Raw genomic sequence first — 144,179 nt, 5'->3', positions numbered from 1 at the left:
TCTGTGGTATGATTTATCTTCTTGTCTCACGTCACACTGTGTAATATTCAATATGATGACACCATGACTCTGAGGATTATCTATTCTATGATTCTTAAAACTACTTCATTACTTCTCCGAAACCTTTAATAGTGAATCATAATAGATCTTCAATTAATATGCAGTCTGGACATGCATTGACCTTTAGGTCACTATGACCAGCGACATGCACAAGATGTGGGAAGATAAGTTTTCGATCATACTATGCTCATGTTTTGTGTGTTACAGGAAATAACTCTACTATTGAGTTAACTATTGTAAAGGTTTGAGCTGTTGCTTTCCAGTGAAATAACAAAGTCTTGGGAATGACGACTTAAAGGGCAGTGGCTGTGGCCCCCTGGCCTAGCATGTCTAGCGTGTGACTGTGTGTAGCTGTGCTCCTCTGGGACTGTGTGCACTGTGGGTTAACTGGCTGTGGTGCGTCTCCAGGACCATGATGTGCGGGAGGAGAACATTCTTCTGGTGTCTCTGCTGATGGCAGAGCTGGGAGTCCATTCAGTGGCCTATGCCTTCCCCTGTGTCAAAATCATCACCACCGCTGTTGACAAAAGTATAGACAACCTTCTCCAGGTCATCCCAGGAATAGGTGAGTTCAGAGGTCCAAGGGGACAGCAAGCCTGCCCCTTCAGTGGTTCTGAATTCAACTTATTCCAAACAAGGATGTTTCTGAAAGGTTCAACAAAGGGTTCAGTCCCTGAGCAGAGCTGTCAGTAAAATATTCACCTCTTTGCAACGCACAATTATGAGCATGTCGTCTTTTTTTTGAAGGGGACTTTGGGGACCGATACTTTGGAACGGACGGAACAGCAAAGTGGAGTGATGATGATGACCAGGAGACGCCCAGCTACTGAGCCGGCTGGTGGTGGTGTGCTGGTGAGGAGGGCTTGGCTGGCTAAGGGGGGGGTGAGGGATGTAGACATTGGTATTCTGTACAGAGCAGCCCCAGTGAAAGGCTGCACTTCTCAGCCAGTGCTACCTGCCTGACAGCTTCTCCTCACACACAGGAAGAACACTGTCTTGCAAATGAGATCACACCTCCACAAATGCATACCTTCTCATAATGACTGTGTATCTGTGGTGGATGTTTTGATGTCCTCATTTTGCTTTCCTCAAGTGTGCAAGTTGTCTGGTAGATATCTTTATTTTTAGAGAGGGTAGGACTATGAGTTTTTTGTACCTATGCAGTTGTTATGATCCCAGGTTTGGCCTGCAGCCAGTTTGTCATATTAAACCAAAGTGCAACTCATCGTTGACTAATTAATTGTACTCAATAACCTCATTATTACTCTATTCTCTGTAATATCACTCTTAATAGTATCTTAGTCACACTCAGAGTACTGTCTCAAGCTGATGAAAACCCAACCTGTTAATACTTTGGATAAATAAATAATGAGAAACTCTCTCTTCCTACTGATGGTTACTATAGTTACAGTCCCCCTTTGCTTAACGCACATGAATAGATCTTTGGGAATCCCAGTAGAAGTCTTTGGAGGGGAAAGAAACAAGGAGACGAAGGGGAAATATTATGTCTGCCTCATAAGTCCCCCATAGTGAAGTCAATGGCGGAGATGGCAGGAACAGATATATTGATTACCGGTTGACAGGAAGAGTAGAGCCTAGTCTCCTTCTGAGTGTGCTCGTGAGCCGCTCCCTTTCTGGTTGTCCATTAGTCAAGCCTGTACTCTCTCTGTGCTGCTCAGACGTACATACCTGTAATTACATATATGTCTCATGAAGAGCATGTTACAGAATGAGAAGCAGGAACACAAACAGTGAAGACAGTGAAATAAACTGCTTTTGAGTTTTATTCAGGACTCTCTTCCATCTCATACATCTTCATGTTAGAGTCATATGAGTCATATTCCCGGTAACTCATGGAGGGTGAAGACTGGTCACTTTCAGATAAGCTGCAAGTTTAAATTGATTATGCTACTGTATGTGTAGCTGATGAATAAGAACTTGTTTTTAAATGCACATAAAACACTTTGGGGTTGGGTATTGGGTATCGACCCAACTACAGTTACACACAGCAAAAAACCCAAAGCACCACGGAAATTAAAAGAGGTATGAAAACCTGGCCTTAGAAAAATCTTGTCTAGAAAGGCAGCATGGAGTTTGATATTTTCAAGGTGTGCCACAATCATTTCAGTAAACTTGAAAAAACGCATTTCAGGCTAGCTGATGACCTGGAAATAGGCCCCGTGATGGATGCTGACCGGCACAGGGTTTGAGACTACTGCTAAGGGCATCGCTCCTGTAAGAATCACTTTCACCACAAGGGGGCAGTCGTGCTCACTTGACTTTTGACCATTTCTGGTTACCATGCCTTCTAAACCGCAGAGGCAAAAGACGAATTTGCGTAGGGAAATAAGACTTCCAGTGTTTACATGGACTGTCGAGGAGCTAAAAACAATCATGGTGTGTTGTCTATCTCTGGCTTGCATATCTCAAGTTAACTGAGTGTCTGAAAATTAACTTGATTGAGCCGGGGAAGAACCTATTACTTTTTATTTCTTTTATTACTTTTTGCTCGATTCATAAATGGTAATAAATGTTCGCATACGTGCATACAAATCTCTCCATTAGCTCACTTATGCATATCCACTTTCATCCCAAGTTGCAAATATTGAAGCACATTTATGCAAATGATAACAAGTACAGTTGTTTTGCAGTTGGCTACATACTGCATGCAATTTGTAAAGTATTGGCCTGGGCAGGTCAACGGCAATACTATTCTGTGCCATATCCTTTTTGTAAAACCTACCAATAGCCTTTAGAAATGTTGCCATAATAGAGGCAAAGTAATTGAGGAAAAACTCTGAGTCTATCCCTGTGGCCACTGCTCCATAGCCAGCATAAAGATAAGCAAGACAGGTAGACTACATCTTCGGTGAGTAGCCTACATGCAAGGTAACACAACACTAAACAATGGGAATCTCCATCAGGAGGTCTAGAACGTCTGCAAATGGCCAGGTATTTTACTGTGTAGGATGATGGTTGCTGTAGCGATCTGTTGCTAAGAATTCAATCGAGGGTGCTCTCAGTCTCAGTTCTTCAATTTGCCCAAAGCAAGGACACTTCCTGTAGCCCGACTGAGTTGTAGTAGATGTAGTTGCACAAGAATAGGCGACTAGGCCTACTTCAACCGCATTCCTTATGAAAGGTTTGGCTACTTAATAACCGAGTATTAAAGCTTATACAGCTGAAGAAAGTCATTCATCCGTCTTAGCACATATGAGCACATTAATTGTACCCTTAAAATACAAAAAATATATACACACACACACACACACACACAGGGTTAACCCTAACCAGAGAACGTATGGTACTAGCTAATTATGAATTTAAGAAGCAACTCAAGCCATATGCGTATGTTCAGGAGACGATTAAATAGCTATTGCTATGTTTGAGCTTTTTAAGAGAATGGACAAATGATGATGTGTGTAAAAGGCCTACGTAAACTTTAAATCTTATTGAGGACAATGACTTGTCACTGCTGTCAAAGACAGCCTTCTTACACTGAAAGCCCTGTTATGTCTGAGAATGCTAATGACAGTGAATGACTGGTTTCAAGGCCACACCTCAAATGTGGCTATGCTTGTGGTTCACCATCTGCCTGAGCTGTGCATAAATGTTTTAGGGACGCATCCCCCGCCAGTTTTTCCTCCGTCTCCCCAATGGTCCTCACCATGTTGACATCTTGGTGATTGAACCTATCATGCATGCGGGATTCTCCTAGACAGCAAACGGGTCGACGACCATGTGACTGCAGCCTCAAGGTTAACCCGTTACTATGGAGACAAGCCCACCAATAAAAATTCAGCTGACGGTTGCTATGTTGACTGCACGTTTTTTGTTTTAAGGATGACCTATTTTTTTCCCCCAACCAAGTCAGACACAGGCCTCATTCCGACAACACATGCACACACACAAACACACAACGCACACACACATCACATCGCATCACAATAGAGGATAAGGACATAGGCAGCAACATACAGTTTAATTCCATTCACTGCCTCAGCTGTTTTCTATGGCCTATCTAAAATAATAATAAGAGAAGTGATTTCAAAAAGTACATGGGAGGAAGCCTATCTTTTAGATGACTATAAGTGTTGTCATGGCAACAGTGCAGGCCATAAAACTGCAACATGACATTCATTAGTGGTACCTTTGGTGTTTGGTGGTGGAACAATACACTTATTAAATACTTGCATCTGGAGAATCTAAAGGGCTTAACATTTTTATATATTTTATATACTTTATATATTGAATAATATACAATTGTTACCCTGCAATTGATCTGAAGTAGCCTGCGCTGCCAACAGAATGAGATATAATTTACACCGTACTGCTTTTATACCTATGACGCATTGACAAATCTCTGTCAGTGGAAGGGGAAGCTAGTTAGCCTATGCCAATAGATGATTCTATTGACACGGTTGGATAAACAAATGTATTCAGAAGAAAACTGAATAGTATCCTCGCTTGGCTTAGATTAGAGCCTCTGCTCAGACAAGCTCTTTCACAGAGACTGCAATGAACTTGTGAATAAGCCCATCAAAAACCCTGCATATGAGTACATGAAGTGCGTTTTGAGTGCTACTTTATTACAAAAGTATAAACTTGACCCGACATTTTTATGAATAGTAATTTTGATATAAAAACATTACAATCTTTTGCACGTTAGCACTTAATTACACGGTTTGAGTACACACGACCCTGTTGTTTGAATAGCAAACACACGACAGTAGCTGCCACACTTGACTCAGTTTGCCTTCAAAGTACACATTATAGCGGGAATTGATAGAGGGAAGATCAAATCAATAAATAAAATAAATAAAATAAACCGAATACAACTCACAGAGAGAGAGCAATTATGTCACCAGAAGTCATTCCGAAGAACACAAACAAAAATAAATGTATACTCTCAAAAACACCTAGGATAGTAGTTTCTTCTTTCTCTTTTATAACATATATACAACATTGCATTAACATATATGATAACTGTTGTGTACTGGGCTCAAATATGCAGTTTTGTGTATATTTGGTCTAGTCAAGTTCATCGTTGTACTTATAAGTCCAGGTAGGTTTGTCCAGTTGCTATGCCATATATATATTTACTCAATGATTTTTTTCCCCCCCAGGACACACATCAATAGTTAGTGTTAATTGAATAGCACAAGGACTGTAACACTGTCCATGACACCCTTTGCACCTTTGCATACAGATTGGAAGATGAAGGTTCATGACCTCCAGGGAATATACTGTCACTTCGAGGTTTTTGGACTTTTATACAAGGGTACTTCACAAGTTTTGAGGTACCTAGTCATTGAAACAGGAAGTCATGATGCTTCTGTCTCCAATCATAAACCAAACAACTGCTACTGCATTTCCTGGTCAGTGTAATGAGTTTCTTTTTTCCAGATATGATTGGCTCAAGTGTCATCCAATATCAAGGAAGCAGTCTTGCTCTTGACCACAGCGAAGACCAACACTGCCAATGGACAAAGACCATCCATGCCTTACAAACAAGAAGACAAGAGTCAAACCTGCCTCCAGTATGCCACTTAATATTAGTCCTGGGTCCACAACGACATTGTGCTGTCTTCCAACAAAAAAAAAAATACATTTAAATAAAAATAAACATCCAACAACAGCAATAAATAACCCATTCTCAGGTACCATAAGAACGTTGCTTTTTTTGTTTGTTATTTTTTTTTTTTTTTTTTTTTGTGGTTTGTTAGTTTTTGTTTGTTTTTCTTTTTTTAATGCATGCTCTTTTCGTCAGGCAAAGTGCATAAACAGACAAAGTAAAACACTTACAGGACTGAACTGGACTTTATGGCAGTGGTGGCTCACTCACCAACAGTCAATCAATGTCATGTGTAAAACAACCAACAAAAAAACACATGAAAGCAAAATATAGTCCCATTTTCCACCCAGGGTCATGATTGATTAATACAGCTATTAACACTTTATTTCTTTTAATTGGAGGAGCTAAAACTTTGTGTGCAATTAGGATTCTCCATTGTTTAGCATTACTCTGTCCCTGAGCATTTGTTAACTATAGCATTGGCTTTAATCTAATTTAATTCAATTTAATGAATATGTTTTAAGTGGGATACCACATGTTCTTGACAAACTACAATAAGTGCCAACAAGAAAATTACACAAGGACGGAGAGGTTGTGCTTAACACTAGATTAAGGGTGCAAGAATTCTCCAATCATCTTGTGCAATTTGATTTTCTTTGTACTTTCTAAATCCCCCCCCCAAAAAATATTGTTTTGGAATTACCATTGTCGGTACAAAGATAGTCAGATGTTTTGTTTTCATCGTCATACGTTCAATAAAGCTGAATTCATAGCTTATAGGGGACAAAAGTTTTTAGAAAGCTTTGACCCTCAGAGAAGACAGTACCGATTATTTAATAACAGCACACATTGATAAGTCATCTACTGACTAATAAAGGTGTATTCTTCCACAGAACATGTCTTTCTCTCCCACATACAGTGGAAATGCACTATTTTAACGACTTCTTCTCCCTGCAACAAGGCTACGATTAGATACTGGGTGACATCTCTCTGTAAACGTTCTCTTCAGCGCTGTTGTGCTCATTATTTGACTCCGACTTTGGATGCCTCTCGGCAAATCTTGAAAATGACACCTGCGAACCTGAAGGGCTGAGGAAGAGAAAAACTGCAATGGAGTGTGTGTGCGAGGGTTCCCTTCTTCTTCTTTTTATCAGGAGTGAGAGAGAGAGGCTTTGTGTGCTCCAAGACAGATACAATTGCAGACATATCAATCACTGTTTGGGAAAATCCAATAGAGACCTTTTAGACAAGTTTAATTTGATTGGCTCCAAGCACTAAAACAATACTGGGAATTTTGAAATACCCAAAGCCTCTGTCTATCATTAATTGGTTATCTTCTCGCAAGGTGCTGAAACATCACTGGTAACCAAACTGAAACTCAGCAGACAGGAAGTCTAGTGTTAGATGGAGCAGTTCAGACATGCTTACAGAAGTGATCGATATCATGGGAGGCGCTGTTGTGACAATGGCATCGCTGCCCATTTCCGTTCTGATGCAAATGCCTAACCTTTCTCCGCAGGCTCTGCATACTGCACCCTAAGGCTATGGGTGGGGGGCTTGAGAATCAGCAAGACTGGGATGTAAACAGGCTATGTGAACCGTAATGTGCTGTGGGAGCTTACCTCTTTTATTCTCCTGTTTCTTTTTTTTTGTTTAGTTTTTTGAAGCGTTGAGAGGCAGGCCATGTGTCACGTGTATGTACTGTATGCATTCATGTCTCTGTGACTTGAAACGGGGGGATATGTTGTCCATACTGTACTGTGGCTCTGCACACTCAAACACTCACACGCGACGAACACTCAAACACGCGTGGACACAAACACCCCTACAAGCCGGTGACGTACATCTCCATGCCGTCGTTGAAGGTGAAGATGGTGGTGGTGCTGGAGGTGGCTGAGCCGTGCTTCAGGTCCCCTATGCTCTCGTACATATTTTCCCCCGGCAGCAGCAGGGCTTTGGCGGGAAGATGCTGCAGTTTAGGAGTCTGCTGTGGTGGAGGTGGCGGCGGCGGTGGCTGCTGCAAGGGCTGCTGGGGCTTCTTCTTCTTTGGCCGGAGCGTGGCACTGGCGTTGGGCAGGGGAGGGGGGCGCTCGCGTTTCCAGGCGCTGGCCCCAGCCCCGGCGCCGCCCCCCTCAATGGCCTCATAGGCCGGGTCACACTCTTCTGAGCCGATGGCCTCATAGCAATGGTCCTCCATGGACCCAGGGGGCGCTCTGGCCCCTTTGGCCTCCAGAGGGGCCCACGTTTGCGGCTTCACCACCACACTGAAGCCCCCATCGCGCTCTCGGTCCCCACGCCCCAAGGTCCGGTAGCCGGTGTTGCCTGGTGGGGACCCAGGCATGGCTCTCTTCTTCTTGACGGGTTTGCACACTTTGGAGTACATGTCTGCTATCTGAGGACGGACAGAAGAATGGTGTGTCACAGGTCTGTTAGCCTTACATGACCAAATGAAACAAATACACACACATGGGTTTTTACTACTGTTGACACAGTCACAGACAGCTTTAACACTACACTGTTGTCCTCTACTACATGGTCTTTATTGGCGTTGAGGAGTGTCTGCAGGCACTCAGCTACACATACACACACACACACACACACAAACGCACACACTCATACAAACTCACCCCAGCTGCTGACGGCTGTATGCTCTCGGCAAGTGTCCCTATCTGTTTGTGTTGGACCATGAAGTCTTCATCGTCTGGAGGCTTCCATATGTACTCCTCACCGTTACCCATGAACACTGCTTCCTGATGGACCAACAGCACATGCAGAGGGAACAATCATCACCTGTACCACATGCTCTCTTCACACCATGGCTCCTATAAATCTGATACAAGTAGAGCAGACACATCTCCTGCACTCAAACACAGGCGTGGAGGAGCACAGTAAACATATACTCCCCCAACACAAATGATCTCCTCACTTTCCATGTTATATAATTAGCCATCTCTGCTTCTGTGATCTGGTCAAGATCTGTTACGATCAGGTGATGCTGTCACAATTTAGTTTACTTTACAGATTCAAGGGGCATGATGTTTCACCTCAGACAGGCTGACCTGACCTTTTAAATCAACACTTTGCATGTTGCATCTTATTAGCTGTCTTTGCTGCTGTCATCTGGCCGTGTTCTCTTATAACAGGTGGCGGTCAATTGAGTTTATTTCTGCTATTCAAGTTGCATGGCTCTATTTCCTCAGACAAGACTTGCACAGAGCTCAGAGTGGTCTCCAGGGACCTCATCTTCAGAAGCATTACTGTCCCAGTTCCCAACAATCATCCGTTTTATCTAAAAGCATGATATCTGTCTTTCAATCCCTTCCCGTCCTTCTATTAAAAAAAAAAGCCCCAAACTGAGGTTGTGATCCCTTTGTTTCTGGTCCCAGTAAATGAAAGCCAATCTTGTACACCTGAGACAACAGATAATTGCAGATCACACTTGGCTTTGTTCTCTCACTGGCAGTTCCCCTTTCATTTCATTTGGCACCGTCTGAATGTCTCACCTCAGATCCTTACCAGCACAAGAACAAACTGCTTGCACATGAGAGAGTGTCTTTGATGACACGACTCTTCTCATGTTGATATTTGAACATAATCAGCATGCTACTGTGGAGAATCAGGGGGACAATTACATTTGTTGAGGCATGTTTACAAGGCTGCTCATCACAGATACAGGCATGAAAACATATCAGCAAATACACACACACTCATTTCAGACATACACACACATATACTACCGCTTACAGGGATAAAATGATAAGACTTACACTGTGGCGGCTGTGAACACAAACAAGGACTTAATGAGGACAACACATCTACATTTTTAAGACACACACTTCCATTTGGAAGACCTTGGGTAACTAGCAGTTTGGTGGCATCCACGTTTGACTTCAGGTTACGTCAGCCTTCAGCTGCATTCTGCTCGGAGGAAACTGTAAACTAACACATTTACAAGAGTGACGAGGATATGCTCTGGTTTACACTCATTGGTGGCTGCGTCGGCGGCATGCCCCTGTGCTCTGGAGTAAAAATGACAGCTCTCATTAGTCAGGGCAACAGAGGCGAGATGGGTTCATGGGTAGCGGTGGGGGGTTGGGGGGACTGGGGGTTGGAAGAGAGGAGGCCTGTCATAACATCAGAGAGCTCAGCAGACAGACAGAGGGGAAAGCACACACACATGCACTCGGCTTGGGTCAATGCCGAGGCACAACCATTTCACACACAGACACAGTGAAAGACATTGCACACACTGAGACAGACACACCAGTCATTGTTATAGTCAAAAAGTTAAAAAGTTACAAAACATACAGTTGCAAATACATTGTATATTTTTACAGCCACAAAAGAGACCACGTATGGCAATACTGTTAAATGACAAGGACAACATGAAATTTCTCTGCTTCGACTAAATGCAAGAAGACAGTGTAATTACCATGGCAACGTGACCTATCCTCACACAGGGTTTATGTTCCCTTCGACTGTCACGATAAACAAAAAGCGGGAAGCTGGCTCTACAGATTCAAGTCATTTAGATGCAGAGGGACACAGACCAGGCAATGGGGCGTGCTAAACACAGCGTTTTCAAAATGGGGGAGATTAGGCCGTCTCACACACAGGCTCCCGTCTGCTGCTACGCATCTAGAAGGTTCCCACTGACAGTGCCCTGCCATTATGCTGACTTGTACGTTTGAGTGACAGCTCTGTGAAGATTATACTGCTGTTGATAAGAGAGAGGGGTCTGTATTTCTGAATATTGCGTCAACTCGGGAGTAGATTGTTAGGAAGATGTTTCTACATGGCAGTATCAGTATGCATCTAAAGTGGGGTTTAGCCTCATTTCCCTCCTGAGTAAGGAAGGAGTAGTTAGTCATATTAGCCTTTTGGTTATTGACTGCTAACTGACAAATACCCACTTTTATTCAAATTCAATGTTTTATTCACATTTGGAGATAAAAGCACGCCCCTGTCGACTAATTCCACTCATGCACTGATCAAGCCTCATTCCTTGGGTCTCTAATCTGGTGTACTCATGGTTCTAGCACACAAAACCAACATTTACAGACACAAATCCCCACCTACTTAATCGGGTACTTTCACTGTTATTGAAAACAAGAGAAGTCAATACACAATTGAAATGAACTCATTGATCAGAACTCAAGCCAGTTTTTCTCCCAGCCTGTAGGGGATAATCAGCATTAAAACCACCAGAGACATTTACTCTGTGAGTCTTACCTTGGGGAAAGTGGGCAAAGTGAACGCATCCATGTTCTTGCGGGGCATCTTCTGGCTGTGTGGGTGAGGTGGGGGTGGTGCAGGGTGCGAGGGCGGCCCATGACGCAGGTCTCCGCTGCTGTGCCTCTGCTGGACGAGACCATCCTCCGTCTCCGTCCCGTTGTCCCTCTTTTGGGCCGCCTTGTCCACCTTCCGCACCTTCCGGATGCAGGCGTACTCAGCGGTCTCCGGCGGTCCCATCACCTGCTGCACGTTCTCCGGGTCAGGCATCCCTCCGTCCACGTCGTCTCCTTCCGGGTCTGGGGGCGCAGGGGTGTTGGCCGGGACTGCCGGAGGGGCGGGGGTGTCGGTCTCGCCTGCCCTGCCCCCAACTATGGCATAGAGGGCGTCATCAGGGCAACGGATGGGAGAGGAGCGGCGGCGGCCCACCTCTGAGTATGTGTGTTCTCCAGCCTCACCAGTGCCGGGGGGGATCTGCGGGAGCTGCCGGTCCGAGTTGGAGCGTCGGCTCGGGAGCAGGAGCAGATCCATGCTGGCCGGGCGGTTCTTCTTGGACGACTCTGAAGGGGGTCCATCCAAAAGGACAACCATTATTTACAAGGTATGAGGCCAAATTGAGGTTCAAATATCAATAATGAATGGCTTAACATTATAGGTCAACCTCTTGTCTGAACAAACAGTTTATTTAAATACATTCTCTTTCACATGACGATATTTAACTCGTGCTTATATTCTAGGCAATTTGTAATACAGCAACTGCATCAGATACATTATCAGTATCACACAATGCTTTACACTGTCAAGTCCATACATTCCCTGGTTTCCTGCCCAAGGTTCTCATGCAGGGCCACACATTACAACATCTCAACAGCTAGTCAGAGGTACATACTCTTTCCGTTGCAGTTCAGTTTGTTCATCTCGTGCAGTTTTGTGTCTGACTTGCTAATGGACCTCAGCTTCGACTGTCTCAGTATACTCTGATGACAAACAGCAGAAAGGGAGCATTCAGAAAATATGGATGAAAAAATAAATGTCCAATACAGAATCATTCACACCACACACAAAAGAAAGACTGCACCACGGAGACACTTATTAAGAGACGTGCGGCAAAGAGGAACTATCTTGACAATAGCGGTGGTGGTGAATGGCATTATGTTTGAATGGAGACAGGCAGGGCTTTGCTGGTGCTCACCATGTCCATTAGCCGGTGCTTTCCACCCTCGCTGGAGCCACTGTGAGTCTTCCCCTTCCTGCAAGTTTCACAACAAATCAGCTGCTTTGTTTGTTTGTTGCTTTGTTTATGGTATATTCTATGTCAATAAAGCCTGTCATTGTAGTCGGACACAATCACAGACTGCATGCCCATACAAATGTTGAGAGACAAAGAGGATTACTTGGAGACAACAGTGTGAGACTGTGACTGAGTGTGGGACTCGGAATGTGTGAGTGGTGGATACCTGACAACATTTATTTGGATGATTTGACTTTAATGATAAAATTCTAGAACTTCACTGTATGCCTCTAAAACAGGAGGGAAACCCTTTAACTTTAATATGCTGTTCTGTTAAGTGATAACTTTGTTATTAAGTGTGGATTCACTGACCCGCAGCAGCAACTACATGTTTGGTGTGGGAGGGACAGTAACTGATCTCCTCGAAGGCAGGAGCTAACGTCTCTCCTTGCGCTCTCAGGAGTCTGTGTATGTTAACCTCGCGCCTACACTCTCTGCTCTTTATGCAACAGATGGAACATCAGCTACCAACAACGCCCTCACCTGCCCTTTTAACAGCCTGTTGCTCAGTTGCAATGTTTATATACCTTCGTCAGAGAACATCTGTCCGCCAGCAAGTAAAAAATACCACACAGCCATGATTAACATGATTAACTACCATAATAACTCTGTAATTTGGCAAACTCCAATAAGCCACATTATAGACGTGAAAACTGCCTATCTTGAAACCCTCTGTCAACTAGCACCAAATGAGCCCTGTAAAACTTTGAAGTCAACTTAATCTTTTAAATTGAAAACTATTATGTGAAGCCAACTGTCACTGATTGTGCATGGGCAACATCAGGAGACAAAACTTCACTCCATCTGTGGAAAAAATTGCCTTTACTGACACACACTTATCAGGTCTTGTGTTAGTTACAGAGCAATAGGCAACTACATCACCGCAATATAATAGGAATTATTTGCCAAATGTCACAGCACAGAAATAGTGGACTTTACCAGTCGAGTAACAACTCATATTAGAAATGAGTTAGATAAATCTCTCAATCGAGACAGAAAATATGCAAATTCTTCTATTTTACTGGCTTATGTGAGTATTGCAACTGGGTCTGTGGTGTATCTGAGTACTGGAGAGGAGAAAGGGATAAGAGGGAGGAGAGACAAATGTAAGGCGAGATAGGGGAAAGATAGCTATGACAGAGGGGAAGGAGACAAGAGAGACGAGTAGCCTTTCCCCTTTTGAAAAATCTGTGTCTTGTCAGGACCTCATTAACCGTGACACCATTGTTGTTTATCATTGTGATTAACTTTCCCTACAAACCCCCAATTTACTGTAAATGATGAACCACATCTCTGGCCAAATCAATCCTTAGACAATGTTATGACACAATGACACTGCAGTTTCTCAAAGCCAAGTTTGATTTCTCAAACCCCTCCTTTTTCGTCTCTTTGTCTCTGCAGCGGTTTAACCATGAGGCTTGCCAATGGATGGCCCTCTACTTAGTCAAGTATTCGACATGGTCAGGCCTGTTGTACAGGGCAGAGTAGTACTTACTGTTACCGGACAGAAAATCTTCCTTTTAAATCATCCTGCTTCACAAATAGATCACATGTGATTAAGAGAGAATGTAGTTCAACGTTTCCGCTATGAGAGAACAGCATGTGGGTGACACATTCAGAATACAATATGCCATAAAGGCAGCTTGTTCAGATACACGAAACACAGAATGACCACATAAAGGATTGAAGAACAGGAACGGTGAAGACTCAGGGAGGGGGAGAGGAGCCAGGTCCAAGGCCCCAACAGAGGTTTGCGAGAGGGGTGATGATGAAATGCTGTCCAGGCCCCGAGAGGGGGGAATGGGCCGTGTTTGGAGGGTTGGGGGGGGGGGGGATTAGGACTCACCTCTGGCATCCTACGCAGAGCACAACGATGAGGATGGTGACGACGAAGGCTGAGGCGGCTGCGATGGCCCCCAGCAGCAGGACCTTGCCGTAGGGAGGAGCAGTGAAGTTGACCCCGTCCTGCATGGAGGCCATGTGGAAGGGCTGCCACACTTACACACGTTCTCTCTCCCCCCCTCTCTCTGTCCCACAATCTCTCTCTCTCTCGCTCTTTCGCTCCCTCGCTCGTTCACACACACACTTTCATCCACTTGCATACACTGTTACAAGATCTGGAAGAGAGAGAAGAGGAGGGGAAAGAGAGGGGAAAAACAGCATGGGGAAATGAGTTGAAATCATTTGAAATTCTCTGGTCCAGCTCACTCAGAGAGGACCCAGTCATTAGAGGGTAAATAGGACATAAATAAAACAAAACACACATCAGCTCAGAAGCTTCATTGAGTCAGTGTACATACTCTGTGAGGTGTCATAAATAAATGTACCCTCATCCATCTCCTTTCGCTGCCAGCACTGAACCGTGAATAAACAAGGGGAAGTGCCAAAGGAGGAGGGGGATCTTCCTGCCGCCAATCTCTCCTAATAAACCTCACATTTCTCCTTCCATCTTTTCGCTGGGTTGCCAGCCAGTGCCTGTCATTGTTCCTCTGGTGTCTTTTGTCATCTTCCGCTCACTTGGGACTGGGGGGCACTATTGCCCTGTTCATGGATTCAAGTGCATCAGGCGCTCTTCCTGTGCCATGCAGCTCACAGTGTAGTGCATCAGGCGCTCTTCCTGTGCCATGCAGCTCACAGTGTAGTGCATCAGGCGCTCTTCCTGTGCCATGCAGCTCACAGTGTAGTGCATCAGGCGCTCTTCCTGTGCCATGCAGCTCACAGTGTAGTGCATCAGGCGCTCTTCCTGTGCCATGCAGCTCACAGTGTAGTGCATCAGGCGCTCTTCCTGTGCCATGCAGCTCACAGTGTAGTGCATCAGGTGCTCTTCCTGTGCCATGCAGCTCACAGTGTAGTGCATCAGGTGCTCTTCCTGTGCCATGCAGCTCACAGTGTAGTACTCACGTTACGCTACAGATGTACCTGCTGTTTTTTTATGTTTTCATTAACAACTGCTTGCAGGAGGTATCTGGCATCTTTCATACATATGAAAATGGACCATTTCTCACTGGGTTCTAATGACCTCTCTCACCCCTAACAGAAGCCAGCTCTTCTGACCCTTTCCCCATTCCATGGCAAGTACTCCAAGCAGCACTTGTTTAATAGGGGATATCGGAGAACGTTCCCGGAGACAACAATTTACCTCGACCGCAAAGCCCTATGGGAGACTCAGTGGAACAAGACAGCTGACTCCAGTTTTTCACCAACAACACAAGACTCATTTGACTCATGCTCCCTCCCCTTCACTCTCCCCCGCACCCCACCCCATTCCACCCGGCAGAAACTAGCTGTACTGTAGATAAATATCAACTACCAATGGAACATCAAATCTGGATCCTTCATTCATATTGCAAAAGGCTGCTCCTGAAATGCACACACAATAAAAAAAGAATTAACAGCACAACACAGTTGGGTTTTTTATTAAAAGCAAATCAGAGGCTTAGGGTCCTTCGTGGTACAGCACAGATTAAATGCATTTCAACATACCTGCACAAGAACTGAGTCAAAACTTTATTATCTTTTCCATTTATTCAATTTAGGGTTTGAAACAAAATAACAGACTATGTAAATGACAATTTGGCTGTGCTTTAATCTTTGCACTCAGCTGCTTAAGTATGATTCAAAGCATAGAGTGAGTCACAGCAAAGGCTAAAAATACTTCTGTGCCAAGGCACAGCCACAGAGCGGGATGATGCATAGAGAGTAAAAAAACAGACAAGACCAAATATGAAAGGTTGAATATTATGTTGATCAAAACTATGATAATATGATAAAACTGGATTCCTGGATTAATTTCCAGGGAAACCTGCTTTAAAAAAAGTAATACATTTTATTACGTTTGCAAAACCACTGACATGTTTTGACATCTTGTCTTTTTGAGTGCTCTAAAAATGTTGCCTCTTCATTTTTGCTTTCAATTAAAAAAAACTAATCTGTGGTGCCTAATTAGGACCATTGTCAAAGGCAGATACCCATTATCCTGCATTAGTAAACAGGCCTTTTCCCTTTGAAGTATTACCTTGATTCAGTGACATTTTTTACAATAAAATATGAAAGGAGATGTTTCTCATGTCACAGACCCACTGCCTTGATTCTTTCATAAAAGCATCTTCGGAAGTAGGGTGGGTTTTCTGTGACTATCGAGGGAAACTCACCTACCTTGAGGATAACTCAGAGTGATGCACTTGAGAGGGCAAAATAACGCGTTTAAAAAACAAACCTAATTGAAAATCAAACCCCTGTTAAAACCCTACAAAAAGGTGCAACATTAAACAGGCGGGTGTAATAAACACTTAATATGACGGAGCCCAAGTTAAATAAATCTAAAAAACACCCTTCTAACTAAGACCGTAGTTACCTGAGGCAATGACTCTGTAACTAGGAATCGCTAGCCTAACTATAGTTTACGTAAGGGATAATGTAAAGAACGCTGATCATTTTCGGGAAAATAAGCCCCGGCAGGGCGAACAGCACCCCGACGCGAAGCGATACATTATCCCGCTTATTATACGGCTACTTGCCAACACGAAAAAATTACTTCACACAGTGTGTTTTCTTTACAATTTATTTGTTACCATTAGTATTAAAAAGCGGAGAAAGCAGAGAAATAGTTCGTCAAAGACGTTGAACTTCAAACATTGAACAAACATTCTTTAGAACACAGCTGCTCAACCGTCCGCTGAAACTCCATTGAAAAGTTACTACTTGCGGAGTGCTACGAAAGACGTGAATCAGAGGCAAAAAGGCCACTTTCCTTGACAGCGGTCATTATTGCATAGCAACGGTCTGCTATCGGTTAATGACTGCCCGCAGAACGTTGGGAAGCCCCATTCAAGTGAATGGAGCATTCTACAGCATTAAGAAGAGCCGTGTAATAAAGTAGAGTAAACAACATAGTGCTCCACAACAAAAACAACTACTATGCTACTTAGTTGCTAGGTTACGGGGACGCTGGCGAGTCTAACGCCGCTCTGTCTAGCCCAGTTTTTGTCAGATTTTCACGACGAGGACGCTAACATCTTTGAAAGACTCTCAACATTTTCCGTCAAACCTGGAAAAGGGCTCTAAGGGAAAGGGCTCAGGGATCCAACCATCATACTCGCCTGGACGGACAACTTTCCAACTTTCCTTCATCTCACCACAGTATAGCTAGCGAGGCTAGGCAGCATCCCGAATCAGTCACCATGGTGTTCATCTATACCATCTCGCAACTCTGCCGACTTCACCCCGCAACCACTCCTGGACTAAACAACCCCATCCTCAAAGAACTTGGACTCCTTCGCCGCCCTCGCTACATCCACAGAGGCTCTGGTAGAAAATTCATCTCCCATAATCAGCCAAGCTGCTCGGAAACGAACATCCCATCTGGAGCCCTGGTGCGATTTAGGAAGAGTGGAATGCGGTCACCTCTACCGATTATACACCACTTCCCGGATATCGCTCGCCTTCCCATCGATGACTCCACTGCTATCGGCTCCTTCTGGTCCTCATCCCGCCGCCGACCTCCGAGGAAATGCCCCCAGAAAGGTAGACCACAGCACGTTAGCCAGCCTAGCCAGGTCGGCCACCGCTGGCTTCTCTAACGAACACAGTGACATCAATCTTGGACTATTTAACATCCGCTCCATCACTGGCAAGGGACAACTACGACAGGACCTCCTCCTCGACCGCAAGTATGACTTTCTTTGTCTAACGGAGAAGTGGCAGCAACTGTGGAAAAGTGAATTCCCCTTTCCACCGTCAGCATTTACATTGACTTATAACTCACGTTGCCCCGCAGACACGGGAGAAAGACACTTCACTCTCGTTGCCCCGCAGGAGCGGGAGAGAGAGAGAGAGAGACATTGAACTCGCGCACACACACACAGAGCCATGACTATCGCTAGCTACCCATATACATGCTACCCCTGGGAAACATACTTCGAGGTCATAACATTCCATTTCATTCCTATGAAGATGACACACAAATCTACATCCGAACTTCACCTGACAAACAACAGGCACTATCACAGACTACCAAATGCCTGGATGACATCCAGCACTGGATGAGCAACAACTCACTACAGCTAAATGGTGGCAAGTCTGAAGCCATTCTTATTGGCACGCCCCACCAAATTAAAAAGGCCGGTATCACCTAGATCACCATAAATGGCCACCCCACCCCTCTCTCCTCACTCGTCACAAACCTTGGTGTCAAGCTGGACTCTTCATTGTCCTTTGATGCACACATCAAATCCATCTGCCACACTTAATTTTACCACCTAAGAAACATCTCAAGGCTGAGACCCTCTCTTCCCAAACATGCTGCAGAAAAGCTGGTGCACGCATTCATCAACTCCTGTCTGGACTACTGCAACTCTCTGCTGGCAGGTCTTCCAGCAAAAACCATCCAGAGGTAACAGTATGTTCAAAACAGTGCTGCCCGGGTTCTCACCAAGACAAGGAGATCCGAACACATCACCCCAGTCCTCCACTCCCTCCACTGGCTTCCAATCAACCAGAGAATAAACTTCAAAGTCCTACTTCTAGTTCACAAGGCCATAAACACCACCGGTCCGGCCTATCTCCAGGATCTCCTCACCCCTCATCTCACACCAAGGACTCTTAGGTCTGGACAAGCAAACCTTCTTGCCGTTCCCCGGACAAATATGTCCAGAATGGGAGATCGTGCAATGAAATATGAAATGAAAGCACAACTCACCATTGTCACTGTTCACCTGTTTATTGTCATTACATCCATTACCATGTCATATCACCTTTACTCTCTGTTTCAGCATACCATCCCGGTTAATACATCCATAACAACATACTCACATTCACTCTCGTACTACTGTTTGTTTCGAAAGCGCGCGCTGCTAATGGGTGGTATTTCTCCACGTTCCACAGGGGAGGGAGATGGGAATTATCAGGAGGGGTGTTTGGTGTGATGTTTGTTATGAATGTCTGTTAATATCATGGGTGTTATGTGTAAATCGTGTAAATAGGTTGAATGTATGGTTATGACAACAGTGGTGACCTTTGTGGTGGATAAATGTATTTATGAATGTAATATATGATGATCATGGTATGACTATTGCGGGGATAGTTACCCCATTAACATGGTTAGATCCAATTGGATCTAATTGGTCCAATCTAGCTGAATGGGCAGCCTTATTTAAACCTGCCTCATTCCTTTGGAGAGAGAGAGAGGAGAAGTACTTGCTTGCAGTAAGGTGAAGTACAAGCATTGTGGAAATACTTTTGGAATACTTTGTGAATACGGGTGGAATACTTTTTGAATACGGTTTGAATACTGTTGCTTGCTAGTAAGCTAGTTTCGAGTACTGTTCAAGGACGGATTTATGTTTGTTTGCTTTTGTATATATGTTTGGTGTCGGAACCAAATGAACTCCAAATATCTATTTTTGTACAAAACATCATCTTGTGGACCGTGGCTTGTTCCTCTTCACCACTAACATTTCAGTTGCCACATCCCAATAACGTGGGGTGACCGAGCGGTCCCTAACAGCAACCCAATGACTTTTCTCAGCTGAATGAGTCTACTCCACCTGGGTTTGTTTACACTTCTCAACCCCGTCCCACCGGCAGAGGAGGTGGTCTCGCGATAATTCACCTCGAGACCTGGAAGGTTTCGCCTGTCACTGTGCCAGTGTTTCAGTCCTTTGAATCTGTCGCTCTACAATTGAATGGTCCCACTCCAACTGTTTTAGTCAACATCTACCGCCCACCTAAACCTAATAAGGATTTGATTGATGAATTCACCACATTTCTCACCCACATCTGCTCACTCTCATCCAACATAATTGTCCTGGGTGATCTCAATATTCACATGGACAACATTAATAATGCTTCCACTAAGGAGTTCACTTCTTGCCTGGACAGTTTTGGCCTCCAACAATGTATTGATTTCCCTACCCACTCTAAAGGCCATATTTTAGACTTGGTCTGTTGCTCAGGTGCCACTCCTTTTAACTGTTCTGCTGTCGATCTCCCCATCTCTGATCACATGCTTGTTTCGTTTAATTTGTCTTTAACACTATCCAAAACCAAACAGTCACATGTTATGTCCTTCCGTAACATAAAGAACATTAATTTAGCTGATTTCAGAGCAGGCATTGACAATTTCCCCATCATCAGTTACCCATGCACCCCGGATCATCTGGTTTCTCTCTACAATAATGGTCTCCAAACTCTGCTGAACTCACTTGCTCCCCTCAAAACTCGGACTGTCTCATTCACCCACCCTGGCCCTTGGTTCTCCCCTCACCTACGTCAGCTGACAGCCAAAGGGCGCCAGCTGGAGCGGCTTTCCAGAAGATCTGGACTCACTATCCACAAGCAGATCTATCATGCCCACATCATCAAATACAAAGATGCCCTCTCCTCAGCCAAATCCAACACACTTTACAGAAAAAAATCACTGCTGGTGCTGGGAACACTAGGGCCCTGTTCTCAGTGGTCAACAGCACACTGCGCCCCCCAGATTCCCTTCCCCCACACTTCTACTCCACTGACCACTGTAACACCCTGATGTCATTTTTTAATACAAAAATAGCCACCATCCACCAGCAACTAACCCCTCACATGTCTAGTTGTCCACCCCCTCTAGTTCTCCACTCCCCCATCACTGTACCACTTTCATGCTTCCAACTCCCCTCTGCCGCCGAGTTATCAGATGCCATCCGGAAATCCAAATCATCCACCTGCCAACTCGACCCCCTGCCATCCTCCTTGGTTATAGCCTCCCTCCCCTCTCTACTGCCCCTGATAACTGCCATTATCCATTCTTCCATGACCTCTGGTTCAGTCCCATCTTCTCTTAAATCTGCTGCAGTGACACCGACGCTGAAAAAACCTGGTTCAGACCCCAACAACTTCAATAACCTTCGTCCCATCTCCAAACTGCCATTTCTCTCAAAAATCACATCACAGGTCCATGCCCATCTCTCCAACAATAACCTCTATGAACAATTCCTCCTTGACAGACTAGCCTCCATTGGCATAACTCACACACCCCTAGACTGGTTCCGCTCATATCTCTCTGGACGTACTCAGTTCATCCAGTTAAAATCATTCTCATCCCACCCATCCCCCCTCTCCACTGGTGTTCCCCAGGGTTCTGTCCTTGGCCCTATCCTATTCATCATATACCTCCTCCCACTTGGACTGATTTTCCGTAAATACAATATTCATTTCCACTGTTATGCGGATGACACCCAGCTCTACGTTTCCACCAAACCCACTTCCACCTTCCCACCCTCCTCCCTCTTTGCCTACCAAATCAAATCATGGTTTTCTTCAAATTTCCTAAAGCTTAACAGTGAAAAAACTGAGGCAGTCCTCATTGGCTCCAAACACACCCTTACCAAACACCCCAGTTTCACCCTCACCATAGATAACTCCTCGGTTACCCCCTCTCCTCAGGTTAAAGCCTGGGTGTCGTCCTCGACAGCACCCTATCATTCCATACCCACATCAACAACACCATCCGATCTGCCTACTTTCACATCCGCAATATCAACCGCCTCCGCCCCTCACTCACTCCCAACAGCGCTGCAATCCTGGTTCACTCCCTTGTCACATCCCGCCTGGACTACTGCAATTCCCTTCTCTTTGGTCTCCCACACAAGCTCCTCCATAAACTTCAACTGGTACAAAATGCTGCTGCCCGTATCGTCACTAGGACGCCATCCATCAGTCACATCACCCCCGTTCTACATCAACTCCACTGGTTTTCCCATTAAACACCGCATTAACTACAAAATCCTCCTCCACACATTTAAGGCAATCCATAACCTCGCCCCTCCGTACCTCTCTGACCTCCTCCACATCAATGTCCCTACCCGGTCTCTCAGGTCTGCCTCCTCCATCACCCTGACCGTCCCCCAAGCCCATCTGTCCACCATGGGATCCAGAGCCTTCAGCCGCTCTGCCCCTCACCTCTGGAACTCCCTCCCCCCTGACATCAGGAACATTGACCCTAACTCAATCGCTCTTTTTAAAACACACATCAAAACACACCTGTTTAGGCAAGCCTATAACCAGTAAAGGTCCTGCCAACTGAAGTTGTTGCTGTATTATGTATTATTCAATGTTTTATTCACTGTTGTAAGGCGACCTTGGGTTTCTTGAGCGCCCTATAAATAAAATGTATTATTATTATTATTATTTCATAAAAAAAACCTCAGTGTCATGGAGAGACATACGGCAAAAAATACAAATATGACAGTGAAAAAACGAATAGGCTTATTACTGTACCGTTGCAATTGCGTTGCAAAAATCTAAACCAATAATACCAATGTAACACGTGGGCTACTTTAGTAACTTGAGGTCGCTATATGACTAGGAATGGCTAGCCTGTTTTATGTGTGACTGAAGCAATAAGAGGAGCTCAGGCCTCTGCTCAGGCCTCTCTGCTGTCCTCGTCTCTACACTGTCTGATTTGAGAAAGAAATCGCGACACTCTGGGCCACGAACCTGCATCGCGATGCGAGGAGGCAGAACTGCGACATGCCCTCAGCGGTCACGTGATACAAAAAGTTTGGTTTGCTAGTAAGCCTACACGTGTGCTGTGCGCAATGGCTACCTCAGATGACATTTGAATCGGCCATTTGAATTGTTGGCGCGTGGTTGCCGGATTGTTTGTCGCTGGAGGACTGCTCTGCACGGAGAATAGAAGTGTGTGCGTTAATTGCTCCGTAGCTGTCTCTCCCTCTCCGGAGTTTTGGTTGCGGGTGGTCTAACGCTCCCTCAGAAGAAAGACGTACACTGCGTCGTGTTTTGACCACTGTTTTCCCGTACTTTGACCACTGTTTTCCCGTACTTAAATTGTTTTGAGTTAATAGGCTGTGAGAGAGCCACCAGTACTTTATGTTACTTTCTTTGGATCTTTCTGTATTTTGTTTGTATGAATGTGTGTGTGTGCTTTCGTTACTTAGCGGCCATCTTGTGATGTACGGGGTTACTGTGTAACCCTAACGTTCAGTTTGTAGTGGTTCCCAAGTGTGCGCATTGTGTGGAAGTGCATACCATAATACGTGGTGTAGTAGTGTGGCGGCTATTCACTAATGTGTGTAGTGTTCTGAAACATTGTAACACGTTTGATTGCTCTGGTTCGTGTGCGTGAGTTGGGTTATTCCAGATCTTATAGCTCTTTTTGGTGGGTGTGTTACTGTTGCCAGTAGCCTGTATATCGCGGGTAATTATGATGGCAGTGTATGAGGGTGTGCGTGTGTGAGAACTGTTTTTGTCATTAAATACCAGTGACCAGATATTTATTAAACTACAGAAATAAAACGTTTTATTTTGCTAAACTCTTGCCTCCTCGATATTCATTAATTTGATTAGCCTGGGCCCTGTTCATAAAATACGTGGCAGTTAGGGTCTGTCACATTTGGCCATACATTGCCATCATAGTTTAAGTTATTTAAGTTATTTGGTTATTTATGTGTTGTTTCCCTCATATTTTTAGGCTATGTTCAAGCCTACTTTTTCAGAAGTTTGTTGAATGTTTTTCAACAGCATTGCTTTGAGTAATAAAAACCTCAATATTTGGTTATAAATTGTTTCTTCATTTTTTTATAGCTCATACTTATTCTAATGTGAAATTAAAAAATTAATAATAATAATAATATCGTGGGGTGTATCGAACCGTGGGTCAAGAATCGTGATACGAATCGAATCGTGAGGTAGGTGTATCGTTACAGCCCTATCTTTGACCCATACAAACAAATGCATGGAACTTATATTTGATGACCAACCTCATTTTTCTGAGCATGTATGTAGCTTCTGTCTCGAGGTGATGTCGTTTCACATTCGGACCCTTTCTCATTCCATATACTACACAACTTATTGTGCAGGCCTTGGTTATGTCTAAACTAGACTTTTCAATTAAATTGAAATCCCTCACTTCAGCTTATAGGACAGCCTATGGATCAGCACCTGCCTATTTAAATACTATTATTCGGCTCTATATCCCCTCACGATCACTTCGCTCCTCTGATGAGCGTTTGTTGTCTTTGCTGTTTTGCCGCAGCAAGAGATCGTAGTCGAGACTCTTTTGGTTCGTGGTCCCTCTGTGGTGGAATGACCTACCTAGTGTTGTCCGTTCCAGCTACAAATCTCCTTCTTAATTGTCATCAGTCCAATTAGTTAATGTGCTAGGGGTGTGCAAAAAAATCGATTCACAATCGTATCGCGATTCAAGTGCTCCCGATTCAGAATCGATTCATAGAATTCCAAAAATCGATTCATATTTATAAAAAAAATATATATATATATATATATATAATTTTTTTTAAGATTAACGTTCTTTTTGGCTTCGCAAACTGTGTAGTAGGCTAACGTTACAGTTTGAGTGATGGTGAGCGCAATACGGCGAAATGGTTGATAAAAAGCTTCTGAATAGAAAGTTTACCTTTAAAAGTTGTGTTGTGCAAAAGAAGCAAGCTTCACTGTTGTCTGAAAATGTCAACAGGCAGCTGGCTGAAAGCACAAAAGTAGTAGGCTTACCTTTTATTGGTAACCTTACTGTTACGGTTCATTGTTTTTGAAATAAGAGGCCTGACTTCTATGTTCACAGCAAACTTGAAAAAAGAAAATATTAAGCCATGGTTTAACTGCACTATAGGCTGAGTCTGAAATGTGCACTTTATAATTTACTTTTGTACCGCCCTGTTTGGCAATGTTATTTTTCAATAAAATAAAACATTGGATAAAGCAAGCCAATCCACTTTTCCATGATAAGAGCATAAAAATAAAATTTGCGATGAATTAATTTGCGATTAATCACGATTCATTTTGAGTTAACTATGACAAAAATGCGATTAATCGCGATTAAATATTTTAATCGTTTGACAGCACTAACATTTACATACTGTGAATCAATTTTTTTTAATCGAGAATCTTTTTTGAATCGAAATAAACATAGCCTTTGCATTGATCTACCTCTTGAGTCACCACAAACACAGATGTAATGCATATGTGGAAATACAGGGTGAAACCCTCCTCGAGGCTCGAATGCATATATCAGAAAATCTTTCTGGCCCAAGCATGTGCTGAGCAGGTTTAGTTCCTGACTGAGGTTCTGAGAATAAAACACAGTTGCCATGGTGGTGAAGCAGTGATGGATTCGCATGATTTATTTCTGGATCAGCCACTAACCTTTACAATGCTGTCTCCATGCCAGTTCTAAGTGTCATTGAACATGGTACACTATATATTAGACACTTTTGAACAAACCACATACATTCCCCACTTAAGTCTCAGGAAATAGCACTTACATGTACCTACACTTCACTGGTTTCATATAGTCCTGTTTGCCTTTTTCTTGATCTGTTGTAATATGTGTGGGCAGTCGTTATTGGAGATATCCGGCAGTAAAATAAAATAAAATGACACTTCGATTAGTGGAACATTTGATTGATTAACTGACTGATTGATCAATTTGGGATCGCATTGGCATGAATCCTATAACATCATTAGACATGTAATATACCTGCCTAACAAGAGCTGTGACTCTTTTTCAACCTGGGCCTTAATTTTAGATATTTTTGGGTCCAAACTTTTTTTAACAATTATGGATCAAAATCGTTCCAGTATTGAGTTACAACTCTAAAACTGGCAACTGCAAAATAGCTATTAAAGAAACTTTAAAGAAACTTTAATACCAACAGGTTGTACTTACACACTTTTCAGGGTTATCTGAAAGAGCCTTTATTCACAAAGGAGTTTCAGGTTTCAGAGAATACCTTCAAATTGACCACCAGTACCAAAATAGAACTGCACTGACTGACATGTCTTATCCTCAACATATTTCAGCTGTGGCACAGTGTCTACAACAGAAAAGTAAAGAAAAAAACCGCATCACGAAAGGAACCACTGGCAGTCAGCACAAAACTCTACATTCTTGTTTCCATGACAGCATTTGCTGGAACCAGTGGTAAAACTCATAGCCATCAACATGCACAACTTAGGTAACTTAGGGGGCAAAGAACCACATAACTCTATCAGAAGCCATCCTAATTAATAAATCCATCTTAGTACTGTTATCAAAATCGTTTTATCAGTCAGAGTTTGCTTAAGAGAGACTTCATAAGATGAGTTCAGGAAATCTAACAGTCTACGTAGTAGCAACTCCTTCCCTTTGGCTGAAGCATGATTTGAAACAATATTCCTTATGTTAAGGGTGGCTAATAAAATTTCAGTCAGACACTTGTGATTCTGTGAAATGCATTCTATCCTTAATTATGTTTCTATGTGGGATCCATGCAAATCAAGAATTTGTTCAATAGTCTGCTGTCTTCTTCTCATGTCTATTCCACCACACTTCCTGTTGCTCAATCCTCTTCTTTCTCTGGTCACAATTTCACATGTAATTCAATACTTCACCATAACAATTTGAGGACGGTGTTGTTTATACGGTGGTGTCTTTTTTCCCTGTATATATTGCACATCACTAAGAAAGGCAGGGAAAAAATATAATTTGGCATTTCTTAATGTCTGAAAGGAATTTGTCACTATCCAGATCAGAGGTATTGGGCTTCTGACAGCTGAAGTGAAACCTGGCATCAGTCAATCTCCACACTCTGCTTTATTGCATCACTGGCTATGTCCTGATATTGCATCTCTCAGTAGTGCCCCTGGATAATGTTTGACTCAGACAGATGCCAGCTGAATAATGTAATTTCACACAGATTTCTAAGATAGATGAAAATCTGTCTGTGAGCAGCAAATATCATTTTAAAACATATAAAACAAATATTATTCCAAAAGACATTAAGACTGAGAAATGTAAATATACCACATATGAAAATTGATGGGAAATGTGCACAAACAGATCTTAACGCACGGAATATTCTCTGTACATACAGTGTCTACAGTCTGTTATTTTATGAGATATTTCCCTTTTTATAATAATTTTGTTCCTCATTTTGCCAGTTGCCAGTTCGCCAAAGCTAACACAAATCCTTGTCATGTCACTTACCGCTGCATCAGCCCAGGAGGAATTTCATCTCCCTTTAATTAGCTCTAATAGTTTATCATTTCATAGCAGCTGTTGAACGCGTAGCAATGAGGCACGATGAACCGCATTCTTGGTGCAGCCCTCGTCTCCAAACCGAGCACAGCGGAGATAGACTCATACAGCCAGGGCCAATGGCTGTCTCTATTCACTTGCAAGCCGACATGTTTATTTTTAATACAAGGCACACTCACATTGTAATGCAGATATTTCTACATGTGTCTGACACATCCTTTCCAGGGACTCACAGTTGTAGTGTAAGGAGCTGAATCTACCGTTTCTCACAATGGCTTTCTCTCTCAATGCATCGGCACCCTTTTCAGCTGCAATACGAGATCTTTTCATAGATAAGTGAGCCTGTCATAGGTCTAGATCAGTTTTGCTAAGGCATACTGAAACTCAATCGACAGCTTTCTCTCCATGCAGTAACACAGCGACGGCAAACCAGATGCGCAGACAACAGGAGCACAACACACATATTCAATTCATGGATGCCCGGAGCAACATGTAGGAATCACCCTGGGAGTACTACCCGATGCTCGCCACCATTAGTTCCAGCTTAGATGATTGTCTGGAGTGGCCACGGTGACAAAGTGGGTTTCTGTGTTTTGGAGAGCAGCAGGAGACTGGGGGACACGCAGTGAAAAGGGCACTAGTAAAGGGACACTATTTCAGCCTGAAGGCGAGACACACAGAGATCGTAATGATTCACTTGGCAGAACAGAACAGGAATTCAAGGTGAGGACAAAAAAGCAGTTGAAAAGGGGTTGCTATGTCTAAGCAGTCACTTGCTATCTAAGGAAATACATGCAATGGTGAAAGATGGCATTGGTTTTATAGTTCACAAGTAGCAATGAAGATGATGGGCAAAATACAATACAATACCCACCGTTGTACTTCACTTAGGGCCTGATTTACTAATATGCGAGCGCTTCTTAATCTGCGTTCGCAAATTAACGCACGGTGTTTTTGCGCATTTTACTTGGTATTTATCAAGCCAGATCTGCGCTGGGCAAACTGTGCTTACTCCGCCCTTTAAAGAGCCTGATTTACTAAGATTGATTTGCGAACGCATCTTTGCCAGGCGCACATTAACGCACGGTGATTCCCCGCATTTTCCGTGATATTTATCAAGCCAGATACGCGCTGGGCAATCATTATTTAGCGCACCGTTAAAAGACTGGAGAACTTGCCAGCAAGTTACTGCCACCATGGAGATTCGAGGAAGAAAAAATTAAGGTTCAGCGAATAGATAGCGAATAGATAGCGAGATAGATATATTGGTTCACGTTCGCTCAATCACTGAACCTGATTCAATGGGTTATATTGTTGTTTTGCCCGCCATCATCTACAGCGAGATGTTTAAAAAAACACGATTATAAATAATATGCTATTGGTGGCATTAATGCATAAACTGTCTATTATAACAATATATATGTGTACATGGCGAGATTAATACGTTCTACAAGGGACATGGGTTCACTACAATATATCCCCACTGAAACAAATACATTTACCAAGTAGACAGGCCTCTCCAAAATCACCGTTGCTCAATCATGGATAAATGGCACTATTCCGAAAGATAAAGCTGTCATGGACAGACCACTTCCACGTAAGTAATGGTCATGTTGGCATCACATATGACCTGGACATTCATTGAATATGTGTGCTTTCTGTTTCGGTAAACGTGTTCGCGGATTGAAGGTGGGACTGTTTGCAAGTGGGTGCGATCAATTTCTCCAATTACGTTCGGAAAGTTTAATTTCATATATGTGAATATATGAATTATACGAGTTGAAACAAATATTTCTGTTCGCTGTCTCTGTCTATGTCTTTGCCTTGCTGCTGCCATATCAACGTTTTCAGACTCAGTGGAAATGCGTTTGGTTAAGACGTGCTTTTATGAGGCGGAGAATTAGCCTGCAAATCAGAGATGTGCGCTCGCCGGGCAGTTTAGTAAATACCACGCAGTTCATCATTAGGCGCACTCCTCCCATTAAATAGCGCTACACGCCTACGTTACCACCCACGTTTCCGAACCATCCCACCTGTTTGCAGGTACACACCCTCAAAGCGTTAATATGCGCTGCGCCAGCTTAGTAAATACCGTTTTTCGTTACGACCGCTATTTTACGCCAGAAAATGGGCGCAATCCTGTTAGTAAATCAGGCCCTTAGAGTGTTACTTTTAATGGCATTTTCAATGGGTCAAAATTGAGATGTGTAACAGCATGTTGCGATTCTCCCCAGAAAATGTAAATGTTAAAATGATCATGGTGTTTAGAAAAGCTTGAGCTACCAGAACCTCTGCAAAGTGCTTTGAACACAGCAACACTACAACTGGCTCTGGCTCTCCACTTAGAAATGAATCTTCTGCTACTAAATATTGATACAATTTGATTAATAAATCATTACACCCATTGCAGAGAGTGGTATCCAACCAAGTGCTTTTTCAGAATAAATTTAAGCTAACTCTCCTCCTCCATTTATGAAACCATCTTGGTGAATAAATTAACTGGGTAAATCAGTTCAGAGAGTGCAACAGTCCTTTTCACAATCCTATCTGTCATGTTCACTCAAATGTTATTTTTAAGGTCTTTCACATCTAGGAACTAGTGGATTTTCTGCATATCAGAAAAGTGTTCCAGTAAAATGATGTGTTCTTATGGTGAACAACAGGCAAGCTATGACTGTAAACAGTATAGATCGGTATGGAGATTGCATGTTAAATGATCTGTATTGTCTACCTAACAACATGTTCAGTTTTCACTGTTGTCATAACATACTTCCATCTAATGTTGCAAAGCAAGAGAGGTTGGTTTCTCACTGGTAACCAACCCCAACTAAATATTTTCACGCTAACATAATGCTGAAGCTGTCTTAATAAGATGTGAAATGGGCCATGGATGAGACCTCTGGCTGTCAGCCCTTGATTGGCTCTGGCCCTGAGACCAGCAGTTAAACAGCCAATTACTGCGAGTCAGCAGGAGAGCCAGTGGTGCTCTCGATCATGATGTCCACTCGCTGAGAAACTCTAAATTACTACCAGTAAAGGAGTCTCTCTCTCTCCCTCTGTCGCCTCCCACACTCACACACACACATGCAGGCAAGTGGAGTAATCTTTAGGGATCAACTAATATGCATTTTTAAGGGCCGGTAACTATATAAATATCTGATGACTTAGATTAGATTAGATTAGATTCAACTCTATTGTCATGTGCAGAGTACAGGTACAAAGCCAGTGAAAAGCAGATAGCTTTGAACCAGAGGTAAAAAAGAATAGTATTATTTACAGAAAAGTGCAGATATAACTAAATAGTGCAGCAATGCATATTATAAATTCAATATCTAACATAAAGAGATGAAGATGACAGAGTTGGAAAGGGGAGTATTAGGGCTGTAAAAGTTAACACGTTAATCTGTGAGATTATTGTGGCAGAGATGAATGCAATAAAATATTTTAACGCAGTTAACGCAATTTAGTTTACTTCCGGTGTGCGTTGACCCCTGACAGAAACCGGTGCGTGCCTGCAGTCAGTTAGATAGGAGCGACCGAAACGGTAGTTGAAGATGGAGAGAGCGGAGGGATTGTTGGGCGGAAAGTTTCTGTTTAAGGGGCAAAATGACGGAACAATCAACAAAATTAAAGTTGTGTGCAGCATTTGTCAAACTGAATTAAGCAGCTCGTCTTTAAGTTATCACCTCAATGCAAAGTACCCGACAGAGAGCAGTCCCAGGTTATATTATATACACTTTGTTTGTGAACACCTTCTATGACAAAAAACAGGCAATGTGCAGATCTTACACCTCCTGGTAATGATCAATCATGAAGGGCAAATGGATGGCACCAACTATAGCTTAGCCCCAGCTAGCAAAGATAGCTAGCTAGTTAGCTAACTTGTACAGAGCTTGAGTTATAATGTTTTACATCTTAAATAAGGTTACATTAATAATGTTAGCTTCTTAAGAGATGTAATATGATGTGAATTTGCTAAAATAAGATGTTAAAGTATATAAATTGGGAATTTGAAATGATTAACCAACCTGTGCTAGTAAAAGTGCTGTAAATGTCTTCCTTCTGGCTCAATGTTACTCCCTGGTATTATCTGTGCTGTAAATGTTATGGTTATGGTGTCCAAACAGTGGTTTCCAGAATGTAATGTTAGTGGCCAATAGACGCAGGTCATTGTCGGGAAAATAAGCCCTGACAGGGCGAACAGCACCCCGACTCGAAATGACCTGCGTTCTATACATTATCCCGCTTATTATACGGCTACTTGCCAACACGAAAATATAACTTCACACAGTGTGGTTTTTTTTTTACAATGTATTTGTTACCATTAGTGTTAAAAAGCAGAGAAAGCAGAGAAATAGTTCGTCAAAGACGTTGAACTTCAAACATTTAACAAACATTCTTTAGAACACAGCTGCTCAACCGTCCGCTGAAACTCCATTGATAAGTTACCGGACTACTTGCGGAGTGCTACGAAAGATGTGAATCAGAGGCAAAAAGGCCGGTTTCCTTGACAGCGGTCATTATTGCATAGCAACGGTCTGCTATCGGTTAATAACGGACCGCAGAACTTTGGGAAGCCCCATTCAAGTGAATGGAGCATTCTACAGCATTAAGAAGAGCCGTGTAATAAACCGATATAATAGTCTCTCTCTAATACTCTTCTCTGATACTGGTGGAATGTGGGTACCTGGCTTGAAGGTCAAATAGATTAAATCTGCCCACAGAGAGAGGTACGTGATTTTAGGGGTCTGGCTGGTTGTGAAAGACCAAGCTCTCAGCTCTTAGCAGAACAATAGTGAATAAAATGAACCATTACAAAAATCTCCTTAAACCCCACAAAAAAACAAACTCACATATTGCAAAGGTCTTGCTTTTTATTATTTTGCAACTACTTTTAAATCACTCAGTAAAATGGTGCATTTTTTTTGTACTTCAAAGTCTTAACATTAAAAAGTCACTGAGCCCCAGATTGTGTCTAGAGACTTCCAGCAGGAATGTCTCACATGGAAGAAGTTACAGAAACAAAAAATTCACAAATCTAATACCAGTCAGAAAATGTGAAGTCATTTTGAAGATCTGAAGATAAATGGTTCAGGCATGTACCAGCAATATCCAGTAATACCCAAAGGTAAGATTTGATTTTTGCAAGGAATGTGTCATTGTGCAGACTATGTCACATTTTAAGAATGGCAAGTACACACATAGGTCTTGGAAACCAAGCAGCAGTTTGCCATCAGATGTCTAGTGTAACCTCTCTTAAAACATATTCTTCAGGGAAACTTAGACAGTTGTGAGTGTATTTCAGTGTATGTGTGAGTGCATATTAAAATTTGAGTGGTGTCTTCTGAGTTTGATAAGGTAAGATAAAGCCAGGGAGAGGAAAACATGGTATGTGAAGGACATTGGAAGCAGGTGTTTAAGATAACTTGATAGGCTGTTATTTTATCAGATGAAGGTGTGTGTGTGTGTGTGTGTGTGTGTGTGTGTGTGTGTGTGTGTGTGTGTGTGTGTGTGTGTGTGTGTGTGTGTGTGCCTCCACCTCCGTGCCCATCTGTGTCCCCTTCATCTCACCATCCCGCCACTCACCTGCCACTATCTGCCCACCTGGACCCTCGTACGTGAGCCTGTACGCTGGGCCTCTCCGTTTTAATCTCCCTCCCACCACCACTGCTTCCCTCTACCAATTCTGTCTGTGTCATCCTGGAGTCTTCTCCCCCCAACCCCCCCACCGCCACCCCCGCCTTTCCCAACCGTGGTTCTAAATGAGAGTGATGTCTCAGCACTACCCTGCCACCCCCATCCTCAAAGCAATCTTTCCCCATCTCTCTATACCCCTCGTTCTCTCTCTCTCCTTCTCTCTGCCTGCAAACTGGATAACAGCACACTGAGCAGTCCAGCAGCTACTTGAGAACCTCTGGCTGTCTCGTCTACAAAATGAAGGCCCCCCTTTTTTCCCCCCAGCTGTGTAGTCGTTGCCCATCTCTCACCCTATAGCTGTGTGGACTTTAATCCCCTGTTTCCCAAATCCAGTGCAGGAAAAGAAGTTCAATTACTTCTGAACTCTTGCCTGCCAGATACCTCTGCTCTACCTCTTCGCTGGGTAGGACTAACAGACAAGGTGAGTGCAAAAGGGAGCGGTGAAGGAGGGATTAGACGTGAGGGTTCAGAAAAGCTCACCTGTCATTTTTAAACACGAGCTGAGCTTAAAGAACCACCCCTCCTCTCATCTATCCTTTCCTTTCACCCTTTCTCTCTCTCTCTCTCTCTCTCTCTCTCTGTCACACAGACACACACACAAACCTTTTGGCCCATGTAGTTGAAAAGGTCATCGCCGTCTGAGCATACAACACCCCTCCTGCATTCAAAGACGGAGATGTCTCATTATCAGCATATCTGAATTCAGAATGCATGGCTCCGTCTCACCAGAAGTCAACTTTAATGTCAGGACTCACACGCCTCCTCCCTCCCACTAGAGGAGACTTCTTAACCATGCCTGAGATTTAAGATGAAGACGAACAGGTCATTTGTATCGGAATGGGGTCTTTATATATGATGATGACTGCATACAGTGCTCACAAGGAATATAATATCACAAAATAAGGTGGGAGGGTTTCTGTCCAAGTGATAGTGAATACTGATTAATCCTACTGTGGTATTGTTCAGTTTTACATTTATATCATGAAGCTGAGAACAGACAGATAATATTCCCCACTATGCATAACTTAAGTAGTAATAATAAGCAAATACTCCAGTCTGTGGGAAGCCATGCTTACAGGCGGTAGACAGTGTAACAATTACTCCCATAGCAGAATCTTTGATCTTCAGCAAGCTGTAGTACAAAGAGGACATGCTTTTTTTTCAATCGGAGTATGTACTCCCTCGAAACTGAGCCTTTGACCTTGGCGCTCCTAGCGACTTGCTCAGCCAGCCAATGCAACAATCATGAGCGCAAACATGACACGGGTAGATGCAAACATTTCCCTTACTCAGGTCCTCTGTGTGTTGTGCGGAGTCTTTTAGTGGAACAGGCACTATCATTGTGATGTTGTCTTTTTTGGCTCGGGTCCAGGCACAATGCAAGCTCACCATCCTTCAAACATCAGCTTCCTGGCCCACTCTGGAGGCTGGGTCGCTCAAAAGTAAACAGATAAACACTGAGCAGTTCAACAACAATGTTGACCCTATTTCCTGTTTTCTACCCTTTACAATAACACCACTTCCAGTAAGAAGCCCCTATCATCCAGTGAAGATCATGCTTGGTGAGGCTTTCAACTGGCAACAATCATTAAAATGAATATTGTTCTCATCATCTTATCTTTATCTTTTCATTAAAAGACTACTGACTGTTGTTGTATTCAGATCTAGAGTGATGTTATAATTTGGTAAAGACAGGCTCTAGCAAGAATATTCTTTGACTATTTTGAAATTGAAAAAGGCCACAGAAAAATATTACAGCGCAATCAGACTTTAAAAAAAAGTGTACTAAAAAACAATTGTTCTAAGAAAACTCTAATTGATGACAATTGATGAACTTTTGATGATCAATTGAAAACTTTGATGAGTAAGCATGACAGTTTGAGAGCATGTGTCAGTTCACAGTTCAATCACTCAGCCCTCATATCTCGAACTCCTTACAGTGTCAAATGACAAGGTACCACAGTCTTGGCAAGCTGTATTTTTCACCTTAGCCAAACAAACAAAATGGATCCCGACAGAAACCAAATCAATCCCAACTAAGTCTATTCAGAAAGAATCATCTGCATTATTTGTTATTTGGTGTCATATATAGGAGAGCACTTGAGCACTTGAGCACTTGGCACTAAACTAAATATTTCCATTGACCACAACAAACGCATGTGTCAATGTTTTGACAGGCAGAATCCATAACCATCAAGTCACTGCCGTTGTGAGGGACTGATGAGGCAGAAGAGCAAGAGGTCCTCTTCTCTTCCTTTCGGGTATATGCTTAATCTCTGGGAGAGAACAGCACCTGTTAAAGCCGTTTGCTGGTGAAAGAGCTGGCAAATAAAGAGAACAGGGTTCTTCAAGTCCCAGTTGTTTTTACTTCATTTAGTGATACATTTATTTAATTCATTAAATATTTTCTTTTTTTTTTGTCTGCTGCTCAGGCAGGAGAATAGAATACTGTTCATGCTGCCCAATCCCCAGACAGGGACATAACCACTGTCAACACATTTTTCTACAGCCCTTTGACAATTCTCAGTAGGAGCATAATCATGGAATGCTTGAATGCAATAACATGTGATGCCTTGTATCTGTTGAAGGTTAGTCTCATCATTTTTAAGTCTCAACTGGTCAATTTGTTTCCCCAAAACTCATCAGAAGTCGCCATTTAAGGGCTTATTTTTCATAATGTTCTTCCAAGGGAGACCCCCCAGGCTTTCTCGGGTTCACAATGTTATACTTCATACTCTGTTTCAGCCACCAGCCACCACTGGTATGAACTAATGGACTAAGGTGTCTTCTTCACAATCTAAATTGCATCTGGTTGTTTGGCAAATTACTTGATACTTCACCAATTTAAACTTAATGAAACTATAAAAGAAAGTTAAATAAGTCATGTATACATTTGAATCCAAAATAAAAAATGATCTTCTGCATTCCAAATGATTTGTATAATGTATGACCAGAAGCAGTCTGTGTCCATTCTTTTCCAGCTTTCACGATGCTTCCACTTGCACATCACGTCAGAGCAGACACCCACTCCCCCTTTCTGCCAATTACAGCTCAAGAGCAAGAGGGAGAGAGACAGAGACATGGGGGACTGACTGGCAAGCTTTAATTACCACAAAGCCCTACTTTCCACAGGAGAAACTGGCACGCACACTCAATCCCCCGCCCCCCCCAACCCCTGCCCCCAACACACCCAAACCCCCCAAGACATGACTCTCTCTCTCTCTCTCTCTCTCTCTCTCACCCCAAACCTCCTCTGCTCTTTCTTCTTCCTTTCCCTTCTGTATCCAAATGGACTTTTCAAACATCAGAGGGAGAAAGTGGCTGTGTGTGTGCGGGGGTGTTATTACAGCAGAAAATAGTACTATTTTAGGAAAAAATATGTTTTTTCACATTAAAGTAAAATATTATTAAACATGAGCTTTCTTCTATGGTTTCTCATACATTTGTGAATGAATGAATAGGCTATTACTATGTTAGTTTTACTATCTCTCTAATATCTATTCTCTATCCTCATCACATAAAACAATAGTGAATTTCTCAGTTGATTATAATATTAAATTATAATATACAAATTAATTAATTATTGTAATCCATCAAGAAAAATAAACCTGTTGGTCCACAACTCAGTGTATGGGTGTCTTTAATACCTTTGTTGGTTTTCCAAATAAAATGGCCATGGCTTGTATTATCCTTAAAAGTTAATTGTCTTTGACAGGAGTGGTGATCAAAGTACCGTCTGCTATGACTTAATTTCCCCCATCATTAAACAATGACCTATGCAGCTAAGATACGAGGACCAAGGGAAAGCCATTTGTAAAACAAAATGCTTATCATAGTTGTAACATGGCAGACTAACTGAAAACTATGTGGATAGACCAACACCATTTTATATAAAATAACATACTGTACATACGACCTATATAAAAAATTGACAGAGCAACATATTGATTGATGATGTATGTACTGAAATGTTGCTTCTTGTTTTTTTTTTTTTTGGTTAAATACTTTGCCAAGTCCTTACAGTTAATATTGCCGTATTTCTCAGCCTGCCACACCTGGTCCAGCACTATGGCACATTCATTGATCAATGGGAGAAACAATATACTGTATGCATTACTGCATCTTTCCCTCTCCTCTATAAGAAAGCACAACCAGAGTATTCGGTTGCTTCTCTCTCTCTCCAGCTCAGCTAGAGCAATATCTCTTCTTCCCTCCGACACAAGAGTGCTCATGAAGAACAACATGACGTATTCATCATCGACTGAGGCAAAGCGTGATGAATTCTAATGTAGGTGTGGAGGATTCAGCTCTTCCCAGAGTTCTGTTGTAAGGAGAGGAGAACTTAAATTAAGTTTCTCCCAGGTTTCTTATCAACACCCTCCAGACGTCGGCGGTGGGCATAGGAATCTGGCAACGGGGTCAGGGGTTCGTGTTTACTCATTTGGCACAGGGGCGGAGGAAAATAGGTAAAGATGAGGTCATGGCACGCATAGGGATGGGTGGGTGACTCTACTGGTGGATTTCAAACCTGGAATGATCTGGCGCGCCAACTGCCTGAAGTGAAATGGAATTCCCAGTGGGGTTCATGTATGAAAAAACTCTAAAACCTAGTTGGGTTATGTTGGGTAATGAAGAACTTTGAGGACTGTTAGAGAACTTGCTAGAGTATCAAGATGGTAACATAAAAACAAATAATTTAGGTTCTAATGGCTACTAGATTTCTCACTAAGGGTGCTAATAACCCTGGGAATCACTGCCTAAATATGCTTTGATTTTGATTGTCAAAGGGACATACAAGGCTGTCAAAACCAGACTTGCAAACTGAGAGTTTGCCTAATTCCAGAATGCAAATTCCTTTGAGATTTTGCATGTCTGCTGGTGTCCTCTGACAATGGATTGAGAGAATAGAACAGGTCCAGTATCCTAACTTCACAGTGACCTAAAAAAATCCTGCAAGAGTGGGCCTAAAAAATGTAATCTTCATTTCGAGGATATACTCAAATACCGGAGGCATTTTGACTTCATTACAGCCATACCTTGTCAAAAGTATAACAAAACCTGAAGGCTTGTGGAACATAATTATCACAATTGACTTTTCTGCTTATCTACAGTGATCAAATCAATTGATCTAATTAAAGAAAGAGGACATCAGACATCAATATTTCCCTACTGTCACAGGGCGTATCAAATGAATATATAGGCTTTATATAGCCACTTGCGCACTGAAATAGATTACAACAATAGACAACTAGAAAATTAACTGGCAGCTGCATTTCCAAAGTATATAGGCACAGGAGATGTACAATGTTAAATGTGGAACCAAAATGGAATTTTCAGGGACAAACATGACACAGCAGTACAAAAAACAACAGATCCCTTTATATGACTTTGTACAAACATGACATTTAAAGTGTACGTTGTGCTAGTACACAGTCTTGCAAAATGTATTGTGGGTTATAATCTACTGATTGCTATCACAAACTGTGTCCTTACAAGCTATGTTTTAAAAACGAATTGGTCTCTTTTAAAAAGCAAATAACAATTTCAACCGAGTGCATCTAGTTAGGATGCTTCCAAAGACACGGTTGTCCTTTTCTGCCAATTACAATTGGATGGAGATGGACCACTACAATAGCTAATTGTGACAACATTAGTGAAGACGTGTTAACCCCCCGCTTATAGCAGCTTTAACGCATGTGACTGCAAATTTTCAAACTCCTCTTAAAGTAATCAATATACATCACATTACATTAGGAACAAAACTGGTCCATTCTTCAAATTTGCTGAGGGTCTTTCTCTAGAATGGTGAGAGAGAGGACCTCTGTAAAGTCCTCTAATCCATAGCCTGCCTCTCCTGCTTTAACCATGATGGAAGACTATAGGTTTTGTCCCAAATAGCAGCACAAGTCTCTTGTGTCAGTAAATCAACAACCTCGAGCCAATATGACAAATCAACCCCTCTGGTTCAGCACAGGCAATGATGAGAGAGTGCATCAATATTGGGTAACTCGTAGATCCCTGTTTCTGTGTCTTGCAGAAAATTACCTCTGCAAAGGCTAATGTGTGTGTGTGTGTGTGTGTGTGTGTGTGTGTGTGTGTGTGTGTGTGTGTGTGTGTGTGTGTGTGTGTGTGTGTGTGTGTGTGTGTGTGTGTGTGTGTGTGTGTGTCTGCTGAGAGTGAGAGACAAGGAGAAAGAGACATGCCTTATCACACTCATACAGGCTACAATATTCATTCAAACACAATACACTACTTACTTGCTGGAGCTGGACCAACTGTGCAACTAAACAAAGGCATATCACAGACCACAGTTCAGACTTTGCCCATAGACAAGACACCCAAACACAAAGCCTTGCTTTCTCATCATTTGTAAGTGTGCCTACCGTGTCTGTTTCTAACTGAACACTGACAACTCCCCCTGTGCTTGCTTTCTGTAATGAATAATAACAAATCTACCTCAATTTGATCAATCAAACTGAAGAGGATATGAGTTGGTGACCTATTCGACAGTCAGTGCCTCAGTTCATATAATATTCCACCCCAAAGAACATGAGGGCACAACCATCTCATTTGATGCCTATAGTGACAATGATAACGACCATTGACAAACAATTGCACTGAAAAAGGAATATCCCTGTTTTTAAATGTGTGTGTGGTCCTCATTCAGTATGAATGGCTGAAAGGAATGGACAGTACTGTGGCAGTACCATTGTATTTTAACACTATATACATTTGAACATCTGTGCATCTGTTTCCATCTGACTGGTCAGCATTGACCTACAGTACACGCATGTTACCGCATTTCTAAGACGTATTCAGGCAACAACACTCACACCCACACAAACAATAGCCGATGCATACGAATCTTATTAAGGGGGTCATGCTCCTCTAATCAGTTCCCCCCTAATTCCTGAACCGCTGCTGCACACCGCCGCTCCACCTTTGCGCACGTTTGGCATTTTCATCTCATAAACAACCCTTACAGTTAGGACTGCGGCGATTCAATCAACCGCATACAACAGGTTAGAGACAAAATCCTATCTAACACAGACGCTGACAGTGGCTGTCAACGCCTCATCTAAGCGAGTGATAACGCAGTTCAGACGCATGCAAGAAAATGTCATCCAAACAAGTGTGGATTAGTCTAGTAATTGGTATTTTTCAGCTTTGTGCCTTTCCGCTTGTGCAGCAGCTAGCGCGGTCAACCCATATTCGATAGGAGTAATTCGTTGCTCCCTTGGGTATTGTCCCACCAATCATCATAGCACTTCCAAAATAATCTAGCAAGATCAAAGTAAAATGTACGCGCAGTGCAGACGCGTCTCGGAGGTCAGCTATCAACGCATATGCCAAAGGATTTCCCCCATTTCTTTCTTCATAAAATACACGACAATTAAAGGTGTCAGTGTATTGTTAATGGGCCCCATGATTCAAAGTATTGACTGGAATACTAACTACCATTTGTTTAAATTGACTGCGAAGGCGTTAATTTTCATTTTCCTCGTCTGCAATTACATCAAAGTTCTCTGATGAATCGGCTAATTAACCGTCGAATTACAAGGGGACTGCGGATACATTGTGGCTGTTGCACACGTGTCTGCTGTCTTAAACGTATGACTGAGTACAAATTAAACGTTGGCACCTTAGCTATCTTTTCCCATTCATTCTGGATAAATACAATTCGTTATAATTCACACACACCAGACGACAGATTAAAAAAAAAAATCTAGGGTATAGGCTACAGGATAACCTTAACGTATGGGCGACCCCATTTTCCAAATCCAGTTGCTATTGATGCGACATGGGAGAGGTGCCTCTGGATTTTACAGGGAGAGACGGAGAACATGCTTGAGGCAGAACATTGCGCCAGGAGGTCGTACTCACTCAGTTAAAAGATTCAAGGGGCGCGACGCCACGCAGTATCCACCTCGCCGGGCTTCTCTGCGGCTGAATTTCTGGCTCCCGGTCGAACACCGCAGATTGAGCACGCATAATCAATTTTGGGCGCTAAATTGGAAATGGTATGTGACAGAGAGCATGAATGCAGCCTGGCATTTGGCATCCTCTTTATCACCTTCGAATGCTTGCATTCTTCTCCGTGCGCAACGCTCCCTTGCAGGGCGCAGCGGCAGCCTGGCACTTCAGCTATTTCTTGTTGCCGCTTGTTCTCAATATTAAACTGACAGATTTGCTTCCCGGTCTCTACTCTCTCTCCCTCTCCCTCCCTCTCTCTCTCTCTCTCTCTCTTTCTCTCTTCGTCTATACCTTCGATTCGGTGGCAGTAGCCTACCATGTGACAGACCAAAGCCCCCTGATTCTCGTCACTTGATATTTGTAAATAGCGCCACCTATTGGAAGAACTAGCCATTGTATAAGAATGCAGGTCATGTAGTAAGGCACCAATGGTATTAGGTTGTAATCCCAATGCATATCCAAACCAAACCTATAAAGAGAAGCAACGTTGATGTAGAAATAGCTCAGAAATGCCGACAGTTTAGTTAATATTCAAATAGTCGAAAATGTCTTTGTCTGTGACCAACACGCATACATACTGTGTACATCCATATAATATACATACATAGATAGAGAGAGAGAGAGAGAGAGAGAGAGAGGGAGAGAGAGAGAGAGAGACATTGGAAATAACACCAGATTATACGTTTTGAACAATAGTAGATTAAGATTTTTGACTAAATGTAATGATAGATGATTGTAAATTGTAGGCCACACCCAAGACTGCATCTAGAGGCAAAACGCAATTCAGTTTCATCTGTTCCCTATTCATGTATCGTCATAAGGACATTTATCGTCAGATATTATACTCCTATCCAGGGTAACTGAAAGTACAATGAAAGTACTGTAGACTACCAGACTTTTAATTTCATTAGTAGCTATCTGTGCTCTTTGAGAACCGACCTTAGTGTTGGTTTAGCTACAAGTGCATGATGGCAGGGGCTACTGAGTCTGCTATATTAACAATTTGTGTATTTAAGAGCACACACACACAAACACACACACACACACACACACACACACACACACACACACACTCTCTCACACACACTCTCTCTCACACACACACACACACACACACACACACACACGTGGATGTTGACAGACATTCTAATTGATTAGGTAAATGTGTTTGTATAGGGTTGTAGTGGGGGAGGCTGAGAAAGGCGTTTGGTGAGGTGACAACCTTCTTGTATGTGTGTGAGTGTGTATCTGCACACATCTTTGTGACTGTGTGTAACAGTTCTATTCGTGCTATTTGTATTAGTATGTGTGTGAATGAGAGTGTATATTTATATATTCCTGTGTGTGTGTCTGTGACTGTGTGTCGGTGTGTGACTGTGTGACTCTTGGTGTGTGAGGTGAGGACCCTCCAGAAGGCCAGGGAGAGTCAGACGCACACACAGCGCTCAGGGGCTTCTCTCTGACAGCACCCATCTGTAGCAGTTATGTAGAGCGTGCCCTTACAAGAGCAAACACACACACACACACACACACGACCACAGACACACAAGGATACGCATACATGTAGACAGATAGAGTCATCACTGTGTGAGCATACAGACTCAGACACCCACGCATCCAGATTCAGGAACTCAGATGTACTTGCATGTGCACCATGCGTACACACACACTGTAAACCTGAACAAGTTCAGAGAACTCAAAACTTTTGATGTAACCGATTACATAAGAAAATTTGAGTACATATATTATTTTTTTTAAGTTAACTTAACTCAAAAATTATACATCGGCTATTCAGATTTTTTGTGTTATCATTTTCATAATTTTTGAGTTCTCTGAACTCATATTATTCCAAAATCGTAAAGGATTTAGCCTCGTCAGATATATGTGTGTTCTCTAGGTCTTTCTCAAACTAGTTATTACGCCCTTACAAGTTTTTGAAAGGGTATCTTCCTTACGTTCCAAGTTCTTGCGCAAGCTCTTACTGTAGAGAGAACTGTCATTGGTCGACCGCCTTCCCCTTTGCCACTGCATTTACATTTACATCTGTGATTTAGCAGACGCTTTTATCCAAAGCGATTGACAAGGAATTTTGCATTTATAGATCATGAGCAGTTTAGGGGTTCACACTTATACACTTGGTAAGGAGGAGTGGGGAATCGAACTAGCAACCTTCCAACCTCTGGATTACTAAACGACTCCTCTACCTTAAGTCTGCTGTGTCCGTCTCTCATCGCAAGAGCTTTGCAATGGTGTTCTCAACGACGTTGATGACGTCAGATACTAACATTTTTTGAGTTATCAGGCAATGTTAACTCAAACAAATACATTCCTATACAATTAAAACGTCTGCACTTGCTCAGAAACTAAATACCAGGTTTTAAGTACTGAATACATAATGTTAATGAGTAAGTAGAACTGTCTGGGTTTACAGTGCATGGACATATTCACCTACAAGCACACACATACACTCACTCAGACAGAGAGAGAGAGAGAGGGGGAGAGAGAGAGGGGGGAGAGAGAGAGAGAAAGAGAAGAGAGAGAAAGAGATACACATCGCAGGCAGTCTGTTCATTATTACATTCTCTTTGTGTAATAGGCAGTCTATGAATAATTATTCATTGTAAGAATGACCCAAGCACTTTCCAGTTGAATGGATCAAACGGATTGATTCATTTTCATGGTGTGATCTAAGTTTAATTTCTACTTTCTCATTTAATGAATCAATCTGACCCACTTTATATTATAATATTATAATATGACAGCTCTTACCTCCTTAACTTTAGCTATTACCTTTTTTACACAGTTTACCAAGCTGCTACTACAACTGTGAAAGATAGACGTTCTCTTAACTGATGGAGGACAGATTCATTAAATTCCTCACTCACCACAAACAGCCCATGCGAAGTGACAGGAAAGGGATCATCATGAATATTTCAACGTTTTGGCCAAGAAAGTTCCAAAAGACCTTCAACAGCTTCTCAAAGTCGTGAAGAGACTAACCTCCTTGTGCCTGACACTTCCCAGCTGTCAGACTCGATCACATACTAGGTCAATCTCACAAAGTCATAGGAAAAACAGAGCAGTAACAATTTTGCACATAACTCTATTTCACATAAGCATTCCTTCTTCAATTTCTAAACTCCACTGCCGGAGTATAGACTATACTGTTATCATATCTTCCTCCAAGCTTTGTGGTAGCATCTCGTGTGTCATTTTGTGAGTTGTAAGTGAGTTTTGATTGGTGATCTATGGCATGTACTAACACACATGTACCTATTCAGTTACATTCAGTCACACACAAACACATACTTGTGATCACACTCAAAAACAGGTATGTATGTATGCAAAGAGATATTTCTGAGCACTGATGAGAGGCACCAGGAGGAGAGTGGTGAGCACAGGAGTGCAGCTGCCATGGTTTTGTGATGGGATGTGATATGTCATGTCCTCCTTGCCTGGTCTTCAAACGTGTAAAACATTCATCACAACTCTCCCCAAACCCAGGCCACATAAAAACGCATCCACTGGGGGGAACCTGATAAATGACCTGACACTGATGCACTGGTGTCTGTGAGTTACCCTGGAGACACTTCACTCTGGCATGAAGATCAAAAATGTCCTCTCCCTCGACAACTAATATGATTCAACTTGAGATGACCCCTCAAAACCTTTCCCAATGTGGCATCCTACTCTATCTGTTGTGTTGCCCAGTCTGTGAAGCCTTGTATTTGGCACTTTGAACCTCAACACTTGTTATTTGTTAAGATGACAGAACAAGGGCAGCCAGAAGAAACTGCAGATACTACTACACTGGATGTTCATTCATCACATTTATGAATTCATTAGAATTAGAACTACTACACCAGGTACCGCTATTCATGATAAAAGGGTGGGAAAATATGCTGATATCAAACTAGATATCATATGCTGAATCGAAATGTGAAGTTTACCTTTGAGTGCTACTGTGTGAACTCATTGTTAGTCTTACTAGTTCTAGAGAAATGGTACCTAATAATTACACTGTTCATAAAAAACTCATTGTTCAGCTATATGCTGCTAAACTGATTTGGTGTCTGTTACTGGGCTTAGGCAAGGATTAATTAACTTCAGCCTGGCAACGCACAGCTAAGCCCCATGTATTACCACTGAGATTGAGGTGTATAAATAGTCAAAATAGTCATCTCTGAGAAAGAAGTGAAATTGCTTTCTTAATAGATCTGTCATTTCATCATAAGGGACTGTGCCAATCCATATTCCTGGCGTGTTGTTATTCACCAAAACCTCTTGTTTGAAGAATGTGTTTAATTGCTTCAGCAACCTGTCTTTAGGACTCTTTACTTAATTATTGTATTCTGCATATTTTTTTGTTTATGTTTCTCTGAAACTGTGACTGTGTGCTGAGAATTTGTAGTCATAGTTGTCTGTTTCCAGTTTTCTAGTCTGTCACATTTAATTTGATAAAACATGTGTGGGAGATAGAGACTCCAGAACAATGTTAAATCCTTTGTTAGTTGAAATAAATACCCAAGGGTCACATCCCTTCCTAAACTTGGTCCATTGCATTTCTTTTACACATTTCTGGACTATCCAAAGCCAACAGCATGCTTCAACAGTAAAGTATTTTTCAAAGGAAAGACAGAAAATACCAACCCGGGGTCCTAAGAAACGATTACTATAGGACAAGTAATGCTGATGCCATGGCTTTTTTTTTAGGATCAAAGCATGGAGACATAATCCAAACCATTTGATTACTTCTTCAAAGGTGTTGCATCTACCACTCTTGTAGATTTATGAGTGTGAGGATGTTTCAGTGAGGGCAGGCTGGGTTATACATGTGCATTGTACAACAAGGAATGGATTCGGTAAAGTCAAATTTAGATTGCATTTATTACTTAAAATTGCCTGAGTACCATAATTGTGGCAGTGATAAAGATAATAACTGCTTGGTGAACAAAGGGGGTGGGGTGCTCTATAGTGAGGGCGCACAAGAGGAGCTGACATCATATTATCACGATTCATGCCTAAACCACTGCGAATCAACAGGCAGATGGAACTTTGTGACTCTGTTCATTCATTATAATTTATGTCACATGTTTCAGTAATGAATGATCAAGACATCTCGCTGCGGTGGGTGGATATGTCGGACACATATGTGTGCGTGGTCCTCCCAGAGCCCTTCCAGCCGTCGTCATTAGCTGGCACATCGGGTTTGTGCGGCCCAGCCCCTCCCCTCCTGCACCTCAAGGCAGCTAACATTAGCCTACTGCACTAGTGTTCGATGCAACTGCCCGCCACGCTACAGCCCACACTTCCCCTCGCTGACATCGTGTTGTGGGGTTGTGTTGTTGTGTACCTAGTTTGCGCTCGGTGAACCACACCGCGATTAGCTCACTGCAAAAACAAACAAAAAAAAAAAAACATATTAATTTGCCTGTGATTGAGCATGCCGGTGTTATTATTTTCTTTTTGAAAAAAGCGTGCATTTGATATTTCACTCATACGTCGACCGCTTGTTTTGAAGAAAGAATGGGGTGCTGTTCCGGACGATGCATGCTGATATTCCTTTGCACTCTTCAACTGGTAAGTCTCAAGATTAGTCGCAAACAGACATAAAAGGCTATAACCAAGTTAATTTCGAATTACCTAAAACATTACACGGTCCATTTTGTATCTATGTATCGGTTACTATGATTTAGTCTCTGTTTTCATATGATGAAGTGAACCTTATTCTGAACATGTATTTGTTATCATCAGCATTGTAGTCTGAAATGTTGGTGACAAACCAATTTAACTAAATATGGATATATATTTTCAAACATGAATAGTCTTGAGTTATTTCGTTATACAACTTTGGTTATTCTCTTTTTTATAGGCCTACTTTAAATCGTAAATTTAAATGAATTTCATTTCAACTGATTGAATAGACATTTAGGTTTAGTATTTCTCATTTCTTTTGTACGAAAAGGAGTGTGTGTTGTATTTTAGAACAATCCTAAAATGTAAATATGGGGTATTTATTCATAAGAGTAGTCTATGATGTCACTAGGAGATGTTGAAGCCACCAAGTGAAGGGTACATACGAGTTAAGGATAGTCTATTCACATTCTGACACAATCTGGGGAACTTTGACCTATAGCCAAATTATTTTAGTGGTATGTATACTAATAACTCCAGTAGAAACTACCCATCTAAAGATATGCCATGTTCTATGTAACTGTTTAAAGATGAATAACAGTATTTTAGTCAATCTGCATCTAGACAATTCTGTTTTAGTCAGGATAGTAGTTTAAAGCTGTTGGCTTAGTATTAAAGCACTCAATGAGCAATCTGGTGTTTTACTGCACAAATACTGTCTACTAATCTTTTTCTTCAAGGATATATAGATCTTCTCCTATGATGGGACCATGCCTATCATGCAGGGTTATTTTTCCTGGCATTTGTATATAAGCTGGTCTCATGGGCTCCACAAACACAGAAGTATACATGCCTGTGTCCCAGTATGCACTGGTGTCAATGTCAATTTCACAGATGAGTTTTGCCTTGATCTGTATTCCACTGTGAATCCACAGAGAGTCTGTTGAACAAGATCTTCTTAATGAGACAAAACTCAACATGATCATAGTAGACACAGTATGGTTGCTCTTTTTCTATAATTCTTGTTTTCATTGAATTGCAAGTGACATGAGACATGCCTTGCACAATGTTTCAAATGTTTCCAGAGCGATCTTGCATTATTTATTGATGATTCTTTTTGAAATATGTATCAGTGACTTTCACGCAAGGCCATGATCATAGCCATCTTCCCATCTATCTAAAGGTCAGTATAGGAAAATGATCAAATGACGCCTCAAGAATATTAAATGACAATGGCATATAGGATCGAGCTCGTAAACTCCTCACCTTGAAGCGTTATGATTATAGCACTGCCCCAACACCCCCCAATCACCATCTCATATCTAGGAATGCTGAACCAAATGGAGTAAATGTGGATTTGCCTCTACATTTGGAGCGTGAAAGAAAGGGCCTGGCTGTGAATTTTTGATCAGAAGGGGAGCTTCTGAGACTGTGATGCAAAGCAGCCATAGTGTTATGGATAGAGAAGGGGAGGGGTGTGGAGTGGGGGAAGGGGGTGCATGTCTGTGTGGGGCTGGTGAGGATGTCTTTATTCGAGGGGGAGGGGTGGTAACCAGGCAGGGGCTGGGAGACTGATTTTATCACCATGCTGCAGAGTGCATCATGAAAGGGAGGCAAGAGAAGCTATCCCACACACCCCCATCACTCCATTCCCACACCCTGTCCCGCCCCCTTTGACTGATTGAGCAGAGGCAGCCTCACCGTAGAACGCTCATCACCCCGGTCAGGCGCTCCCTGACATGCATTGTTCCCCCTTGGGTCTGTTACCTTGACAACCCGGAGTGAGAACCTTGCATGTGGAAAAAAAATAGAGGCAGAGGGTTTGTTGCCTCTTTCAGGAGGGGGATTCTCTGTTATCATTGTCTTCAGGTCAAAGGTGCCACTGTCTGTCATAGCGTGATGATAGTTCGTAGCCACTGGGGCATTGTCTGCTGTAGGAATGTGGTTTGAGCAAATGAATAGTGGTAAATTCATAAGTATGGCAAAGCTGAGTGTGTGCTAACCTGTTCCACCTTCTCTCTCTCTCTCTCTCTCTCTCTCTCTCTCTCTCTCTCTCTCTCTCTCTCTCTCTCGCTCTTTTTCTCTTACTCTCTCGGTCTTTCACCTCCAGATAACAGCAGTGGAGAGACAAGTGTTTGATTTCCTGGGTTACCAATGGGCTCCGATCTTGGTGAATTTCTTGCACATCATTGTTGTCATCCTAGGCCTGTTTGGAACCATTCAGTATCGCCCCCGCTATGTTGTGCTTGTGAGTACCATTTCATTTTGATCAGATTAATAATGTATGCTTTGAGCTGCCTGACCATGGTTCAGCTAGGAAAACAATTCTGCCAAATCTGTCGCAGATCTTCACTATAAGTATAATACTATGGACACCAATATTTGGAAGTCTAATATGATAGGCTAGTTAGGGAAAGCACAACATAATGCTTCAGTTCTTTAGTTGTTCTAGGAAGAAACATTAATTTCATGAGCACCAAACCATGCAGTGGAATGGACTTAGGCTATGACCTGCTATTTCTTATGTGTAATTTATGAAGAGGGGGGAATATAGAGGACAGGGTTTTTCTTCAACAGAGCATAGAAGAATTCAGTGGTGGCAGTGAACTTGACCCCAATCATGCAAAGCAAAACGTAGCCGCTCACAAAGGCAAACCATTCTAACTCATTTTAATGGCTTTTTTGGTCTAGTCCACTTCCAATTGTATTAATTTAGTAGGAGTACACTGCATGATAGGGTTAGGTAACCTTTAAATTACTTCAGAAAATAATGTATGATTGTCAGAATGCATACCTGAATAAGAATGTGTTCATTGACACACTTGAAACCCATGGAATATTTGTCTTTGTTCGAATCCTCTGAGGGTCTGTAAGGTGGTCCGACTCTGTGAACTCTTAGCTTTTGCATAATTTTTCTACAGAAAGGTCCTTAGATTTGGTCTGAATTACCTCAGAGTTACACAACACCCAAGAACCTTCAGATATTCTTTCAATGTCTTCTCTTCATGGAGGTTTTAAATTCTGTTCTGTTCATCCTCCAGTATTTAACATGGACTGTGCTGTGGGTCGGCTGGAACATATTTGTGTGTTGCCTCTACCTTGACCTGGGAGGCCTTTCAAAGGTAAGAGATTTCAATGTGCAAATACATAAAGCATTCACTCAAGGCCTCAGTATTTCCTTCTAGAATGTACAGCATACACCAATTTTAACGGCAACATAAAAAGTCAATTCTTTAATTAAATTAGTAAATTGAACATTTACTAATTTCTCTCATTTACTTTTTCTACTTTCGTTCCTGGCCTTCCTTTTATACTTGTCCTTCCTCTACCTCACTCTCTCTATCCCGGTCATATCAACGGCTACCCTCCTGTCTACCCCCCTGCACCTGTTTCCTTCCCATACCCAACAGCTTAAAAGCCCCACCCACCAAATAGTGGGGTAACAGCTGGTGGCATGCATCATCTGTTGACCTGATGGCTTTTATGAATGAGCTTTTCGCCTGACCTAGATATGGCCACACATGTGCTTGTTGTATTAATAGGGGGTGAGCAGTAGGTTATGGATATGAACCAATAATAGGTAATGACTCAACAACATTATTAAAGAGAAATAGTATGTGTATACTCAGTGAGGAAAGCACTGCAAATATTTAATTGATAAAGGGGTTTTAAGAGAAGCCATAGTCATGGGATGTCTTTTTGTGGCTTAAAAATTGTGACCCACTGTTTTATACACTATCATCACACTGACATACATTTGACTAACAGAACCAAGCTACCTTGAGCTGTGCCGTTTCACTTCGAAACCCACACACAGGCTGCAAACAACAAACCAACTGCTGATCAGATATTTTACCTCATGGTTGGATAACGTTTGCATTGCTCATGCTGTGAGTTTGAGATCACTACGTTCACTTTAACTTACATACACTACATGACTCTGTGTCATTTCAGGACAGTAACTACCTCTCTCTGGGAGTGTCCTCTCAGTCCTCCTGGTGGAGAGAGAACGCCCCGGGATGTGACGATAGAGACCTCCCTGCCACTAGGTGGCAGAGTCTGGAGAGCCCGGCACTGATCTCGTCTCTGGGTTGCATGCTGGAGTATCAGTACATAGAGGTTCTGCACAGTGCCCTGCAGCTTTTCATCTCTGTAAGTACTTAAGGGAAAAGAAAATCTAAAGACATGGAGTTATTTATACTGTAAATGTGCATAAAGATGAACAGTTGCTCTCACAGACACATACACATGTGCACACACATGCACAGACATACACCTCAATGCACATCCAAATATATGAAATACATATCACACATATACACACACATGCCCACAGATAGTGCCGTTTGAGTCCCAAAATCACGTGCCATTCTCCAGTGCATGCTCAGCATAGGACCAGTATGCACAGTGCATTTATATTCTTAGCACAAAGAGCACAGACATGGTCAAGGTGTGTACTCATTTCAACATGTATTCTATTTGAAGGCTAGTACACCTGTATGTCTTGTATGTACGAGAATCAGAGAGCAGTTTCCATGGTGATGCTACATTACTTTTGGTCTTGTGTGTGTGTGTGTGTGTGTGTGTGTGTGTGTGTGTGTGTCTGTCTACAGCTTCTGGGATTTGTATATGCCTGCTACGTGATCAGTGTCTTCAATGAAGAGGAGGACACATGTAAGTGACCTTTTCTTTATTAGTCTCTCTCTCTCTCTTCCTCTATAACGTCTCTTCCTGTCCTTGTATTTGTATTTGTATTTCTGTTGTGTCTGTCTCTCTGTTTCTGTCTCTCACTCAAGCAGTCCCTTTACATGCTTGCTTCTATCTCCCTTCTTTGCTACACTCTGATTCATAATGCTGAATGCTTAAGATTATCATTTCACTTCCCTAACATAGCCCTTATTTCAGTCAGTCATATTGCCTTTTATTTCATCAGTTTTGTATTCGCATTTGCTTTTGGGTTTCAGTTGATTTCATTGGGGGATTTGATCAGTTCCCTGTCTTGCATGGCAATGAGAAAGCATCCCATCTCTTTCTTTAGTACTCACTTTTATGTAAGTACTCCTACTGTCCATTCACACACAACTTGGTCTTGTATTTAATTCGAATTGCCTTTTGATGTTTCAGATCTATTTTTTCCTATATTTTTTTCAGATCTCTACAAATGAAGCATCAGTCAGCCTTTCAAGGCAAAAGACAGGACAGACTGATTAAAGGGATTACAGTAACAAAAAAAAAAGATGCATTGCTCATCATATGAGTGGTTTTAAGGCAGACGACATATGGTGGTGACCACTCACTCCTCTATCTTCACTCATATTTACCCAGTACATAGAAAAAGGATGTTGATGGCAGCAGTCCAGACAGAGGAATCATTTTGCATCGAATTGTGAATTCAAATTCAGCCAGTGTGCGGGCATTTATGATTGCCCAACACTGGACTACAAAATGTGTGCAGATGCAAGAACCCCAGAAGGCAGACTTTAAACTTTTCGCTGCATGTTTGAGTTATCTCTGAGAGTAATGGCTGTGGCAGAATATGGGGAAGGATGCCCATCTCCGCTCCTGATTTACCATGAGCATTTTCAAATTAAGCCATTTTACACAACACTTCTGTATCTGGGTCCCGAGGCTTAGCCTTTTGGCCTTTGAATGGGAGCATGAGTCATGCACAGAAAGATGACAAAAAGCCATAACTAGAGCTGAGTCTCTGTGAAGAGTACTCTGCCAGACTCTCTGTCGAGGTGGGATTCTCAATGCTAGATTCAGTAAGTAGGGCAGCAACTTAAACAGCATCTATCTTTTCATAATTAATGAACACTAAATTCTGGTTGAGTACATGGATGCAAATGTTTCTCTGTGTATGAGTGTGTGTGTGTGTGTGTGTGTGTGTGTGTGTGTGTGTGTGTGTGTGTGTGTGTGTGTGTGTGTGTGTGTGCCTGCCTGTCTTAGTGACTTTTGAGTGAGTGACATATTAAAGCACACACAGGATATGTTGTAAATAACACCATGTGAATGATCACTTGTGAAAGTGAGTTATGGTATAGTGAACCCTATGGTGTGTTCAACACTGCCACCTAGTGACAGCATGTGAAAATATTTTCTATGATTGTTCTGTGCCAAAGGGCAAATAATCACATTTTTCCATTTCCCAACATACATACTGTTCCCAAAGAGATCAGAAATGACTGTATTAAGTCTTTAGGTGGAAGTCAGACAGGGCTTATGAAATAAAAGAATGGAGTAATCAGTGTAGTCTGAGTGTATCCCATAAGAATTGAGGAAAAGGTACATTGCTGAAAACTCTGAGTCTATATGATCCAATCGCCCTCATCTATCTTCTCTTGCACCATCTGAAAAATGGTCTGATGCAGTTCATCTCATTCAAACGTGTTATCCCATGTGCCAAGAGAGGGTCATTTGTGTCCTTGAAGAATGTGGAAATAACTGACTGTATGTAACCCACACTGTTCTTGTAAACTGTTGATGTAGACCTACTGTGATATTCATGTTTTTGTGTGTTAAAAGGAAAAAGCAAATAAATCAAATGTTGATGTCAGTTATTACCTTTGTTATATGGCTTTGGGGAAACCGAAACACTGAAACACTTGATATGGTTTATTTCAGATATTATTTACAACTTCAGATATGTAAGAATTATTAACAACACACATGATGCTACTGTGGTTTTTAAGCTGCAGGTTAAAATGGCTGAAACCCCTATATACCTGTCATGTGCCCATATGGGGTGGTCAACATACAGGTGCAGAGCTTTTTCTGTGCTAGGGCGCACAACCTACAAGGTAATATGTTTTATGACATCTTCTCTGCAGTCTTTGCTCCGTGTTTAAATCTTGTGGCTGAACACTGAGAAATGCTGCCCTTTGCGATTTCCTGTACCCTTACCGCATTATTGAAACAGCCCACCAATGGAGTAATCTGTCAAAACTGTGAAATTCAGTGATTTTATGAAGGTGAGCAAGTCCTAAGCTTGCAAAAACTTCAGGCAGCAAAACTTATATCTGTTATATATATATATATTATATATATATATATATATATATATATATATATATATTATATATATATACTGTATGTATATATATATATATATATATATATATATATATATGACTGTGAAATTCAACTGCCTAACGTAACTGTACTCACACAAAATCCAAGCCTAGCTTAATCCAAGTACAAAAAGTTATTTAACTTAGTAGCAATATGGGTCTTTGAACTTCAAACATAATGGTAAAATCTGTTCCCCTATTAAGATGTATTTCATCTTTAATGTAAACCTCTTCAATCTGAATGCACACATACAGCCGCGGAAAAAATTAAGAGACCACTTCAAAATTATCAGTTTCTCTGGTTTTACTATTTATTGGTATGTGTTAAAGTAAAATGTACATTTTTGTTTTATTCTATAACCTACTGGCAACATTCCTACCAAATTTCAAATACAAATATTGTCATTTAGATCATTTATTTGCAGAAAAATGACAATTGGTCAAAATAGCAAAAAAGATGCAGTGTCTTCAGATCTCGAATAATGCAAAGAAAACAAGCTCATATTCATTTTCAAACTACACAATACTAATGCTTTAACTTAGGAAGAGTTCAGAAATCAATATTGGGTGGAATAACCTTGATTTAAAATCACAACTTTCATGTGTCTTGGCATGCTCTCCACCAGTCTTTCACATTGCCGTTGGGTGACTTTATGCTACTCCTGGCGCAAGAATTCAAGCAGCTCGGCTTCTTTTCATGGCTTGTGACCATCCATCTTCCTCTTGATCACATTTCAGAGGTTTTTTATGGGATTCAGGTCTCGAATTTGGGCTGGCCATGACAGGGTCCTGATCTGGTGGTACTCCATCCACACCTTTACTGGCCTGGCTGTGTGGCATGGAGCATTGCCCTGCTGGAAAAAACACTTCTCAGAGTTGGGGAACATTGTCAGAGCAAAAGGAAGCAAGTTTTTCTTCCGGGACAACGTTGTACTTTGCCTGGCTGAGGTTTGTAAAAGACCATAAGGATTGAACCAAAGCGGACTGGAGGGTCTTCTAAGTTCGTCTTCTCTGATGAGTCCAATTTCACAGTAGGTGCAAGACTCTGTGGCTTGAAGGCCTCTCCAGGTCTCCGTCTAACCATCAGACGACCATGTGTTGGGCAAAGCTGAAAATTGGACTCATCAGAGAAGACGAACTTAGAAGACCCTCCAGTCCGCTTTGGTTTAAAGTTAAAGCATTAGTATTGTGTAGTTTAAAAATGAATATGAGCTTGTTTTCTTTGCATTATTCGAGATCTGAAGACACTGCATCTTTTTTGCTATTTTGACCAATTGTCATTTTTCTGCAAATAAATGATCTAAATGACAATATTTTTATTTGAAATTTGGTAGGAATGTTGCCAGTAGGTTATAGAATAAAACAAAAATGTACATTTTACTTTAACACATACCAATAAATAGTAAAACCAGAGAAACTGATAATTTTGAAGTGGTCTCTTAATTTTTTCCGCGGCTGTATGATATGGATCACTTTATTTTAATATTCATAATGAATGCAGCTGATAGAATGATCCAAATGAGCCTGCAGCTAGAGAGTAATATGGCCATGCCACGAGGTTGTTAAGTGAGCATGAACCAAAACCATAACACTGTTTTTGAATGTTCCTATCCTATGAGTCGGGTTAACATGGGAATAACTTGCCATAGGTTATAAACAGGCATACATTTTCACCAACTCACATGAGGCATTTTATGTTGTGGCAGCCTTAATGTAGTAAAGAAAAGTATTGTCTGAAGATCACATTACCTGACCTGACTTGCTTGATTAGCAGGGAGCCGTGATGTGCAGCGTAATCACCCATATTTGGACACAACGCACCAAGAGAAATAGACAGAAAGATAGCTAGAATATATAGATAGAAAGATAATAATAATAAAAGTTATATAGTAGGTTACTTATGGGTCTCAAATATTTTTTTATTTTCCAACCCTCACCGATGATGCATCCAAGAGGAAATAGGGTAAATAATTTGCAACTAAGGGTTAATACAACAGTGTATTTTTATGCATTTATGTCCATTAGGACATATTTAATGGGAATGTGCATAATTATGGTCCCTTGAGTTAAAATGTAAGTGATTACACAATTTGTACAAGCTAATAGGCCTACCCTTCATGACCAACACCTAGCATGGACGAGCTCAACACAACACAATCCTCCTACAGACTGCACCTATGTTTGAATATTCAATAATACTACTACTAATAATAATAATACAAAAATGTCTTATTGAGGTGATGAACATCAGGATCACCACTAGTCTATCACGCAGGCTACTTGCATAGGCCTGGTAGGATTCAAATACATAATCACGCAGCGTAAAGTTTTTTTTTTAAATCATAGTGGCTCGCAACCTTGCAACAGTGTCAGTCAAGGGTTGTGTTCAATCCTTAATAACTATTAATTTAGCCTTATTCGTTATTTCGATCATCTTCCTTACAGTCAGCATAGTCAAACCACCGGTACTGCTGACGTCAATCTTCAGTGAACAGACCCGGATGAAGCTGCCATTGGGGGGAAGTGAACTGGGCTGCACAATAACTGGGGGTTTGTTGGAGTACGAAAAAACAGTAAAAAGAAGACATTAAGGGACGTACATTGTTTGTATCTTAAAACTGAACATTTGAAACTACCACTGTACCTTCAAGCTGGAATTTAGAAAAGACCAGAGGACTGGATTAACAGGATCTAGCAGTGGAACTTGTGTTGGGGATTCGTGCTGTAAAAAAACACAGCTAGCTAGCTTGCTTGCTACTGAACTGGGATCTGAAGGAAACACGGATTTTTCGCAAGACGTTGACAAGCTAGCTAGTTTCAAGGTTTCATACGAATCCGGATTGTTTCTTGATGAATTATGTCTACCACCAGCATTGACCCTCAGGTAAGGTTGATAGGATTTGCTGGAAGAAATCTGCACAGCACAGAAGGCCTCTAGAAGGAGCAGGGAATGTGCGTCCAATCCTTGCTGCCTGTACGGAGATGTAACATTAACTTAGCAGGCTATTGCCATCTAGCCCAGGAGTTAGCTTACAGGCTAATAGCCGCTTTTCCGTGGAGCATATTTCGATGCCTATGGCGTGCCCAACCAGAATTCTGATTTTAGAGTGAACCAGAAGAATGTTATTTCCCCTGTTCCAAACATGCATGCCTGAATAGCCCATTGACTGGCAGATAACGTTTTCCTTCCACGCATGTATAGCAATAACGTTATTAAAATTTTCGTTACCGATGCATGGTTCGGTTTAAGTTAACGTTAGCTTACTAGCTAACGACGCGCTGTTTGCGCTTGCAAGTCTTAACCAAAGGGCATGATTAGCTAACTAGATAACGCCTCATAGTTTGCAATGCCGTTATTTTAGCAAACTTTGTACTTCATTAATGTCACAAATTCTGATGAAGTATTGTCAGGTAGCTAGTTAGTTGGCTAGCTAGCTGTCTCACATATCTACAGCAAAACTAAGGTTAGCAAGCGACAGCGTTTGCGAGGTTACGCTGTCTTAATTGATGTACGTGGAAGACATTGATGGCTAAAAACCTATACCGTTATCAATTTGTCGAACCAATGCCGCATAAAGTCCATATGTGCATTTTGTGTAACATTATTGGTTAAAGTATCTAGTTAATGTTAAGCAACCACGTCAGAACTCCCTCTCTCCTTCTCTTTCCATCTGCTTTTGCGGTCTTCATCAATGGAACGCAGACATCAAAGGGACAAGATGCTAAAGGTAAGATTTGAGCATTTGCATAACGTTAACGTTACTGTACTTATTTGCTGATTGTAAGCTAATTTGAACATGACACACTGTCATGTCTACTATGGCTCTGTCATATTTATGGTGTAGTTTGACAACGATCACACACACCGTATTTGGCACATCTAAAAGAGGCATAAGGCATATTTGCACAATTTTGTGCTGTGCACCGTTGAAATGCAAACATGTTATTTATCCCTGTAGAACCTGCATATTTGACAATAGTAGCACCATGAAATCAATGCATCTGAATGCCCCCCTCATCAACATTAGTAACTGTCTGGGTTGATATTTAGTTTAATGTAATTTGAGGCTGAGGAAAGAAAAGCAACTTTGACATATTCCCAGACTGCTGTATAATAATGTTTTAGTATTGTCTCTCTGGGAGATGGGATAAATTGGATGGGATTGAAAATGACCCATACACACAACCTCAAGACAGCTTGTCAATACAGTGTTTTTGACAGTTACACACAAGCACTTCTTTTCACCTGCCCTTTAATGGTCACAGGACCCCAGCAGACAGTACATAGGCCTGTATTTGTGACTCAGACCAGTGAGCTTAACTGTCACACATTTATCTTTAAATTACCTCTGAATCACATCCTTGCCAGAGTGCATGAAGTGCACAGGTAGAGTAAAGTTATGGTAAGAACCTAGAGATTACTCAAATATAATTTTCTGCAACCCACAAAGAATCAGTTATAAATATCGGAAGGGTGACATGTTTGTGAGGTGTGAGAAAGCTGCAGATGGTGCAAGTGAGGACTTTTAGATAGTGAGTGTGTGTGTGTGTGTGTGTGTGTGTGTGACAGAGAGTAAGCGAGCAAGGGAGAGGCAGAGTTGGACTGTGTCTGTGTATTTGTGTGTTTGATGTGTTGATTGATAAATAACTCCTATCACTCAGTTTTTCCTGTTTCAGTTCAAAATGGCTCACTCCATCAGAAGGAAACTGTTCATGACAACGACTTTGAACCGTACCTTACTAGCCAATCCAATCAGGTAGGATATCCCCCCGTCCAAATTATCCTATTATCTATCCAATTATCTCTCATAAAACTTTAAAGCTGTGTAATACTGTGTTTCACATCAGCCTGTGATGATGAACTGTGAGTTTCAAATATTCATATGTTAACGAATCATTAGCTTTTAAAATACTTCCATTTTGTTTGTCTTTGGCTTTGTGTCATTTATGATCAGAACTGTTAACTGATGTATGATAATTGAGGGTTACATTTGAAACCCAGATAAATGAGGCAATCAGATGCATAGTCTTTAATGCTGAACAGTTTTGATGCTTTCTGTTTTGTGAGGTGCAGAGAAAGCTACATTCATCAATTTTTAATGTAGGCCTATTCATAAAGGCTGTTTACCCTGAGATGGATTTTTAGGTGTGTTTTTTCGTTTTTGTTGTTATTGGTTCAAAACAAAAATCTCTATTAAGCAATGTACTTCAGCTCTTTACCCAGGCTGTTGCCCAAGTGATGCTTAGCAAGTAATTAATTGGCAAGTGTAATGAAAAATGCCAGGGGAAAAAAGGGAGATTTATTTCTAATATCATGACCCAACGGACTCCACACTCAGCTATCACACACTCTAAACAAATATAACTTAGCACAGGCTTGAAAGTATTATTTTGCGAAAGTGGAATCACTCTTGACTGAAGCAAAGCCTAGTAGGGATGGACGATTGATATGTAGAGAATGTGGGAGTCATGAATGTCATCAGGCAGTGCCGGGAAATATGGAAGTGGGTTTACTACCCAGCAGAGGCCTGAAGCCTTCTGGAGAAGAAACAAGTGGCCTTTTTGAATGTATGCAAAACTGGTGGATAATTGCCACAGAAGAAAATCAATAACATGAAGAAGAAACGCCAGATATGTCAAGGAAGGGCAATATTTAAAGATGCAGTCGTGTTTATGTATTAAATGACACTGTGTCACTATTCTGCCCTGTTTGGTTGCCTGGTTATCCGGTTCTGTAGTTTGAGTAGGTAATGATCTTCAAAATAGGTATGATCAAGTCAACACCATGTAATGGCCAGCCAGTGCTGTCGCCCAGTTTGCTCATGATCGTATGAGAAATAGTGAGCATTAAAGTGGGACTTGTATTTCTGGCTGAAGAATATAGGAGATATGATTGGGGGGGGGGGGGGGGGGGGGACTAGAAGCAATCTCCATTCCATTGACAGATGCCATTCTGACAGGCAGTGTGTTTTTAGCAAGTGGGTTAACATTGACCTGACAATTCAAGCAAATCTTTCTAATGTAGCTTTAACCCTCGTATGTACTATAAAGTTATGGTGATATTATCACTGTGGGATGCATGGCTTGGCTGCTCCAGGATTAACAGTGACACGTCACAAGGTTAAACACTGGCACATGGTGCGCAGGAGTCTGAGGGAATACGCCGTGACTGGACTGTTTGCTTTCTCTATTAAAGCTCTCGTTATTTACCTTGGATGGGTATTTGTATATTTTAACAGTTAGACGTGAGTGAATCTATTCAGAGCCCTAGTAGATTGTATTAGGTTGGAATAATCTCTCTTTAATCTTTCCTTTTTAAGTACATTAATGCATTAACCTGCACTGTCATAGGAAAGTGGATGAAAAGAGTATGGTGTTAGATAGAATGTGGTTTTAGACGTGGATATGTGAGAGGAAGATGCATTAGGGGTGGATTCTGTGTGTACACAGAACCCTTAACTGACTGTATGTTTGGGTATGTGATGTTGATTATAGTAAGTTAGTTGCTTTGTTCATCAGTTTACTAGCCAAAGGTTTTCACTGTGAATCGTCATGACCATGCAGTTACTGTCCATGGCCCTGTAGGGCCCATTTTGTCCCTCCTAACAGTAAAACAGTCCATACACAGCTTCTGAAGATTAACACAATGTTGATATTTTTGTTTTCTTTTTTCAGAACAACAGCTATCAATCCATGACTGACCCCTACCTGTCCAGCTACTATGCACCCTCCATTGGCTTCCCATACCCTTTGAGCGAGGCCCCATGGTCGACTGGTGGGGATCCCCCCATCCCCTATCTTGCCCCCTATGCCCCCCTCAGCAATGGAGATCACCATTTCATGCACGACACGGTCTTTGGACAGCCAGGGGGTCTTGGCAGCAGCATCTACCCCCACCGCTTTAACTTTTTCCCTGAGAACCCTGCCTTCTCGGCCTGGGGTACCAGTGGCTCCCAGGGGCAGCAGACTCAGAGCTCTGCTTACGGGGGTAGTTATAGCTACCCCCCTAGCTCTCTAGGAGGCACTCTGGTGCCAGACGGGCAGACAGGGTTCCACAGTGACACACTGAACAAGGCGCCAGGCATGAACAGCCTGGAGCAAGGCATGGTGGGATTGAAGATTGGTGGTGACGTCACAGGTGGTGGCTCGGGCGTCAAGACGGTGGGCTCAGTAATTGGCGGCGGGGCAGTGGCTGCGGCGGTCGCCACCGGAAACGGGGGCACACCCATTGGCATGCCACCGCCCAAGCCCACTTCCTGGGCGGCTATCGCCAGCAAGCCTGCCAAACCGCAGCAGCTGAAAGTGAAGGCCAAGCCAGGTATGCCCATGGCAGGAGGCGCTCTCCCACCACCACCAATCAAACACAACATGGACATCGGCACCTGGGACAACAAGGGGCCTGTGACCAAAGTGGCCTCCCCTTTGCCCCCTCACCACTCCCAGCACCAACACCAACACCAACACCAACACCAACACCAGCACCAGCAGCAGCTCCACTCCCATGGTCACATGCCCCCCCCTCACAACCTGCCCCCACCCCCCCAGCAGCCTATGCCCTCCAACCAATCACTTGCTCAGCAGATGGCTTTGCAGGGTCCTCCTCCACCCCAACCTTACCAGAACCACAACCCCGTCCCACCCCCGCAAACCCGATGGGTTGCCCCGCGCAACCGTAACCCCGGCTATAGCGGCGGCAGCATGGACAGCAGCGGCTCATCCAGTGGAGGCGGGGTCGGAAACGGCGGTGGTGGCAGCGGACCTCCTGGGTCAGGCCCGGGCGCCGAGAATCACCCGGTGCTGGAGAAGCTGCGCGCCGCCCACATGTACAACCCCAAGGACTTCGACTGGAACCTGAAGAACGGACGCGTGTTCATCATCAAGAGCTACTCGGAGGACGACATCCACCGCTCCATCAAGTACTCCATCTGGTGCAGCACGGAGCACGGCAACAAGCGGCTGGACGCCGCCTTCCGCGCTATCAACACCAAGGGCCCCGTCTATCTGCTCTTCAGCGTCAATGGCAGCGGGCACTTCTGCGGCGTGGCCGAGATGCGCTCACCAGTGGACTACGGCACCAGCGCAGGCGTGTGGGCGCAGGACAAGTGGAAGGGCAAGTTCGACGTGGACTGGCTGTTTGTCAAAGACGTGCCCAACAGCCAGCTCAGGCACATTCGGCTGGAGAATAACGACAACAAGCCGGTCACCAATTCACGCGACACGCAGGAGGTGCCCCTGGAGAAGGCCAAGCAGGTGCTCAAAATCATCGCCACCTACAAACACACCACTTCTATCTTCGACGACTTCTCGCACTACGAGAAGAGGCAGGAGGAGGAAGAGGTGGTCAAAAAGGTAATTTCAGCTCCTGATGTGAACATAGGGAAAAATGTCACTCATATACACACACGCACACACAGTCAAATCACTGAGTTCATTATGCAGCTACAAAATTACTAATCTGCTCCTTGTATATAACTACAGTAGATCTAATGCAGACATACAGTCATGTAATTTGTAAGGGAGTCTCCTGTCTTTAAATGTCATGTCACCCAATCTAAGTGCTGTAAATTATATTGTAAAATTGTGTGCAGAATCTAAGATTGTCACTTGACCGCAAAGGATGTAGTATTTCTGTTATAAAGCACAATGAAATGGTTGAAGCCTTGGTATTGCCTATATGTGTTCAGACCATACCATCTTTGCAGATGTAATGCTAATGCTATAATGCTAATCATAAAGTAATAGCAACAGCACATTCAGTAACTTCATGAACAACATTCCAAGTTAGAACTGACCCTGGAACAGATCCTGCCCTTTTGCAGACATCATGGCCAGTTACCTGCTCTCTGGGCCTAAACCCTATTTCCCTCTGGACATGGAAAAACCTCATTAGTATGAATAGAATATTTTCTAAAATAGTGTTTAGCAAAATAGAATACCTAAAAGTATGTCTGTTAGGCCCCATTTCACCACAGACATGTAGTTGTGTGACTTTTCCTGGAGCCACATAAAATATTTAAAAATCTCTCCAGACCTGTTCAGATGGGGGAATCACATCACTACCTTTTTGAACTAATTCAGTTTACTTGTGTATGATTGAGGGTTAAGGGTACACTACAGGCTTGGGCTAGATTCAATTCCCTTCAGTTTGTATCCTTTTTTATATATTCTTTGTTTTTGTTTAGAGCTGTTTTGCAAATACCTTGCAAATGTGTGTATACGGAACATTTCTTTATTAACTAATAGCTTTGCTTTGTGTGGTATTTTGTGTAAACCTGTTCAGCTATAGGACACTTTTGACAATCTTTAAATAATGCATATTTATTTTCTGTTTAGAAATATTTGGGCCAAATTGGTCAATATTTTTCTTTGGTTGGCTGTCATACACTTTGAAGCTGAAATAACATAATACGTACTGTGGTTGTTAATTTGATATTTAATTTAAGTAAATGTGATTGTGTATTGACGTTTAATTACGTGTGCAAATATACAGAGATCCTTATACTGAACATACAGTACATTTAAGTCCTGTGGAATATCTTTGTTCATATCTTGGGTGAGCTGTAGTCTTCAGCTTGTATTAATGATTAACACACTACTGTTGGACTTAAATCTCCTCTGCATGATTCCCTCTAATGTTAATAGACATTATTTATGTGTTATTTGCATCAAACTGTGTTTTTGACCACAAATTTAATCCAAAAACGGGCTCAGTCAGGGACTATTGGCACTTGTAGCCCATAGCCTGGCACCACCATTGTATGATTGCATAATATTCATTTTGTGAGCAATACAAACTTTTTATTAACATGAGAGGCAAGGTTTTGTTGTAATGATTGCTTTGCTAATGAAATATTCCAGTATGTATGAAGTGATTTATACTCCAACTGGGAAAAATATCCCAGTATGTATAAAGTAGGGGTGTAAATCACACCCATCATGGCGATTCGATTCAGTATCGATTTCCTGACCCAACGATTCGATTATTTTCGATACTCATGAATACACCACGATACGATTCGATTTCGATTCGATTAATTTGTTCTTTTTTTTACCTTACAGGCTAGACAATATTTCAGATTTGAAATAAATCAATGAAAGCTGTTATATCGTTATGCATTTTATTTGAGAAACAACAGCCAATAACAGAAGTAGAAAAGTTGTACTCCACCTAGGCCTATGACAACCTCATTCACTGAAAAATAATAATGCCCCTGTTATAGATTCTGAAAGGCCTTGCATCAAAAAGTACTGTACAAAGTACAAAGTGTTAAGTAACAAAAATAGGCCTATACCACATTCACTATAGAATAACAATACTCAACAAAATCAGTGCAAAAGTGCACTAGCAGCAAACGGTAACAAAAAATAGGCCTGTAGTTAATTCGATTTAAAATGACAATGCTCCACAAAATCAGTGCAATGAGTGCAAATGTGCACTAGTAGCAGCAAATGGTAACAAAAAATACCCCTGTAGGCCTACTTCATTCACTATAAAATAAAAATACTCATCAAAGTGCACTAGCAACAAAAAGTAAAAAAAATATATATATATATTTTTTTTTTTAAATCGATACTCTTGCGGACGTGTCGATGCATCGTATCGTCGGCTGTCTGATCGATGCATCGATGCAAAACGATTATTTTTTACACCCCTAGTATAAAGTGATATATACTCCGACTGGGATAAATATTACAGTATGTATGAAGTAAAATATTCTGCGAGAAATCAGATAGTACAGTGACTCTGTCAAGGACACACCCACAAGTTCCTGTTAGTCCTTGTTGGCCCTGCTACTGCAACCTTTCTTTCTACTGCACCAATGGTGAAATGGGAAAACAAGAGTTTTTCTAGTTGCCTTATACCTGCAGTGCCCTACTTTTGTGCTATTGGAAAGGCTCAAAGTGTGTATTTGGTGGAATAGCACATGTGCCTTATAAATTGAATTGCTGTGTGTTTCTCTTTTTGTGACAGACCTATGAGCCTGCTCCCATTCAGAATCGCTCCCGACTGGATCAGGTATGCTGTTAACACAGGAAATATTGTTTGTTGTGTCTGTGGGTTGATTGTGAGAGTGTTGATGGGCATGTCTATATAAGAGAGTGTGTGTGTGTGTGTGTGTGTGTGTGTGTGTGTGTGTGTGTGTGTGTGTGTGTGTGTTTGGGTGTATTGTTCATGGCTGAAAAAAATACAATACTGCAATAATAGATTCAGTTTTATGAGCTTGTCCATAGCACCCAAACTTCTGTCAATTCTGTCAAACTGGCCTGATCCTGGTGTGTGTTTTCTGCCCTAAGCAAATTGTGCCACTTTCTGTTCCTTCTGTTCTAAGACTCCTGAGGCCACTTGTCTTCTGGGTTTGTGTCCATATAGCGTTTTGTTTTCAGAGTGTACGCGGCCACCTGGAGAAAAGGTGCTGCACCCAGCGTCTCTTTTTTTCCCCAGAGGGCTCTGCCTTTTTTGTGCGGCTACTCCAAGCCCTTCTAGTTGAAAATCTCCTGAACTTTTCAAAAAGGGGCTGTTGTCGTCACAAAGGGGTGATGCTAGTCATACAACAGTGGTGTTGACATGTTGTCAAGTTATTGTTGTCATAGAAACAAACAAAGCAGCTTGGGAGCCCTATACCTTATGTGGACACATGCCTTAAGTCATTATAAGTTTAGGTGATTGAACTTGAAGTGAATTCAAAGCTTTCTGTGTTGAAATGATGATTGCTGACTACTGGTTGCCTGGACAACCCAATGGGCCTCTACTCATGTTGTCTCTTTTTATTTCCTTTTTTTCAGGAACGCCAAAATCGAAGTAAACCATAGAAGACTGCACCCCATAGCTCGATCAACGGTTGTTTTAGGACTGACATTTTGAAATTGGAATTTAAGAGGACATGAAAGAAGAAATTATAAAACAAACAACATTATTGAAAAAAAACAATCTTTTTGTTTTTCTATTTAATTCTGGTGACTTCAGCCAGCATCGAACTTAAGCCTCCTTCTCCTGGTCCCCCCACCCACCCACCTCCCCCGTCATAGGCAGTGTCGAGGGGAGGCAACGTCATCACCTTTCAAATTGGTTTATCATTTTTTTTTTTTTTTTTTTCTATCATTTGGGTATGGTTTTCATCCACCCTCCTGCTCATCCTTAATGTTGACCAACCAATATCTGCACGCTGTCTTTTCGTTCTGTCAGCACATTGCTCATGAAAGTCAATGAGTGCAATTCAGCGATTGTCAAGCCTATGACGTGTGAGTGTTTTGGTCATGTAAATGCTTTTGTGTCGTAGTCCGTGGAAGGGTGAACGTTTGGGTGAGGGTGATTGAGCCCAGCAGGGGTTTGACCACATCAGTAATTGTACTTGGCCAGTTTTATTTTGTACAGTTGAAAAAAAGAAGAAATGTTGTGTGATACCTTTTTGTTGTCCATTCGGATGAATATGGGATGTGTTGATTTAATCAAGGCCAGAAAGTTATCGTGCAAACCCACAGAGAAGGGACAAAGAGCGATGTGACATTAAGGTATTGATGTAAAAGAAAATCTATATTTTTTGAATTATGTAACACTTGGCTTATTACTTTTTGTGACAAACAGAAATGTCATGTCAGTGTCACAGTACTTTTTCATTTTTTTTCCTGCTTGGAGCCTTAACATTTTCAAGCTAGTGTGTGTGGTCAACACAGTGAAATCTAATATCCAAGTACCTCAAATGAAACAGCACCAAGTTATCAGGGAAAAGAGGTCGTCCTGCGCACCCTTACCAAGGGAAGTCACCCTCATCTCTCCTGATTGGTTGGAAGGAGAAGTCGTGTCGTCGTGGTCGAGTTAAGGTTATGAGCCCCATTATAAGATTGTCACATTTGCCTATTCGTTTTATTTTGTTTTGTTCTTGAAGCCGAATTGTAACTTTTTACTGTTCCACTTGTACCCATCAGAGGTCGCTGTTTCTTTGTGTGAGTCAATTTGGGGAAATGTAGCATTCACTGCTTTTAAATCAAGTTTAGACCTATCACTTACAGTATTTTGTTTTTTCTTGTCCTCTGTTAACAGAAATCAGTTATTTCTTTGCTTTATTCCCCTCATCATCAGTATAATGCTAAGCTTTAACGTAGGAACATATAATAACGAAGAACGCCTCAAACGTGTAACCTGAAAATTAATGTTACTGATTTACCGTTAAAAGTAAGAAAAAAAAGATGATATGGTTTCTGTGCGTGATTTTTTTTAGGACCTGCTTGCTGTTTTGTGTGTGCGTGTTTGTGTGTGAAAGAGAGGGTGAGTTGTGTGAGGGAATCAGATTTATATAATCATATAACAAATGATTCATGAGAATATATGAAATACTAAAAAATAATGAAGCAAAGTTTTAAGTCACCCCTGAAATGAATATGCATTGTATCGAAGGTCACTATCTATCACGTTCTTAGATTTGATCATGGTCATTATTAAAATAATACTATATGTTGTATATGGTGTGAGGGTCACTGGTTTTGTTTTCTTTCTCTTTCTTTAAAGCTGTCTGTGAATCAGGTTTTTTTTAACATGGCAATGGCTATGTCGCTTTCAGTACACAACTTAATGTGGAAAACCGAAGCTTACATTTCAGGCATCTCAGACACTCATATAAATACTGCCTTTATGCTTTGAGCTTCTGTCATCCTAAACTCGTTTGGCCGATTGTTACTGGCCTGCAATCAGCTTTCGTTCGTTGGTGCGCCAAAGCCGTCGTAAAATAGCATTTTCCAAATTAGTCCGTGTGGAGTCCTGGGCATAGACTCATATTATTAGTTGAAATTCATCAATACTGGTAGGAACTATTCTACTGCCATTTTAACATGCCAGGCTGTACGTTTGCCTAGTCTTTACTATCAGGGCGTTTGTGTTCTGGACCCAAAACAATATTATTATTTTATTTCTTTGTGAGGGTTTGTTTTGCCCCTTGTTAGATATTAACTGAAGTACCCCATAATCATTATTTAGAAATTAAACCTAAAGGAAAACATTTAAAGAAAACAGACAGCATCTGTGAAAATTGTATTTTTATTTTACACAACCGAGACATGATGCACTGTTGAATGTAATCTAGAATTCAGTAACATGCCGATTTTATAAAGGCCTAACTACTACGACAGCTCAGACGGGTTCAGATACATTTACCCATTTACACAATCCGTAATGGCAGCATGAAGGCCCGAAAGGTGGCAGCTTTAAGGGCAGGTTTGCAGGACGCAAGCAAGCGCTAATGTTATGCGTTATAGAAAGTCCATGTGTTGTCCTTAGCAAGTAACACAGATGTAAATGTATGCGATATAAAATCAAAACGGAAACTCACTGATGGTATAGGTTATGTTACAAGCGGTATACCATCACCAAATGCTTTGGACTGCCCGTGGTCAGTAATGTATTGAACCTGATCGTTTAATATGTAAATTGATAGACTCACTGAAAATGTCTCGTGTGATCGTAGGCTAATGGAGAAAAATGTAGCTGATAAGTCTGCATTCATGTAACGAATGTAATGAAGCCAGTGCAGCGCAACCAGGCGATGTGCTGGAGACAGCAGTCTTTTCATTACATAAGAGACCGTCCTGAATTTGAATTCTGATCATGCAGCTCTACCAGAAGTGACTCGCACAGCTCCAGTCTACCCAACAGAAAGTCAATGAGATGTTTAACCTAGCCTAAGTGTGTGCTGTTTCCCATTGTAACCTTTGGTGTGGGTTCGTCACATATAGGCCTAGGTCCAGTTTTACACCGTTTCAGCAGGGGTTTCAAAAGCTTAGTTGGACAAGGGGTGTGACTGCAAAACAAGTGGCCACTGGCTACGGATAGGCAACTGGTCGAACTCCACAATGAATCCATCGAATGTCACCATTCCCAAATTATTAGGATGCTGCAGATGTATAAATTCGGTCAGTTCTGTGGTCTCGCAGCTTGAATCTGAGCTTAGACAAAATAAACCAATAGCCACTACATAACATTATCCAACGGTAGGCTAAATACGCACAAAACAGTTCTATCTGAAAAAGATAATCTATATTCATGAAATTAGGACCTTAACTCGCACCCTATAGAGCCATCCACCGAGAAAGGCAAGCAAGAATGTTAGCTTAGCCTCCGGAATACGACACGGCTGTAGAGATGCTGCGCGCTTCCCTGTCCTTTTCCTCTTCAGTTGAGAATGAGATGTTTACTGGGCTGCTCTCTTGGCATTCACCGCGTGCCTTAATTGTGTAAATATTAAATCAAGGTCCGCCGTGAACACGCAGAGTGGCAACCCCATGTCCCCGTTCTCCATCCACCACACGTGCACGCACACATGCACGAGAGTTTGCACGCACAGTGACGCGCGCGCACTCACAAATGTCTCTTGGGTGCCGCACTGCACTGGGCTAAACCTATTGGTAACATTGCGCTAGTAATCCCGTTTGCTAAAAAAAAAACCACCGTGGGCTGAATAAAAACATCTCAATAAACAGACCACAATTCAGAATCAAAACCAAATGCCCATTTTGCCGAGACTGCTTAATGTAGATCAGTGAAATATTCGAGTACCCTATGGTACAAATTCCATGAGCATAATGCACAGAAAGCAGTCCTTTGCTCCAATAGCTAATTCAGGGACGGATGGACGGTGAACCTGCAGCGTCTAGATCGGCTTTTTTGGTAACCTGCCTTGAAACTGTGAACATCAGTATACCATATTAGGGTGCGTAATTGTTAGCTCGTATCTGTTTGTTTACATTATTCTGGACCTCTCCAAAATGGCCCACAAATTCCTTTCGGAACCAGATATGAAATCCCTGCAAACGACAATCAACACAGTCGTAGCAGAGGCTACAATAGCGCAAGAACCAACGCAGCCTCTATACCGTACAGTATAGCCAACCTTTCACGTTCATTACACGACAGGCACCTTTTCATCATTTCTAAGCTTTGTGATAACCGGCAGCATCACCATACACCGCCCTGAACGAATTGATTTAGCAACACCTAAGATTAGTACAAAGAGCAATATAGTACATTTCCTCTCTGAAAAAAAGAAATATAACAATAACATTTCCAGTGTTCACTGAAAGCAGAAAACGGCGACACAAACGCTCTAGGTCACTACACTCCATCAGCCCGCCATATCAATCGCTCGTCTTCGGGGCGTCAGCGGAGGACAGAATATCACCAGTCGAGCCTTAATCGAGAAAATATCCCTTTTTTCCATCATTTTCGGCAACAGTTCTGATCGCATCCCGCTCGCCTTTCGGCCTCTCTGATCCTGACTTGAGGGATTAGCGCCTCTTTCCTCTCGTCCCAGACAGTCGCCCTCCTCTGCTGATTGGGCTCAACGCAAGAAGATTACATCGGGACATGGTGACGTAATGACCCGAGCTGGTCCCCCCTCCCTTCACGTTATCTACCAAATCCTCATCAGCAAGATGTCCTTGAAAACACAAAAACTGACATTTTGAGCATTACCACGTAAAGGAATCGCCACATGTGCCTATGAATGTATCCAGGTCAGAGAACTCGAGGCTTAACTCAGACATGTCCTATGTGAGTGCCTCGTTGCTAGCGTTGGCAACTTTAAATGCTATTGACGTCACGTAAGCTTTTTATGTCCTATCTCACGTTAGCGTGATACAAATCCATTGACTTCCATGCATCTCACGCCAAATTGTTTGTCAATCTCAGTGATTCTCTCACGCCAGGTCAGCCTTGAAGGTTGACAACTGTGCATAAAATAGCCCACTTATCTCGCTACCAATACGATGGGACAGAATAGCCCGTTTTTACAATGCACTAAATAAGTGCAAATTATTATGCAGGTTTGGTTATATTAACGTCCTTGTCTTACCCATCAGTTAAACATTTTTTTTTTGTAAAGATGTTGCAGGCTGTTAACCGTGGATTGAATTTAATAATGGTCTAAATCCTTCTTTAAGCCTTAGTATTTTTAATATGGCTTATCTCTTGATCATTTTGTCATGGGGGTAGCATAATTTATTGGCTGGGCTGGGCTAATTACCAATTGGTTTGTAGATTCGTTTTGTCATTCGCTATTGAAATGCTAAGTCTGCAGTTAAAAGTTGTCATTTTATAAAGCAGCAAGTAGGACTGAGACTGAGTTGTCAATTGCTTATAGAAATTACCCAACAGGTTTAGATATTTTCCCTCCTCAATCTCAAAATGACAAGAAGGAACTCTCACTGCATTACAGCAACGAGGAACTCTTCATTATGCTATCCCCTCCAACGGACTTTAGGCTAACGCCTACCCCATGGAGTGACCACATCCGCCCATAGCCTCTCCATCACAAGACCTAGGCATCACAATAGCCACGCCAGAAAGGGGAGAGTTAGGTCTACCCTTAGTTATGCAGAAGCTACTGTCAGTGGCTTTGTTATTTTTGTGAAAGCCAGTCAACTTGTCCTTTCTCATGGCGAAATGACGTTTGTTTTATTGGCTGAAAAGAAAACCATAATGTCTTTTAATTAGGGTCATTGTTCAATGGAGCTTTCAAAAACCTGCATTACCATTTAGATTATCATTAATCCTGGCCTCAGAGTAATATCCTCATTGTTGGTTCGCAAGTGTATTCATAAACTACATACTCAGCATTAAATTGTTCAAGAATTTGCATACACTTTATTGATTAGTGTTTATGATGCACAATGGAATGGTCAGATATGGTGAGTTGAACACATTATAATAAACTCACTAGTCTAATGGCTGATGATAGGTTCCTCCTGGTTCAGAGATAGTTCTGTGACTGAATTTAACAACAGTATGTTACAGTATGTAACACCATACACTTAATTTCTGCCTTTTTTAACATGTTGACAGATTATAAAGAATGACAGTTGTGTTTTTAACATGTTGACAGATTATAACGAATGAGAGTAGTGTTATGTGCAATTTGGTGGAACACATGAATAATACAAATTTTGTTTCTCAATCAAATCTATGGTTCATTTATTAATTACTGTAACTATCCAAACGTTAAGCACTGCAACATTATCCTTTCATTTAATATATTGGTGTGTGTAATACTAAAGCAGGTCTAAACATCTTTGTTGTTTCAGGTCATTTGAAGGAACAATGGAAAAAATCTATGTCCTGCTCTCCAGTCATACCTAATGTCAGGGTTTGCATCAAAGAAAGGGCATTACACACACAGATTTACAGCTACCTTTATTTTTTAAGACCAAATCCTTTGTAAGCAATGATTGCAGGTGTCATCTTTGTTATTTCCTTCCTGATAAGAGTGTATCAGGAAAGCTCAAGCACATTTTACCCAAGGCAGGGTGACCTAATTAATGAGCAGCCTTTCTACCTCAGTTAGCAATGTGATATAGCCTGGATACCAGCCTGAACTCCGCCCACAACATTTTTGGGCTGGGAGATTCAGTCTGGAGTCGAGTTAGTTGGGAGGGTTTAAACGGCCCCGAAAAGTGATCTGACCATTCAAATTGTAAGGGCGGGCTTTATACGTTGATGGACAGATATAAGATAGAATACCGGTATACATCGAACAAAGATGGCGCCGTCTCGGAAGCTTAGTGGGACATATTTTATATGATTTAAGCTATCTACACGACTTTTATATGTCTACATTGACTCGGTTAGTTGTGTATACGCAAAACGAGTGTTGCCCAGGATTATAGGTCTTAACTGAAGCACTCTAGAGCATTATTGATAGGTTATGCTAACGCGTAGAAAAAAAAACTAGCCTTGAGTGCTAATTAAGTAACGTGAGCAGGCATATCTCAACAGATATGACAGCGCATTCATTTTGAAAGAGGAACAGAGAAACGCGATCAAGGCATTTGTCGATTGAAAAGATGTTTTTGCCGTCCTTCCTACGGGATCAGGTAAAAGTTTAATCTATCAGATGGAAATACTACGTTGCTCTGATTGGTTCTAGGTATCCAATTCAGCGAAGAGGAATTTTCTTTCCTGGTTCGTTGAAACACGCCCCATAATCACAGCCCAATAGTCCGGTCTCAGACTCATATTCTGACTAGAATTATGAGTATGACATCGTCAGGCTAAATGTGATATACTTTGACATCAAAATATGTACTGAGAATGTTTTGTAGAATACTTAAAAGATCCCAGGTGTGCAAAAATAATTAACAGCAGGAAACAGTGTGATGTGAAAAGCTTTTTGAGATATCCTAACAGGAAATACATTGCATATGCACAAAGTCAGGCTCAGTAATGCATGTGAATGTAACATGAGGCCATTGGACTTATTTCGTGTTATTGTGTTTTACATTGACTATTTACTGCTACACAGTATTAAACCATTAGAATAGGTTGTGCTTCTTGAAAAAGACAGACAATAGGATTGCTAATATTTCTCTGAAGCATAGGCATTGAACTCTGTGTCTGGTCATTGAGCTCTATGGTCAGGCCCTATATGTTATACTGCAGTGTGACTGTCCTCTGTGCAATAGCAATACATTTTATGTGAAACATAAAACACAAAGACGGCGTTCATGGGATGAGGAGAGACTGCAGAGGAGGACGAGAATGAAGAGAGAAATATGAAAGATGTAGAGGGTGAAGTGGGACCGTAGAGAGAATGATTGATTTGATGGAAATGGGGAGAGACTGAAAAATTGCAAATGTGAGAAGAAGGAAGGACAGAGAGAATTTTAAGATAAATGCATTTGCTGTTTCACAGTATCTCCATCGAAGATCCACTGAAGCTTGCTTTAATATAGGTGATTGACTGTAACCTTTAGTGCAATCTGTGCTCAGTCCAGTTTGTTTTATTGGCCTGCCAGGTAGTCCATTCTAGTCATTAAAGACTAGAGAACTGACGACAGCTAAAATTACTAAATTACATGTGCTGAACCATAGCATTGATTACATATTAAGACAGAATTTGTGATTGAGTGGGTTTTGATACAACGTAATTTGCCATTTTTGAAGAACTGTTCAGATTGTTGCTCTGTAACTTACTCTTCTACTTTTACTTACAGAAATATCTCTTGCGATACAATTTTCAACATGTCCTTACATGATCCTTTGGTTAACAGCTTTGTTGTCAATCTATAATTACTTTAAAGTAGGCTACAGTCCAATAACTCATTAGGAAGATCCTGTAATGGTATGATATAGCTACCAATGACTTTAGCTATACCTGAGCAAAAGCCAAAGCTTCCTTGGGACTGCAATGTAAGTTTCCATTAAAATAATCGTTCATGTCTGGTTAATAATGTCTGGTTAATGGTTAAATAATGCTATTATCTCAGCGCAATGCTTTAGTATTGTCTTGCCTCAGCATTCAAGACAGACATGAGTTGTGGATGTTATCTGGAAATGGCGATGAAAAAGCCCTGGCAGGAAGCTGAACTTACCAAGCTGTTTCTTATTTTCACTTGGAAGTAATGCATTCAGGGTTTCATTGTGTGTGATCAACTTGTGAGCTTTCTATGAGGCAACATGGCTGTTCTTTCTTTGTGTCTCTAAAAATATAGGAATTTCGTTAAGATTGGTGGATGAATGTCCTCAATTTTGTATGAGGATCTGTCTCTTTTTCTCTATGCCTCTCTCTCTTTCTCTCCTCATTGTTTCCCTCTCCTGCATGCTTACACATCTTCTCTCAATCTTTGGTACAAGATGCGCTTCACCCCTATAAGTTTCAGCTGATTGGGCCAGCTGCTGTGCTGAAATTCACCATAGCAACCACTATCCAGTCGCCAAGCAACGGGATCTTTATTTGTATTTTTTTTTACCCCCAACCACTAGTTTGGAGACCCCTCTTTTCCACAACAAACACTCTGTCACTGAACAAAAACATTGAGGTTATTGCTTCACACCCTCCAAATCACGGTGCAATTTGATAATGCTTTGCAAATACTGTTGGTTCTCTTGATACAAGTTTGATCAGATTGATGAACAAAGCTGTCAGGATTACTGTACTGATAAAATATATACTAGCCACAGTGGAGACATCATGCCTGACCATGCAGTGCCTGACCATGCAGTGACCATGCAGTGAATTTGACTCAACCGCAGTCTTTTCCCTTGGAGTGTGCTTTTGTTCCTGCATGTTCTCTTACATTATACAACTGTCAGTGAATTAGCCATTCTATATACTTGAAAAGAAATGAGGCTTTCAGTTATTTCTTGGTCCTGCTTCAGCTGGTCTCCCCACATGCTTGATGAGCCTCGGTAAGGTTAGAGGTGAGGTTTGGGGTTCAAAGGTCATTGATTCCAAACAAAAGGCTGACAGGACTGAGCGTTGAAATCTGTAGGGTGCATGATAGATGTGTGCCTGCCACGCTTCTGTCTGATTTAATTTCCATATATGAATATATTATTCCCATTTTGAAATCCCACCCCCATCCCCAACTTCTGTGTCTTTATCCATCCTTCTATTCGAATATGATCCCATGTTTGACCAAACACATTCACAGAGGGAAGAGTGAATTTCATTTTCGTTCAATTTGATATTTCAGTTTTATACATCCAACAATCATAGTAGGCAACACATGGCATAATAATAGTATATTATGGAGCATACTTAATACATGTCAATTTAAATGTCTTGTCTCGTTTCTCTCTAATCTATATCTTGTTTAATATTGTGTAACTGTAACTAAACTGCCTAATGTAGGCTTGGTCAACATCAAGAAAGTATGTTATGAATGTAAAATGTGACAAATACGATGTGGTAAACAGAGAACAATTCCAAAACTGTATGTTTTAAAATTATACTAAGGTCAGTTAATATATTGATCACCAGAAAGGTGTTTACTGTAGTAATGCCACCCACTTGGCCTAAAGGTTTTGCCATTCAAAACAGTATATGTGCAAGGCTAAAATGTATTCAGTGCCATATTTATTTGGATATTCCTTGCTTTATACTAGTTCTTCTCACCTGGAAATGCGAGTGTAACTCTTGCCACCCCACACAGCACTGGTCTCTCTCAGTTGTTTTTCCACAGAGACATCCTGGGCATGTAGATGTCTTTGTGTTGTGTTCCTTAATCAAAGGTGAAAGGCAGAGGAACCACATAGCAAATGCTAGCTGTTATAAGATTGTCTTATGATACTTCACACTCACAGAAGTGTTTACAGAACATAGGCCAAAAAAAATTAAAGATTTTACTAAAGCATTTAACGTCAACATTTAATGTATTAGTCCAGCATTTAACAAAGTCTGTTATTTCTTTCTGGACATTCTTGAACACCAAACAATATAAGTATTCAGAAGAGTGCAGTAGATGCTATATGCAACAGCAGTGCAGCTCAGGGCAATGGGTATAATCAAGTGGTTTGGAGTCCTCATTTTCAGGTGTAGAATATTGGAGTGTCACAGTGTCTCAGTATCATGAGTCCCAAATCTGTGCATTGTGTTCTAACATTGTTTCTGAATTTGGATCCAACTCCATTTTTTATGCTCCCATTAATGTTGGTCTCATGATATGCAAATACTTCTATAAAATATACATGCCAACCCAATTTTAAATGCATTCTACAATTGCACAATAGCCAAAGGCAGAGACGAGAAATTTAATTTGACTGATTTGACTAACTGACAACCAGTTTTATCTGGTACTCAGAGTGAGCTTGTAGCTTGCATGCGTGGTTGAGTCCTGTTTGCAGGATTAGGCAGTATGCTCCCAACTAATGTGGAAGATTTTTTTAGATGTAATTTAGTGGCACAGTGTTTTTATTTGTAGGTTGGTTTAAGAACACAGCAATTCAAGCTAACTTAAGCACTTAAAGCTATAAAGCAGATTTAAAAGCCTGTAACATTTACAGTTCATATATATTTGCTGTTGTTGTGTACAAGACATGACTACAATTATAGAGGGGTTAGAAGATGACAGAGAGAAAGGGAAATCTTTTTTATCAGCATGAGGCATCTGACCTTGTAATCAAAGATGGGGGAAAAGGCAATTAATTTGGCAATTATGCAGAGGGACGGAGGTTCAGTGGCTCACTAAGTGGAGCAATATGTCACTGAGGCTTTCATTTGCATGCTATGATGTGCAGGTGAGGTCTGTCAAGGTCTGCATCACATTGTCGTGTCTGAGATGAGATTCTTTGAATCTAACAGAATATATTGTATTGAAAAAGGGCATTATACTGAAGTGTGAAATGATAGTGGTTCTGTGTTGCTCCAGCTCATTCTACACAGCAAGGTTTAGGACTACTAGCTGGTAAAACCTATGACTTTCTCATAGTGCTGTGTGAGTTTAGATAAGGAGATATACCACATAAAGCAGATAAATGTTCTGTTTCCATATCACTGGTATAATAACACCTGGCAGTGCAGAAGGACCACACTAGTGCGTGTATAACTGAAGGTATTATATAGTACATAATAAAGTCATACATAAACTGTCATCAATGCAGCAGTCTGTGTAATTAAACAGGACCCAATGTGCAGCCTCTGGCACCACTTGGCATAGGTGTAAAATACATGGACAAATGCAGGCAATAACTAGACGTAACGCATAGAGTTACAAAATATGACCGCAAACTGTTCAGTAGGTTTTAACACAGAACGAGTCATGGTTGTCAGTGTGTTTGTGTGTTTTTATGTGTTTTGTGTGTGTAAATTGGTTTGTGTTTCATTTGTATGTATTAAAGGAATCATTTGTGATAGATTTTGATGATTTGGTAATGTAATGTTTTGTGTACTACTTTTTTGTGGATTGTTTTGGTATATTTTTCTTTTGCAATGTAGTTTGTTAAAACAGGTCACATAAAGAGGTGTGGAAACAAAGTGAAGTTTCCAACCACCAACAGGTGGCGCTATAGGTGATATCAGTCAGGCATATGTATAGGCATATGTACGGGTTCGGGCCAGCGTCCACCCTAAGACATTTTCTCTGGATCAAACAATGTTCGCAAGAGTTATAAGAGACTTTGTGTTTTGTGGCAAGCACTGGCAAGTGGGCAAAGTTTGAGGGTCTGCCACACCCCCACCTTCCGACTAATGAGAAAATCCAATATAACATTTAGTCGCCTATGGCTGAAGAGTAACCTGACCACATTTCAAGGCATTTCAAGTGCTCAAAAAATTACCAAATTTGCCAGGGACATCAAGCCTGTAAACGTCCATCTTCGGTAGAGTTTTTGTCCATGGATGGAGCAAAATGGCTCTGTAGCGCCCCCTAGAACATTGCAAAAAACCCTGCGCATTGGGGTTATTTTGGCGTAGCTTGACGGAATTCGGTAAACATCTTCATCATGCTTGGACGCACTATAAAGTCTCTTGACGCCATGGTGGCAGGTCCACAGGATCGTCGGCCATTTTGAGTGGAAGATGCGTTTTGACGGCCATTGCACACCTCGCATCTGATCGGACTCCTCCGACAAATTTAATGGTAACGCCTTGAAATGTGGTCAGGTTACTCTTCAGCCATGGCGACTAAAATTTATATAAGGTTTTTTCATTAGTCGGAAGGTGTGGGCGTGGCAGACCCTCAAACTTTGCCAACTTGCCAGTGCTTGCCACAAAACACAAAGTCTCTTATAACTCTTGCGTACATTGTTTGATCCAGAGAAAATGTCTTAGGGTGGACGCTGGATCCAGCCCGAACGCGTACATATGCCTGACTGATATCACCTATAGCGCCACCTGTTGGTGGTTGGAAACTTCACTTTGTTTCCACACCTCTTTATTTGACCTGTTTTAACAAACTACATTGCAAAAGAAAAATATACCAAAACAATCCACAAAAAGTAGTACACAAAACATAACATAACATAACCAAATCATCAAAATCTATCACAAATAATTCCTTTAATACATAAAAATGAAACACAAACCAATTTACACACACAAAACACATAAAAACACACAAACACACTGGCTCATTCTGTGCCAAAACCTACTGAACAGTTCGGCGGTCATATTTTGTAACGCTTTGCGTTACGTCTAGTTAGTCATTATTTCATAGAAGCAGAAGAGGGCTTTTCATCAGACAGATCTGTTGAGCACTGTGACACAGTGCTTAATAGAGTTTCATCATCCTATTCTCCATCTGCAGTGCGTACAGCACACCTCAGTACCGAAGGAAATCTATTTGCATTGGTGAATGAAGACTGATTAATGTGCGCCATCAAGGGCATTGTCTGTCAGTCTGTCAGTTTTCTTTACATGAAAATCATGCTGAAGATCTGGTTGAAAACCCTACGGTTCCAGACTGCCCTCATCTTCATGTTTACAGCACTGCAGCATGTAGTCTAGCAGACACACCAGAGAGAGAGAGAGAGAGAGAGAGAGAGAGAGAGAGAGAGAGAGAGAGAGAGAGAGAGAGAGAGAGAGAGAGAGAGAGACAGACAGACAGACAGACAGACAGACAGACAGACAGACAGACAGACAGAGGTACTTCTAAAAAAAGTGAACAAAAGTTTGAGGAAGGCACACATAAAGACAAAATATTGTGATGGTTTGGTCTCTAAGACAGCTCCACCCACAGAGTGCCAGACTGTCTGATGTGAAGAGTGGAAACACTGGTGGTGAAGTGCACCAGCTGAACCGCCATTGGCTGTCAGCACTGTGAAACGTGAACACACATGAACAGGTTTTTACCATTGTGCCAGGAAACAAACTCCTGTTCACTGAGCCAATTCACATTAAACAAGTCATGCTATTAGTTTAGGGAAACAGTACATTTTGATTTTCAGGTTGACGATGATTTTTTTATTAGTTGTTTTGTAGAGTAAATGTTAAAACAATTTGGGTTAGATGTCAGACTGATGTGTTGCACAATGCCAATGGACATTCTTTACCAGTGTCTTCAAATAATAATTTTGTAGAAGGCTTATTGGGCAGTGGGCCCATTATTTGTGAGGGACAATGAGCAGTTTTAAAAAAGATTGCCTAGTCTGGTTCTTAAGGTATGATGTATCGAAGAGGTAATTTGATGTTCTAAAATGTGAAACATCATGAAATACATTCCTTGTGTGGTCCAACACTATAATAGAGTGTAAGAACACACAGGCTATTTGTTAGTGCCTGTTTAAACTTTCTTGTAATATGGTGTGTTGCGTCTGGTATTTGAAGCACTTTGATGTCAATATTTTTTTAAACAAGAAAGAGTACCAACACACTTGGTACTGATGAAACTAAAGTATTCAAGGACAATCTATATGGGCCTACAATAGTGAAGAGAGCAAAGCTGGTAATGCAATACCATTTAAAATGTTAAAAAGCAACCAGAACAAATATCAGCACAGGATTAAGTGATTATTAATCCTATGTCATTTAGTCTAATCTCTAAAAATACAAATAACCTTTGTTCTCCAGAAATGGCATGTTTGTTTGTGTTGTAGCAAGGCTGTAAATTGTTTTGATGTGGTGGATTAAACAGTACTGTAGTTCATCTATTGTCATCGAATTGGGCACCAGTTAATCCCAGCAGGGTATATAATCAAATGGATTCTCTCGAGGAAAAACAAGAGGCGAAAGCGTTGACAGGCTATAGTGGGGGTCTACAGAGACATGGATAGGGAAGCGATGTTCCAATCTATCGACTGCAACTCTGACGTGCCTCGACCGCAGGTTTGTAGGGCCAGGCTTTGCGCTGTCCATGGTGATGAAAATGTGCTCTCATATCAACTCTCGGCGGATTGCAACATGGACCGCATTAGCAGTGACAACGAATGGTCGAGTGTTCTAAACAGGGATGGGGGTTCCATTCTCAAATCGGACGTGCCACAAAAGTCCAGAGCTGTACGTTTGAGTATGAATACGCGGGAACGGAAGCGGATGCACGACCTGAATGATGCTCTGGATGACTTGAAGTCCGTGATTCCGCACATGCCCAGTCATACTGTGAGAAGACTGTCCAAGATCGCTACGCTACTCTTGGCGAAAAATTACATCTTGATGCAAGAGCAGGTTATACAAGACATGAAGAAGCTACTTGGAGGGCAAAATGCGACACCTCGTATTCATCCAGTCTGGACAGGAGTCCCCCTCCTTACACCATTGCCTGGATACCAGGAAAACATTTAATTCAAGAAAAACTAATTCACACATGGCCTTACATTTCTTTAGAATATTGTGTTCTTAACAGCAAATAGACCACCATTCGTAAAACGTTTCATTTTTACTCAGCAGAAACCTCCGTAATCATGACTTACTACTGAATAAGAGAAAAGTATTTAGATTCATACCTTAAACTTTCATATGTATGTCTGCATGTTCTTCATTTGTGTATGTGTGTTGTGTATTGTATATCCTCACGCATAGGCCTACTGTAATAGACTGGTAATTTTGCACCTATAGATTATTAGGGATGGGCATGTTCTTTATAAACTTGCTTCTAACTTTTGTTTGTACAACCTACAGGCATATAGGCCAAAATGCATGGGTGTAGTCAATTTAATAAAGGCTTAAAACCTTTTTCACAAAAAATGTTATGTCTCCATACTGAGTATGTCCAGCCATTTTAACACAACACATTTCCAAACTTTCTGTTTTAGTTTGTCAGAAATATTTAAAGAGCTTCTCAATGTATCAAACGTGGCAAGGCAACAGATGATTCTAGTGGCATCTGCTGGTTAAAGCACTAATGGAATAATTTGTCCTAATTCTCAACTTGAGACAACACCACTCTTGACTAGAATAGTTGCACGTACATTTATCATTCTGTTTTATTATATTTATATGATGAAACCTGAACAGACAGACCTTTAGAAGATAAAGAGGCATCCAACAAATCTCCATATAATTACCATGCTAGCTAGCTGATATAGTTATAAAATACAAAGACAATTGGATAATTCAGACTTTTGTTTTAATTCTGTGCATAGTGGGGAAAACATACATGTCAGTCCTTTTGTTTTGCCTTTATTGATCACACACACACACACACACACACACACACACACACACACACACACACACACACACACACACACACACACACACACAAGTGCAAACTCACACCAAATCTCATTGGCTAACAAAACATCAAGTGTGAAATCCGCAGCTATTTCTAATACCCTTTGTCATATGATTGTTTTGCAAAACAACAAAAGAGGATGTATGAATACTAATAACATTGGACCTATGAACTAATACCTTGCTCTCCCCTCTTTGTTGTTATAGGAGATTTTGAGAAGCTGACGTATAATTAATCACCTCCCAAACCTCACCCGAAGACTGCCACATAATCAGTGCAAATATTAATCTGCTTAATATGCCTTGAGGTGACATATTCCTTTTGGGCAGATCTGATTACTACAAATAGAGGATTTGACCTTCAATAGCCTATAAACTGTGAAATATTGTTGTGGGCCTACATTAGAGGCATAGGCTTGGGGATGACAGAATGATCTAGATGGACGATCTGTTTGGATAGAAAGATGGGGGTTCATTAAATGAGAGTAAAACAAAAAACAACCAGCCAGGTGCTTCGGGGATAAGTAGGCTAGCCCACCGTTCAAAACCAGGTAGTAGGCATGAGTTAACCTGGTAAACATATATTAATGATGAAAGAAACTCCAAACATGTGAATTTATGTCTCTCTCTCTGTTATGTTCTGGGATATGCCATGCATCTTCTGCTCTTTAATCTGCAGTTTAATTCGCACAACATATGTCACCATCCCTATAGAAAAATAAAAGGGCATTAGCCCATATTAGTGCGCATTTTCGCGAGTGATGGACCTAGCCAGCGCTTTTTGTGCGCAGCTTTGACCCACATGAACATTGAGAACATTAGTTTTACCACAGCAACGATGATGTCACTCTTCTGACCAATCACTGAGCCCTACTGAAATCTCGGTCACCATTACCAGACAGCTAGTCATCGCGTGATCTCACTAGCGGCCCAAATTCCTTGCTGCATCCAAGAATTAATAAAATCAGGTATGGTATAACTGTTACATGTGGCTGTTTGTCACTAAAAGGAATGTATATGATGTGCTAATTTAAAATGTGGTATGTGCATTGACCCAAACATTTTTGATTAACTTCGTTATCAGTTTTGAAGCGTCAATATGCGGCTCATAAAGGAGCAACTTCAGGCTTCAATGTTTTGCTCAGTATGGAGGCCTCAATTTGTTGAATAGCTGGCACCTAAATGGTCGCAGCCTTCAGCAACGTTAGCTAGTCGTACTTTTAAATTAAAAGGCGCCTAAACTGTTGACAGGTATATCCTTATTACAATAAACAATTCTGTTCTGAATTAAGGCAAATTGCAATTCGTTTCAATGATTGTTAAAAGTATGGAATGGACATGGCAACCTAGAACACATCAGCCGGTAAACCTACCTTACCGTTTGTAGTTGGGTTAGGATGCAGTTAAAGCTAGCTAGTTAGCTAACTAAAGCGATGTTAACTTGGGAACTTTTGGTATAATTTGTGTCTTTACTGGCCCCTTCCAGTAACGATTACTGCCTGTTCCTGCCATGAGAGCAAACCATTTCACTGCTAGCTTGTTTTGAGATAAGCCACAGTAATGCTCTCTCGTTAGGTTTGAACGGTAATAGCCACCTCGCTGGAAAGATTCATTGGGTCACCAAACCGAGGCATCCTCTGTTCAAATGTAGTGTGTTGTCCTTTTGTACACTGCCGTCAGGAATGGATAGACTCGGATAGGATAGACACGGATAGCGATATGGTTTCTCTTTGAGGGAGTGCGCACCATGAGTGAAGTCAATACATGTTTAACTAAGATTGACGTTACACGTTTTGCAGCCTGTTCATGATGAGTTACGCAGAAAAACCTGAGGATATCTCAAAAGATGAGTGGATGGACAAACTGAACAACGTGCACATCCAGCGAGCCGATATGAACCGACTGATCATGAACTACTTGGTTACAGGTGCGTCATCTCTCTCAACATTCTGTCGTCATACTCTGGTCACTTTTTTCTTTGCCCTGTAGCCTAGTTACATCTTAAACTTGAAACTAGCCCTTTAGCGTTATTCAGCAGATTCCTTAGTGTTTTTGTTTATTTTGTAGTGGTGAAAGTGACATGTCTGATAAAACCAATAAGAACCAGGGCTTCAAGGAAAAATGGAAATAAAGAATATTATAAATTACATCTATCCACAGAGGGTTTTAAAGAGGCTGCAGAGAAGTTCCGGATGGAGTCAGGTATTGAGCCAAGTGTGGATTTGGACTCCTTGGATGAACGAATAAAGATCCGTGAGATGATTTTAAAAGGTCAGATCCAGGAAGCAATCGCTCTCATCAATAGCCTTCACCCAGAGCTCCTGGACACCAACCGGTACCTGTATTTTCATCTGCAGGTAACCATCTTTCCCACAGAATCTAAAGATAGATTAGTCCTACTTGCCATGTACATCCATCTATATGAATAGGACCAACGTCCTGGAAAAGGTGTGTATGTTAGTGTGTGCTAGTTTGCATACATACAATCACGCCGGAAAGTCTGCACACCCCTTTCACCTTCTCCACGTTTTATTACGTTACAGATATATTCTACAATATATTGAGTACATTTTTTGTCTCAAAATTCTACACAAAATAGCCCATAATGACAAAGTGAAAACAGGTTTTTAGACATTTGTGCTAATTTATTAAAAATCTAAATATAAACAAGTGTGCACACCCTTTGATATGACACCCAAAAGTGAGCTGAGGTGCATTTTGTTTCCACTGATACTGCTTGAGATGTTTCTACAACTTAATTGGAGTCCACCTGTGATACATTCAATTGATTGGACATGATAGGGAATTGCCAATACCTGCCAATATAAGGTCCCACAGTGGACCTTGCATGTCAGAACAAACTCCAAGCCATGGAGTCAAAGAAATTATCGGCAGACCTCAGAAACAGGATTGTGTCAAGGCATAGATCTAGAGAAGGGTACGAAAAAATCTCTCCAGCTTTACAGGTCACAAAGAGAACAGTGGCCACCATCATTCATTTATGGAATACGTTTGGAACCACCAAGAATCTTCCTAGACCTGGCTGCCCAGTCAAACTGAGCAATCGGGAAAGACGGCCTTGGCCAAGGAGGTGATCAGGAACCCAAGGGTCACTCTGACAGAGCTCCAGCCTATCCTTGAGGAGATAGGAGAACCTTTCAGAAGATCAACCATCCAGGCAACATTCCACCAATCAGGCCTTTATGGAAGTGGCCAGACGGAAGCCCATCCTTAGTAAAAGGCACACCACAGCCTGCTTGGAGTTTGCCAAAAGGCACCTATAGGACTCTCAAACCATGGAAAACAAGATTCTCTGGTCTGATCAAACAAGAATTGAACTTTTTGGCCTGAATACCAAGCGTCATGTCAGGAGGAATCCAGACACCGCCCATCACCTGGCTAATAAGATAAGATAAACTTTTATTAATCCTGTTAGGGCAGGGGTTTTCAACTGGTTTTGTCCCAGGGACCCCCTGCACACATATTCTGCCTATAAAACTGAAATTGAAATTAATGAGGTAGACCACTAATTGCCATGACAACCAATTCCGTTATCAAATGCCGGCCGTGTTCGTTGCTCCGGCTGGTCTCAAAAATCATGTACAACTGGCCAGCAAGACCACGAGCCAGCGCACTATCCCAATACAAACAACTAAGAAAAGTAGAAACATCTCGCGTAAAGTCGCGGAAAAAGGGGGAAAGAGGTAGAAAAACGGAGAGCTGCTAGAACAGGCTGCCACTTGCTGCGGCGCCACGTCATAGACCATCCCAACATGACAACAACCCCAAAGCACACAGCCAAGCGAACAAAGAAGTGGCTTCTGAGAGAGTGTGCATGTCCTTGAGTGGCCCAGCCAGAGCCAAGACCTGAATCCAATCGAAAATTGGTGTAAAGAGCTGAAAATGGCTGTGTACCGACGCTCCCCATCCAACCTGACAGAGCTTGCAAGGACATGCCAAGAGGAATGGGCAAAAATGTCCAGAAACAAGTGTGCAAAGCTTGTAGCTTCTTTCCCATAAAGCCTTAAAGCTGTCACCGCTGCCAATGGTGCAGCAACCATGTACTAGGCTAAGGGTGTGTACAGATACTTAACGCCTAAATAACAGTAAATTAAAATGGCATATTTTCTAAAAACCTGTTTTCACTTCGTCATTGTTGGCCATTTTGTATAGATGTTTGAGGCAAACAAATCACTCAACCTATTGACGTATAAGTCTGTAAGGTAATAAAACGTGGCAGAGGTGAAAGGGGTGTGCATACTTTCGAGCTTGACTGTATGTGTGTAAAGCATCTTTAAACAAGGGTATTAGACAAATTGGGTATATCCGTGGTTCTTATGATGAATTTGTGGACATTGTACTTTGAATTCAGACACAGTTGCTATTTGAAATTCTAAACTGTTGTTTTATTTTCTTACTCTTTCACCATTTAATTTTACTCTTATTTTTCTACTTTTATTCCCATCTTTTAACATTTTACCTCCGCCGCCTTTTCCTCTGCACTTACTACTTTCTCCCATTCTGACTTTATTCTCTATCTCCCCCATGCAAACCTACAATCCTTCTCCCCTCCCTTCTCCACCACTTGAACGTCCACGGCTCCTTGACTCTGCAGCAGCAGCACCTTATCGAGCTGATCAGGCTGCGGGAGACAGAGGCTGCTCTGGAGTTTGCCCAGACACAGCTGGCGGAGCAGGGGGAGGAGAGCCGTGAGTGCCTGACAGAGATGGAGCGCACGCTGGCCCTGCTGGCGTTCGACAACCCAGAGGAGTCGCCCTTCGGAGATCTGCTCAACATGATGCAGCGACAGAAGGTGAGAGAAAGTTTGAAGTGTTGGTCCTCATCAGAGGCCATAAGGTTATGGAAGCATTGAGCAGTCTGAGATCAGATGGTCCCTGGAGCTCCTGAAACTTTGGTTTATATGCTGTAGTAGAAGGGGAAAGATGGACTTAGGTCAGAAGATGCATGGTGTGTAAGGCTTGGGTTGTTCAAGGGTACTTGCGTATTGAATAGTATAATTTATAGATGGACTAAAGTCTTGTCAGCATAACCTGTAAAACAATGAGCACGCCAAACTTGAAGAACCGACCTCAAGACGTAGTCAGGATTTCTGGAGCTTATTTCAGTGTGGAGACACCCTCTAAGTGTATTGCTCAGAGAATGGCCTGCTGACAGAAGGTGTTGCATTTATACCATTCAGTCAGGTAGATTACAGGGGGGTGGTATAAAGACCACACCCTATAGGTAGTTGGGTGGTGGTTCACATGTGGGGAAGCGGGTCCTCTGAGGGTGGGTGAGAACAGAGGACAAAGGTATAAGGAGGAGGGGGGGGGGGGGGGGGGGTTGTTGATGTTAATGGGTCAGTTCTCAGGCAAAGACAGTCAGATGATACAAAATGATGTTAGTACTTAGTTCATATCTGTAACAACAGGAGAATAGCAATATTTGGTTACATCAGTCCCCCATATGAGCATTTCTATGCTCACACAAGAATTAATATGTAAACCAATTAGAACAGGAAAATAGCAATATTCGGTTCCATCAACATGCTAGATTGGAATTTCTCTGGAGTGGAGAGAACTAACTTTGCCACTTCCTGACTAAGGGTCCTAGTTTGGCGGCAGGAACGGCGGTGGGGAAATGACAGTTCTTGCACACTGTTGCAAGTTACAAAGGTATAAGTGGGCAAAGCCAGGCTAAAGTTAATCAGTGAAAGGTTTGGTAAAAGCCAACCAATAGCCTTGTCAAGCAATCCCTTTCAAGGTACAGTGTGTAGATTTTATAGATTTTATAGTATTCATTATTATGATTTAATTAGTATAATCACCTGTAACTATGAATCGTTTAGAATGTACATATATAAGGAGCGGGTCCTCTTCCATGGAGTCTACCATGTTGCACTACCACATGTCTACAGTAGCCCAGGATGGACAAACCAAAACACTAGCTCAAGGATATTTATGTTGTTATGGCATTTGACGGCTACTGTAGGTACTCGCTGAGCATTTGTAAAGGGGATTCAGCTTGTTGCAATTTGGCAACTTCACCACTAGATGCCACTTAAAACTACACACTTTACGTCACAATGTAAGAGGATGGCAATATCGCCATTGGTTCTGGACAGTTTACAAGGAATAAAGTGTAGTGCTTCTTCTCTTGTATCAAACAGTTTAATTCATTGAAACATCATGTGGTGATGCAAAAAAAATCTTAAGCTTTTAGGCTACTGCAACAGCACATTAGGTTCCGGTAACTATGGTATTCAATGTTCAACTGGGTTGAAATGATCTCCTTTACATGGCTATTTTACTTGGAATTATTCTGGGAACAAACTAGGCTATTTGGTGCAGTCAGTGCATCCAGAACCCCAGCAGAACTGAACAGGTGAGGGAAAGCCTGTTTAGCTGAGAATAATCAACAGGAGAGAGTGGACATAAGCTGTTCATTTGTGTAATATTAGGCCTGTGTGACTGGTTATTGTGCAGATATACTTACAATATTGGATATCCCATAGACGGGGATAAAACCTAATGCATAAAAGGCAAGGGCAGTAGTGATCGGTAGCCGACACTAATAGGGAATGTAGAAGATATGGAAGGTTGCAAGCTATATTATGTTGATGCACGAAAGGATTATGGTCCATACATTCCTTGAGAACTTTTGCAGGCTTCCAACCAGATAGAGTAGCTTGTTTCCACCAGACGTTTTTACCGCCAAACAAGGTCCCATATCTCTGCTCTTGGAAGTAACAAAGACTTTTGCATTTACTGATTGGTTGCCTTGTGTTGCTATGAGCTTAGTCCACATCAGAAACAGGTTGATTGCCTGTATGTCTCCACATACAAGACGTCTCGGTTGTGTCACACAAACCGGTTAGGTTTATTATGGGGGGCAAGACAAAGGTATGTTGTGGCTCATGGTGTGGCTTATCTCACCTGGGCCCATATTCACAAAGCATTTTATCTTGCCACTAAGTTTCTGTCCTAAAGATTTTCTCTCCTAAATCAGCAAGTTGGGGGGCACTTTTAGCCTTAAGGTGCTTTGGGCATATGGGCCCTGATTACTTTGAATAAAACTTACATTAAAACTGACACTCATTAGCTACAGTCCTATCCTTATGTAAGTAAAATGAAATTGCCCCAAACCATTATGAACATACTGAGGGTCATCTCACTATCTTTCTCACTATCACTATCTCTTTTATTATTTTATCTTGAAAATGAATCTGAGAATATAATTTTGAATGTACATTTGTGATCTATTGTGATTATGAGTGATGCACAGGGTCTTTCAAGTGTGTAATCATTTTGACAGATTCAATTTCCATCCAGCAAAGGTGCCAAAAGGCAAACATCACTCTGTGATGTGTGTTAATTAATACTGATTCATTTTCCGTGTTAATTTAGCAAAATATTGAATATTTATTTCATGATCTTCTCCACAGGTATGGAGTGAGGTAAACCAGGCGGTACTGGATTATGAAAACCGAGAATCGACACCAAAACTAGCAAAGCTGCTTAAGCTGTTGCTTTGGGCACAGAACGAACTGGATCAAAAGAAAGTGAGATACCCCAAAATGACAGACCTGAGCAAGGGCACAATTGAAGATCCCAAGTAGAATGAAAAACAAAATGGACACCTACCCTCATTTCTCTTTTTATTTATGAACAGTCATGGACTGGACTATATATTATATATTATAAGACTGTATGTATAAATATATACACTTTGTTGATGCTTTTGAGATAATTTACATAATCAAAGGTGCAAACTGTATATGGTTCTATTTCAAGACTAATCATCACTACAGAAATAATACTAAAACATGTACACAACGTCAGAGGTGTTTTAATTGGCACTGGGTTAACTTAACAGTATTAACCACTGTTTTATGTTTGAGCGTCATGTTCATTTTTACAGTTTAAGCCACTGCTTTGCATCGAGTGTGCAGGAGGATCATTTGTACATACAGTGTGAGCTCTTATGCCTAAATTAGGCTTCTTTGTAATGGACAGCGAGGTAAATTTGCCTGTTTTTTATGTTTTCTTTTTTAGTTAAGTCCATTACTTTAATGTTTGTTTTGTATTTTTAAAGAAAAAAACATGATTCTTCAACTGTGAACTGGCGGGGTTGAGCTTGCTTGTCTTGCTTGTAAGATACAGCTGAACTGATGTATTTCACGTCTGACTTGAAACTCATTCAATGGAATTTAGTCAGACTTGTCATCTGGGCGTTTTGTCTCTGTAGTGGTACGACTGGTTTTGTTCACTGTTTTGTCTCATCTCTTAACAGGTATGATGCTCTTGTGTAGATTTACTGTGTGTCTGGTGTTATAAGTTATCTGGAAGTACTGAAAGGTAAAAGGTCTTACAGACGTGTTAATCCCAATTTTTCTATTCATAAACGTGGTGATTACATTTTTCCTTATTTACTACGAGCCAGTAATGCCTTGTAAATGCTTTGTAATTTGTAACTGATTGATTTTTTTTTTCCACTTTTAAACCAGCTGCTATGCCTTTGTCATGTTCGCTGCCATTGCATTGTAGTAATTTGTTCATGCATACATTCAAACCACACAAGCAAAGCCCATATTTTGAAACGTTTTTGAGAAATATTTACAGATATAGAGTATTAAAAAACATTTAAACAAGTGCTCTTCTAATTCGATTTGCTTGATTTGTTTATATGGCTGCCTTCAGGGATCGAGAAAGTGTATTCCGTATTGAGAGGATCGGGGTCTTGAAACAGGACCCCAATTACAAGTTCACGGATGTTAAAACAAAAGTAAACAACATTTGGCTAATACATCCATCTTTAAACACCCCGGGTCAATTTGCATGAATCACGCCTACTACACATAGGTTATATCTGGCTGCCTGACAAGCAGACGCCTGCTCATGATGATACCATGATGAAACCTTCATAGTTAGAAGAGTTAATGAAACGCACACGAAACTAGTCGACGCCTCCCACGGAAAGGCGCTGGGACAGTAGTGCTGCTATGCTGTCCTGTGAGCTGCTCCTGAGGAGTGATAGCGTTCTAGATGTTAATGTAACGAAGAATGAGGAAACCAAAAGTCAACCATGGCCCAGGTAAGATGAATACAATGATAAGACTGTTTTCCAAACACGTTGCTTTTTATTGTAGACTATTAATGCTACCTGTGCATGTCTACCTGGGGTGCAGGACATAATGCACTGAAATTTCGAATTAATTGATAGGCTACTTTTCGTCTCACAATGATAGGTTAACAGGAAATGGGGATAATGAAAACTAGCTAATGCACTCTTGACACGGATATCCGTAACTTATAAATATCAGTTTCATTGACGTTACTCTGTAGCCTACTGCTAAATGACTTTGTCAGTGAACTCTAATAGCAGGAAGAACTGGTCTTGCAGTGTTTTTTTCCCCACAGCATTCCCCAATTTTAGTTTCATTGATGTTACTCTGTAGCATACTGCTACATTACTTTATCTTTGAACTCTAATAGCAGATTAACTGGTTTTGCAGCGGTATTTTTCACAGCTGCATTGGAAATCCCTTAGAGTTGAGCAGAAATACCATTTGTTCACTTGTGTGTTGTTTATCCCAACCGGTCCTTCGTGCGCTTCGGCCTTTTCAGATATTAAACATAACTGATTTATTTGTGTACAAAAAAAGCAGAATCCTCTTGCACCATTGGATTGTAATCATATTTTCTTTCGGTCTGTCTGAAGTAGGCTTATGTGAAATCAACAGTCAAGTAGCACTTAAGTCACCCAATACATACTTATTTCTGGAATATTCTAGATCACTTGCTCGAACATGGACCACAATGCTTCTACTAGTCACCTGCTTGCTGTACTGCGCCAGGATGGCAATGCCAGTTTGTGCAGTCACCATGGCCACACAGTTCAGTTGGAGCAAGACAGAGTCGGGTGTAGTGATGAGTGGTTTCTTCTGGGGCTACTGCTTCACCCAGGTCCTTGGAGGCCATGCCAGTGACAGGTGGGTATCCTGTTGAAGGGAAAAATAAAGGCATTTGATTGTGCCTTATCTTGAAAGGGTAACAGAACACAGACTCAAGGGTATTTATTTTTACACCTGGGTACAAGCTCATTGCTGTTTTAAACCATATTGATGCCTCTACAGAGAAAATATTTTCATATGCAAAGTTTTTTTTTGTTGGGCCTCATCTTCTACACACCTATCACATTCAAACTAATGAGAAACTCATGCTTTGGCAGGATTGGTGGAGAGAGAGTTCTGCTGTTGTCCACCACAGCTTGGGCTTTTATCACAGCTGCTACACCAGTTTTAGTACGCCTGAATGTCAGCCCCCTCGTCACCATGACAATAGCCAGATTCCTCATGGGAATTTTTCAAGGTAAAGGATTTTACACAAGAGGGTTGAGGAGAATTGTTACTATAATGATACATTCTGAAGTGGTTATGTAACTGACAACTTTGAATGACATTCAATTTTATTTATATAGTGCCAAAACAATAAAATTGTCTCAATGCCATGAAGAATGAATCTTAGCTTATGGTGTTTCTATCTCCTGCACAGGCGTTCACTACCCATGTCTGGCCAGTGTCTGTGCTCAGCGAGTGGAAGAGGGAGAGAGGGGCTTTATGATGAGTGTTATGGGCTGCGGTTCCCACTTGGGGTGAGAGACACTTACATACTTCACACCCTAAAACCAGTCACTCAGATTGCCCCCACGATTGACATCTTTAGATGTTCTGCTGCTTCACCATCACAGATCTGATCCATCTGGAGTTTGGCATTGCCATGAATTTTAGAGAGATACCCAAAGAAGGTGTTTTCATCGCAAAAGTCTATATTCAGATAACATAAATAATGTACCATAACCATAGTATTGAATGAAAAAAATGATATACTGCTCTTATTTTGATACATTTAGTCAGTTGACATGGCTGTACTAGAAACTGAATAAATTACAGAAGTGTAGGGACTGCACTGTAGTAAACATTTTTTTAAGTCAACACACTTTGCAAACAACATCAACCGCACAGTTGGCACTGCTGAAACCAGCCACCTTGTGTTTTGACAGTATATGTGGAAATGTTTTGCTGTAAAAGCTTTTGTTTTGGATGTGGATCGCAAAACCACATAGTTAGGCTAGTGTGTGTGTTTACCTATCCATTGTATTACATTATACTGTGAAAATGAATTTGAGGATGCTAAACACAACGGTATAATATAAAAGCATAGCCTACCTCAAAAAATGGTTTAAAAAAAACTTGCATACTGCTGCATTTTATAGAATGCAGTAATTAATTATGTTCCTCTTAAAGTGTTTGCACAGAGGACAAGAATCAAATCACAGATAGACAAAGAACACTTATAACACATTAGGATGTATGGCTTGTGTTTTTCAAAATACTCATACCAAATACCAGTTTCCAATCTCCAATCTCTTTCTCTCTGGTTCTGTGTCTGCTGTCAGATTACTGGCTGTAGGTGGAGCGGGTTCTGTGATTCTGGAGTTGTATAGCTGGGAGCCTGTGTTTGTGATAGTTGGGTTCTTCTCCTTCCTGTGGGTCTTCAGTGTGAAGTACCTCTTGAAAGGTAGATTTAAACTGCAAGGTGCACATTCTGTTCCTGTGTTTAGAAATGGCATAATGTCTCGCTTATTAAATATCACATTTTAAGTAATGTAATTGGTCAGATGGCAGAATCTGGTGTAAATCAACGGTTAGAGATTGCAAATATGTCTTGAAATATGATTTGGAGTACCATAATCTATTTCTTTTGAAAGTAGCTATGAATGCTGTAGAATGTAGATGTGATATGGAACCCATTATATAGAACTAATTATGTATATGCTGAACATATTTGTGTGTATGTCTGTTGTGTGTGCTTGAAATTTCAATCCCAGCCATAATGCCAGAAATGCCATCTAGCCATGCGCCCAAACTGAGCCAACAGCAATCAGCCTCATTTTGGCTAAAACTCTGCACAGAGCCAGCAGTGCTGTGAGTAAAATGCTAGACATTGTGTTTCATGTCATTCTTTTCTGTCTGCATCCCCTGTTTGTTTGTCTGCCATCTGTCCATACATCCAGCATCCTATTCTTCCTCCTACCTTCCCACATCAGGTCCATGGTTTTTGCACACATATGCTTCAGTGGAAGCTCTTACACCCTTATATCCTGGCTCCCAACCTTCTTCAAAGAAACCTACCCTCATGCTCAGGTTGGTTTGTCGCTAATATTGCCATGCCTCTGTAATCATGTGTTCATATGCAAATAAAGTCTTTAACAAAAGCCTCCATGCTATTGGCTTTCACCTCCTCAAATGATTTGCAATTCTGGCGGCAGGGCTGGGTGTTTAACGTGGTTCCCTGGTTTGTTGCCATTGTTTCGTCTCTGACTGGAGGCAGTTTATCGAGTTACCTCATCAAAAAAGGTAAACTATGAGATTCGTCCATGGCTTCTGAATAACTCCATCATGCACAAATACTTTGGCTATGTGGCCTCATAATCTTTTATGTTTTGTAGGGTACAGCACAACTACTGTCAGGAAGATGATGCAGGTATGTTTTATAGGATCATAATGATACTTAAAATTGAGGTGTTCTAAATCAAACATTTAGTGCATTTAAAGGTTCTAAGTAGAAATATGTAGTGTGCCCTGTACATCTGTCAAGATTCTGCTATGATGGTCTTGATGCTACAAAGATTTACAACAAGCTGTGGCTCGTCTTCAGCCTCTTCGTAATTAACGTTTGTGGTGCATTCCTGAGGAAACTATTTCATAGCCAATCAAAGATCTGTGTTCACATACCAATGCAGAGTCACTGTTAATCACTCAGAAATTCACCTATGATGGTTTAATGAATGGCTGGCAAATATAATACGTTTTTATAAACATATGGATATGGATTGCTTTTGTGTGTGTGCGTGTACATATGCACATGCATATTGTGTGTATGTGTGTGTGTGTGTGTGTGTGTGTGTCTGTGCAGGTGTGATTCATTAAAATTCATTCATTAAATGTGATGCCTGAGTGTATTAAGTATCGAGAAAGAATCAAGGTTTCCTGGGGCTTGTTCAGTTTTGTTCCATGGGGATAAGCGGTGTATTTCTGCTGATGCTGTGCAGAAGCCCCTCCTTCAGTTCGGCTGTTGCCCTTGTCTCTGCAGTCGTTGGCCTGAGCACATTCAATAGCAGGCAAGAACAAATCCTTATATAACAATCAAGATATGTTTAGTGCCTCGACATACTCACAAAACTGTCTTTTTGAGACTGTTACATAAATATGAATTGTATTTTAAGTACACTGTTTTGGACACCAACTAGACATAAGTGAAAGGTGCATGAGCAATAGTTCATCTTCAACTGGTTGTTGTGCTTGGCCTTTTGCAGTGGAGTGACTGTGAACGTGCATGACCTGGCCCCCTCCTGTGCGGGAGCTTTGTTTGGTTAGTCTTCCATCCTTTTAGTTGCACACAGTTTAGCCTGATTCACTGAGGATGTTTAAAATCATTCTTTTTTTAATGTTTTAATAATGTCTGTCTTTGGCTGATACTATAAGCTACATGTTTTATGTTATTTATATTCTTTTGAGAGTATAACATTATTTACCTAATAATTAAATTGGAATTCATTCATCTTTTTTGCACAGGTATTATGAACACCTGTGGCGCTTTCTCAGGTAAAACTCAAAACAGAGCACAGAACCAATAGTACAGAACTGGTTACTGATGTCAAAACATCACAGTATATCATTATTTTGAATTCTGGTGTTGTTGTCTAGTTCAAAATGCTTTAGATGTCTCTCTGAGAGCTTACTGTAGTTTATGCATTTCATGCTTAATGTTAGGACTCGCCCTGATGTATTCCTTTGGTCCAGTAGAAATGTACTTCTACTAGGTGCTCTGGTGTACTGAATATCCAATTTGATGTGTCCTTCATGCGTCATTCATGTGTCATTCATGTGTCCTTCTCACTGGTGTGTGCTGTAGGCCTACTGCTGGTGTACTTCTCTGGATACCTCATAGAACACACACAGTCCTGGGCCACTGTGTTTTCCCTTCTGACTTTGGTCAATTTAATGGGCCTCACAATGTTCCTGCTGTTTGGAGAGGCCCGTCGCCTGGACTTATTGGACTCCAGGCTCAGTAGCATGCAGCTATGAGCCCCTTACTTGGATGGGAAGCATTACTGCCAAACCCGTGTCTATAACATAAAGGTTATGGTACATGGTAAGATCATTTAACACTGTGCAATGTGATACATTTTTAAGAGAATATGTATGTGTTGTTTGAATTGAGATGTATTATTGAAAGATGTATCGTTTTTTGGACTCATTTGTTACAATATGGACATCACTGGCAAAAGCTATTCTATGTGACATATCTTGAAAAAACATACCCTATACAACATATTGACTTCTGTTAAAGTCTGCAAAAGTGCAAGTACGTTATTTCACCCTTTTATCAGATGAGGGAGAGCTCCATTTTCATAGGCAATGCATACACATGCTTATGGGCTACTATCAGCTCTTAAAGCTTTTTCTGTCTTTTAAAAATGTTAATATCTTAAGAGGGCCATTCTCAAGTTAATAAAGGAAGAGTAAAAACAGTAACATACACAAATGTGCATAATTATACAAAAACAGGGGGGTCAGTGATATACAGTACAATATAGTACCAGCAGTTGGAATACTGTGTATTGCATTGCAAGGTGCCCCGTTGGGTGGGATGTCTTGTTCTGATGAAGTATTATCTAACTATAGAAAAGATAATGCCAGAGGTCAGGTCAGAAATATACAATAAGGCTGCAATTTACTAAAATATTGTAAGATATCTATGAATCTTTGTATGTAGTAGGTAGCAGGTAAGATATCTGTCAGTTTTTGTATGTGTTGTGGTGGTGTAATACAAGTGAGTGAATGAACTGAGCAACTGTGTGTGTGTGTGTGTGTGTGTGTGTGTGTGTGTGTGTGTGTGTGTGTGTGTGTGTGTGTGTGTGTGCGTGTTGGTTGTAAATGTGATAATGGAATTACAAATGTAATTTCAAAATGTAATAATAAATAATTGTAAATAAACCTGACAACTCCCCTTACCCCTAACTTGGCTATACCTCGAAGATACCTCTGTTGCTTAGATATTTCATAGGCCATTGCATAAAATATCCCTCTCTAAGCAGAGGTGGGAAGATAATTGCAAGGATTTATCTGTTGGTTCTGTTTGGTTTACTGAGATGGTGAATACATGCACTGCTTCACACTAATACAAATGTTACATTCTTTAAAACAATACCAAGAGATGTAAGGCCATGGCTACAGACTATAACATCACCGCACCCTCTGCTTTACGCTCACATAATTAATGTATATTTCCTGCATTTTAGTCCGATCATCATTTGTATATGGTCATTTCTGCTAAGTGTCACTCACCGCGGTAAGGAAAGAGGAAAGAGAGCACTCAAGGAAAGAGAATGTCTCATTATGACTACGGGATTCCTGTAACTGATTGGGATGGAGGAGACCACCACCACCACAGGTAGCGCGCACACAGGAGACCCCCAGTGCTGTGAACGAGCACGCTATACGCGGGTGTAGGGAAGGAGGGGTCAGGATTTTGTTACTGCAGCTGCTTGCCTTGGACGTGTATGCGAATACTGTGATGCAGCTGTAGTTTCTCATAGCCTATCACTAAGCCAAAAGGCACTGAAATATAAATTCGACTCAGATTTATCACGCCCGACAAAACGGTAAGGAACACATTTTCCTAGGGTTTACGAAGAATTTCCTTCAATATTTTTCGTCTCTTGAGATTTTATGCTGATTTATCCAAACCAGCCTTCTGTATCAAGCTAACATTAGCAGGCTAACCAATATGGATGCTTAGGGGTTTTCTATTGCGCTCCTTGGTGATGCAGTAGCTGGCTAAAGATTAGCTTCTGGAAATCCAACCCTTTTAAACGATGCTATATTGTCGTGAAACGGAGATGGGCCTATCGGTTGAGCACATTCCATTCTGGATTACTGGCACATTCTGCATTATACTCAATCAGTTGGCATTGATGCAACGCTAGCAGAGGTTTTTCATGTCTTAAGATACGTCTGATGTCAGTGAATTACCTGGCAGTTCGCGTATTTTCAGTGTTTTTCCTTAAACGAAATTCTTGAATTTAAAAAAATACTGTGTTCCTTGCACAAATGTGTTGCTGTACGACTGCGTTTTTTTCTGGCATCTTACGCCTTTTTTGGTCATCCTTCAGTGCGATGCATCTATTCGGTGACCATCACTGTCATGTTGGATGCTGTGATGTGGATGCAGGCCAATCTGTACCAGCCTAAGACTAGTTGAGCTAGGCTGAGTGGATGCTGTACAATGTTGCTGCATGTTGGATGCAATCATACCCTTTCCAAGCCAAAGGGCAGTCATAGAGTAAAAGGCAAAGAGCGGGCGTAATTTGTGTTCGACATTTCAGTGCATGACTTGCGCACCGCACCCCCCCATTTACATCGTAGCTTTATTGCACTTCAAATACTGACGTCAGTGTGTGTATGGCAAACTGCGTTTTCAGATAGGTCTTCATGGGTGGCCTATTGAACAGTTTATTTAACAGATTCTAACGTTCTGCTCTCAGATCTACTAGGCATCTCAGATAGCCTACCGTAGACGGACGTGGCTGTGTGAGCAGCTCTACGGGATGTAAGGACTCAGCGGCCGGTCAAGACACGACTATGGTGCTGAATGAACAGTTCCCGATGAAACGAGTATTATGCCATTGTCTGTTTAAATGACAAAGAACACGACATATCAATGTCAGCTGAGCTGACTTAGAAATGGTAGATCTAACTGTCGAACTGTCTAACATAAGACGTGGCAACCATTTAAAAAATGAGCAAATCGCAACAATTTCGTAACTGTAAATTATGTTTTAAAGCAAGCACGCACATACGTACTCTCTTTCTAAAGGATATCTTCACTAAAACACATTATTTAGCCACAAAAAATAAAATCATAACCATCCATCCATCTTTAACCGTGGATAGAGTTTGTTTCTTGGTTTTAATTTATTTCACACTGCTCAGACCAGGTGAGTCACAGATTAATCATGGGAAGCACATGTGATGAAATGTAGGGTAATTATGATGTCAGCATAATTTCATTGCCAGGTAGCAATGATAGGGTCTAAGGTTCTTGTTTTGCCTCTGCTCATTCTGTTATAATAATAAGAATACACTTCCCCTTAGGTTTCTTAATTTAGGAGTCTACATGTAATTTAATTATGAGGTAGCCTACAGATTCTTTAGTCTTTTATATATTTATAAATTGAGTGCAATATTTTGACGTGCTAGAATATAGATTTAATGTAGTCTAAAGCAAACAATTGCATCAGTCTTCAAAAATGAATGTACCTCTGAAGAGATGTCTTTACCAGCTAAGCTATGTATCAAATGGCTGTTCTGTTCTGTTTTGTTATGTTGTGTGTTCTTTGGTATATCTCAGTGATATATTTCAACTTTAATTGACTGTCTTGATGTGCCTCTTTACGTAATTGATTATTGATTGATCAGTGCGTTCCATTTGCTGATTAGCTGAAATGGCGTTCTTTTCCTGATGCAGGTGCTTGCTGTAGTGTCCATTCAGGGTTTAAGGAAACAAATTGAACTCTGCTTTCTGCCATTTCTAATCCAAGATTTTTGTGAAATGTTGGCACGCTGGTCATCATTTCTTTTCCAGGAGAGTTAAGAGAAAGCTAGACAATGCTGTGTCCCCTCAGCTGAGCCAGTAAGGCCATTAGTTTAATTTACTTTTCTATAAAATGGAATCATAAGTTGCAGAAGATTTTACTGATGGACATTCTCAAGATACACACTTAGTCTCACAACAAAGAAAAGAGAAAACTGCACTGACATCATGCTGTCACTGTCACCTGAAACAACAGTTCTTTGGCCCACCTAAAATATTAAGCAACCCAGGGATATGTGTCATGCATATTCATAGCTGGTATGTGGTAACCTATATTCAAAGATCTTTTCAGAACAGAAATATCGTTCTGTCCCGTGCAGAGCAGGAGAGAGGAGGGACTTCTGCACTCACTCCTATGAACTCAGAGTCAATGATCTATTATGGGACTACTATCCTGTTGCTGCGTGCTGATGGCAGGGGAAATCCTGCATGTAGGCAGGCACAAGACCTGGAGTCTAAGGGGAAGGATGTGGGTCGCTGGGTGACACGGTTCACTCACACGTTCACACCTATATTTAGTGGTCAGCTCAGTTAATGCCGGTTCGAGTTTTGAATAACAGCTGATGGATAAATTAATGGGGGATCTCATTTGAATAACGTAATTTGATCATTTGAATGACATAATTTCCGTTGTTCATAGACTTTTTGTACGGCTATAAAGACTGTGTGTAAGAGGCAGACTTGCTAAAGCTGTTCTGGTTTATATAAGCTTATTTTCAGATGGATACTATTATTGGGCTTATAAGCCAAGTTTAAAATATGTCCTGACACGTTATTAGTAAACTCTCACTGCCACAGAATAGGCTGTAGAGCGTTTCCATGGAAACTAAAGTGCAGCATCACTGCACGACATCTTGGAAATAGCAGAGCACTTCCTCAGTGAGGAGAAACATACAGTGTTTATGTGTGTGTGCTGCGGTTCATGCTCTGTCTGGTCAGTAGGGTCTTTGTCAACCATCTGGACTGGCTGGAAGTGGCCCATCCTTCATGTTGTTTTTGTCATCCCACTTCAGCCAAGCATAAAAATACACACATGAGTGAGGAATTACAGCTTCAACATTGTGGTCAGATTTCAGTCTTTACACATAAAGCAAACAAGGTATCATCTATCACAAAGGTATACTAGCTGATCAGTAATACTTTCCGATTTTTGAATTGAGAAATACAGTGGAGCGAGAAGGTGGAGGAGTGGCAGCAGGGGTAGCCTAGGAGGCAACAGAGTGCGGAACACAGAGAGAGGGGCTGGACATGTATGGAATGGCACATGCTACCGTACCGCCCATAGTAGCACATTAGAAACTCCTTCTGATTCTAATGCTGTGGATTCTCTTGAGTCACAGAGGGAAGCCCCCACCTTGAGCCTGCCAAGTGGACCAGCAGTGATTTGCACTCATTTTTTATGCAAATGAGTGTATCTGGGATGTCATGTTAGGTCACGAGATAGGGACATGTGGGAGTCATACTGACTGATATGTGGGAGTCATATTAATCAGTGATACATTTGTAATTAATGAGAAGAATTGTTGACATGGTTGTTACTATAGACCTTTAGCTAAATTAGCAACGTAGGTATATTAGATTTATTAGCTGTTATAAGTGGGAAAAAAATACTATTTAGATTGTACTATGATATACTATAGCCATTACAATTCTGGTCGGGGCAGTGTTGTTGCCTTTTAAATTCTCCATGTATATTTGGCTTATACAAGTATTGATTTAGGATCTTGAGCAAGAAACTGCCAAAAATGAAGGATCTCATCTTAATATGTGAAGAACAGCAGTGTGACAAAAGAAGCCAGAACCAGAGCAATCTCCCCTCCAGCAGCCTGCACATCCTTCTGTCCGTATCAGAAGACAGGGAGCTAAGAGGAGGGCGGCCGGGCTGGATTAGCCTGTATAAATCTCTAGCTCTTTGTTTGGGTGGAGGGCCGGTGACAGGCTCGCTCGGACGTGCAAACAAACAGCCGTTAGAAGGTTGTGTGTGTGTGTGTGTGTGTGTGTGTGTGTGTGTGTGTGTGTGTGTGTGTGTGGTGGGGGTATGTGGTGTTTTTGGGTTGACCTGCCCCCGTTGCAGTCCAGACTTACGCCATGAGCATAATCTTTTAATTTGTCTTTGGCTGTCAGTAACACACTGATGTTGGATAGGCTGTAGGCCTCAGATGATGAGTGAGTTTGAAGTGTGTGTGTGCATTTTAGGGATTAGTTTCAGAGAAGGCATTCCTTTCACTGAGTAAGAACTAATCATTTATCTCAGTTGATTTGTAGACCATGATGTAAGCAATATTGTAGTAGGTTCATATACTAGGTTGCTCTAATGTTTGTGGACTGCATAGTGTTGCTTTATACGAGGGACAGTATTTGTTTTCTGTTTTCAGTGTTCAGTGTTGAATGTACACTTGTTTCTGTGTGCGTGTTTGCTGTGCTCGGGTTGTTTTCCCCTTGTAAATATTTAGTGTGTACTTTTCTTGGTCTGGCCCTGCTGGATTCAGATTGTGTGGTTTGGTTGGATCTTGTGAAGTATTGTACATTCTGAGCTCAAGGGGAAGCTGGAAGTTTTTTTCTGTTGTAGGCATGTTTCTGTTGTCCCTATAGATAATCTCCTCTCTTTTTGTGTCACCTTTGATTGCAGTGGCATAGTGTTGGTCATCACTGTCAGTACTAAGTATGCTCCTCTGTGTGTGTGTGTGTGTGTTTGTGTGCGTGTTCCTGGTTTCCTATAGATTGTTGAGGAGGTAGGTTCTCATCATGGCTGAACAGCAGCGGCAGCGTTCCCTCTCCACCTCTGGAGAGACACTTTACCACATACTGGGCGTCGACAAGTTGGCTACACCCGATGACATCAAGAAGTCTTATAGGTCAGTTTGTATTTCTAATGAAGTATGGTCACCTTGACCATTCAGGTACATTCCTATGCTGACCAACATGCTATAGACTTTTGTTCATTTAAAAAGCTCAAGGTTTGATTGTAAACACTATATAAATAATCTTTGCATACACTTGCTTTGCATATACTGTTATGCAACCTACTGTGCATACATCGAATGCAGACATTCCTGTCATTTCTTAGTTCTGAGTGGCAAGTAAATGTACTGTGGATGTGGATTGTATGGCTTTTGAAACCACTAACTCGTTAATCCTGCTTGCAAGACCAGACAGAGCCTCTTCTATCCAAAGTCAAACTGGATAAATTGAGTCAAGAGGCATTTGATCAAGCTTGACGTATTAGTTAAAATAGTTAAAATAAATAGTTAGGCTGACTATGGCCAAAGCTTTTAAACAATAACAACTACTGTATTTCTCTGAAGAATGACAGTGTGATTCAGAGAACAAACAAACAAACCATCCCATCACTTGATTCGTCCTCTTGCAGGAAGCTGGCGCTGAAATACCATCCCGACAAGAACCCAGACAACCCAGAGGCATCAGATAAGTTTAAGGAGATCAACAGCGCTCATGCCATCCTGGTCGATGGCACCAAGCGCAACATATACGATAAGTACGGCTCTCTTGGGCTCTACGTGGCCGAGCAGTTCGGTGAGGAGAACGTCAACACGTACTTCGTCCTGTCCAGCTGGTGGGCCAAGGTAAGGCCACTGTTTGGCCAGAAGAAAGGGCCACTTTAGAGAGCCCACATCTGTGGCATGGCCTGATGGGGTTTTGTTTAAGGGGGTGTCTGTTTTTTTTGTTTTTTTTTGTGTGGCAGAATTTCATTTATTAGTATCGGATTGTATCGGTATCGGATTGAATTTTCTCTATGATGTTGATTTTTGTTTTAACAAAAATGGAATATAGTATTCATAATTATGTTTTAATTATTGTATAATGACCTGTAACTATAAATCATTGTGTTTTCGTAAGCTTGGAATGAGCCCCTCCTATGTATATAGTTTCTACAGTAGCCCAGAAAGGACAAACCTAAACACTGGCACTGGAGAGGGCCTTTTGCATTTTTATTGCACCTGGCGGTCACCTTAGCTTCTCTTACATGTTTGGATAGAGCAATCTGCAGCCTCACAGCTAGATGCCACTAAATCCTACATACTATACCTTTAGGCACTTTGCCTTCAAAATGCTTACTTTTAATCTCCACTCCTTTTTCTATTCCCTGCTTTTGGGTTCCCTCTCTCTCTGGCGTCCCCTACAGGCCTTGTTTGTGCTCTGTGGAGTGGCCACAGGCTGCTACTTCTGCTGCTGCCTGTGCTGCTGCTGTAACTGCTGCTGTGGCAAGTGTAAACCCCGGCCCCCTGAGGGCCAGGACCCAGAGTTCTATGTCTCTCCTGAAGACCTGGAGGCTCAGCTGCAATCAGATGAGAGAGGTAAGACAAGACTTGCTAGCAATGAAGCACGTGATTGGCCATGCGCCATGCTTGGGATGTGCTGATTGGGTTAACCACTGTGTGTGCTTTCCTTCCTAACAGAGAATGGCGGTGAGCCCATAGTGTTGCAGCCTTCCTCGGCCACAGAGACCACCCAGCTGACGTCCGACGGCCACCAATCCACCTACCGGACCGACACCGGTTTTAACTAACACCGCTCCATCTCCAGCCTCCACCGTGATCCCCCCTCCTTCCTCCTCCACCTGAGTGATGAGCTAGAGGAAGGATGACAACATCGAACGCGCCTTCAATGGTGGTGCACAAGCTGAACTTTTAAGACATCCCCCAAACCCTACCCCTGCTCCACCCCAGTCCCGCCAATCTGTCACCACTTCCATCTGTTCCAGAGTGGCACATACCCTCGTCAGTGTAGCTCAATAAGGGAAGAAATGATGTTTGGCTCCTATTGTTTGCTGTCACCTCTTTTTGGCCTTTGGATTCTGAATTTGCCCTCCCACAATCCCTTTCTAATCCTGGTGTCGTCTAGCATGTACTGTTTGCTCATTAGGTAGGGGTTTTCTCATGTATGTTTTTTCTAGTCATAGGTGTTTATTAAGGTGTATGTTCATTCATTCATTCATTCATGTTGTGTCACAGTAGGCAATGCACCAGGCTGTGTCTGCTGGACGTAGTTGTGAGTGAGGTGTTTGGCTCAGGGCAGCTTTGGATCAGAGAGGTAACTGGTCGTATTGTTTTGTTTTTGTGTTTGTTTGTTTTTGCCCAAAGCGGCATGCCATCTGTTGCCACACACGCCCCAGGGTTTTCTAGGAACAAAACCACTTAACACACACATACATACACATATCAGAATGCACAGCTTATGCCAATTAATGCCAAAACACTGCTTGTCAAGAGTTCTCATTTTTATCCGGCGGGAGCCAGTCTTAGACACTTATTATTATAAACTGGGTTTCCCAGCTCTGTTTGAAGTATTTCAAGCAGCCCTTAACTTTCCTCATTCATTCTGTCATATTTTTACATTGTAATACTTACACTAACACCAGAGACACCTTAGGGCGGCTATTATTAACACAAAAACCTTATTGCAGAGTGTGACCGGTGGATCTTTACAGAGCTTTAGCCAACTAACGGGTCATATCGTCATGTTGTCTTTGTTTGTTTTTCTGAATTAACTCTTCAACTCATATGAATAAGGACATCGTAGAACATTGGAGAACATGTTGCAGTAATGCTGTTTGACAGGTTTAGGTGGGCATGAATTTATGTCGTGTTGTTTTGATTCGGAGTTGTCGACTGGTCTGACCTGATTCTGGCTCCTCGTTCCATTCACGTTAGCTCTATTTGTCTGTTAAGCCGGCGGATAACCGTGTGTGTTTGTCATTCCCCCCCCCCCCCCCCCCCCCCCTCTACATCTCCCTATTGAGTGCTGAGGATTATGCATTAGAAAATAATACAAAAAAATATAACATGTATAAATATACACACACGCAGGATGTGTCTGTATAGTATATGTATATTTTGATAATTTTGACTTTTTTAGTTCATATTTATGAGTGAATTTTGTTTCTTGTGGTTGTGGTTGTTTGTCCTTACGAGTGCCACACCCTTCTGGTCGATTGAAGCCTTGACATCTACTTGACAGAATCTTTCAGCAGAATGGAATTCTCTGCATGTGAGAGGGGTTGTGTACCAGATAGCATCCTGGTTTTTCATGCATTTGAAATCAATTGCCACCAGTGTCTAAACTTAAAAGTTTAAGATATGAGGATGCTCCTAATTGGAACAATTCCTCTCAGGATTGAGAGCGTTCGCATTTCATGCTGTAAAGTGTGCATCGGTTTTATAGGAATAGTTGATCTGGTCAAGAACAAGTCAAGGTTCCATTATTAGTTGGAGATGACATTCACCTGTGGTTTTGCACTGTTGGTGTACTCATTCTGTGATCATTGTGGTGATATTTAAGTAACCGTCGTACTTGGATTGGTGGAAATATGTGAACTGATTATTAGAAGATTTACTGAACAGGAAGGTGAGGATATTCACAACCTCCTGATATCTAAAGTGACGTCCAAACAGTAGCACTGAAACTCAAAATGGCTGTACAATTATGCAGTGTCATTACTAGGGCCCTCTCCCAACACACATTTATAGTTCCATGTGTTGAAATTGGGCACGGATTTCATTGAAGTCATTATGTAACATACAAAGTACATTCTTATCACTTCCTCTTGTGTCGAAAGCATTTCATTGCAATGATCTAAAAAAAAATATCTGATTTTAAATGTCTGCAGCCAAGGACCCCTTTCTGGGTATCATCTTACATAGTGACAAATATTTTGAGTCGTCAAACCTATTCATTCACCAAAAGCCCTATTTTATTTGTCTGCTTTTCATATTGTATGTTATAATTTTTTTGTTTTATAATCATGAGAATTTATAGGGTGTACTGTTGTTGGTGTTTTTATGTTTGTGAGGTGGAATTCCTACATACCATGGGGAAGGTCCCTAATACGCTATTGAGTACAAAGTGACAGCTTCCTCATAATCAGCTCACAGGTGACCACAGTGAGCATTAACCACTATGGATATGTAATTCATTATCAATAAAATATTGATCTCATTATTATATAAACACTGAGCTAAACGCAAGCCATTTTTTTCTCTGTCATTTGTTTCTCACGTCATCTTTACGTTGTAATATCACTCTCAGAAGTTATGATGCAGTTCTTTTATGAAATGATAGTCGCCATAAGCAGGATTCTGCTCTTTTTTTATTATTTATTGTTTATTTCTCTTCCTAACTGCGTCCTGTCTTTGGACATTATTGTAAATGACCACAAAAACCATTCAGCCATAAGTACTCTTCTTTTTGTTGGTTGTGAAATGCCAATATCGTGAGTTTGAACTGTTTACAATGAGTTTGTGAGCATTCCTCTTCTGCCTCCTTGCCTTCTCTCTTCTTTAGTTGCTCTCAGTGGTCGTTTCGGCCCCTGTGGTCCCAAGCATTGCATTTCCACACTTCCCCTCCCGAACATCTGACAGCTACTAAAGCTTCTTTATCGATATGTTGGAAAAATGCAACGTTTTGAGTTTAATGCAATGTGTAAAAAATAAATCTATTGTACTTGACAAAAAGATCAGGAAACAGATTCTTAGAAAAAAAAGACTCTACGAAACAATGACAGTGCTTAGTGTAATAATAGTGATATGGTGAGTTGATGCGTTTTTTATTTTATTATCTTATTTTGTCTGATGAACTGTCCTAGCTTCAAATTGTATGTAATTTGGATGTGGCTATGAAGCTATGCTACCCATGGTTTAATGGTTAAGGTCTCATGTACATACACTGAAATATGAAGTATAATAACAGACCTTTATGTTGTAGCATGGTAATTGTATGTCTGGAAGAGAAAAAAAACATTTATCTGATTTGCTGTTGTAAAATAAATGTTTCTGAACATTTAAAAACGCTATGTCATGATTTATTTTAATAATCACAGGTGTTGCTAAAGTGCTATTATATGAATGGCTTGTCTCAATCAGACAGGGTACCCACTGGATGGAGAACTTTATTACTCCCAAGACATTTACATTTTTTCATATCATCATGATTTAAGAATAAGACACCACTTTCACACTACAATAATACAATTAGTGTCCATTTGAATTTTTTTAATATTTCATATAGCTGAGTTAGCATTACAGTGTAATAAGCCATAACAGTAGTACAGCTACAGTATCTACAAATCATTTTTTTAATCACTATCAACCCTCTTAAGATTTATTTACCAAGTGTCTGCAGTAGTTTTTTGTTCATTTGCGCCTGCTGGGACATCTTCTCTGATCTTGACGTTTCCATCAGCTCTCTCAGGAGATGGAATGTCAAATCCAGGGAGGTTGGTTTTCCAGCTGGGGCAATCCTCCTCAGCCGTGAATCTGCATTTCCCTCTTGCTTTGGCTCAACAAAAAAATTCTGCATACCTGGATCTTCCCTTCTTGGGCTAGTGTCAGTTGGCAGCAGTGGAAGCTCACCAGTGAAACCCAGATTATCTTCAGATAGTCTGGGGAAGGGCACTGCGGTTTCTCCCTGCAGTTCACAGCCTTGATGGCTGCCAGGGCACATTGCAGGGGGAAGTCTCCTACTGCGGGGACTGAAGATGTCCACTGGGTGGCAATAACTCCATGGCAAGTAGGCATTGAGAAGCATGCCATACACAAGCAGAGAGGTGATGGCCCTTCTCATGTCTGCCACAAACCAGCTGTTTAAAGGAACAATGAAAACAATCAACCATTAAGAACACCTGAAACCATGTCTATATTGCAATGTCTACAAGTTTCAGGTAACTCCATACTCCATATAGTACATAACAAAACCGACACCTAAATATGGTTCTTGACTGATGAATAAATACAGTTTTGTTGAATCATTAAGGTATTGACAAAGTTCAGCAGCTTCATACACTTACCAAACGAGGAGATAGTACAAATGCCTTCAACACAAGCTCAGGATGGTGTGTCTTTGATGTGGTGGGTATAGCTTTATAGTATTGGGTCACAGTGTTATATCTAAATCCCATATGAACCCCTGAGCATCTCTGGGACATGTCATGTTACCAAGTCTGTCAATGTGTCAGATTTAGACATCACAAATGCAACACAAGAGAAATGGGATTGGATGCTTCACTGAACCAAGAGTGTTTTTAAACAAACAATGAAGCATAATTATTGACTGGGGAATGTCTTGACGTCATATATCATTTTGTTTTTGTATTTTGAACATTAACCCTTTATGGTATTATTCGATCATATTTCAGTTCAGTTCATAGCTGACTGACCAGCTAGAAAATGATCATGTCAAATTTGACAGCTTCCTTTCCGTGCTGGAGGTGTTTAACGTCAGTATCTGACCTAAGTCAAAATGCAATGAATAACAAACATGACAAATGTCCATTCTATTTTACAGTTTGCAAATGGTAAGCCATACTATGTTATCATTTGAAAAGTTGATTTCATTCCATGTTTTAATATGCTAGGTTATAGTGGAGCAGCTTTGCTTGATAGTTCTCAATAATTGTGCACTTTGTTTATAAAAGCATGAAATTTGGTATACATATAGCCAAAGACGTCCAAAAAAATTGATAAATCAGGCCATCCTGAATTTACAATATGCCGGCCGTAGGAGCCATTATTCAAGATGTTAAACCTTTCTATTGTGGCCATTACCTCCTGTGGAATGTCATTTGGGGCAGAACATAGCTCTTACAGGGCATTTGTAAGCTCTAGAAAGACAGCCCACACAGCCCAATGCAGTCTTTTTACTATGCCCAGCTAAGCTTGATAATGTGTCACAGCCAGTCAATGCATGAAACACAGGAAGAGCCCAAGTCCACCTGAGATTTCATGGGCTGCTAGGTAACTAAAACTTTTTCCATTACCAAATGCCCACCAAAGCTCATCCGCTGGCTTAAGACATTGAGCTGCTGCCACTGCCAAAACCACAATATTGGTATAAACAGTTTGGATCATAATTTTCTGGTGACCATTGTGTGCTGCATGAGCCACATGTAATAACATGCGGGTATCAGCTTCCTCGTGTGTGCATGGAGAAATTGAGGACAGATCAGCTAGGGGTGGTTTGCTGAGGACTGCTACATCATCTGTGACTACATCAACAAGCTGTTTATCCTCCTGCACAACATCAAGCCATCTGAGCAGAGCATCTGAAAGCAAGGTGAACAACTTAGTCTTATTGCGGTCTACTCTGAGAAAATGTTGTCAATTCCTGGGAATGTCTGCAGCCTCTTCCACACGTCTTTGATTGTACCCCATTACCATGCTTTGCTCTTGTTGATGCCTTCAAAGAGTCAGACAAGAAGCAGTCCCACACCAGATCAAGCCTGGTCACTTGCTTAAGTTTTCGCGATATATACGGAATAAAGATGTCATGAGCATATTCATTGATGGACAGTGGCTGGCCCATCTATAACTGTGCAGATAACCTTGGGATTGTCAGTGCATGCACTATGAACATCTTCAAGACATGAGAGAAGATCACTCTTCACATCCTGGCGGAGACCAAGCTCATCTGACATGCTGAGGGACACGCCTGGTTTTCACGCAAAAAAAAAAATCCTCAGGATTTCCATCTCTGCTCTGACAAGCAAAGTAAAAGAGCTGCATATCTTGTTTCAGAGAGACCAAATGCTGCTTGGTTTTTGATACTCTCCTCACAGTTGCATTACCAAATATGATAATTTTGTTCTGTGCTATTGGACGGAGACGGCCGAGCCTCAGGTTGCTGTCAACACTGTGGGTTTGGCCCAAAAAGCTCAGACAGAGTAAGGGTTCAAAAAAATATGTTTTATTAACTCTTCAATATATCCCCGGAGACCTGCTAAGCCTCTAGATCAGCAAAGGACAAAAATCAGCAGTCTCCGGGAATGTAACCTGCTATGGCTGTTAATGCAGTTGGACAACAAAAAGCAGTTTGAATCTCTATTAAAAATACCTGCTAAGCCTCACATTAAGAGAGGACAACAATCAGCAGTCAAAAACAAAGCTGTATTTTGGTCTCATCTGACCATATAACCCGGTCCCATTGAAAGTCCCAGTAACATTAGGCAAAATGTAGGCTCTTTAGTTTGTTGTTGATTGACAGCAGTGGCTTTTTTCTGGCTACCCTCCCAAACAACTTGTGGTGATGTAGGTGGCGTCTGATTGTAGTTTCGGAGACTTTCTGACCCCAAGACTCAACTAACTTCTGCAATTCTCCACCTGTGATCCTTGAAGATTATTTAGCCAGCCTTGCGGTGCGTGGGGGTCAATGTACACACACATCCTCTTCCAAGCTTATTCTTAACTTCTCCTGTCGCTTTAAACTTTTTAACTATTGCCATGATAGTGGACATTTTTCTTTTATATATTTCCTGATTTGTGCAGCTCAACAACTTTTCGTAGAACATCGTCACTGTGTTCTTGGGGTTTTCCCATAGTGATGAATGACTACGGAAATTTGGCCTGTGTCACCTCATAGTTAGGCTATACTCCAGTGAAACAGGAAGTCATGGTTGACTACTTAAGAGTTCCTAATCAAACAGGTGAACTTAATAATTTAAAACATGACTGGAAATATACTTTAATTATATTTTAATTAGAAACTTGTTCTAAGGAGAACACATGTTTTGGAGAAAAATATTTATTTAATGTCAATAAATATGATTTTTTTTCAATAATTTTACTTCAATGAAAAGGTAGGATTGTTGTGTAGCCTACATTTTGAGTAAAAAACAAAAAGGATAAGCAACAACGATATTTTTTCATAGCCTTCGTTTAATCATATTCACTCAAGGATGCCAATAATTCCGGAGGCACTGTATAGTAGGCTTAATGACAGAAAGAACACACATAAAAGGTATACATAGTGACAGTAGACCGTAGTATCTAGGATTTCGAATGTTAGGAATAAAGCCAATCCAAACCCAGAAAATCAGCAATAAATCTAAAATGATGGCATCCAAACTGGCAGATGGCTTATTATTTCCTGCATTCTGATTAGATGGTAGTACTGATTGAGTGCTATCCTGTAATCTGATTGATGGCAGTGTTATACATTCTGGCCACTGGTAAATTGTTAAATTCTTAGAGGATTAAGAGTCTGGGGTCTCATCAGTATAAGCTAGGGTCCAGAATATCTAAACATCTCTATCCAAACATGATTTCCACACACCATTAAAGAGACATTTTGGCTTTTGGCAATTCAGTGGATCCGCAAACTACAAAGCGTGTAGTTGTCCACAGCCTATATTTATCTCAACTTGTCTGGTCGGCCATAGACATATTAAGCCACCCGATGACTTGGAGGAGCTTCTTTTAACATTCGTGCAAGGAACTGGGTCTTATTTGGTCGGTGAATAACCGAAAGTGACGATACACGATTGCGTTGTATGGCAACTCGGTGAATATAAAAAACTGTCAAAATCAGTGTTTGACATTTCCTTTTAGCAGTTCTAAGAAAGTAATTAAATACAATAAAAAACGTTGTAAATGCTAGAGCTTCCCGACCGGTTGTCATTAGACGCGACAGCTGCCATTTTTGAGGGAGGAACCTCATGTCGTCATCATCATGTTCCAGTGTGACGCGTAGTGATGACATATGTTTCAGTCAAACTCTAAAGGGGTAAGGTAAGAGGTAAACATTCCTGTGAGTCCAAGCTCTGTGCATTCACAGGCTTGTTAAATTGCATTGGTTCCGATAACATACGCGTCCCTCCGCGAGAAGTGTTTGTGGTGGCACTCCTCTAACTGAAAATGGATTCTGTTAATAATGGTAAGACGTCAAAGTTCCCAAACCAAGCTAACTTTAGATACCGTAACGTTACGTAGCCTGAGTCGACTTGCTGTCAAAGCTCTTTGTAACGTTACCTGAATATCAGATATCAACTGATTATTTTTGTCAATAAACGTTTACCCCTCGGCTGATATTTAATACTATTGGGCTTTATATTGCAGTTTAGGACGTGGCTATAATTGCCTCTTCTTTGAGGCTGTTAGCTAGCGATAGCTAATTTAGCCAGCTAAGTTTGAAAGTGGTTGACGCAACTGGTGTCGCAGAAGTTAGCTAGCTTTGATGAAATATAAAATATTATCAGTATGTTCTTATTTTAGCGGTTAGAGCATAAAAATGATTGTGTGCAAACTCTTACATACGTTTTACTGGCAGAGAAGTTTGAGTCGAAGATGATCAAGAACAGTTGTAAAGCCAACGTTATTCTAAACACGGCTCTGTCTATGGAAGTCAGAATTTACGTGTAGAGTAACACTTGAGTGAAAGGAGCTGTCGGATCCCCCCCCGTCAGTTTTCTTGTATGGCCTGCGCGTAGTTTTGATGTCTTATATACGGTGAAAAGCAGGGTTCTAGTCAGTTGTGAAGCGGTCTTTCAGGTAATGCAGTCAAACTGTTTGTAATCCCTTACGTTGGTTATATAACATTTAATTCTTTTGAAAAGGTGGAGGCGATTTATTTCCTTGAAGTTTGAATATAATATGATAAATGATGACGGTTCAAGTGATGCAACAAATGGAAGGTAGCTAAATGCCCAGCTGATCATTGAGTTGAAATTGCTGTCATCACTGGGTTGATCCAGTTTAAACAGGTCATTTGTGACATTTGAGCAGGTTCTCCAATTCATCTGATTGTGAATGATATGTTGCTAAAGACAATTGTTTTTCTGCGCTTAAGGATTTGGAAATACCTCTGGAATGACCAGATCAATGGAGGGTGCAACTGGTGGAACCCTGCCCCCTGGTCTCACTGAAGAGGAAGCAGAGGAGTTGAAACTGGAACTCTCTAAGGTCATATTATTGACTGTGTCCCTCAGATGTACATATATAATATAGGACCATTCCCAGCCTTGTGGAAGTTTGCATGTGTGGAAGATTGTATGTGTGCTCTAATGCACTGATTTCTGTAGACTTATAGATGTGTTAAGTGGGATCCCTTTTACACTGTGGCAGAAATGTCAGTTTCTAGTGATTCTGATTAAAATGAAAATGGATACATACAAAGAAGCATGGCTGGCCTTGTTCTGTCCAAGTAACTGTAGTGATGCTCAGTCTTCTCCTGTCGTAGGTGGAGGATGAGATTCAGACTTTGAGGCAGGTTCTGTCTGCTAAGGAGAGGCATGCTGGAGACATAAAGAGGCAACTGGGCATCAGCCCACTCAATGAAATCAAACAGAACATCTCAAAGGGATGGCAGGATGTCCAGTCATCCAATGCGTGAGTATTTCCCCTCTCTGATCAGTCCCTTCATACTGCTCTAAAACAAGTCTAGTGTTCTTCACACTTTGCCTCTCATGATAATATGAAAATGTGTATATTTCTTATGGTTATGTTTTTACTCTTATTATTATGCATTTCTTTAAAGCAATTTAGAGGCTGGTTTTGGAAAGACGATATTGTAGGTTTCTTAAATAAGCAAAGAATAAATCTGAAATGAATACACTGATGCGGTCAAGAAACTAAATAATTCCCATATCCATCCTATAGCAGAATAAACAGGTTTTGATTTTTATTTCTAGCTATGTGCAGTCTAAAGACAAACTCGGACAGTGGAATGAAAGCATTACCCACTCAGATTTGTGAGTCACTTTTTTTTGTTCCTTTGAACTGCAGCTTAGCTCCCCTGTGTTGAGACCTCTCCTGTCTGCTGCATATGCAGCTTTTGCCTACCTGTGCACAAAGCCGAACTGCCAGACAAAAGGACCTAGCCAGCTCAATCTTACAAAAAAACATGCCTCGTGATGTACGCAATCATCAGAGTTTGTTGGTATATTAGGATGTTGGAGTCATGGACATATTTAGTTTCTTCTCATGAACATAAGATACACAGAGCATGGAGCACTTCATAGCAGATCATTTACCACTCTGATGATGGTTAACAGTCAGACGATGTAGATAACAGATAACTGGGAACAGTGTTGTGGTTTGCTGTCTGGTTTATGATGCCATGCCGCCAAACTGTCCTCTGTGTATTATTATTGCTTATGAAGCTCGCATTTCATTCCTAGGCATGTACACACTGAGATGATATTTATCTCCTTCCAGATTTTTCCTTTATGAGCGACCACAGATTTTTGCATAATGAGGTTTGGAGTAATCGTGTGACACATGGGACTTAAAATGTGAAGGCCTCTCCCAATAGTCCTTTGCAGTCTGTCCTCTTAATTAGTTGAAGAATATTTATGCTTCACGCATGCTTGCTTTCCCTGCTCTCATTTGAATAATATTTCAGCAGTTATTAGGAGCATAAGTTGGAAATTGTCCAGGGAAGGGAAGTAATTATTTTGTTCCGGCAACTGTCTGACGTCAGAGTATATCAGTTTAGTTCGTTGAATGGCACACATAGGAAAGGATAACTAGGATTCCCTCACTATCCTCCTACCCACCATCCTATCCATCCATCCCTTGTCAGTGTTAAATGTTTATGTTTGATCATAACACCCTTTCCCTTCTCCTGTCTGTTGGGACATCTTTCACTTGTAATGTGCTATCTGTGTTTCTATCTGTGTAGCTACCTTACAGCCTCTGCCACTCTGGAGGACATAAGCCGATCTGACGCGTGAGTTTGATTCATCTGTTGCTAGTTGTTTTTATTTTTCACCATATGTCAAGTATTATTTTCTTATCCCCCTCCCCTATATGTTACCATGGTAATTGGTGAGCACGACACAGGAGTAGGTGGGAACTAGTTTAAGGTCTCAGGCTTACATTGCTGGTTTCATTCAAATTCAGGCCTCAAATTGGGGACATAGATGTTGAACACACTGATTGAATTTGTTTAGGAAAGTGCCAAAATAAAGAAACTTAACAGTTTAACTTCAACACTTTGAGCACCAGATCATGGACCTGAAAATTGTTCTTGTTTTTATTAACTCCATTACTGACCTTGGCTGTGTGATTGTGCTTATCACACAGCAGGGGCAGCAGGGCTACAGAATCGGGTTATAAGCATGAGATAAGAAAAGGGTGGAGAAAAACAGTCAAATTATTAGTCAATACTCTCAGGACTTCTCTCAGTTTCTCGTACTTTTCATTGTGGATCCTCTCATCTGAAAACATGCCCAGTTCACTATGTGTCACTGAAGCAACCTCATGTTTGTGACATGAGTTTCCAGGTTTAAACACTTTCCCCTCTGGGAGCCATAATTGCCTAATCCTCTACATACCCGGTGTTAAGTCATACTTAGCATGTGCTCCAGTACGGAGGTGCATGCTGTCAGTACACGCATTCCCTGGACATGACACCCATGGCCTCCGGCTCCTCCTGGGCTGGACGTGCTCAGCCACTGGGGTACCCTGAGGGAGCATTGGGGAGGGCAAGGTGGCAGTCGTGGTGGGGTTGGCCTGAGGGTGGCATAACTCCCCGTTCTCTCACGTGTGAGAACAACACAGAGGACAGTGGGAACAGCTGATTGGATTGGCAGGTGGTTTACCTGGATCAGGGCACTGTGATTACCATAGCATGTGCACACAGGTAATGTCATTAGCACGCAGATAGTAACTGTATTCAGGGAGAGGAAACACGCAAACACACACACACACACACACACACACACACACACAAAATGGAGGTCTGTGCTGGAAGGGTACCAAGCAGGTGTCTAGAGGGTGTGTGTTTGTGCACATGCTTGTTGACAACTTTAAATGAAGTCATGCTGTCTCAATGTGCCGTACCGTACTTAAACACAAGCAAGTCATTGAAAGCGCCTAGAACACAATACCTGTGTATGTTTGGGCTGCAGGGGACATGAGTACTTTGTGTGTGTGACTGAGTCATTGAGGGAAGTGATTAGTTTAGTAATGCAGCACAATATTTGGAATTTCACTGTTTTCTGTGTGGCTGAGAGAATTACGTTTTGACCAGTGATCTCGAGCAACATCTTGATTTTTACAATGGTTTGGACATTCTCCTTGCAAAGTATGCGATAGCTTGGTAACACAATAATCTCTCGCTCTCTGTCCTCTGATAATGTTCTGAAAATCAGCATACAGAACTCCTCAGAGCACCTGGATGATCTGTGTAAGTGTAGCATGTATGATGCAGATCAGAGCCAGAAAGATTTCCTCTATCCTCAGTCTTTGACTTGTGGTGATGTTGAACTCGGATACCCTCCCCCACACACACCCCATGGCACACATTGAGCTGAAACGCCACTGTCATGTTTAGAAGTGTTTTGAGACCTCCCTTATGAGTCATTCGCTGAAACACTCATCTTTTTTCTGTCTTTTGCATCTCTTTCTCACTATTTCTTTGTCTTTCTCCATGTTGCCCTCTTCTGTTTCCCTCTCTTGGTTTCCCCACTTTCTTGCCCACTCAGGTATAAGAAGACCCAGGAAACCCTCTCCCAGGCTGGTCAGATGACCTCTGCAGCACTGTCTACCATGGGCACGGCCATCAGCCAGAGAATTGGAACCATGAGGTGGGACTTAATGTTTAAACACTCAGTCTCCCCAGATGTCACCGTTCATCCACTCTGGGTCATGGGCTTTTACACAATGCAATAATTTTAATCTAGAGCCTTTTATCTAGTGCTCTTAATGCTACTGATGTACATGTACATGTACTGTACTATACACTTCCACACTCCTCCAACCTGCACAAGCAGTTTAATGACATGCGGTCACCATCTTCAAAGGCAGCTCTCAGTTACAGAAAGAAAGAAAGCTATTATCAATTGCTTTAGACATATAGATTTGTTTTGTCTGGCTGGGTGAATTATGGTGTTGTTATATGACATCAATGATAATCTATGGGAAGTCTGCCACCTGGACCGTCCCTATCAGCAGACAAGGAAAGGCAAGTTTATTTCTATTCGCACACAGGCAATTCAGTGTGCTTTACATGAATACAAGTAAAAGAAACATCCAAAGGAAAAATAAAAACAAAAAAAAAGAAAATACAAAGTACTTAACTTAGTTATCAAAAGAAAAGAACATGGGTGTACATTTAGAGCTCAATCATAGGCACATGAACCACAAGAGAATTATTTTAACCTGGATTAAAAAAAATGGCTACATTTGGGTCACATCTAAGATCTTCAAGGGACTGTTCAGTCCAGGTCTGTGTCCTTTACTTCCTCAGGGGGAAAAAGTAGAAAAATAATCAATATTTGCAACTTCTTATAAAAGTATTATACAAAATATCCAGCTTTTGTGTGAACTCATATTTGGTTCATTTCAGAGAGGATTGTGGACAGAGTACTGGGGGTAGTGCAGTCAGAGAAGGCCTACACTCAGTTTTCCAATTCCAGTTGTGTGTTTGATTTTGCAACCCCATGCATCCTCCTGTGCGGGTGGTGGTTTGTGCGTACATGCGTGCTTGTGTGCTTGTTTACTTGAAATTGTGGAAAATGTTCTTTCTTACTCACTGCCATGTTTCCTTCCTTTAATGCTGCTTCGTGGCTCTTCAGGGCTCTGCCGTTTAATAACACACCTAGGTAAGACAGTGGGAAGGTGTAGCACACAACAGGGGTTTAGTTTGAACCCATCCAGAGGAAGAAAACTGTGCTGCATCTTTGTGGACTAGATCTCACATCCTAAATGATTTGTACTTGTGTTGCATGGGATTTTTTAAATATGTATTGTGTGGTCGTATTTTATTAGGAATTTAAAATGACCTTCTGCACCAGGGGCCTGTTTCACAAAGCAGCGTCTATGGGGTTAATGGGCTACCTTTTAAAGGATGCTGTTGCACTATTTACACTTCACTGCTAACATGCCCTCATGCCCTCTTTTACTAAACTACAGACAAATGTACAAGCTAACATTACAGTATTTTGACTGGCGCCAAAGTATGTACGGCAGCATAATGTTAGACAAAATACATAAACTATAAACATATGCATATATTCAATTTACCTAACCTTAGGTAAAAAGGCTGTAAAAGGATTCCTGTTTGAAAACAAAGAACCAACCCACATAAAGTATTCTGGCATGTTCCAAATGCAGTGAACACTCCCACTTAAAAAACATTAGATGTCTGTCAGTCTTTACAGGATTCAATTACATGTTTATATACAGTGCCACTTGAAACCTTTCCCTAAGGATTGACTAATTAAGCACCCAAATATGTTTCACCGAATCTGTTACCTGCTTGACTTTAACAATGCAGCTGGGGGTTCACTTACTTTTGAAAATACACTAATTCCATGTTTCATGTAGTTTTTTGGCTACTCAAACAATTCCCTCTAAACAAGTACATGCAAATGATAAACATAAACCTGACATTTCATCTATGGAAAATTGGTGATGAAAAAAATGAAAAATCATGGTAAAACAACAGAAAAAGCTCAAGGGGTTCACATACTTTCAAGTGGCACTGTAGATATATATTATTCTGTAATTTTATGGATTTTTCAATACTGCTTATATTTCCTAGTTTCATTTAAGTCTTTCTCATTCTCTGACTTTATTCGGTGGTCATATAACGCGCCATTAAGCAGGAAGTCTAGTTGTTTCAGCATTTACTAGTTTCAACAAATGCAAAGTTTTGTTTAAACTCATCACTCATTTTGCTATTGTTAACTCCAAAAAGGGTTAACCTTATCAGAAAGATACAACTTTGACTGTGCTGAACTTTGAGACAGACCCTATTGAAGGAGGAGCAAGACAAAATCAGTCTGAATTGCAAAGTGATTCTTAGTCCTTCTATGATGTCCTCCCCTAACCTCCTTAGCCTCTCTTAACTCTGCTATATCAGATTTGGTGTTTCAAGACCTCTTAGGAATACACTGCATGGCTTATTCTGTTTGTGTCTTTCCTTCTCTGCACCTGAGTGCTCTAACCACTGTCTGCTTGCCTTAACGCTGCCTCTGTCTCCCTCCCGCTCTCTGAAGACTTGGTTACAACGTGCATCACTCCTTAAGTATGCCATCCATGAGGTAAAGCACCAGGACAACATTATTATAGTCCTTAGCCACGTGTGCCTCATATCTCACTCACAACCACCACGCAAATAAACTATGAATTTCCCTTTGAAAATGGCATTTTGACTTGAATTGGTCAGTACTGTTATATTGTGTATGCTAGGTTTATAAGTGCAATAAACTTGTAATATGTGTAGATCTACAATACATAGTATTCTACTTTAGAGAAGTGATGAAGTGATAAAACATTCAGTCTACTTTGAAGAAGTATTTCATTGAGTATATACACATAGTATTCTACTTTAGAGAAGTGATAATGTGACATTCAGTCTACTTTGAAGAAGTATTTCATTGATATTCCCATGGTTAGCCTGTGATTGCAGCTACTAAGGTCATATTTGCCCTAAGTGTCCTCTTCGCTCTTCCCAGGAGCTCACCTTCATTCAGGTCCTTGGAAGAGAGGATGGGAGGCCTGCGGGTGAGATTCTGTCTTCTCCTCCTCCTCATTGCCATTTTGTCATGTTTCTGATCACTTTCAAATTCTGACCTGAAAATGGCTGGTGGTGTATGATGACCTTCCCATTTGCCACATGCATGCATGTTTGTTTGTTTATCTTTACATTTACTCCATTCATCAACAACAACGGTGGAAAGAAAGCATTCCATGACATTGTACATGGTTTCTTGATGCGAAATCAATGGAAACCAGTGTGTTAGCCCTGTATTACTTTTTTGCTTTCCTTGACTTCACTTCTGCATTCCCACAAAAAAAGCTGCACAAAAAAACGAGCATTTCATGAAATAGAATCAGCCACCCAGGAACTATTTACTTACTTCCTGTCAATTTCTTTCCATCATTCCACAGAAATAAGGACCCAGGTTTCTCCTTACTCTTGATGAAGAACAAGTTGGCCTGTACCCGGTGACGTGGTGAAGGACGCCCACCAGTGAACACTCTCCTTGATGACTTCTTAACTGCACTCCTTAAACCAGCTCCTGTGAATGTACTCATAAAGTGTGTGCAGAAAAGGGGGAAGCACAACGGGACTGTCTCTGATAAACTAAAATATTTATTTTCCCTCATTTTTGTACAGTTCTCTGTTAAATACTGCGTAGCCTTAAGAATTTAAGATCTAAAATATGAATGCTCAAATTTGTCAGAACAGCAGAAATTCAAATCTGATGTCCAAACCTAATGTGAGAAATGCTTAAGCTAAGCCAAGAAAGCTGATGATGGCCCTCTTTGTTAGTCACAAGGATATTTCTCTTAAAAAGTCTGAATTCTGGTTGTTTACTCATGGTTTAACATTGGACTTGGTCTCTCGTATACTTGCGTATGTTTTCAGTCTGTGTTTTCATTTATGTTTGGAAAAGGGTTTAGAACCTTTATATAGATGTAGTTTTACAGTGTTATCATATCAGGTTTTTGGCTTGAATGTTTCGTGATAAGTGTTACATATGAGGCTCTGTACGGATACCATTTGTAATTTCTGTTCTTAATTTGGAGTAACAGGATCAGTCTTCAAGGGCATTTTAAAACAACCAGACTATTTACACACTTGTATACCTACCACAGCAGTTGATGATTTTTGTAGCTTCTGTTAGTTATTCAGGGCAAATGGTGCGGAATGTAACCTCTTTGGTTTTGAGTGGCCGGGGTTGCTCTGAACGGGCTGTGTATAATCTGCAAGCCACATTGTGCACATGCTCCTTAAAACACTAGTGATCACTACATCAATTTCAGGACTCCTTTAACAGTTAGTTTGCCACTCATTTCAAATGTGTGGATGAGCTGATATGTTGTGCTATGCTGACACTGTGCTGTCGGAAGAGCAAGATGGATTACTCTATGCAAAAACCTGTAAGTCACACTAACTTCGATGTCTAAATACACATAGTTTTTTTGTTTGTTCTTCGGTTCTTTTGGGGGTGGCAAGATTGTGTTTGTTAGAATTTAAGTTTTCTTATTGTAGACTGTCTTTAGGGTTATTGCAGAGATGCTGTAACATGATCTCTCAAAAATGTTTAGGAATAGTTTAAATAATAACTTCAACCGTAGCCTGTATAGGTGAGGGCGGGTTATTAGGGGTACATTTGTGGGAGCTACACTCTGAATGAGCGTTCAGTTAGTCAGTAACAGGCCAAGCATCTGATATAAGCTCAGTTGGGTGGTGTCATGGCTGCTGGGGATCACATGTATTTTAATTAGTACTCCATACAGAAGATTTTTTTTTTTGACAGAACCTTGACTCAAGTTACAATGGATATTTATTGCTTTTTGGCTTTTGGTGACTTTAATAAAGGGTAGAAAACATGTATGTGTTTGCGCCTTTATTTTAAAGTAAAAGATTACTATAGATTTATTTCTTGTGTTTTGTATTTTCTATTTTTTTGTCTGACTTTTTCATATTCGCTACAATTGATTTTTTTTTCCCAAAGGGGCAATAGGTGGCGACAAGATTATATGGTATTAGCTTACGTTGCATGAATGGAGACATTATGTGCATTTTATTACTTTAAAGTGCATGTGCTGTTACACCCATGTAATTTCCGTAAATGTTTGCATTCCATTCGACACATGGTCACGACCTCAGCAGGTGGATGATAAGTTAAGGAAAAACGTGTTTCCCTGACCGGGAATCGAACCCGGGCCGCGGCGGTGAGAGCGCCGAATCCTAACCACTAGACTACCAGGGATGCACAAACGATTCCCATGGCAGAACATCTTCAGGTAAGAATTCTATATGAAAATAGCACTAAATAGCCAAACCCTCGAGTTAACAGAGCCATTGTTGAATCCAGTTTGTTTATTGGGTGGCAAGATTGTGTTTGTTAGAATTTAAGTTTTCTTATTGTAGACTGTCTTTAGGGTTATTGCAGAGATGCTGTAACATGATCTCTCAAAAATGTTTAGGAATAGTTTAAATAATAACTTCAACCGTAGCCTGTATAGGTGACCCTCGAGTTAACAGAGCCATTGTTGAATCCAGTTTGTTTATTCAGCAATAAACAATTCGAATGCAGACTAATGATAATGTTTTAAACAAACTTGTGACAATGTTTGTCAAACAAGCCGTAAAAAACCTTTACACTGAGCAACATTTGTTTAAGAGGACTGCTCATGTTAACGTGCTTCTCTATGTCCTTGGATTTTCTCCCTACAGAGATCGACAGCTGTATATTCCTCGTATGTTTGGCAACGACATCGTACTTGGAAGCTGTTTACGACCCTGTCTGACCAGAAGTCTAAGCGCCTCCCAGGGGAGGATCATTGCCTTGACGTCATCTTAACATATAAATAAGCCTACATTCCCTATGTCACTAAGAACCTGTGGCTGAAGCTATAGAAAGTCCTGCTGAGGTCTCACCGGACAACTCATCCACAAATGGGCCCCGTCGCTAGCGTCTACCTCGTCTAACGACCGTCATCCTGAATAACAGTTGGTGTTTCTTCTACATCACCATACACCACATTGAAAAGGTAAAGGAGATTTTTTTTCATCAAATGTGTCCTAGACTATGCATAATCTACTGCAGGCCTTAACCAAGTAGCTTGCAGCTAAGGGTCTATACTGACAAACTGTAACCAATATACCTGGTAATGCGCTAAGACATTTTGACTTAGTGCTGACCTTACCTGGACATGTTGACAGCACTTAAGAGACAAACAAGACTCATTACTGTTGTAACTGAAGACTAGATTACCCTATATGAAGAGATGGTTCTCTATAGGTTCCCTGCTGTGGATTTTGAGGCCATTCATTATTTGTTAACAACACTAGGTGTTTGTAGGCTTCGTTGACAGGCAAAAATTCAAAAAGGTCTCTTTTTTTTCTTGTTCCTTTTCAGTTCGTTGTCATAGTATGAATATCATTAGGAAGAGAAGTAAAACAAGTTTAAGTTACACGTTATCTATCAGAAAAGGGTTATTGTGAGGTAAGCATCCAAAAGCACATATAACCGCGCATGCCTGCCTGTCAAGCTGTCGACGTTCGTTGGCTCGACCTTATGGCACGCTATCTGCTTCGTAAACATCACGTAGGCCTAGGCTATGTGTCCAGCAGTGCGAGTGATTTTAATGTTCGTGGCACGTGAGAATGCACATCTTCAAGCACTGTGCGAATTGGGCAATGCAATATTTCGCAATATATCATTTTATTTATGTGCCTGCTGCCTCTATCTTGATCTGAAAGGTATCAGGTTATCCTTGAGAGGTGCTGTATGTGGCACGACGGGTATTAGCCTACACGCACCGCACGTTATTTAAATCCCCGTCTCAATCTTGAACTTGATATCGGCTCTCCACTTGTCCTTTCCGCAATGAGAATGAACATGTAGAGGCACTCGTAACATTTTGACCATTGAAACTACGTGGCATGAATTGCTAATCGCGTCACTTTTTCTTAAGTAATAGATCGTTTGTTCTGGATGGCTATTCTACCTTCGGCTCCTTCATGTATGTCATTGTCTCTGTTCTTGCGTTTTGTAAAATGTCAATGACACTGTTGGAGTCATGTTGGAATGGCACATGCTGCAACGTTTGGTGTGCACAGGACACTGGGGTTGGTTTCTGGCAGCTAGCCTAACAATTCAAGTTCTCACACGCATACACTGGTGCTGGCAGAGGTCTGGAGGGAAAATCCTACTCCCCCCTCCAGCTGTCGGCACATAACACCAGAACCAGAGAAGGCAGAGGCCAGTGCCTTTAAAGTTTGGGCATTCACAACACCTAATATTCTCAGGGGCCTCTAGCTCTTGAATGTAGACCTTCTATAACTATACTGTGCTATTGAGTCTCCTTACTAAAGACTGAAAAGGCTCTCTGTTTTAGTCCTTCTCTTAACTACTAAGCTGAAAAACATCTTGATGGGGACATGACTGCTGATCACTCCAGTGGTGCATGGCATCATTAGAGACATTGCATCACTCCTCCGGGAAAGACATTGACTAGAAGAGTGGACTAGGTCTCCATCTGACTGAAATACCACTACCCAGCAGTCATGACCTCATGCCCTGCTTGTATCGCTGTGCTGTCCTCCTCTGAGGCTAATGTGGGTCCTTATGTTTTTGCCTACAGCATTTCCATCTCTGCAAACTTGACTTGTAAAGGTAAAAAAAATGGCAGCAATTCCATCCACCGGATCCCTCATTGCAACCCATGACTACTACCGAAGTAAGTATGACACATCGCTCTAGCCAACCCTATCCATACCTTAACTACATTTGTATTATAATGTATAACAGTAACAGTGTAATGGTTAGTAAATTAAGCTGCAGATATTTAGGGGGTGAATTTATATAATTTTGTATACATTTCATAAATGTTTATTTCCACATTTCTGTAGGACGCATAGGATCAACATCCAGCAACAGCTCCTGTGGCAGTTCAGAGTATTCAGGGGAAGTCATCCCTCACCCACCAGGTATGAATGGCCACTGCTATAGCTACACACTTCTGTAAAGCATGTCGTATAGCTTCAACTTCATCTTCAATTTACACAAAAAAAACTAAGGTTACTCTGTTTAGAGTAGTCTTGATATTTACGAACAATTCTGCATTTCTGGTTTGCAGGTGTGCAAAGACAAGACTCAGGCCACTGGTGGTCCTCTCTTTTCTTTGGAAAGCAGCCTCAGCCTGGCCTGCCCACTGGGGCCGACTCAAAGAAGTAAGTCAACATACTAAAACTATGGAAAGCAAGACTTTAAACTGGAATGTGAAGGGGTACAAGAAGCTAAAGCATAAAAGGGCAGCCAAATCAAACCAGTATGATGTAACTGATAAAAGTGTTAATTTGTCCTTATTGGTGATTTGCAGGGCCGGGACCTACACCCTATCTGATGGTCACGTGACCTGCATTGCCAGGGAAATGGTGCTGAAGAGGCAACTCAGTGAGACCAGTGACTCTGGGAAGGCGGAGGCTGGATCTCCCCCCTCCCAATGATCACCACCCCACCCCACCTCACCCCCCAACATACCCTATTCCAGTTCATCCTGACCCCAAGTTTAACCCCTGGTTACTTGCCCCCCTGATTCTCCAAACCCCATCCCACTACCCCAGAAGCCATCCCAGGAAGTCACAGGCAATGGTGGCTCCATTGTTTTGATTATTATTATTTTTTTTACTCTAGACTGCTGTAAAACTATTTGTAAGTATTTTTCCTTGTTTTTGTTATCGCTATTTAAAATGTGAAAAGGCCAAAAAAGTTGTTTGTCCTTTCTGGCTTGAAGCCTGTAAAGGATGACCCGGTTTGTTACTGTGCTCGCATTGTCAACATGTCTGTGTTGAATAAAGTCACTTTTGAAGCTTTCTCCTACTTGCCATGTTATCTTTTTACTATTAAAAAAATCTGTTTTAGACAAAGCAATAACTAGATTGGCCAGTTTTCCCTTTTATTTCACTGAAGACTTGACACAGTTCTTACTTGAAAAAGGAAAGTCAGAATCAGCGTATAGTCTGAGTAATGGTCACCACATTGAAACTGCCACTGGAATTCTACTGTCTGATCAAACCTAATCTGCTTTTACACTGCTTGTCATGCCATTGAATTGGTCATAATTATGTCACGGTTTGACTACAAATTGGTTGTAACTGTTTCATAAATACTCCGTCATGAGAGTGTGGAAATACTGATTTCTACACATGAGTCTACATACTGAAGTCAATATATTTGGTGTAAATAGTACTATTATTTTTCAGTCAGCAGTGGGTATACCCACTTCTCGAAACAGGGTGTTTATCCTGTGCTGTATGGGCTGCTTAAAAAAATTAAGAGTATAACCACTTCTCCAGGGACCACTACACCACTGAGTGTGACTCCTTAATTCACCAAGCTGGAAATACTTATTAAGGTTAGATCTGTTTTCCACTGGACTTAAACCCTCTGTTGGGTTGTCCAGAGACTTGATGGGTTTAAAGAGCCTGGACATGATTCAAATATCTAGTTAGCTAAGATGGGATCCAAACCAGTCACTAATACCCTTTATATAACACATCACCTGTTGGTAGTGACAGAGCCAGGAGCAGATAGATTGGAAGCATATAGTCTTGAATGAGGGGTACTGCTCAATACCTAGAGACACATAAACTGGGCCAAACCTCTTTCCACCTTGGCATTTCATTGAAATAGTGGAAAGTGATTTGAGATGGCAAATGCATAATTTGGTTGGATAAAAGAGGTTAGTGTATTTGCTTTCCACCTGAGAGAAAAAGGAAGATAGAAGAAAGAGGGAAGAAGTGTGTCAGCCCTGTCTTTACCAGCGCTGTGTCACGTGTAACCGGTGCAATGTATAGGTGTTAACACCATATCACCAGGATTTACCAGATCGAAGAACCCCACTTACCTCTAAGGATGAATGTCATGATGAACTGTGCACCCACACCGCACCGCATCAATGTTACTTCCCTGTGCTTGACATCTGTCACCTTTGCTCTATTTTTTTAGCAGTTGATTTTGGAAATGGTTTACATGGGAGGTACTGTGTATTACAAAGCATTGGCAAGCCAGAAGAAATTGCTAAAAATTAAAAAACGAAATCAATTTGAATTTTTCTACTGAAAACCTAAGAGCTTGACCGCTTGAGTGGACACATTTTTCTAATTAAGTGTATCTGTTTCACAGGCTTCACAAACTCAGTTTTAAGATCAGGCTTTGACAGGGGTAAATATCCAACTGCAGGATGAACAGAACTGAGACCGATTTCGGGTCTTTTGTTCTCACTTTATCTTTTCTTAATCTACTCTTATTAACAAAACCCCTCCTTTATCTCCAACTATTTCCACTGGGAACAGGCCCTTTTCCCTCTCAGACACATAATCCCTTGTTGCGTAACCTTGATAAATGCAATAGTTCACAGATAAGACAGATACACAAACTGTTCCCTCCAGCTTGTTTGTCGACCATGAGGGCATGTCAGTCTCTGGAACCTTCACGCAGTTTTGCTAACTGGTGGCCCAGTCTGCCCTTGCCAAAACAACACTTGATCTTTCACTTTCCAGCATCCACTTGGGTTTACCATAGACTGCACACACTCAGGTTCAAATACCTGAACCAAATTAGAGTTCACATCTGGCCTATATTCAAGTGTACTCCGAGACAAAGTCCTCTCCCCTGTTCTGTAAACAGCGGTTTTGCAAACTGAACCCCCTAACCTGATCAGTTGTTACACACTGTCCCTGTGGAGTGACTTTTATTTGAGCAATCTATTTTGAGTCTGTAAGGTAATCACCAATGGAAAACACTGTAGGTTGTGTTTCCCATGAGAGAATCTCATCTTAGTGTGTCGTTGCACAGAAACTTGTGTTTTGAAACTGGTGTGCACATTCTGTTTCATCATCTCATCCTGTTGCAACTGTCATTTACAGTAATTCTAAGTTAATTACAATAAAATAGATATAATTGTAGAAGGTGTTGTGGCAGGACCAAAACTCCAACCTCCACCATAACTCATCTCCTGTTTGGCGCCAGGAAAGATAGAAGTCTGTAAACAAGCAGATTACTGGAAATAAGGTAAAACTGGCTATGGGTATCAACTGTGTAATTATGTTCAGTTATGCCTTAGCAATGCTACCTTTTATGCCACAAATATGTAGTTGAAGGTGACACAATGGCTTGTACCGTCACCATCCTCTCATTGAAGCATTTTTTGATCTCCTGCGATATATAAGTGAAACAGAAGGGGGGTGGGGGTGAGAGGGGGTCTTATGTCCACATTCTGGCAGACTGTGTGGTTGGTGAGGCATCAAGAGGGGCTTTGCCATCCCGTTGTAGCAGTGCTGCCAGCCTGTTCAAATGTGCAGATGGGAGCAGCTCCTTCACCTCTGACCAACAGAGGAGTGTGGCCCAGTTACACGGCATGGGAAAGAAATAACCTCTTCATGCAATAGAATATTGATAGAATTTTTTTCATAGCTTTGAGTGGTATGAATATTACATATGTAAATCAGCCATGATGCTCAATGTACAGTATATTGACAAATTGGACCTAAAGACAGCACAAAGCTAAGATTTCAGTCTAGAAGAATTGTCACTGCATTGCTATCTCAAAGCCTTAGAAGTGTTTAGCAAAATGGTGAACCTTCTTCTACAGGGGCAGTACCATGTGATAAGGCACTAGCTGAAAACAACATCTGGACAGTGAGAGCATATTCTCATGAGTGTTTTGAATGTGCTGTACTTAAATCAGCTAGTGAATCTACTGATTACCAAAGCAGACATTTACTCGCCACCAATATCATTTGGCTGGTCTGTGGCATGGCAACACCAAGCACCCCCCCCCCCCCCCCCAAACATTCTTTCTCTCACACAAACACAAACACATGCACACTGCCCCAAAGCCCCTGAAGCACATGTTCACCTTTATACAGACTAACCTCACAGTTCCTGGCTATGACAAAAAATGGAGCGCTCTGGTTGGCAGAGACGTGCTTGTCAAACCTGCCTGGCTGGCTGAAGATGTTCCTGTCTATCTCTGTGCCGAGAGGCTGAATTGGAAAACCGTGGGCTTCCTGGTAATGACAAACGCCAACACCTCTTTGATCCATGAAAGGTCCCAGACCAGACATCCTACATGAACACATGATTCAAGCTTGTCAAGCTTTTGGGTAGAACTTTTTATCTTATCTGTATCGCTTTGTCCAACACTACCACCATTAAGCTCTGTATTGTATTTACTCCCACTATGGAGGATTTATTTTGACCAAATGCTTTTCTATTCAAGTAACTTTGGGGATGAGGCTTTGAGTGGGTTTGTTTAGAGGCAATTATTGTTATTATGAGACAGGAGCCTGCTTCCAGAGTTTATGAAATACACCTGGTGTACTATTTCCATTGAACAGCGTAACACATGCTGTCCTTTTCAGGTCATGCCAGAGGTGTATCGGTAAGTATGAGTGATATAATTGGGTGAATCATCTGAGCTGGCTCCATCACCTTTCTTCCAATCCCAATGACTGCCAGTTTCTTCAGAAGAGATATTCATGATATTCAATCCGGGTGTCACCCCATGGACATTTGCCATGATGCTTCATCATGGCTGCGGGGTAAAAGTGGAATCTGGGGCAGATTCAGGGGGGCGCCGCCGTGGTGTCAGCTGTCTTCCATTGCCCCGACACGGCACTATGACCCATTTAATCAACACAGCAGAGGAGCGTGCAACAGTCCCACTTCCAGCGGCCTGTGTGAGAGAGCAAGGTCTCTGGCCTCCTAGGTTGAACAAAGGTGTCTGGTTGGCCACTGGCGAGCGAGAGCACGGAAAAAAAACAATGCGTTGAATTTACATTACTTCACTGTAATGTGGACATCAGTTGCAAATTAATAAAATGTGTTAAATCAATTTTCTCAGTTTACAAAATATATTTAGGTCGCCTATAACACAGACACGACCCACTAATTAAATTAAATTGTTTAAACTAAGGGTCCATGAAATAGGTGGAGTAGAGTTCTTTATCTAATCATGTACCTTCAACATTATAATGTTACGCACGCTTGATATGCATGCACATATTGAGTACAATCTCATATACTGTAAGCGTGTTGAAAATAAGGCAACATCTCTGCTTCTAGATGTTCTGAATAGACCATACAGCTACATTCATAAGCATTTGTTATTTTAGGGGACGGAACAGTGGGACCACTGAGACCTTGAGCATTACCAATATCTGCGAATGTCATGGTGGGAATCAAATATGGCACATTTCAAAGCAAAATCTAAAGACACAGCCCATGTACTAAAATGTACAGATATCAAAGAACTACTTAGTTAACAAACAAACAAACACATATAAAAACGCTTTTCAACACAAATAGCTAAGCTTGATTACTGCACTGCTTTTGCAAAGGCTGACAATCCACCGTCTTCCTTTTTTCAGTGCATACTGGAGGAAACCTAGTAAGCCAATTAAAGGTGAAAAGTGAGGGTTTATCCGGTTCCATTTGTGGTTAGGCGCTGAGACAGGTTTATCTGGCCATCCGCTGTATTAAAAGCAGCAACTCCACTGTGGGTCTATTTTTGGTACAGCACGCGTAGGGTGCGTGAACAGGGCATGGTCCCCACCATCGGGTTGTGTGAAAGTTCATGTGTGCGAACCACAGACAGAAATAGAGAAAGACATGTTTGCATGCCAACATTTCAACAGTAAAAAAAAATGATACTTTCCATGCTAAAATTAGACAGTTTCAGGGTCTTTCTGATAAATCACTATAACTGTGCTTTGTTTTGTCTCAGTACAATTTTAAATCATAGCAGTATGTGAAGCTGAGTGTTTTAGTCTTCTCATAATTGTAAGCTGTGAAAGAATAACTATCTGCACTTGTCCTCATTCTCCTTTGAGATTTTATCAGTGAGAATTTAAATTATTTTATTCAAATGCAAATGCAGTTTAGACTGTCATCTTAATAATTCAGTTTATCTGTGTTTCATGAATCCTCTCGTCTTGACCGTGGCAGTTGGAAAATGAGCTGTGAGCCAGACATGCACCAGGTGCCTGTGTCGGGTAAACATTCTTCACTAGTGACACCCTGTTGCCAAACCAGGCCACTGCAGCCTTATGCTATAGAGTGGAAAAACACCCGTCAATCCCAGCGATTGTGAAATGTCTTGTGCCTCAAACTCAACATATCAGGTTTCTCCCTCACATTTTCAGTCCCACGTTTTCATCCGGGGACTGGAACTGGCAAAACACAAGCATTACCACCAAGTGAGAAATCAACAGAATCAGCAGTCCAGGAAACTCCCCCGTTTACCGGGAAGTATGGATTAGTGCACCAGGTGCACTTCACCAAATTTGGTCCCACAACAGCAAACACAGCAAACAGCAACAGGACAGCAACAGAACAGCACGCAGTGTATTTGCCTTCATGGCTATTGACTGTGGGCTTTACTGTGTTTTACTGTGACCACTAAGGAAAATACTGCCAGCAATTTAGAATTGATAAGCAGAAGAAAACACACCAGAGTAATAACAGCCATAATATTCTCTACTTCTGTAAATTCTCTAAATCTATCTGTCAATGTTTTATATGCAAACGAGTGAGTAAAAACAGATGTGACCACACATTGTCATGAATGTAAGATGTAATCATCATGTTGTTTTCAAGCAAGGCTCCATTCCTACCAGTAGTTGCACAGTAGTATTTACAACACATATGCCCACAATAAGCGCTTATCGGCACATAGGTTTCTCCGTAAGAAGGCAATTCTCTTAACTTTTAAAGAAACGAAAGTTTTCAGAACAAAACAATCCAATGTTCTCAATGCTATCTTACAGTGTAACAACAGCATTGTTCAAAACAAGGGCTTGGCCTCTCATGCAGAACCAAACACTGCACAAGCCACAATATCTTCAGCACGTCAAAAAGAATGTGGTGGAAGTGTTTACTGTTCATGTCAAGGCTCTTTTCAAGCTTCAGGTCTCCACAGTCCCAGCTCCCAAATTCCTCACAGTTTGTCTGCATGAACTCTGTCACACATCTCAACAAGGCCCTGTTTCTGCCTGCTGCCACCCTGTGGTCACCACCTCCTGACTGTGGTTACGACCACGTGTCCTCATCTGCTGGCTCTGACTCATTGCTGCCCTCTGGTGCCTCTGAGTTGTCAACACAACTATCTGGGGTCCACTCGTTGTAGCGTTCTGTGAGCTCCAGAAGGGATTTGAGTTCCTTGAAGTCGGGTCGCTCTTCGGGCGAATAGCTCCAGCACATCAGCATGATATCATAAATGTGGGTTGGGCATGTCTTTGGGCATGGCATCCGGTATCCCTCGGTGATGCGCTGGAATACCTCATAGTTGGCATAAGCTGAAATGAATGAACAACACAGAAATTGAGGTGATGTTCTGAGGTAATTACTGTACAACACTTAAGCACAGACATGTCTGTACACAAACGTACACTTTCACATGCAGAAATTCCTCGCAGACACATACATACAGCTTCACACTGATCTTTACTTCTGCAAATATTTACTTGGGTATGGAGATCCTCCATAGGTGAAGATTTCATAGAGCAGTATTCCAAATGACCAGACATCGGATTTGTTAGAAAATCTTCCATGGCTGATGGCTTCTGGAGCACTCCACTTATAGGGGATCTTCTTGTCCTCAGACAAATAAAATGGCTCCTGAGGAGAAATGTCGACAGGCAACTAACTTGACAGTTTTTTTTCTTCAATTACAAATTACGTTTTAACCATATGATAGATGGTGGTCTCAGCACATCAGTGGATTTTCATTTTGTGTAACAAAGAATACAAAAAGAGCTATTGAACGATTATCTTATGGATGACCTTGATGACTCGAGCCAGGCCAAAGTCTGCCACTTTGCAGATGTTGTCCACTCCCACCAGGACATTTCGAGCGGCCAGATCCCGGTGAATGCTGTTCTCTGACTCCAGATAGGCCATGGCATCTGCCACCTGAGTGGCCATGTCTGTCAGGGATATGAAGTCCATATGCTGTCCCTCTGGACCTGTGGGAGAGAAGGAGATACATGACTGACTGTACCTACTCAAATCATGCCATAATAGCCTTCAAAGAATTCGGGAGAAGTAGACCTATAGAAGTAGTAGGTACGCACAGAAGGAAGGTGAATACATGAGTGGGACAGACTGATGTCAATGTTTGTGGGTATACAGCTTTATTTTAAAGATATATCTTCATAACTGTCAGAATTCTATTTCTGCCTAAAATTGTGTGGTAGTAGTGCCTAAACCTAATCTGGCCCATTGAAATATCTCTTGGAATAAAACAAGAATCATGTCAATCATCTCAAATAGAATTTTTTTGTCATGCTATTGCCTTTTCATGAGGCCTGCTCTGAATTCCTTAATAGAAATTAATTTGCCGACATTGCTGTTTCACAAATGTTCACACAGCATGTGAAAATATTTACACATGGACTGTAATCTCTACGCAAGACTGTTATCTCTGTGTGACACGAAAGTCACAACAACAGCATGCAAGCCCCAATAATAAGTGCCGGGCCAGAAGCAATCTCTTTACACCACGATTGACAAACACAACCATTATCAGATTTACTGTAATCAGAATAAGTAAGTTACTAAACCACTGAAAACTTTTCCTTAATGAACAAAAGACTTTGTCATACCCCTCATTCAATGGCGAGTATACATACAAACTGAATTGAACTGAAATGACCAACATAACTAAGACATGCTAAATAGGATCATGCCCAGTTGAACCAGATCCAACTGAACTAAAGGACTGGCACAGAAAGTGACCTCTCAGGAAGCTTAGCAGGTTGCCCTTCTCCATGAGCTCTGTGATGATGTAGAAGGGGGCAGAGTCTGTGGAGATGGCGAAGAGCGAGATGAGGTGCCGGTGCCTGAGCCGCTTCAGCATCTGGGTCTCCAGCTGGAATTCACGGTGGTTCAGCATGTCTGACAGAGAACAGGAAGAGAGCAGGAGAGGTCAGTTATTGGATCTGTTCAGTGCCACAAGTCAACAGTCTACACCGTCACTGACGTAAACATGAAACCAAACAAGGGTTGCATTCACTGGCGTCAATTAATGTGAGTCTGACGCAGGACTGGGATCAAAAGGCAATGAATTCATACTTTTATCTTCAGTGCTTAATGTTATTGGTGTTGTTAGTGGACAGTATTTCATAAAGATATGAAATCATTCATAAGTGAATTCAGGCGCTGGGCATACTTTGAATAAACTGAATGTGGGTGTTTCAAAAATGTATAATGAAAAGACTGGAAGTCATGAAACCGATATATCAAAGTTTACAGTCAGCTATGCACTCTCACACATACTCCTAAAATCTGATATTTGATGAACTTGACATGTTGTAAAAAAAAAAAAAAAAAGACATCCATCGATAGTAAGAACTGTTCAAATGTCTCTACAGACAAGGACATAATCAACTCACATTAAACTATAGTGGCATTCTGTAAACAACAGAACATACCGATGAGTCACGTAGAATTTCATACCCTCCTCCCTTCCAACCCTAACCTCATAATCTGTGCTTGAAACATGAGCCTTTTCTTTCAGCCATGTAGCTCATGCATGAGGAAGACCAGAGCATCAAAGGGACTGGTGTTTGGTTAGAAATCTAAGTGCTACTGCAAGACAGGGGGGACTGGAAAGTCTGCATTACTCGCTGTCACGTCACAATATGGAAAAAATGACAGTGTGATGCAGACCTCTGTGTTGTATGGATCACTTACTTTCTCTTTGCAAATCACAAAAGAAAGCCTCAGTTATAAAAGAAAGCTATCTAATTCCAGTAGTAAAAAAATGTACTTGTACAGTAGTATCATGTATGCCAATATCCAAATCACTTAAATGAACACACGTGTTATTGTATCGGTAGTAGAAACACTATGTGAAGATAGATAACAGATAGACAGACAGACAGACAGACAGACAGACACACAGACACACAGACAGACACACAGACAGACACACATACAGACACATAGACAGACAGATACACAGACACACAGACAGACAGACACAAACACACACACACACAAACACACACACACACAAATATCCATATATCTGACATACCATTGTTCTTTAGAATCTTGATGGCAACATTGACCGTGCCTTTCCACTTCCCACAGTACACATCAGCGAAGTAGCCAGAGCCCAACTGCTGCTCAAGGGTAAACTCGCTCTTTGGAAGTTCCCATTCATCCTCTGGAATACTGGGAAGATCTTGAGGCTCTGGCTTTCTCTAGTTTTCCCATACCAACAAAACATATGCCATCACTTGGAGGTTGCTTTTCATAGAGAGGTTGTGTTAAGAGTGATTGAATATAACATAATGATGTTAGACATATAGAAGGAGAGTTCGGTGGAAACCTGTGTCACACACTACTGTACACTAGTGTTAGGCTCTCTACTCAATGATGATTATCAAGTGAACCTAAGCTTTTCTATTTTCAAAATATTTGGTATTTCTGTCTTCAGTTTCCTGTTTTGTTTGGTATTGTTCTGTTGCTATGCAGTGTCCATGCAATAGGCTTTGATGCCAATTTCTCAGGAAAGGAATGGAGGCTAATGTTGATCTAATCTGATTTCCTCATATCACAAGCAGCCTTTATCATACTGTGTGCTTACTACATATGCCCTGTGTGATGCTCAATTTGATCTGGAAAATAACATTAAAAACCACAACCACAAAGGTCACAAGCAATGTCAAGCACTGTATGGCGCACACACACACACACACACACACACACACACACACACACACACACACACACACACACACACACACACACACACACACACACACACACACACACACACACACACACACACACACACACACACACACACACACACACACACACACACACACACACACACACACACACACACACACACACAAGGGCCTCAGGCTAGCAGCATAAACAATCTTACCCGGGCACAGGCCTCCGTAATTTGGGCGACAACGGATAGCGAGTGGCCCCTGTAATACTGCACCAGGGCCTCCAGATCTGTGAACGTCTGATTCAGCTCAACATAAAACAACCCCTCCTCTCCCTGTAGGATCTTGAAATGCTTCACCTGATCATCAACCTTCACTGCAAGGGTGCAAGAAACAGGAGATTACTGATGCGTTTAGAGTAAATACACTGCAATGTTATCCAATTTTAGTATAATAATGTTTCATAAGGTCTGAACGTTGTCCCTAATGTCACTCATTATTAGTAGGCTGTTAACAACACCAGATGTCCACTTTGCACTTGCTATGTATGCTAAATTTTAGGTAAGTATAGAGTACCAGATAAGACGTGTCCCACTTCATCCTTTTCGCTTTGCCGCACCAAGAATGCCCCTTCTGGATTGCCAGAGGTGAGGAGGAGGTTTTGGGCCTCAAACCGATTTAGCTTTCCAAAATACCACCTGGGGATAATGCACCACATGACTACATTAGTTAGAAGAAGTTACAGTGAATTTACATGAGGTGATGATGGAGTTGTCTTCTTGAGGGCTAAGGTTGACCACTCCATATCAAGTGCACTATGATAAACATCACTGTCAGTACTTCATATGTGTATATGGATATGTGAGGGATATAGGAGGAATTCATTTTAACAACATTTATTGCTGTCTCTCAGGAGGTCATACATCCATTATTTCAGAATTTGTGCTCAGATAAATTGTTTAACACAAATCATTTTTCGTATTCGTTCACAGATTAAGCTTCTTTTGTTACATAGCTATTGACTCTGTCTGCACACTGACTTGGTGTGTTTATTGACAAACGACGCATGAGTAAACCTCTGACTCAAGTAACTTACTTGAAAATACTACTCCACGTTTTGACGGAAACAAAAAAGTAAATAGTAAATACAAAAATATATCCTTTCTTAAAAATAATCACACTACAACTCTTTTGGAAAATGATATACTCACGGCTGATCATCTAACGTCTCTACCTTGACAAGGTAGTTACAGGGTACAACTCCGCTGGCCACGACCTCCCCATTGACGAGCTTATGTGCTGTCAACCAGTCCCCTGACCGCTCTGTAACTCTGAACAAGTCATCTTTTACAAAAGATATTTCCTCTTCTGACCGAGCCTCGAATCCCCACAGTGCCTTGTAGATGCCCAAACTTTCATCCGTTGGTGGCGGAGATGACCAGTTCGACTCTGACCTCGTTGATTTGTGAGAGTAATACCGCCTGGGTTCAGTTTCTTCCTCGGCTTCTTGGTCCCCATTCTTTGAATGCGGATCACAGCTGTCCTTTTCTCCGTCTTTTGAACGTTTCCAGGGGGGGCAACGTGAACAGTTGAAAATATCACGCAATGATGTTAAGTTAATAGGCATATTGCTAATACATGGTTCATGAGCGTACTCCTGGACGACTTACTCGGAAGTGTCTTTGACATCTGTACGGCGCTTCTGAGAAGTCAGGTATGGGTGGAATCCATGTGTTGACAAGATAGGCGTGGAACCATTGGGCCGAATATGGAAATTGAAACCTGCTATGTAGGCCTACTACTGTCACGAATCCAGCTCCGGCCACGCAGCCATTTTTTCAACTCAGACACCTTCCCAATCCTTACATAAACTCCTCACTCCCTTGTCCCTTCACTACCTTGTCGGTTCTCGCATCACGCTCGTATCACATATGGATTATTCCCCAGCCGACACATTGTCAAGCTCCGGATCTCCAGTCTCCGTTTATTACGCAAATGTATTCCGCGATTTCCAGGTCATTTAGTCTAGACTTCAGGGACTAGTTTATTCTCAGTTATCCCCTGTCTAACTTTTGCTGGGTAATAAACTCTCACTTCTGTTAGTGTCGTGTGATGTCCATGACGACTAGCCTACATATAGATCTATGGCATGTGTCATTTCTTAATCATTTTCATTGACGTTCAGCCAGTGTAGAGCCAACTAACTTCTCGCTTATAAGCCAGAATTATGGGTATTATACGTGTTAGTGTTGAAGCGGAGTCACTAAACTTGGAGTTCGAGTCTTAAATCTCCAGTATTCCAGTCCGAGTCCAAGTGCAAGCAGGCTTGTTTACTTAAGCAGTTTTCGTCAGTAGCAAATCAGACAGATTTTTAAATGCTTATCATAGCAAAATCATATATGCAATTCATTTTGATGAATGAATCACACATTGTTATTATGTATATCACTTGACAGCCCCAGTATTAATATACAGTGCCCTCCATAATTAATGGCACCCTAAGTGAATATGAGCAACACAGGCTCAGAAAAAATAGCCTTTGCTTTTTATCCTCTTGGTCTTTCACTCTATATTCACAAAAAATGTACCTTTTAATTTAAGTAAAATTATTGATAGATTTTATTTTCTTCCAAAACATGGGTGCCACAATTAGGCACCCCTAGAAAATCTTATAATTAATATCTACCTGGAGTATATTTCAAATCATTTTTAGCTATTTGATAAGAACTCTTAAGTGGTCAACCATGACTTCCTGTTTCACTGAAGTATAAATATGAGGTGACACAGGCCAAATTCCCTTTCATCACTATGGGAAAGACCAAAGAAAACAGTGACAATGTGTGACGAAAGGCTGTTGAGCTGCACAAATCAGGAAATGGATATAAAAACATCTCAAGTTGAAAATACCCATTTCCACTATCATGGCAATAATTAAGAACTTTAAAACGACAGGAGAGGTTAAGAATCAGCCTGGAAGAGGATATGTGTGTACATTGACCCCCACGCAACGTGAGGAATATGATTCGACTGGCAAAATCATCTCCAAGGATCACAGCTGGAGAATTGCAGACGTTTGTTGAGTCTTGGGGTCAGATAGTCTCCAAAACTACCATCAGACGCCACCTACATCACCACAAGTTGTTTGGGAAGATTGCCAGAAAAAAGCTTCTGATGCCACTCAACAACAAACTAAAGCGCCTACAGTTTGCTAAATGTAACTGGGACTTTCAATGGGACTAGATTTAAATGGTCATCTGAGACCAAAATAGAGCTTTTTGGCAACAAACATCAAAGGTGGGTTTGGCAGAGACAGAAAGATAGCCTTACAGAAAAGCACCTTATACCCACTGTAAAGTATGGTGGTGGATTTTTGATGTTGTGGGGCTAAAGGTCAACTTCGGAATCCGAAGGATCTGGAGAGATACTGTATGGAGGAATGGTCTCAGATCCCGTGCCATATGTTCACCAATCTCATCACGCATTATAGGAGAAAACTCAGAGCTTTTATCTTGGCAAAGGGAGGCTGTACATAATATTAAATGAAGGTGAGCCAATAATTGTGGCACACATATTTTTGAGAAAAATATTTGTTTCATGATAAGAATTTAATGTTTCCTTCAATAATGTTACTTCAATAAAAGGTTAGATTTTTGTGTATGAAAAATCATGAGGATAAACAATAGAGAATTCTCTTCGAATCTGGTTTCGCTCATTTTTACTAAAGGGTGCCAATAATTCTGGAGGGCACTGTAGCTATCAATATCTTATGGTCTTTCACAAAAACACTGAAACAAACTAAAACAAGAGTCCTCGTCTCCAACTTCTGAGTCTGGATGCAGCAAATGCTCTAGTCTGAATCCAGGTCGGAGTCATCAGTGCTCAAGTCCAAGTTGGGTCACAGACCCTAATAATCAGGACTCATGCATCAGAACACTGACACTCGTTGAAATTAAGATCCTTAGCTTTTTTCTACCTTTGTCAAAAGAACGTAGCATCCCAAGGTAGCTGAACTCAAAGCATACTAGGGCAACTGTCATGTTTGCTTCAGCACATTTCATACTTAGAATTAAGTGTTGACATAAACTAGATAATTGCACTGGGACAATATACCAATGCCTGACAGTCTATAATGAAAGTATATCACATCCAGAGGGGTATGTGGCAGGCTACTGTTGGAAGGTCGAAAAAAGTATAAATATATCATCACAAAAATATATTATGCATTGTATGACACCCAAGAAAAACATATGTGCACCCCCAACTCACACCCACACACATGCAGAAAAAAACGCAAGGGCAAACATGTTTCCATTGGATATCTCAGCGCACTGTTTTATTCATTTACTCAGCTTTGTGACAGACACCTCACAAGGAAAGAACCTAGCAATGCTGCTGCTGTTGGGAAACCAACATTTTTACTGTAGCGTCAACATCACACTGAAAAGTAAAAGAGTCACCTCAGAAAGTGTATGAGTCTCTCATTTAAAGTGATATGTACGAGGCAGACCATTCTTCGGCCTCTTTGTTTTTTTTTCTTCTTCTTTACATGGAACAAACAGACATGAATCTTCCCGCCATTTTCGCATCACATAGATTTATATTTATATATATATATATTTATCAACACTTTTCTAAAGAATTAAAATATTCAGCCACTAGTAGTACTGGAAAAAATGTTTCACTTTTAAATCACAATAATAAATATAAAAAAGGAACAATAGTAAATCCAATACAAATGACATGGAATCCGAGAACGTGGACTGTTCAGTCAAGACAAATATGCCTCGATATAAAACAAACTCAGAGATTCAACATTTCCTGAGGTTCTTGTGTTCCCCTGTTAAGACTATCTGAGGGAGGGAAATGGCTTTTACATCACTAAGGAGCTTTTACAAGAGGTCAAAGCGCACCCCGGGACCTGCCTCTGCCCCGGCATCTGCAAACCCAGGAAAAGCTTTGGTTTGACATGCAGAGAGACAATGATCCTTTAATAGGCTTTTCCATTCAATATCAGAACCCAAAAACACACACACAAAAAGTCCACGATATGCTGAACACTATACTGAAAGAATTTTCAAACCAACTACAAACTTTTTTTATCAGCAATGAATCCTCCAGTGAATTCAAATCTTGGATGGCCACCTTGGCTTAATCATCTTTAACATGTGTCTTGTTTGCCTTGTGTCTATAATTTGGGCAGAGGTATGAATAGTGCACTTTGACACCATGTGAAGCTCCTCCTCTCTCAGCTCCCCCAGTCTAATGCCATCACCCTAAAGGTGGAAGCCAGAAATGACTGAGTCTAATGTAATGGCCCTTGCACAGGCTCCAGATGGGATTTCTGTGTCCTTTACCCCACCTGTCAGAAAAGCCTACCCTAAATGCTATTTCGCTGTGAGAATTACAACACAAGGCGCTAGAAGTAGGATAACTTTAATTCTCCTTAAGTGAGAGGAGGTATACTATCTGTGGGAGTGGTTTTGGGTGTGTTTACAGCACGTCAGACTGTGTGGTAAAGGCAAATAACCACCCTCCCAGTCGACCCTAAACCCAGGTCTCCGGGGGTTATAGCCATGTACTTTCACCACAGAAAAGGGCCTGGCTTATCGGTATGGCTGTCAGAAGACAGTAGTAGTAACGACCTCTATCATGAGGATATGGGTTACAGATGCGTTGCGAGAGAAAGTTCTAGAAGAGACTAGAAGAGAAGCATGAGCACTGCTGTGCCCTTTTATCTTTGTGCAATAGTATATCAGACTAGAGTGCAAGGGCCTCAACTGCAGTTTAGTAACATGAACCTGACTTATCTTCGTCTAAGAAGAAGCTCCTTTTCAAAGCCTTATCAAAGCACGAGACTGGAGTCTGATTACAGTTATACAGGCTGGGTGAGGAGAGAGATGAAGGTAGCGAGGGGGTGGGGGGCAAACATATAGAGGGGGAGGGGGAAATCAGTTTAAAATCTGTACATGTAAACATCACACTTTCACTGAGTCAAAAACCAGAAGGAAAAAATACAAAGCTTCACATTGGTATACAAAGAGAAACTGAGCATAGATCTGCTGTTCCTAGAAGGTACAGGAGTAGAAACAAACAAAATAATAACATTAACAAGAATAATAATTAATCATAATAATTTTACAAAGCACCACAAAAAAAACATAACACAGGCAATGGTAAGAACCATATTTGACTGCTGCTGCATACTGCGGCAATACAAAAAAAAAAATCAGTTTTAACTTTTTTTCTTTCTTCATTTTAAGCTTTTTTTATACTCTGTGGAGTTACACCTCTGATGTGAAATGCAACGCATGGACACCCTGGGCTTAACCTCTCTTTAACAAAAATGTTTACATTACATCTGTCATTAAAATGTGAATCTCACTGGCAATTGAACTAAAAACTGAAATGAAGTACTATTCAAGAAGACACTCAAGAACCAGAGAATGTTCTGTTGGACTCACCACAGCCAACATACAAACACAGTAACATTGACTTGCCTTATAAGGCTGATTGAGACATAAATAATGGTGTAGCCAAATGAACACTTTCCCTGGGTTTAAGAGTTTTCAGAGATTAAGCCCTTGGTGCCCTTCTCTACACAAATGCTCATTGGTAATCATCCTGGCCATAGATGTTATAGATGAATCACTGGCTAAACACATATTCTTTGTTATATGTAATAATGCACCAAAGTAGGAGATTGTTTTAAATGATGGCATCACACCTTTGTTCTAAGAAAGACTAAATAAACCACTCCACACACACTCCTTGCTGTGGCATATGGGAACATTTGTGTAGCATTTTTGAAAAATAAAACAGTTTGATGTCTCATCTTTCCATTTTAAAGTTAAACCAAACATTAATGAATGCTGAGGTTGAACTTTATCTAAGAATATCTGCTGTAGGGTCAGGTGTACCTATGTTTACATATAGGCTAGTGGCCAAGGGGATTACCATGAGTGTCACTCCTTAAACGTTGGCTGTGAATGTGCAGGGCAAAATCATGAATATGTCAGTGATGTACAAAAAGCTTTGAAAAGACCACTTTACGTTACACAACAAATACAAAATAAGCTAAATGTCTTAGTAATAACAATGCCAACTATCGATAACAAAAATAGAGCTAGAAATCAGATACATCTATTCAGTGATGAGTGCTCCGCTGACAAAATCCCACCCACCCCCCACCAGTAAATATGCTGTGTCTGCCCTCTTCCATTTTAAATCCTCACCGACATACTACCTTACACAGACTCAGACAAACCTCTAATTTAGTTAGCTGTTACCTGGGAAGTTCAACTGTCAAAAAGTTACTCATATTCCAGGATTGTCTTTTGCTTTGTTTTTTGTTGTTTTTTTTTTTTAATTATTCTCAAAAGCAGGGTGTACTGTGCTGTGAAGCGTTCAGAGATTGTGCAAACAAATGGGAGTGTTACAGGAGCACCGTCAGTGACTCCTCCATAACGAGGTCTAACACCTTGCATCATTGAAAGTAGTAATGGAAGTCTACATAGACCTGGTCTGGTCCAACACTGCATCGAGCTACCATTCCTATCAGGGACCGTTCTCACTCAAGTCACTGGGTCATGTGGTGCTGTAGCACTGGCCAATAGTCGTGTGGAGATTCACACTTGGGTCTTTCGACACTGAAAACGAGGTCAGATTTATCGTTGACCAATGTGTTTTTAACTCCATCTATGCGTTTGGTCCCAATTTGTCTTTTTTTTTTTTGCTAATGAAAGTGACTCAGTCATGAGGTCAGAGAAGAAGCAGCTTTCGCAACACAAGAATATACAAATATTTGCAATGTAGCATGGGAGCTGTAGTCTTTTGTGGTTTTGGGATGAGTCTTTCCATCCTAAAGGATAAGAGACTGATGCTCTCACAAGGGTTGAGATTCACAGTGGTGTATGAGAGTACTGTGCTCTGTCTGTGATGGCTGGGTGGCAGTGTCAGGTACCATGACACTTAACTTGCTGCAGTGACCATTAGCATAGCTCCTTTTGCATATAAACTCTTACAGACCAACTGACCAACTAAATAGATCGGGATAGCCTATCTATACACTAACAGCCAGACAAAATCCAACTAGATGTACATGTGTGTGTGTGTGTGGTTATGGCTACCAGGCTAAATGTAGGCATGTGTGTGTGAATAAGACTTAATGTGAGCATGTTAGTAGTTTGGTGTATTTGAAAAGAATGTGCATTCAGCATCCACTAAATCTCTCTTGATTATCATCTGGATTGCAGTTAATGTTTCACTTCAATAGTATTGTCAGCTCTGGTGATGAGAATAGATACATTGTAAATGTATTAAATGTTACAGAGTGGTCAAAGACCATGGCTTTCATTGGAGAGCACTGTTATAGTTACCATTTCACTTCTCTCCCTTCCCTGTCCCATACCCTAATGTATACACTCCTTTAAGGCCCCAGTGACAGGGACAACCTAGCTTCTAACCACAGAAACAGAATAGATTGTAAGGTGTCATGCAGGGGACCCTCTGCATTTGATGTGTTTGGTCTGTGACCCTTGACTAATGATTGGCATAGGATGCACTCATGCACTGACTGAAGTGTTGCAACGTGTCCACAGCAAAGCATGGGTTTAAGTAGTGGGTGACCGAGAACAGGCAGTAAAAAAGGTGGTTATGAACATGGCACTTGGGCACTTGTGACCCATCTACATTAATCTACATCTATGCTTACAATTGGCAACCCCTGCTGTGAAGCATTGCCACATCCGAAATCTCATTCCTGTGGCTTCAACGGTACTAAACAACACAAAGGCTCTAATGGAGTTGGATTCACTAACCTAATCAAATCCTTCAGGCCTATGCTACAATCTGCAAACTACGGCATTTCTTCAGTTATGCCATTTTGGGTATGACTGAGAGAGTGGACTGTGGTATGGCAGCAGTTAATGTAGGAGGGATGGGCACTTGAACTGCACACCGTTGTATAGTGGTGAGTCTGGGCCCTTTGGAGTCGGCCGTCATTAGGGAAGCTTCTCAGTGAGCCCTTTCATGCCAGCAGTGAGTCCAAGGATAGATGGCAACTGAGGAGAGATACAGTA

The 144,179-nt window shown here is 41.3% G+C and overlaps 10 protein-coding genes across 17 annotated transcripts in view; 8 read left to right on the top strand and 2 right to left on the bottom strand.

The window, feature by feature from the left end:
- uckl1a (uridine-cytidine kinase 1-like 1a) overlaps positions 1 to 917 on the top strand; it is a gene marked incomplete at its 5' end in the record, with an annotated part of 15,156 nt that extends 14,239 nt beyond the window's left edge. For both annotated transcript variants that reach the window (XM_080853432.1, XM_080853433.1), the window contains 2 exons: positions 469 to 625; positions 808 to 917. In XM_080853432.1, coding sequence (XP_080709558.1) covers positions 469 to 625; positions 808 to 890 — 240 coding nt within the window. In that variant the 3' untranslated portion in view covers positions 891 to 917. The remainder of the gene's footprint in view (positions 1 to 468; positions 626 to 807) is intronic.
- A 6,543-nt stretch (positions 918 to 7,460) lies between these two features.
- LOC308377278 (uncharacterized protein) lies at positions 7,461 to 14,138 on the bottom strand (the record flags this gene model as incomplete). Its single annotated transcript, XM_080853861.1, has 7 exons — positions 7,461 to 8,027; positions 8,263 to 8,385; positions 10,868 to 11,425; positions 11,679 to 11,691; positions 11,753 to 11,844; positions 12,060 to 12,117; positions 14,005 to 14,138. 7 exons carry the CDS (start codon positions 14,136 to 14,138, stop codon positions 7,461 to 7,463), a joined length of 1,545 nt encoding a protein of 514 aa, XP_080709987.1.
- A 32,189-nt stretch (positions 14,139 to 46,327) lies between these two features.
- On the top strand, positions 46,328 to 51,692 carry nkain5 (sodium/potassium transporting ATPase interacting 5). The gene is made up of 7 exons (XM_080853995.1): positions 46,328 to 46,440; positions 48,605 to 48,742; positions 49,536 to 49,616; positions 50,449 to 50,646; positions 51,108 to 51,168; positions 51,459 to 51,545; positions 51,646 to 51,692. The coding sequence occupies exons 1-6, from the start codon at positions 46,387 to 46,389 to the stop codon at positions 51,530 to 51,532; spliced, it is 606 nt and encodes a 201-aa protein (XP_080710121.1). The 5' UTR covers positions 46,328 to 46,386; the 3' UTR covers positions 51,533 to 51,545; positions 51,646 to 51,692.
- Positions 51,693 to 56,073: 4,381 nt separating this feature from the next.
- On the top strand, positions 56,074 to 67,021 carry ythdf1 (YTH N6-methyladenosine RNA binding protein F1). Of its 2 annotated transcripts, none has more exons than XM_080854282.1 (6): positions 56,074 to 56,448; positions 57,268 to 57,292; positions 58,242 to 58,321; positions 60,240 to 61,913; positions 64,537 to 64,581; positions 65,349 to 67,021. In XM_080854282.1, exons 1-6 carry the CDS (start codon positions 56,422 to 56,424, stop codon positions 65,373 to 65,375), a joined length of 1,878 nt encoding a protein of 625 aa, XP_080710408.1. In that variant the 5' UTR covers positions 56,074 to 56,421; the 3' UTR covers positions 65,376 to 67,021. The 2 variants fall into 2 exon arrangements, with proteins under 2 accessions (XP_080710408.1, XP_080710407.1); XM_080854281.1 differs by having other exon boundaries at positions 58,227 to 58,321.
- A 15,334-nt stretch (positions 67,022 to 82,355) lies between these two features.
- LOC308377681 (glucose-induced degradation protein 8-B homolog) lies at positions 82,356 to 90,091 on the top strand. 2 transcript variants are annotated; one of them, XM_080854415.1, is made up of 5 exons: positions 82,356 to 82,401; positions 83,233 to 83,360; positions 83,594 to 83,790; positions 86,049 to 86,246; positions 88,878 to 90,091. In XM_080854415.1, exons 2-5 carry the CDS (start codon positions 83,240 to 83,242, stop codon positions 89,049 to 89,051), a joined length of 690 nt encoding a protein of 229 aa, XP_080710541.1. In that variant the 5' UTR covers positions 82,356 to 82,401; positions 83,233 to 83,239; the 3' UTR covers positions 89,052 to 90,091. The 2 variants fall into 2 exon arrangements, with proteins under 2 accessions (XP_080710541.1, XP_080710540.1); XM_080854414.1 differs by having other exon boundaries at positions 83,567 to 83,790.
- A 343-nt stretch (positions 90,092 to 90,434) lies between these two features.
- LOC308377060 (voltage-gated purine nucleotide uniporter SLC17A9-like) lies at positions 90,435 to 94,637 on the top strand (the record flags this gene model as incomplete). The annotated part of the gene is made up of 10 exons (XM_080853608.1): positions 90,435 to 90,526; positions 91,227 to 91,424; positions 91,664 to 91,803; positions 91,987 to 92,086; positions 92,891 to 93,012; positions 93,323 to 93,419; positions 93,542 to 93,638; positions 93,764 to 93,851; positions 93,944 to 93,978; positions 94,500 to 94,637. 10 exons carry the CDS (start codon positions 90,435 to 90,437, stop codon positions 94,635 to 94,637), a joined length of 1,107 nt encoding a protein of 368 aa, XP_080709734.1.
- A 7,261-nt stretch (positions 94,638 to 101,898) lies between these two features.
- Positions 101,899 to 103,697, top strand: dnajc5aa (DnaJ (Hsp40) homolog, subfamily C, member 5aa; the record flags this gene model as incomplete). Its single annotated transcript, XM_080854349.1, has 4 exons — positions 101,899 to 102,008; positions 102,524 to 102,737; positions 103,298 to 103,469; positions 103,572 to 103,697. 4 exons carry the CDS (start codon positions 101,899 to 101,901, stop codon positions 103,679 to 103,681), a joined length of 606 nt encoding a protein of 201 aa, XP_080710475.1. The 3' UTR covers positions 103,682 to 103,697.
- A 7,641-nt stretch (positions 103,698 to 111,338) lies between these two features.
- On the top strand, positions 111,339 to 121,229 carry LOC308377078 (tumor protein D54-like). Of its 4 annotated transcripts, none has more exons than XM_080853632.1 (9): positions 111,339 to 111,444; positions 112,729 to 112,841; positions 113,119 to 113,267; positions 113,570 to 113,629; positions 114,562 to 114,609; positions 116,369 to 116,470; positions 117,461 to 117,487; positions 119,345 to 119,393; positions 119,781 to 121,229. In XM_080853632.1, exons 2-9 carry the CDS (start codon positions 112,749 to 112,751, stop codon positions 119,784 to 119,786), a joined length of 534 nt encoding a protein of 177 aa, XP_080709758.1. In that variant the 5' UTR covers positions 111,339 to 111,444; positions 112,729 to 112,748; the 3' UTR covers positions 119,787 to 121,229. The 4 variants fall into 4 exon arrangements, with proteins under 4 accessions (XP_080709758.1, XP_080709756.1, XP_080709759.1 ...); XM_080853630.1 differs by lacking the exon at positions 111,339 to 111,444 and adding an exon at positions 111,665 to 111,816; XM_080853633.1 differs by lacking the exons at positions 111,339 to 111,444; positions 113,570 to 113,629 and adding an exon at positions 111,665 to 111,816.
- A 1,023-nt stretch (positions 121,230 to 122,252) lies between these two features.
- LOC308377630 (pancreatic progenitor cell differentiation and proliferation factor-like) lies at positions 122,253 to 125,224 on the top strand. Of its 2 annotated transcripts, XM_080854353.1 has the most exons (6): positions 122,253 to 122,396; positions 122,765 to 122,851; positions 123,993 to 124,088; positions 124,261 to 124,338; positions 124,488 to 124,581; positions 124,731 to 125,224. In XM_080854353.1, the coding sequence occupies exons 3-6, from the start codon at positions 124,034 to 124,036 to the stop codon at positions 124,855 to 124,857; spliced, it is 354 nt and encodes a 117-aa protein (XP_080710479.1). In that variant the 5' UTR covers positions 122,253 to 122,396; positions 122,765 to 122,851; positions 123,993 to 124,033; the 3' UTR covers positions 124,858 to 125,224. The 2 variants fall into 2 exon arrangements, with proteins under 2 accessions (XP_080710479.1, XP_080710478.1); XM_080854352.1 differs by lacking the exon at positions 122,765 to 122,851.
- Positions 125,225 to 131,443: 6,219 nt separating this feature from the next.
- Positions 131,444 to 136,729, bottom strand: LOC308377059 (protein-tyrosine kinase 6-like; the record flags this gene model as incomplete). The annotated part of the gene is made up of 8 exons (XM_080853607.1): positions 131,444 to 131,709; positions 131,878 to 132,031; positions 132,197 to 132,378; positions 133,151 to 133,309; positions 134,454 to 134,622; positions 135,315 to 135,478; positions 135,679 to 135,800; positions 136,314 to 136,729. 8 exons carry the CDS (start codon positions 136,727 to 136,729, stop codon positions 131,444 to 131,446), a joined length of 1,632 nt encoding a protein of 543 aa, XP_080709733.1.
- Positions 136,730 to 144,179: the final 7,450 nt, after the last annotated feature.

Source organism: Sprattus sprattus, assembly GCF_963457725.1.
Source record: "Sprattus sprattus genome assembly, chromosome: 16".
Lineage (NCBI taxonomy): Eukaryota > Metazoa > Chordata > Actinopteri > Clupeiformes > Clupeidae > Sprattus > Sprattus sprattus.
This window is presented reverse-complemented; position numbering and strand designations above follow the sequence as displayed.

What these genes read in the sequence shown, in the direction of transcription:
- ythdf1 (XM_080854281.1), top strand. Translation starts at nt 56,422, where the DNA reads ATGTCTACCACCAGCATTGACCCTCAG. An exon ending in AGGAAGAGGTGGTCAAAAAG is followed by an intron (nt 61,914 to 64,536) that starts GTAATTTCAGCT and finishes TTTTTGTGACAG; the next exon opens with ACCTATGAGCCTGCTCCCAT. An exon ending in ATCGCTCCCGACTGGATCAG is followed by an intron (nt 64,582 to 65,348) that starts GTATGCTGTTAA and finishes CCTTTTTTTCAG; the next exon opens with GAACGCCAAAATCGAAGTAA.
- LOC308377681 (XM_080854414.1), top strand. Translation starts at nt 83,240, where the DNA reads ATGATGAGTTACGCAGAAAAACCTGAGGATATCTCAAAAGATGAGTGG. An exon ending in ACCTGTATTTTCATCTGCAG is followed by an intron (nt 83,791 to 86,048) that starts GTAACCATCTTT and finishes TTGACTCTGCAG; the next exon opens with CAGCAGCACCTTATCGAGCT. An exon ending in ACATGATGCAGCGACAGAAG is followed by an intron (nt 86,247 to 88,877) that starts GTGAGAGAAAGT and finishes TCTTCTCCACAG; the next exon opens with GTATGGAGTGAGGTAAACCA.
- LOC308377630 (XM_080854352.1), top strand. Translation starts at nt 124,034, where the DNA reads ATGGCAGCAATTCCATCCACCGGATCCCTCATTGCAACCCATGACTAC. An exon ending in AGTCATCCCTCACCCACCAG is followed by an intron (nt 124,339 to 124,487) that starts GTATGAATGGCC and finishes TCTGGTTTGCAG; the next exon opens with GTGTGCAAAGACAAGACTCA. An exon ending in ACTGGGGCCGACTCAAAGAA is followed by an intron (nt 124,582 to 124,730) that starts GTAAGTCAACAT and finishes GGTGATTTGCAG; the next exon opens with GGCCGGGACCTACACCCTAT.
- nkain5 (XM_080853995.1), top strand. Translation starts at nt 46,387, where the DNA reads ATGGGGTGCTGTTCCGGACGATGCATGCTGATATTCCTTTGCACTCTT. An exon ending in GCCCCCGCTATGTTGTGCTT is followed by an intron (nt 48,743 to 49,535) that starts GTGAGTACCATT and finishes TTCATCCTCCAG; the next exon opens with TATTTAACATGGACTGTGCT. An exon ending in ACCTGGGAGGCCTTTCAAAG is followed by an intron (nt 49,617 to 50,448) that starts GTAAGAGATTTC and finishes GTGTCATTTCAG; the next exon opens with GACAGTAACTACCTCTCTCT.
- LOC308377078 (XM_080853630.1), top strand. An exon ending in TGAAACTGGAACTCTCTAAG is followed by an intron (nt 112,842 to 113,118) that starts GTCATATTATTG and finishes CTCCTGTCGTAG; the next exon opens with GTGGAGGATGAGATTCAGAC. An exon ending in CCGTTTAATAACACACCTAG is followed by an intron (nt 117,488 to 119,344) that starts GTAAGACAGTGG and finishes CGCTCTTCCCAG; the next exon opens with GAGCTCACCTTCATTCAGGT.